Source organism: Marmota monax, unplaced genomic scaffold (assembly GCF_021218885.2).
Source record: "Marmota monax isolate L192 unplaced genomic scaffold, Marmota_monax_Labrador192_F-V1.1 WCK01_AAM20220418_F8-fsc00045, whole genome shotgun sequence".
Lineage (NCBI taxonomy): Eukaryota > Metazoa > Chordata > Mammalia > Rodentia > Sciuridae > Marmota > Marmota monax.
In genome coordinates, this window is record NW_026692132.1 from 4,115,370 (window position 1) to 4,259,548 (window position 144,179).

Sequence of the window (144,179 nt, forward strand, 5' to 3'; positions counted from 1 at the left end):
GCCTGCCTGCCCAATCTTAGGTTCTAATCTCCTCTGATTTCACAGTGTTAGTCTGGAGTTGGGCAGTGGTCGGAGAAAGGGTTAAGGAGACTACAGTGGAAGGCCTGGGACATGAAGTGGCATTATTAATTCAAGAGATGGCACTGATCCTGGCATTTCAGGTTTGAATGCCCGAGAACTGAAGCTTAGAGGATTGGGTGAGAGTTTGATATGAGTCAGCTATTTTGATAGTCACTCATGTTCTTTAAGAATGTTTTCTGCTGCAGGTACTCACACAGATATGACAACATGAAACAGAATTTTCCATCTGTCACTAAAGGTTTTCAAGGGTACTAAGTCTGGTTGTTTTAAGGACAATCTCCTCCTACAGGGGACCCGTAAGCAGATAATGCTTTATTTGGCAGATATAATACTGTTTGTCTAAAGTCAGGGGATATTTATTCAAACTGGTCTCTCACAATTCATTTGAAATCTCTGGTTATCATCATTTGTGTGACTTAAGACCACAATCACATACTCTGTTATGGTTTCTTACCAGAACTTTCCTTAATCATAAGCAAATTTGGCATAAATTATTCAGTCATGAAGCAGGAAATGCAATGTAGCTGAAAGCTGGAAAGTCCTTCAGCAAGGGTTTGCAGCACTTGAAAGAGTACTTTTTGTGTATTAAATACACACCCACACACTGGAAGAGACTTAAGGAAATCATCTGGTTGAGCCCTCTGAGCCACTGAGCAGACAGTCACCTCTGTTCTTACTTCTACCTGTTAATAGATTCTTCGGAGAACTTGAGCCTCTGGGTCAAAGTGTCTTTCACAGCAGAGTCCCACAGGAGGCCACTTTTGAAAACCCTTTCTATGCGTAGCTTTTTCTGGCTGGGACTAGTGATACAAGAAGAAATTATTAGGAAAGAGAAGGGGAAACATATCCGTGGCTTCTGGTTATAGTGTCATAAGAGATAAGCCTAATTAGCGGTAATGCTGAATAATCCACAGTGGCAGGAGATTGAGGATTCTCAGCCTGTGGGTGTTAAAGCTGGGTGTGGGGTGTGGGCTCTGTTACTAATGAGTGGCTGGAACTTGGCTCAGTCACTCCAATTCTTGGGCCTCTGATTCCTCTACTGTAAAATGATATGTTTGGAGTGATTTCTACATCTAAATTTACTTCTATTCATAAAGTCCTCCTTTGGGAAGGGTAGCCTATTTTTAATGCTAAAGAGCAAGTCATGAGACAGCAAGAATGGGCAATGAGAAGCAGAAGGGAGTGATAAAAAGACTGCTCATGTTCAGATACTTAAAAATGAATTGTCAAAATAATGACAAGTACCAGGTTGAACTTCTTCCAAGGAAAGAGGACATACTCAGCTCTCACTTTTCACATCCTGCTGGCTGGCTGTCTTTGTGTCTCGCTTCTGCCCAGGACAGAAGGACTTCAGTCTATGCTCGTCATTGGGACAGACAGGTGGAAAGCTGAAGCCTCAGAACAGGAAGCTACTTTCTTCACTCACAAACCACCAGAGCCACCAGACCAGGTGGGGCCATGCAGAGCATCCTTGGCCCTTAAAACTGCTAGGCTTATGTCCTTGTCAAACTGTCTCCAATTGTCTATGAGCAAAGCTGATCCATATCACAACCAAAGGGGAGGAAAGCTATTCACTTAAATCACAAATAGTCCACATCTGCCCTTAAGGAACACATTCCCAAGCCAGTTTCCCTCCAGTGTAGGTCTGACACTTACCAGCACAACAGCCCTGCCCTGGTGGTTCACTCCTCCCTTTCCAGGGAGATGGGATTTTGGTGAATTTGAAGAGGAGCCTGTACAGCACTTTCCTTCTCTTGAATTTTCCTTTTGGAAGCCAGCTGTCTGCAGGAAGCCCACAGCTCCTCCATGCCATTGTGATACAGAGGCAGGCCAGGCTCCTACAGGGTCAGTATTAGGGAAGAAGCCCAGTTGCTACAAAGCCCACATTTTCCAGCGTGAGTTTTAGCAATGCTCAAGGGGATAGCCTTCACTTGCTTACTCTTTTGCTCTATTTCTCAGTTGACCTAGCACAGTGGTTCTCACTTTCATGTGCATTCGAATCACATGGAAGATTTGTTAAAGAAAAAAACAACAAAAAACAGATGGTTGGGCTCCGTGCCCAAAGATTCTGATTGAGCAGGTCAGGGATGGGGCTCCAGAATCTGCATTTCTAGGGGCTGGGGCTGTAGCTCAGGGGTAGAGCACTTGCCTAGCACATGTGAGGCACTGGGTTCGATCATCAGCACCACATATAAATAAAATAAAGGTACTGTGTCCATCTACAACTAAAAAAACAATCTACATTTCTAGCAAGTTCCCAGGTAAAACTGAGGCTGCTCTATTGGGTACTCCACTTATGATCCAGGAGCACTTGGCTGAGGGAAGGAGTTTTATTTCTTGTTCCCCTCAAACTCCAGAAGCACCAAATGTTCTCAAGGCTGGATGAGTCAGCTGGATGGCCTTTGCTAAACTGGGGCTGGCAAACATTCCTTGGTCGGAATGAGTAACTCTTACAAATCAATATCCTTTTCTAGTTCACAGCCTTGGGGAGAAAGAAATGGTTATGGATTATAGTCATTTTGGTTCTAAGAAGAACACAAGATAAATCAATGCCAGCCGTATGTCAGTCTTGAAATGGTGATTTTATAAAGAGAATCCAAAAGGCACATGAAGCTCTCCTTTGATAAAACCTTATAGAACACAAAGCACAAATAAACATTTAACTGGACTTTTTAATAAAGATGGAGTCAGAGAATTGTATAAATTTTTCTTAGAAATGTAAAAGACAAACATTTGTAGACCAGGGAACAGCATGGGAAATCCTAATAAGTTGTACGTGTATCTGTGAAATCAGCAAAAGACAACCAGAGCAGCAAGCCCCCAACTGTCCCCTGGTGTTCTCTCTCAGGCCCTGGGCCCCCCTCCAAGAGTCAGCACCAGTCTGAATCCTAATGGGGTAGGTGTGTTTCATCTGGTTTGTACTTTATATAAGTAATCAAGTTGTTCAGCATGTACTCTTCAGTTCTGCTTCTTTTGCTCAACAAACAAGAATTCCTAAAATTTGCTGTCACCCAATCTGCCTTGTGGCAGACCACATCACACCTTTCTCTGGTCTTTGACATCAGACTGGACGGTGGCGACCCAGCTAGTCCTCTCCACTTCCCAGCCCAGTGTGTCCCAGTGAGGCCACCCTGTGTCTGCACCTGGGCTCCAGCCCCCATGGGAAATGCCTTTCTTCCCTCTCTCCCTTTCTGTCAATCAGAGGTGAGGCTGCATGCCCAGGCTGATGCTGGCCCACCCACCTGAGGCCCTTTCTTTGCTCTCGTTAGTTTGGGGGAATCTTGCCCCCCATTTCCTGAGAGACTTCATGCTCACCTCCTCCCTTGGCTCCACAGTGGCACTGTCCTTTCAGCTCATATTTCAAGGTTAGAACTAGTCACACAATTCCTCCTAGCTTTAAGGCAGTTGGGAAACAGGGAATATTCCATGAGTGTCTGAGTCCATTTCGTGTAGTGTTAGCAGACTAACTGACCTGGGTACGTCATAAAAGTAAAGAGGTTTATTTGGCTTATGCTTGTGGTGGCTGGAGGGTTGAAACATCATGGCTCCAGCTTCCTCATCAGGGTCCCCCAGCTGGGACCCTGACAGAGAAACCAAAAGGGAGTAACTGACACTTTGGGTGGGTGAAACCTACTCTTGCGAGAGCTACATCACTACTTTCCTTAGATGGTGTCCTTATCACTTTCCACTAGGCCCAACCCTTTAAAGTGACACCACCTCAACACTGTCAAATCAAGCCTTAGCACAACCAACATTGGGGGGACAAACTCAAACCATATGCAAACCTTAGCAGTGAGCATTTGTGACTCTGCTACAGTGATCAAACTGACTTATCCGTGAGTTTGGGAGTGCCAGATTGTCCCTCTTGTACTTCTGCTCTTAGACACCCATGCACTCTGGTCCCTCTCCATTATTCTACAGTATGTGCTTTCTGTACACCCAGAGACACACCCCCCCCCGCCCCCAGGAGACAAGTCTGGAGGACATTTTTGATTGTTAGGATGGTGTGATTCTGGCATCTAGCTGGTAAAATCCAGGGATGTTGGGAAACATCCTACAATGCAAGGATAGTCTCCCATCATAAAGAATTACCCAGCCCTAAACACCAATAGCAGCATGGTTGGGAGCCCTGAGCGCCATTGTCCAGAGAACAGTTTTACCTATGCACAGGTCTTGCCTTGGCTCCATCTAGATTGCACCTGCAGGTGAATACAGTCATGGTGGACCAGGCCAGGCTGCACTATGGACTGTGGCCTGCAGCCCTGGCCCCTTCAGTGTGACAGATGACTAGAAGAAATGAAGTGCAGAAATGACCAGATGAGGGGTGGCAGAGAAATAAAGAAACCTGAGTGATATTTGCAAACACTTCCCCAGGCTCAAAATACAGAAGGCAGCAGCCAGCTTAGATTCTCACCTAGAGGATTCCTTCCTTCACCCCTGCTGTGGCTGGGTCACAGGGTGCCTGGAAGAGGAACTGGCAGGCCCCAGTGGGTGTGCTCAGGACTGCATACCCTGAAGTCCATGTGTTTCTTTGTCACTGCTTTTTATCTGGTTGGTGATTGAGCCAAGCTGAAGGTGACCTATATTAGCTTCTGTCATTATTTTTCACTGTCCTCACAGTGGACTGTGCTTATGGTCCAAGGGTTGTGCCCAGTATTGGTCTGATGTCTAACTTTATTGTTTTTCTGCTGTTTGACTTTGGGCCAGTCATTACTCTCTGGACTTTAATTTCTATACCTGTGAAAGAATAAATTGATCTCTATAACATATGTGTTCAATTTTTATTTTGTTTTTCTCCCTAAGTAAAATCTATAGGGCTCAGAACTCATTTTCAGTTCCTTTTGGTTTAAAACAGCAATGTTGCTCAGGTGTCCTGGTACCATGGGGCAGCATGCTCCCCTAGCCCCAAGGGATAGTTATCAGAAAGTGTCCTAAAGGCAGAAATGAAGAGACTTGATACAAATTCTAAGAAACAACTGTGCATGGCAGGGTTAGTGGAGGGAATATCAAATGCTATCCATTTACTCTGAAAACATTTATGACCACCCCCTGGGGCCTGGGCACTCTGAAAACATTTATGACCACTCCCTGGGGCCTGGGCACTGCTCTTTGTACCAACTATGCTGGATGAGCAGTTTACAGGAGTCCCTGCCCTTCCTGAGTGCCTCCTGTACCTCCTATTGCACCCAGCACTGAGGCAAGGGTCATGTGGCACCCAGCAGCCTTCACTGGCTGATAACTCCAGGGAGGATGGGTAGATTGGAAGTTGCAGTTTTTTCTTCCAAGCAAGCTGCTAGAGTAGTGAGTCTAGCAGCTGGGTGTCTCTCCCACCCCTTGCCTTCTCTCACACTCTGCCTAAGTTCAGGAGCACGGCAGGATGGTAGAAGGCAGGCTGGGGAAGGACAAGTAGGGGGTGTAAAGTACAGATGCCTGGGATGGAATACTTGTCTCCAAATTATCAGGAGTTGACTGGGCTCTCAACTCCCAAGGCTGCCTCCATCTGAGTCCAAGGTGACTAACTATGTTTGTTTAGGCTGCTGCTAAAACAGGAGCCAGTTTTCTTTTTTCTTTTTTTACTGGAGCCAGTATACATCTGCCTATACATTTGGCCTTGTGTTTTGCACCTTGATAACTTTCTTAGAGAATAAAATCCAGAGCAGTGCAGAGATTAAGCTAAAAAGATTAAGCATTCTATGGGAATCCGTGGGATTCTTTTTGAAAGAACAAATTCTGGTTGCTTATTGGAGAATGTATTTGGGGACTTGGAACTGGGAAGATGAGGCCTTAATGTTCCAGAGATAAAAGTCAGGGTGGTGACAGGAATAAATACTTGCTGGGCAGCAGCTCTGGACCAGGTGTGGTACTTCTTAGTGGGGTATTAGTTGTCACTCTGCCACCTGGCAGGGTGGCATGTGGTGGATGGCCATGTGGTAAGATCCTTGCATTGCATCGCCCAAGACAAAAACCTAGTTTGATTCTACTTCTGAACTGTCTCTGATTTCTTGCCCCAGTGGGTCCTGCTGTGGGTGGGTCATTGCAGCAACCTCCCTACTGCTGACCCTCCCCTAGTTTGACCATCTTCCTTAAAATTGTGACCCACCATTTGCTTCCTATTTAACATCTTTCATATATTTTGCTGGCCCCAATATTACTTGTTTTCCTGGCCTGATGAAATTAGTGAGGCTGATGCTAGAGGCCAAATTAGAGGGTACACATGTGGTCAGAGCCATCCAATGGAAAATGAAACAATTGTGCTGGCCACAGTAGATGCATCTGGCCCCAGATCAGGCTCATGTGAGACCTTTGTAAAATCTTAGTTACAGATCCCAAATCTAAGCTTTACATGTAGGGGTTGCCTGGCCTCAATGTACCCACAGCCTCTGCTTTGTGAACATCATAATAAGGTCACTCTGAACCTCTCTGTACTCAGAAGATGCTCTATCAATGCCTCCTAGCTTCTGGGCCTGATTTCTTCTGACTTGCATGTTTTTCTGACCCTCAAAAGTAATCAACCTCTTTCCCTATCTGCCCAGAGCCACTGCCAACTGGATGATTTCAGTGTCTCTGAAAACTGCTGCCTGGGAAGAATGAGACAGAATTGAGAATGCTTACTTTTCCAGGTAACTCCCAACCAGGAAGAGAGGGTAGGGTGAGGGAAGGAATGGGCCACAGGGAGGACAACTGCTTGGAGGGGGGCTCTGGGGTTTTTAAGAACCTGTCCCTCACATGCATCCCTGCCCCAGGGGCCAAGAGTCCTCCAGTCCCCACTCACATCTCCCACTGCTCTCGACACAGGCAATAAAGTTGAACTTGAACTAGAGCATGCATTTCGCTCTGCTCCTCTCTTGGCAGTCTTTAACATGTCTAATATGACACAATGTGCTTTGTTCTTATCTTGTTAATTTGGTAACATACATAGCAAACCCATAAATCTCCTCTGGACTTTATTGAATAGCTTTTCACGTAGTTACCAAATTATATTTGCCATCTCCCTTAATCTTTTCACATGCATATTTGCAATAATTATTCAAATGAATGATAATTACATCCTTGAAAAGTACAGAGCAAGAGAGCTTTGAAGGCTGAGACAGTGAGAAAGCCTGAGCCCTGGTGGGCCCCCAATCCCTGAAAGGAGGAAGGGGAGCCCTCTGTGCACTGAGACTGGCTCATTTAAGCCTCTGGACAAGAGAGGGAAATGCATTTAAGCCTTTTCCTATTCTTTCAATGTTCTGTCCCTCATTGAGCTCTCCTGGGGAACTGGGAAGGGAATCTATTTGGTCACCTAATTAAATATTCCTATTTCTAATCTCATGCTGAATTTGTGCAAAGAGAAAGCATGGGGAAATGCAAATGGCAGCTGCTTCAACATAAAAGGTGCTGTTTGCAGTGGGTATTGTCAGGAGATTGAAAGCTAAATGGGCCTTCTCAAAAGACCCGCTGGAAGGGCTCTATGTATGATTGGAAACATTAGAAATAAATGTTCTGCCTTTTACTCTCTGGAACTACAAAGAATTCTCAGACAAGGTCCCAGACTCTAAAACAACCCTCTATCACAGCAGAGAGCCAATCCATCTTGCTTACTGGAAGCACTAAGTGGGGCTTAGCTTTTCCTTGGATCCTGAACACTGTGCCTAGTCAGCGGGCCATCATCAAAGGCTTGGGTCAGGTAGATCTCTGGGTAACCTTTCCTCTAATACAAGTGACATCTGTGTCATGACTGTCCACACATGAAAGCAGAGTGTTAAAAGTATGGATTACTAAAGAAGAGAAATAATACTTCTAATTTTACATTTTATTCAGTCTTCCTCTGCTCCCATGTAAAATTATAGCATTTTTAAGTACGTGCAACTATGATATAACTACATTTTTGTAGAACTCATACTGAGGAGAGTCAGGGATCAGTTCTCAGTACTCCAGCTTTGGAAGGTTATGGAGAGAGAATCAACCATGGGTCATCCTTGAGCAAGTGCTTTACCCTTTGAGTCACAATTTTCTCATTTGTAAACTAGGGATAATGTTTGTTGCACAGGCTTTGATTTAAATTATGTAACAATATAATACTGGACCTCCGGATATGAGTGGCTTACCTGACAGCTTAATGTCTCCAACTTGGAGAGTGGAAGTTATAAAATAGGAGGAAGTGGTTAAAGACAAAAACAGCTACCCTATGTAAGCTGCTATCTTCCCAGAAATGTGCACTGTCCCCCTGCTCCTTGGCTCTGTGGGTTCTTAGGCTAAGGGACTGACATGCTTTTCTAGAGTTTGTGTGATGTAGGAGTGCAGACAGGTTTGCTGGAATAAAAGTAGAATTCAGAAGGATGTCAGTAATGAAGTCTAGGAATTACTTAGTTGCAAGACTTCTTTTCTGAAATCATTATTGTTATTCCATTTTCTCCTATTATGATACATAGAAAAACTCTTAAACCAAGAAGACCCTGGTGACAGGGTAGCAGGGAAATAGATTCCAAGAATTCCTTGAGCTGGGTGTGGTAGCACAAGCCTGTAATCCTAGTGGCTTGGGAGGCTGAGGAAGGAGGATTCCAAGTTCAAAGCCAGCCTCAGCAACTCAGCAAAGCCCTGAGCAACTTTGTGAGACCAGTTCTCAAACAAATAAAAATAAAAGAAAGAAATTCCTTGAAGGTTAAAATGTTACTCTTTGAAATCCTAAAATCACTTCATTATTAAATATATCAAATTACACTGATTGTCAGAATTCATATTTTACCAGTAATATGAACTTATGAAAATTGTTATGCATTTAGACATCCTTTCATTTACATGACAATGGCTATCATGTAAAAAATATCCCATTACTTATGGAACACACACTATGGATTTGCATGTAAAAGGATTTTGGTAGTTGCAACTCATTTAGTCTTAACAACCCTAGGAGAGGTGGTGAGGGTTTCATTACCCTGTTGAGTGATTTGCCAACTTGCTGACATCAATGGAAGTGGGGTTCCTACTCTGAACTCTTAGGCTGATGATTGTATCTAGAAAGGAATACATTTTTTTTTAAAGAGAGAGGGGGGGGGAGGGAGGGAGGAGAGAGAGAGAATTTCAATATTTATTTTTCGGTTTTTCAGTGGACACAACATCTTTGTATGTGGTGCTGAGGATCGAACCCAGGCCGCACGCATGCCAGGCGAGCGCGCTACCGCTTGAGTCATATCCCCAGCCCAGGAATACATTTTTAAAAGGTTACTTTAAAAATTTTAAGGGAAACCTTTAAAATGTTAAAAGATTAAGAAAATTCTTTACGTCTTTTCAAACACTAAAGTGAAAACATGAACTCTATAAGGGTACCTGAGGTTGTAGTACAAATGCTAGTAAGTACTTAACTCAAGAAAGGTTCAGGTACAGGTGTTTTGCTTTGAATAAATTCATCATTATAGTTGTGTTTTACAATACTCCTCAAATATTACTTAACTCGTCAATATGTAGTAACCTTTTCTCTTCGGACAACAGTACTAGATGGGGAAGAATAAAGTACTAGCTCTAGTTAACACTGCAACCCAATCTAATGTTATCTTGGATTCTCAGCTCAGCCTCCCAAGTACTTGGAGAGCCTCCCTACCTAACACTTATTTTGGATACGTTGAGTTCTCTGACAAGTCAACATCAATAATCAAGTCTTCTGACAAAGTCAAAATACACTGTATAAATCCATAAGAACCCAGTTAAACAGGTTAAGCTAAGACAATGAAGAAGGAAGAAAAGAGTATCTGATAACGGAAAATAGCAATTTCAGGGAAAAGACAACAAGAAAAGCAAAGGTCTAAAAAGCAATATAGGAGGAAAAAATCTGCTATCTGAAATAAGAAAAGCAAAGGTCTAAAAAGCAATATAGGAGGAAAAAATCTGCTATCTGAAATAATATCTTATGCATTGATAGAACAAGTATATTAAATCATGGAGATCCTTGGAACATCTCATTACTTACTTTGACTGTAACTGAAATAGAGTGTCTTTTCACTGACAGAAAATTATTAGAACAGTTGGGTAAGGAACATACAGTTTCTGAAATAGCTGGGAGAAAGTGAAAATCCCAGTTTCACTTCAGCAAGAATGGGATAGATGCAGCATTGTATACATTTGCATCTGTTCTTCAATTATCCTCATGCCTACTGCCATCACCATCATCCCATTGGTGACAATAAGCCTGTCAGACAGGCATGAACATCATTTTACAATTGAGTTTCAAAAAGACTATGAAAGATGATTTGCCCTGATTCTACCTATTGTGTGTGATATAGACATTACCATAGCAACGGGTGCAGGACTGGAATTGGAACACAATCCCAGCAACTGTCTGAAATCTTTTTTAACCTGTGGAGGTATTTCTCAGAAGCAGTACAGTTTCCTACAGTGATTTAGGTTTTTCAGTTTCAAATATCAGAGAACTAAAACTTTCCATTTCTCTTCCTTGAGATCTATTCAGACTATTTTTTTAAAATAGTCAACTTTTGATTATGCAAATTCCAGCCCTACTGCAAGGTGAACTTAAAGGCAGATGTACTGACCCTGGTTCTCTTGAGCCCCAAGCATGTATTGAGGCTTCACATACATTAGTGCTCAAACCTGATGCAGAATTCCAGTACCTATTATCCCACAAAAGGGGCCTTAGCAATATTTTTTAATCACTTGCCAGCCCTCATAATGAGAAAAAGGACACCAATGTCACCCAACATTTCTTAAAAACTCTATGGACAAGGTCACTATTAACAATCACTCTGTCTTGGCCAGATACCTGATGACACTTCAAAATCACCACATACACACACCTTCGTGACTAACTAGAAAGAAAACACTCTCACCATCTTAAGTTATGACTAGTTGTCTTTGACATTTAATTTCAGTTTTCAGAGGAATTAATTTTGGTGCTAACATTTACATTGACACTGAACATGAGCTTACTTTACAGAATGCTCATAATGTTATTAACCACTGAATGCAGGTAAGCTATGGACTACAGAAGGATAATGCTTTTATTTATTAGCATCTATGCTGCCATATGAGACCAATTTCTCTTCATGAAACAAAAACAAACCACCATAAGAAAAACGAATATTTTAATTTCTCTCCCTCAGTGGCAGAATCATATATCTGTTTATCAAGGATTTCCAGTAGTTCTAATAAATTGCTTTTGGAATTGTAAAAATTCCATTACAGAAACACAGAGGACAGAGATAAATAGAATCATACTGGCTTATCAAATGGTTGCTTTAAACATATTCTTTAACTTACTTTTCCTGTAAGAAAAGTTTGCAGAATCAAATAGGGAATTCCACTATCAGCATACTACTATGGGTTAGAAAACCAAAACTAAAAGGAAAAGATAAGATCAGTAACCTGGTATACTACAACAAAATACTAAGTCTGCAGAAGTTTGCATGTTTGTTACTATTTTACATAAGATAGAAAATTTATAATTTTATGATTTAAAAAACCAAAGGAAATCGAAAACATATTCTTTATAAAACCAAAACATTACTCTTCGATATCTTTTTCCTTTGAGACATAAGCTGCTTTAGAAAAACAGATGGCCAAGGCTTTAATGGTCAACATTTTTTTCCTGAAATACCCAAGCAGAAAATTTATTACATGATTTAAAAAGTAAAACTTTACAAGTTTTAACTAAATTAAAACATGCAGATATTTTCTCTGCCAAATGGTCAATAGAGAGCCTTAAATTGTTTTTAAATCTAAAGATTATTAGAGAAAAAAGCCACTTCTAATATAACAGTACTATTATAACAGGAACAATAAGTAAGTTCAGAGAAAGCATTAAAGAAACAAAAATAGACAAAACAATAAACACTGTTAAAAGGTAGAATTGTATTCCAATTTTAAAATAAAGCATAACTATTTAAGTGAATAGTAACTTTCACATCAATTTAATGTTCTTATGATGCTTTTGCTGAAACACCATGAATGTGAACACTGTGAATGAGGATGCCCAAAAGTGTGTACTTCCAAGGAATTCAGAACTACACATTATCACATTAAGAATATCATTCATCATGGATAGCCCTATGGTGTCTAAAAATCTAAACATTTGGACAGAGAAAGCAGAGATACACTGTTTCTTATAGTCACTTGTAACATTCACATTATAGATCATTATATAGTCACAATTTTTAATTTTACAGAGAAAAACTAAAATGTGAAATTGCAGCCTGTTTATCTTCTTTAAAATCATTTTTAAAGCACAGATCTGTCAATTATTAGAGGCCAAAACTAACAGAAAAAACTGATAAATGCAGTCTTTAAAAATTTTGTAGCTAATTATAAGCTAATTTTCAAAATACAATAGTTTTTTTTTTTTTTTGGTCCAAGAGGCCATTAAAAAACAAAAGATAACGTAAAGAACTTACACTTACCAACAGAAATACAAAGCTCATGAAAAAAATTTCAAGACTTATTATCTTTTTTATAGTTTGTGTGTATGTGTGTTTAAACACAAGAAATATCTAATAAATAATGGTGTGAACATCTTAAAAACATAAATGCATTAAGGTGCTTTAATATGACTGTATCACAATCATCCTTTGAAGAACATCAATAACTATCTGATTTTTCTCTGAATGTCAGATGAAATAAATTATTATTTCTAATATTAACATATATCAGGATTTACTACTCACAGCGTCTGTTTTTCTCCCTCAAAGGCAGGAACCAGGAATGGCCCACAGGGCAAATCTGGCCTGCTGCCTATTTCTGTAAATAAAGTTTTATTGGAACACAGCCAACTCTTTTATTTCCATATTGTCCCTGGTTGTGTTTTTGCTATTAAGATGAAGGTGAGCATTTTTTTTTTTTTTTAAGAGACCATTTGAAAGCTGGGGATGTAGCTCAGTGGTAGAGCACTTGCCTAGCATGTCTATCTCTTTCTCTCCCCACCCACTGTGCGCGCGCGTGCGCGCGCGCGCGAGAGAGAGAGAGAGAGAGAGAGAGAGAGAGAGAGAGAGAGAGAGAGAGAGCATTTAATTCTCAAAACCTGAATTATTTACTAATTGATTCTTTTTATAGAAAAAGTTTGTCAACACTTGCTCCAGGACATTTTCCTAAACCAAACAAAATAATGCATGCTACTTTGCCTTTATTAACACTCAGCTTTCTCTAATTCTAATATATATGTATATTTTAGCTTGTTTTTATACTTCATCATATTTGTTGGTGGACTGGAAGCTCAACATCACAGATGAATTTTTGTCTTTTGGAACATAAGCATTATCTCTAGCAAAAAAATTGTTTTATTTCAGGTCACTCAGGCACTCTTTATGAATTATTACAGATTAATAAAAAAATGGATGGGCCACGTGCCAACAGAATGGCCAGAAACTGTACATCTTGTTTATCTTGAATAAGGAAGCTGGATAGAAAGAATAATAAGACCAAATATATAAGAGCCATTAAATCAGGCATGAAAAGGCTTAGACTTTTCAAAACACACACATATGCACACACACACAGAAGCATCTTCCCACTTACCATAAAGAACTACAACATAAAGTAGATTTGTTTTATAAATATATTACTGTCTATATACATATAGTTACATCCACAAAACATGTTAAATAATCATGTGTATAATCAATACTACTTTAAGTTTTTTGTGTATTTTAAAATTACACATCTATTAAAATTATCAAAATAATTCTTTAAAAATATCAGGAATAAAACCAGTGAAGAGTTGCTTTCCTTTTAAGTGGTTCTAAATCCTATCATTGGTCATCCAGACCCTAGACTTGGTCATCTACAACTCAGTGAAACAGTTCAATTACAGAAATGTTAGCCATCAAAGGAACCCCCCCTCCCATTTTTAATACTTCATAACAAATATGTATGTATGTGTATATGTATATATATAAGACACTCTTCTTTAGTTATATTACATATTCTCGTAAATGCATTTTCATAAAAACACAAAATTCAAGTTCCCACCAGTATCAAATATTTTATACTGGTGAGCATTTCTTTCAATGTTTAAGTTAATGACAAACTCTATCAGGATACAGAGATCATAAAAATGAGACCAAAAATGTCTGCATCACATGCAAGAAAGGAGGAAATACTAAGGGCCAGTATATGGCCAGTTGGATACTATTCCCTCTGGACTAAGACACAGAGACAACAGACTGGCTAATTACTGTATAAAGTACAGTCAACTGACAATTATTCAGGGGCAGAATATTCCAGTCTGAATTCTTTTTTTTTTCCTATTCAGCTGACCATTATTGGCAATTTCACTACTTATTCACACACCTCTTTCTAGTTATTTATTAGCAAGTCTGATAAATAGGGATTATAAATTAGGGAGAAAGTTTTTGCTTAAATGAAGGTTTGCGATCAGCTGTAGATTTAATTTGACAATGGACTGCTTTTAGGTATTACTTAAGATAAATAAGAGTTTGCTATACCCAAAGTCTGCCAATTATCTCATTTTGAAACTCTGAAAGCAACACTGGTGTTTAAAAAAAAATAGGAACAAACTGTCCTTTTGATATAATAAAATGGCTATTTCTTTTTTTAAAATATTTTTTTAGATGTTGATGGACCTTTTTATCATTATTCATTTTTATTATTTATATGCGGTGCTGAGAATTGAACCCAGGGCCTCACACATGCTAGGCAAGTGCTCCGCTGCTGAGCCACAACTCCAGCCCCGAGAAAATGGCTATTTTTTACAAGTAATTATACTGGAAGATTTGTGGGTAGTTCAGGGCTACTCACTTCAGTACAAGTGATGGCAGGGTACATTATTTTCCCAAAACAATCATGACAAATAGCCAGCTAAAAATATTAAAAGGTCAAATTTAAAAAGTTATATCCATTTCACCTAAAATCTCATTTAAAACAATTTAGTAATATTTGGCTATCTTCAAATAATTAAAATGCTACAAAGAAAATGGAAGCAAAACCTATAAGAATAATTTAAAAGTGATTTTTATACTATATAATCTTAGATTATGACTAACATAAAACATACTACACATCTGTAACCCTACTTTTGGCACGCATTTAGCCTCTGTATTTAAACTTGTTCTGTAGATAATGACTGACAAAATCAAGGAAAACAACTTCACAAGTGAGTACGGGTTGCTCAGACACCACTCAAAATGGTCTGTGTGGCGTCACCTGCATTACTTTTGGGTACAGATGCATGCCACACTCACTTCAAACACAACAGCAATAATTGTGTAGAACATCACTTTCCTGAATTAAGTTTGCTGAACATGGTTCAGATTATTGGATATGTCAATAATGCACAATGCCTTTTAGAAGCATTTACTGTATACCCAAATCCTACTTCATGCAACACACAGTGTCACACAAGTAGTGAAAATGTTATCCTAGTCAAAGATGCTTGGACATTATTTTCAGGCAGCATTTTACCTTTATTTTAAGTTCAGACTATATAAGTTTTAGGAGAAAGAAAATGCCAATAAATTTATTTAATATATTTTAATATATAATATAAAACTAAGACAGACACTTTTATTTACCTAAATTGTTACTTTTATTTTCTACCCTATTCTAGACCTCAATTTTACTTTAAAAATTTGTATTTAAATAAGGGATAAAATGTTGCCCAAAAGTCTAATCATAGTTACACATTTGTGTTTTTTACTAGATCTACAAATCAAAATAGTTCTTATAGTTAAAAAGATACAATTTGTATCAACAGTAAAAGGTACTTTCTGGTTTTTCAGGGCTTTACTTCAAACTATGGCATGTAGAATAATCCCAATGACCAGAGCATCCAGGCAGACTGTAGTAATAGATCTGAATGTGTCTGCTACACTAAGTAAAATCCAGAATCTGGAGGGAACAGTCAAGTTATGTCAATCACATGACTGACTGCCGCTGACTGCAAAATCTATCTTCTAGTCCATAGAAATGTAACTGCAACAAGCAAAACCCATGACTTTGAAACCAGAAATATCCCTTACTAATACTAGAACAGACTTTAGTCTGTATCTAAAACTACACTATTTGTGGCAAGAGTCTGGCCTTAATAATATAACAGGCCCCCCAAAAAAACTACCTTCAGGAAATGGAAAATATACAGTATCTTACAAAAATTTTAAGTTACCATTTACACTCCTCCATCACCACTTCTATAGTGCAGTATCAGTAAATGTTGCATATCCTCAACACATAAAACCACCTCAGGCCAGCCTTGATAAATAGCAGGAAAGCTAGAGTATATTAAATATAAAAGTTGCACTGAGAATAATTAGATTCATTAAAAACAGGCAAGTACTGTGAAAGGGTTATTTATCCAGTATTGTTGTGCCCCCCAAACAAATAGACAGACATTAAAAATACGGGTTAATGGAAATCGAGGAATTCAATTCCATTCCTACTGTCTAGAAGCACATCATAGCTGGATAACAAAGCTCTAACCTGTAACAGTTACGGCTTTTGCCTTATTCATAAAAAAATAAAAATAAAAAAATGGAAATGATTTTTCCATTGATTGCATCTGCTTTCTTTTAAACTGACCATATTAAGTTAACTAATTCTTAACAGAAAAAATCCAAACAAAAATACAACAGTGAAAAGTGCCATATTGTAAATCATTCTAATATATACTGTTACCCTTTTCAACATAAACCGGTAACTTACATTTTGTCTAAAATATAAAGTCAGTGCTGTAGTATATCTTTGTTTCTATAAATAATGATTATAGCACAAAGAAGCCCACTTTCCCCAAATAAAAATAACTTAAAAAGCTGTAAAAGATTCTAATTAAGCTTCGCTTGAAAAAATAGTTTGCTAGGTCTAGTCAAAGTTTCCACATTCTGAAGGTATTATAATTGCTTGCGATTGATAGATAAACACCAAGTTAATAAAACATGAAACAAAGATAAAAAGTGCTGCATATAAACCCCTGATGCACCAAAGATTAATATCAAAGATCACAGATACATCTATTAAATCAAACTGGAAAATTTTCCAGCCAAGGATATAGCTTTAAAAAGGAAATGTTTAAAAAAAAGTTTGAATGTAAAGCAATCCCGTGATACTTCCACCAAGTGGGGCTATACATACAGATTCCATGATACAGTATTTCACATAAATGGATACTATATAACCTCCTTGCTGAGAAGGAGATCACATGTGCTATTGTAGCAAACCTCCCTCAGCATTTGAGCTGAACAAAAAACTACTAAACACCACAATGATGCATCATCTTTCAATAACCCAGCTGTGATTTCTCCACTAAAATGGCTGCAGCAAGCTGCTGGGCATCTGTCATGTGAGGATTTCTTTTCATGACAATTCTCACAAGGTCAGGTGGGAAGATGTTGCACAAGTTGATATAAATCTTTTCCCGGTTGTCTTGGTACCTTGGAGGATCTTGTGGTATTCCACAGTATGGTATTCTCCAGGTGGGCTCCTGCTGTTCAGGTAGGCTCTGGAAGGTGAACTGCTCGTAACACGGTGGTGTTGAGTTATCAGGCAAGGAATAAGTCTGCCGATACCCATAGGCATCCATTCCGAAACTCGGCCTATCCCAGCTTCCCAACCCTTCCTGACGGGAGTAAGGCTTTCTTTGTCTTGAAGGAGAACTGTCATAGAGTCTGGAATCAGAAATGCTGTCTATTCTGGTAGCCACTAGGGACCTTCCTAGGTGTGGTGCCTTCGAGTGTGCTGAACTTGGAGGAGAGGGGTAATCACCAGGACAGCTAGACCGGGCACCCACAGCAGGGTGCTGCAGATGCATAGCCAAGTGTGGAAGAGGAGGCTTGTGATGGAACTTTGGTTCTTCATGACTGTAACTTTGCACTCTGGTTAAGGGGTCGTGGAAATTCTGCAGGAAAGGCTGGGAATTAATGCGGCTGTGAGGGTGCATGTGTTGACACTTCAAATTCTCTTCCAGCTGGGGGTCAGGAGAACTGACATAGGATCGGTCATTGTACCCCACATAGGAGTCACTACTCCCGCAGCTCATGCTCCCTTCACTGCTGCAGTCAGAAGCTACAGAACTTATTCTATAGTCTGTGTCTAATGAGAAACGCCTTTCAGGACTTCTTGGGCCTGAGATACTCAGATTTGAATATGCATTTAACATGGAATAATATCCAATGTCAACAGGTGAGTCACATTTTGGATACTGTTCATAAGGCATTGGCGTTCCATGATTTTTGGTTGCCATCATCATTGGAGGATATTGTCCCTGTGGTCTTTGATCCTGAGGTGGGAAATGAACTCCAGATGGAAGGCCATTGCTTAAAGATGTAGTGCTTTGGGGTTTTGCAGTAGAAGTAGCCGGTATACTAACTAAGGAAGGTACAGACCTGGTTTCCAATTTGTTTTTGGTGGGAAGCTTTTCTTCTAGGTCTTGGTAGACTTGAGTCCTTATGCTTGGATCTGATTGCCTCTTTGGAGCACCTCGTTTGACATCAGAAGTGCTATCAGCCTTTGTGCTACAAGGAACACTGTTGCTTTTCACCAGTCCTCCTTCATTTGCAGTTTTGGCTGCTGTATTTCTAGACATGGCACGAAGTTCATCAGCCACTGACCGCTGAGGCTGACTGCCCCTTTCGGGATGGTAATATTTGCACTTGTGTCCATAGGTACACTTCTTTCCTAAGAAGAGTAAAATTAGTTAGGTAAAGTAGCGTACCATCAGATTCTGAAAAATCAGCATGGCACTAGTATTTTAACTTGTGAAAGAAAGCAGAAATGGGAGATGTGCTAAGTGTTATTTTCTGTTCCATACTCATGAGAAATGTCACTTTTTAGTCTTCATTTCCTTACTAGCAAGAGCAGTAAGAAAGTTGACCAAATGATTAGTGATGACCTCACAGCTTTTGGCTAATACCACATGTTCTCAACTCACACTTGCCTCTTCTCTTCCAGTGGGATTATATAATCAGGTAGGAAATTCTGTTTAGAAGAATAACTGTGCTGCTATATTATAATAAAGCCATGCTTATCTAATTTGTGTCTAGCTAGATGAATTCTAAATCTTTACCCACCTAAAAACATCGTATAGAATTAACTGAGTTTTCAAACCACATTTTAGTTCATGGCAATTCATATGTATTGAAGCCAAATAGGTAAAAATAATTAAGGGATTTTCTTAAATTTAATTACAATCAAAAGAACCACATATTATGCCATCCAAAATTTTAAATGCTGACTTTTATTAACAAAAGTTTAACAATATATTGTGTTCTAAATATAAATGTTAAGTATTCATAAAGAAAGTTACCATATGGACAAGGCTGCTTTTTGTGTTCAGGAACAATAGGTTTCTTCCTCAGAAAATTATCCAGACTTGGGCCATGTCTGCCAAGAGGGTCATCAGGGGGCATAAACCTAACATGGAGATAGTAAAAAATGATACTTAAATAGGAGGTTGATAATTTAATTCTAAAGATACTGTACAAAGATTTATTTACTGTAAGATAATTTGAAATTTTAATCCAAATTTTTGATTCAATATTTACAGAGTAAAAAAAATGACAAACACTACACAAATTTCTCCTTTCTTAGAAACTAAAGTAAAATATCTTAAGCTGAACTTGTATGTTTTTTAATTCAAACAAATTTTGAGTCTAGCGTCTTTTAATTTTTTTCTTCTTCTCAAAGGAGTGCTGGGATTTTTTTTTAAGGATTTCAGAAAGTGATTACAACGAAATTTTATGAGAGTTCTGTAAACATCTGTGTTGTGAAGTTGTATGAAGCAGGTGGGGAGTAAGATGGAGCAGCTGAGGAAGGGAGGGGAAGAGGGGAATGCAGTGAGAACACAGGGACTTGTTGGACACCAGTTATGTGTCAGATACTTTACATGCAATAATCCCATGAAGTATTAGCTCCATTTTACAGATTAATAAAATTTTCTAATTTAGGTATAAAAGAATTAAGTAATTTTTATCTAGTGTCCCATAACATAGGAAATATTCAATTATGACTGACTGTTCAAAGTCTATTCTCTTCCTATTATAGTAAATGTACTTCTTAGATGAAATGGATAAAAAATCTTAAGGAAGTAAACTTATTATTATTTGGATTGACTGTACGATGGAGAAAAAAATTTATAGTGTGCATGATAAAAAGAAATTATGATTGAAGAATTATACTACTTGTCACAATAATGCTAGAATTTGAAATAAGCCTAAGTAGTTATCTACAAAATAAGAATAATGCAAGTAATGTATGAAATCTTAGGGAAATGACAAAATGGCTGAGTAATAAATAGTTGGCAAAAACAGTGTTGCTATCATGAAAACAATGTATCAACATAAAAGTTAAAAAATAAAAGACCAAGTCACACCAACCACACAATTTTAATACAATTATTTTCCATGCTTTGTCTTTTTTGTTTTGTTTTCTTTTTGTTGCTTTATCTTTTTAACATAAAAATATTTTTCCATGTTTCTTAATAGCTTTCATAATAATAATTATGAACAGATGAATAATATGCCAGTAGGATATGCACTGTAACGTGACTGCTTTCTCTACTGCATCTTTAGTTTCCTTTGACTTCTTGCAATTATAAACAATACAAAAACAAACATACCTGGTCTTTTCTTTTTTCCTCATTATATATTCCAAGAAATGAGAATATTGGATTGAAAGGGCAAACATATTTTTGAAGCTTCTGCTAAATTTTGCTAAAATGTACATCAGTTTACATGCATCTTTAAAAGCATAAGGCACACACAAAAATATTTTTTTGTGAATTAAATAGGTGAGGGGCTGGGGTTGTGGCTCAGTGGTACAGCACTCAGCCTAGCATGTGTGAGGCACTGGGTTCAAGCCTCAGCACCACTTAAAAACAAATAAAAAAAATAAAATTATTAAAAAAAGATGAGAAATAAAATACTTTTTAGATTGGTTTGCATTTTTGATTATTCAAAGATGATATTTTTCTTTATATTTATAAATATATTCATTTCTATGTAACATGCTGGTTCATGTCATTTGTCCATTCATCAACTTGTAGACTGTGACTATGACTAGAGTCTTATATTGGTTTTGCAAACTTTAAAAAATCATGCCTTTAGTAAGCTATCAATGTTCTAAGTTGACTTGTGAAAAGTATCTTTTTCAGGGTGAAGATGGGAGTTCTTCACCCTCAGAGTTTAAACTTTCTTGGCCTCAGGTGCTCTGTTAGAAGTTTCAGGGAAGGGCAGGGGCCTGTCGTTCATTCAGAGCCTTCCATAGCACAAGTTTGCAGTTTTTCTGACTACCACTGAGGATCAGTGGGAGATCAGTTGTTGGAAGAAACCTGTCTCAGATCTGGTTACCATAAAATAAAAAGGATTCTTAACAGCTGCCAGGTATGGTTATATTTTCAAGGAAGCAAGAGCATTGGTTTACTTACTTGTCATTGACAAAGGAATACATTAATAACCGCTCATCTATGAACTTCTTCCATTCTGGTTTTTCATTAGCCAAATCCCTGTAGTTATCATTGGACACAATTATACCATCTGACTCAAAAGCAAGCTTCACAATGAACCTGTCATCATAGCACACCACTCGTCTTCCCTGGACTCGCCGGGATGGTGTGAACACCAGGATTTTCTCCTTTTCCAATTTGCGTAAAATTTCCTGATCTGCAAGAATAGTAAGGACAGAATTTGAGGAATACATAAATATATAACATATAGAATGAAAACTTTCATATATTGTGAGTTTTTTAATGAACTGGAATATATGTGATCATTTAATTAGAGATTATGATTCATAGTTGGTAGATGTAGCAAAATTTGTAACTCCCTAGAATATTTTTTTCCAGGAATTTAAGGCTTTAAGAATAGTAAAACAAAATAAAACAACAAAACCTGATCAGCATAAACCTCAATGTGATTGAGAAAATTTTGATTTTCATTCCATGAAGCTTTTACTAAAAGCCTGCTCTTAGCAAATTTATAGAACAGCTAAGCTATAGAACCAGCAGCATTACTGCTAGAATACAGCTTCTTAGACATTCTGCAACAATGACACTCTAACAAAGCATATGAGTTGGGTTTAAGAGAGAGCAGAAGGTATTTTCCTCCCAAGTTTGTGTATTTTGTAGTTTTTTTTTTTTTGTTGTTGTTGTTTGTTTGTTTTTCTAACTGGTTGGTGTGATGGTAGGAGAATCTGAAAAGCAAGTAGTACATGTAGTAGAGATAGTCAAGGGAAACCTTAAAATACAAAAGAAGCTCAATAAAAAGGAGGCAGAAAGCTCAAGAAAGTTGAAATAAGGTCAGAAATATTGGCTATTATATCTTCTGTGTCCTTTTCTCTGAAATGTGGCAACAAATAGCCAGTTAGTAATTAAAAACAAAAATCTTTTCAACAGACAATTACTACATGCCTACTCTGTGGCATGTGTTGTGCTAGGTATCAAGAACCACCAAGGTTAATGTCATCTCCTCAAAGAGGGCACAGTCTTACTGGATCAGACAAACATGCAAACTGGGTAAGCAAAAGTATAATTGCCATTGCAGAAATATGAGCAGGCTCTACAGGAAGAGGAAATGGAGGAGTGATATGGGTTAGCTCTAATACTGGCATATGAATTGGATGATGGTCTCACAAATGAATTCATTAAGACCAGAACTTGGTTTAAAAAATCAGCAAAGCATTAATGGAAGATATAAGGGTGTTAGAATTAGCAAACCATGGATAAATCTCAGATTCTCTCACTTCTTACATCTGGCAATCATAATCTCATTGAGACTGTTTCTTTATGTCTGCAAATGCAGTGGCAAGCCTATGAGGAGTAACATGAGTTAACATGAGTAAAGGACACCACATGGTGCCTGGCAAATTCTTAATAAACACTGTGCTTTTCAACTTAATAGAGACATGTAATTGTCGGATCTCTTTTAAAAAATCAGAGAAAACCAATTTGAAAGCAAAAGCCCAGACTCAATTATAAAATTCACCATATCACAATTACTGTGTTTCCCTCATAAAGATTTTGGGGACAGGCACCATGTCTCATTTATCTTTGTATCCATTAGCACGAAGCCCATGAAATGAAACATATCAGTAGATGCTCAATAAATACTTATGTAATGAATGAATAAACGAGCTACTTGAAGATGTATACTCTGAAAACTTCCAGTGTATTCACTGTATTATGTGCATGAGTGATCCATGGTACCTCATTATTCAGGAGGGTATTTACTGACATCTGATATTCCTTAAGCCTTGATAAAGAGACTGAAGGAATAAATGTGGCAGCCTAATAATCAACACAATCTTGCTTAATTTGAATTTATAGAACAGCTAATGGGGTTGAAGGGACAATTAACTGGATGACACATAAATAATCCTAATTCAATACAGGTTCAGTATAGCTGGTAAGTTAACATAGATAGTGCTTAGTATTTGTTAAAATAAATGGAAGAAGAGCTGGGTGCAGTGGCAGATGTCTGTAATCCCAGTAGTTCAGGAGACTGAGGCGGGGGATCCCAAGTTCAAAGCCAGCCTCAGCAACTAAGGTAAACCTTGTCTCAAAATAAAAAATAAAAAACAGGCTGGGGATGTGGCTCAGTTGTTAAGTGCCCCTGGGTTCAATCCCTGGTATCATGGGAGGGGACGGGGGGGAGAAGATTGGCAAATGTGCTAGCCTGAATCTCTGAATCTGAAACCTTTAATATATATATATATATATATATATATATATATATATATTTTGCATTATTTTTGGTGCACTGTGAGCACTGGACTGTTCAATTTATCAGGTGTTACCTGAATGAGGGCTTTAGTCAAGAAAATCATTATATTTGGAGAGAAAACACTTAAAAACCTCTAATAACAGTTCTGGCATTTTACTAAGTAAAGTGCATATTGAATTTCAGAGACCTGGTATGCTGGTGTTTTTAAACCAAACTCAGCCACACTTCACATGTATATTATCATTATTCCTTCTTGATTTTTATTCTTTTCCTACTTAAGAAGCCTGCAAGTCATTTATATACTTAAACATTGAGCCAGGCACAGTAGCTGCATGCCTGTTATCATAGAGACTCTGGAGGCTAAGGCAGGAATATTGCAAGTTCAAGGTCAGCCTCAGCAAAGCAGCAAGACCCTGTTTCAAACTAAAAAGTTCTGGGAATGTAGATCAGAGGTAAAATATCCCCAGGTTCAATCCCCAGTACCAAAACATATAAACAACAACCTAAAACCCCAGACCGTTAATGTAAAAGAATATGTCCCCTTAAAATTTCTGCCTAAATATTCCACCTATTATATCAATCAATCCTAATATATGGATTCTTTTAACGAAATTATAATTTTTTTCTTTTTTTTTTCTATTCAAGATAATATAGCAATGAATATCTTTGGTCATAATCTTTGCCTGTGAGCTCTGCTATTTTTGGGAGGTGGGGTGGGGGCGGGGAATTATTCCTAAAAGATGAACTAGTAGGTCTAAAAATACAGTAGCCACACCCACCCATCCTGGATATGTATATTCCAGGACTCCCAGTGGATCTCTAAAACCACAGATAGTACCTAACTCTCTATATTCTGCACTTTTCTGTACATACATTCCCACAAAGTTCAGTTTATATATTAGGCCCAGTAAAAATAAATAATTAATAATTAAATAGTATAACTATAACAATATACTGTTAAAGTTATGTTGAGCGTGGTTTTTCTCAAAATATTTTATTGTAGTATAGATTTCAGTAACTTAGCATATTGTTAAGTCAAGAACTTTCACCTTTTCACTTAGAAGAATTACTTTACAGCTTCTCTTTAGCATACCCAAATTGGCAGCATAACTCTTGAGCTTTAGGACTTTATTAAGAAAAATAAGGGTTACTTATGCACAAGCACTGCAATAGTCAATCTGATAACCCAAGAAGGCTACCAAGTAAGAAATGGGCGGGCAGCACAAATAGTGTTGATATGCTGAACAATGGGATGTGATTCACGTTCTGGATAGGACAGAGCAGGACAGCATTAGATTTCATCACACTAGTCAGAACAGTGCACAAATTAAACAAATTAAACGTAGGAACTGTTTATGCATTCATAACAGAACTGCATGAGCATTTTATGTTAAGAACATGAATTCTTTATTTGTTGCTGTTTTTCTTATATAATTGATGAGTTCTTAAGAAAGTTTCTGCAAAGGTAGGAGCTTACATTTTTGATGTAATTACATCTATCTTTTCCTTCATAATTACTTCTAAAATTTTTAAATTTAGAAAGGCCTTCTCCCACTCAAAGACTACTTTTAGTCTTTGATGATTTAATTTTTGACAATTACATCTTCAACTACCTGGAATTTATTATTATAGGGAATAAGATAAAAATCTAAACAAGTATTTTTTTTCCAAAGAGTTATTCCAACATCTTTTAGCAGAATTATGCCAGCTCTCATGCCGCAGTCTGGCTGGGCACAATTCAGGAGCCACTTGTCAAAAGAAACTAACTTTATTTTTAGAACCCACACGCCAAACAAAACACCTCCTCAGGAAAAACCCTCAGAGCCCAACTGCCACCACCGGCTTCCCACAAACCTCTCAACCTCCCCCACTCCTCCTGCTCTTGAGGCTGATTGGCTGGGTGGCGTGGGCGGAGCCAAAAAAGTCCCCCAACAGCAGCTCCATAGAGAAGCCAATCAGCTAGAAGTTGCTGGGGCCCCTTCGGCTGTGGCTCTCAACAACCTCACATTTTTATGTGAGTCCATAGCTTTGGACTTCACCCTTGGCTACCTACACATTTTATCATAATTTGACTATGACTTTAATAATTGTAAATAAAAAGAACATTTAAAGTAATCTACCCCTCTGGGTATATGATAGATGGTCATTTGTTGTTGATTTGAAAAGTTTTATGGTTTCCTTCAGAGTTGCCTCACAGATTTTGTTAATATTAGAGGTGGAAAAAAGGACAGGAAGGGTTGGATGCTGATGTTACAAAGGACATCTCTGCCTGAAACTCATACACTTAAAAATTATGAACTAATCTAAAGTATGAATATAAATAGTTTATTGAGACTAGTCATTTTCTTCTTGACCAGACAGCATATTCCGTGGTCTTAGAGGTCTTTTTTAACTTGTAACCATTAGAACTTGACTGGCATCTAGTCTAATTTCTTATAGCATATGAGAAAAGTGGGGTTCAGAGGCTCAGTGTGTTGCTCAAGTTCTGTTGCAAGTAAATGGCAAAGGTAGAGAAGGCTTCTTGTCTCAGCATGTCTCTAGAAGTCAGAATTTTAGGGGTTGGGGTTTTGGCTTAGTGGTGGAATGCTTGCCTAGTATTGGTGAAGCACTGGGTTCAATTCTCAGCACCTCATATAAATAAATAAATAAATAAAATAAAAATAAAGGTATATTGACAACTAAAAAAATATTTTTAAAAAGTCAGTTTCCATATAAATGAAAAAAAGTCTTGACTCATGTAGTAAAGATTAGTGTTCAGTTAATTAGATAATTTTCAAACTTGAAAACAATTTTAATGTCCCACATAAGACAACTGCAATCATATAAACAGAAGTGGATTAAGAATACCTGAGTGTTAAGGGATCTACATAGGTATTATACAGAAGCTAGGAACAAATAGCTGCCTGTAATGAGCTTACCTGTAATGAGAGCATCAGGTCGGGATTGCTCTTTTCTCCAAGCAGGAACAAAAACTGTAATATCTTTATGGCCTCTTTCCAAAAACCAATCCACTGCCAATTTTATTCCTCGGCAGGAAAATACTTCTTTGTTTCCATGGCTGAAAGATTATTTCATAATACTTAAAATACAACAAAACCTAAGTTCAATTAAATTAATTCAAGTTTATAAACAGAAACAACTGCATAATAATAATAGCAATATTAGATTTGAAAGTTAAGGTGAAGGCCGAGCTCAGTGGTACATGCTTATAATCCTAGTGGTTTGGAGGCTGGGGCAGGAGGATTTCGAAATCAAAGCCAGGCTCAGCAAAGGCAAGGTGCTAAGCAACTCTGTGAGACCCTATCTCTAAATAAAATATAAAACAGGGTAGTGGTGTGGTGGTGTGGCTCAGTGACTGAGTGCCCCACCCTGAGTTCAATCCCCAGTAGCAAAAAAAAAAAAAAAAAAAAAAAGGGGGGGGGGGAGACAGTTAAGATAAAGTTGCGTTCCTCAGAAAAATTAAGATAACTTAGTTGAAAAATCAAGATCGGTGAGAAAACAATTAGAAAACTGAAGTGATTATTGTGTAGAAAATAAAGAAAAAATAGGTTTCCAAATGTAAAGTTATAAAGATTAACTAGTCAAAAAGTTTACAAGTTCTTTTTGATAAAGAAAAGGCTTCAACCACAGAAAGAATTTTAATCAAATGTAAAAAAGTCACACAGAAAAAGAAATCTGTAAAAAACAGTGAAATGGAATACTTCAGTTTCTAAAAACTTTTCCTTTTTACTAGTTCTTATGTATATTTTTCAATATAATGACTAAGTCATGCACAAAAATTTTTAGGTGACCAATGTAAAATAACACCACATAGTCATGGAAAGGAAAAACACGTTCACAATGCTTTATCTCATATAAAAAAATACTTTCTATATCCTGTAATGAAAAGATACCTAGTTTCTGTTCAACAATTCTGTGTTGGACAAGGATTAATGATGTCAAAAGGGCATTCAAAATTGGATTAGCAGTCTTAGTGTCTAAAAGAAAATGCCCAACTCAGGAGTCATTCAATAAGTATTTATCTAGCACAAGGTTCTACTTATACATATTAACCAAATAATTAAAATAACACTAATTTCAATCTTTTTAAAGAAAGAAGTTTCTGCCTTGAATGTAATTAACTGCATTCTTTACAGCTTAAATTCTGAGGGCTCCCTTTCTTACATATTATTTTATTTTTGGGACAAAGAAGGGCTGAATGAAATTATGTAGGTAAATGCTTCTGTTAACTTTTAATAGACATCAACCATTAGGAAACCCAAGAACCACTAACATGCTGTAATCATTTTCAGTACAAAACAAAAATTGATTCACCTGCTTCATAGATGTTAAAGACTACAAATACATACACAAGAAATTGTGTTTCATGGTTTCACAGACCTGTTTTAATGGTTCAGGGAAAGATTAGAGGTGAAATCAGATTCATTGGAAGTTTCAAAGAATGGCATAAGGAAAGGAAGAGTGTGAGGTCACATTTTCTAGGTAAGAAGGGCTGCCTACTAGCCTGCAAATGCTCCAGAAAAAAGAAACAAAGTGATGTTTGGTTTCATGGAAAATCCTGAAATTTAACCAGTCTCTGAAAAACTATAGAAAATGAAGGTATCTCTTCAGAGAACACATAGAGCGTATTCCTAAATATACTCTACTTGCTAAAATTTTACTATATTTTTGCTTTACTTTATTGTTTTGAAATCTATTATATTATGCTTTGCTAGTAAAATGATGATATTTGTTTTATTGAGAGTTGACAATTGTTTCTGCCTCTAAAGACAGGCATGCATAAGCAATTTCTTCCTGGTGATTTCATTCAATAAGGGTAACTGTCACATTTACTCAATGTACAAATAGAAGATTCCATCTTCTCATTAAAAAACTTTCATAAAATGTGTGAGACACCAGACCATTTATAATCATGGGACACAAATTCTATAGATTCAACAATAGGAAACTGTATCAATTCCAATAATAAATTTTTTCCTCATTATCCTCTCCTCACCCTCCACAAAGCATCACAGGGAGAGAAAAGGAATGAATAAGGATGAAAGGTTGTAAATAGAAACATAAAAAGAGCCTGGATTTCTGAGCAGATGGACCCAAATCTATGTTCAATCTTTGTTATATGAGAAAAAATAATTCCACATTTATGGAAGCAACTGTAGTGCAACTTTCTGTTGTTTGCAGTTGAACACATCCTTAACTTCCACACTAGGCAGACTATAAACCAAAGTAAACTGGCACAGCTCAATCAATACCAGGGAAAAGTACATAGTTTAAGGCAAATACATTTCTAGGGATAAAAAAGCTATTACATAATAGTAAAATCGGAACAATTCACAGGCAACTATGGTAATTATGAACTCATAATCTGTGTCAATAAGGCAAAAGTTCACAGAATTACTAAAAGAAATTAACAAATTCACAATCATACTAATTGACAGGTGAAGCAGAAAACATTAAATAAGAATATAGATAATAGGAACAATCAATTAAAAACTTGATCTAATGGACATATACAAATCCTGCACAAATTCAGGGAATAGAAAATCTTTTTGTGAGCACATCAAAGCTTCATAAAATTGGCTATATACCAGGCTATAGAACAGATTTCAACAGGTATCAGGAATCTGAATCATACATAAAATATCCTTTGACCACAATATGTTACTATGTTACAGATATGAGGTTCTAACAAAAGCAATTTAAAATTTTAACTTTAAAAGATTATTTAATTTGTAATAATAATTAAAGCTAAACAAATCTAAACAAAAAGAACTTTATAGAAAAAATGAAAATTAGAAACTTGTATTAAAGAACACAAGAACTAAAAAAAAGAAACAATATAACATTTTCAGCAGCAGTAAGACCCAATTTATAAAGATGGCTATCAAGTTAACATATATAAGTACATTATATTACCAAACAAATTACAGAGAGAAGTTTTTTACAGAACTTGAGAATCTGATCCTAAAATTGATATGGAAAAACAATGAAAACAATGCTGGGGGCTGGAGTTGTGGGCTCAGTGGTAGAGCGCTTGCCTGGCATGTGTGAGGCCCTGGGCTCATTCTCAGCACCGCATATAAATAAATACAAAATAAAAGTAAATAAAAGATCCGCTGACAACTACCAAAAAAAATAAGGTGATGTTACAAATCAAAATTGGAAAAAGATGGACTATTGAACCAATGATACTAGGGCAACTGGCCATTCATATGGAAAAAATGAAACTGTACTTTTAATTCTTTCCATATGCAAAATGTAAGTTGTAGGCAGATCTAAGATTTAAATATGAAAAGAAACATTGTAAAACTTTTAGAAGAAATGAGGAGACATTCACAGTAGGATAGGGAAGTACTTGTTAAATAACACAAACAACCACGTACTATCATAGCTTTGAACATATAAAAGTTCTTTACCCAATACTCCATAATTTATAAAGAAATGTCATATTGGAAAAAGAGACTTGCAATTTGTAGAAACAATCAAAATTCTAATAGTTAGAATAAATTAAATATTCTTTTATATCAAAACCAGTAACCCAGTTTTTTTTTTTTAAGGTAAAAGATATGAACAGTCAATTCACAGAAGAGGAAACCCAAATGACCAATAAACACATGAAAAGATGTTCAATAGTGGAAAAATGCAAATTAAAGTCAAAATGAGACACTCCTTCACACCCATCAGATTGGTAAAAATAAAGTCTGCAAACACCAGATGTTGCCAAGAATGTGTGAAAGTAGGAACTCTTACTGTACAGGTGGGAGTATAAATTGATGTAACTATTTGGGAGAGCAATTTGGCAATACTCTATAAAGTTGAAGGCGTGCTTTCTCTAAAACATAGCAATTCTACATCCGGGTTTAGTAAAACTACACAGTAACCTAAAATTAGATTCAATGCAATTAGCCATTGGCTTTCATCCTCTGCCCAGCCTTGGATTTTTACATGGGATAGGCAAATGTTCCTCACTGCTAAAGGGAAGAGAAAGGCATGCAGGAGGGGTAGGTCCCTGAGTCTCCAAGATTTTCACAGCCAATCCTCCCAGACCAGGAAAAAAAATTAAAAGCTAACTAAGAAATTCCTAAAATGGCTGTTATTTTGGAAGTCCCTGTTAAACACCAAGACCCAGAATTATTCCTACTAAGATTTAAGTCCAAGCAGACAACCACCAGGTGGCTCCAAATTACAGAGGTAATTTGTAGGGGACTTGGACATATCAGGAGAGGTTTGGGGAGACTGAACTTAATCAAATCTTACTGAGGCATGTTGAAAGATGTGATTAATGATATGTGCTAGATATAGTAAAAGGGACAACTATAGGAGGTACTAATGAGAAAATGACAAGAGTTAAGTCTGATAAAAATTTGAAAAACAGGATGTCCAAGTACAATGTTACTGATGCAATTAACTATCTGTTGGCTGTTTATTAAAAAAGAACCCCAGCTTTAATTCTATATAAGAACAAAATTCACAATAACTTTGCAGCCACTTATGGGCTATCTGCATACACTCAGGGATTTTTCTCCCCTGAGTAATGAAATTAGATAATATTATATTTATGAATTAGTATATTCCTTCAGATATCAATTTCTTTTTTAACCTAAAAATTTAGCAATAAGGATGGTTGGTAAACCTTAAGTAAGTTCTTCTGTTGGGTGATTTCATTGGAGGACATTGTGGTTACCTTGAATTAGGTAGAAGACCCTGAATATATGCTAAAAAGTTACCCTCCAACTGTTTTGGTTTAGTGGGATAGGGTTTCTGGGGAAAAATTCCAAATCTTCACAGCAAATTTTGAGTTACTGTTGATCAAAATGGGTAATATGAGCTTGAAGATCTCATCTGACTGTGATACTGGCTAATAGTAGAAAAAATATGAGAAGTCCCGAATGTTGTCAGCAGATCCCTTAAAAAAAAAAAAAAAGGCTTATTTTACTCTGCTGTTTGGGACAGGTTCACCTATAAAAACACCACTTTGCAATGGCCAGAGAAAGGGTTGACTGAAGTAGAAAATTTCGTGTATTTACAAAAATTCTTAGAAAAACTCTACTCAAAAGAATTACTGATGTCTCTGCATCTATTTTATTTCTCAGGAGATAAAAGAAAGAGTAAACTGGACATCCACAAAACAAATTAGGAAAATGGAGGAATAAACTAAGAGGAGATTAAGTTATTTGCCCTTCTATGCTGCTTCTTAGCATCAATCTAGGACCTTGAAGAGTGGGGTGATGAACTTTTGGATGGATGGATGGTTCCCAATGACTAAAGTGTCTGGGGATAACTTTCCCCTTGAAAAAGCAGAACTGCAGTCTTATTAGAATATTCTAATATGGATTTCATCTCTCAGACTCCTTTAAACCCAACATGGAAAACATAGCTAGGGAAGTAGAAATGATGAAGAGGAAGGAACAAGGAGTTTGAAAATGTGCATAAGAGACTGTCCTAGTAGTTAGGTTGGCAAGTGGTTGCACTGGTAACTTGGACAAAAAGGAAAACAAAAGTCAGGATATCAAACAGTTAAAGGAGCCTGAAACTACACTGCCATACAAACCAACTGATTTTTCATCTAGTTGTGAAGAACACCAGTTCTAACCCTTTGAAATTCCACTGATTCAATTACCTTTTATAAGTGATCCAGGACTATCAGAAAAACCATATGATGTGATAAGGGTACATGGGCCCTGTTTCTCAGCTGATATTACCCATCTTAAAATGTTATTTCCAGTGCTCTGGAAAGATCTGCAAAAATCTGCCAAGGGGTCTTTGGCATGTTTTTAGTTTACATGTGAGAATGTGTACTGGCTGCTGCATGGAGTGTTGCTTCTGATTGACTGCCTGACTAGAGAACAGGCATGATGGGAAAAACGATAACCCCCATCACATAGCTGTGCGATGGCTGCAGGAAGCCAACTACCTCCTCCAACATCTCTGATTGCTCCTCATGCCTTTAAAACTCATTGTGAGTCACTACAGATGGCAGTGAAATCTTTCTGCAGGAGGTGATCTGGGGAGAAGTTGCCCTGCTGCTATTGGATAAGTCTTGCATTGATTTTTCCTCAGTTGCTCACAGAGGCATTTTCTAAATTAATGAGGATGGATTTAGAGCAGATTAGAATAGAGTCAGTCTTCTCCACTTTTGTGGCAGTTTTATTATAGGGAATAAAAGCACAAGTGAAGGAGAGGTATTTTAGATGGTAATGACAGACAAGTTTTAAGGTACTGGCAACAGCAATCTAGTTTGGGAGAAAAACTGGAGATAAAAGTGGAAAGACAAAAAGAAACTTAAGACTACAATGTCACCTGCCCAATTAAAATTATGTACAAAGGGAGCAAACCCTTTTGGGGGGCTACCAAGTTCTTCTCTCTTAAGACACCTGCTTCTTTTAAGAGAGAAGACCTCTTAATGAAAAGTCAAAAGGTCACTACTGTTAGAAGCCAGGACATTGGGAAAAGAAACGGTGAAAGACTGAGGGGGATACAAGAGATGCAACCCAACTATGAAGCTTTATCACTCCTCTAGGAGACTCTTCCCCTCAGGAAATAGGACAGGAAGTAACTAGCAAATGGTGCAAACTATTGAGCAAAACTGGCGTAATGGAGGAGCTTCAAAGCTGGGAATGAAACAACCTCATATATTTCAATGTGTTTCCTGCCTTATCTTTGTCTGTCTTCTTGTGAATACTAGAGTCATGGATTTTGCAATTTCTGCTAACTTTTCTTGTTTTATCCTGGCCATAAAAATAATCTGTTTTCTCTTGACAGTTTATTCTACTTGTACTTTCTCTTCTGAGGTTCCTAAGCAATTAAGAACTGGTTAGAAGAGCATGTCTCTCTCTTGTCCTTAATTTGTGGGAAAGAGACCTGCTGTGTAAACTAAGGACTACCATACAGTTAGTGTACTCCAGAGACAGTATTTTTGGGGCTTCTGAGGAACAAGGTGCTTCTGAATTGGAAGTTGGTGAATATGTGCTCTTTTATACTGATAGTATAAGTATATATAAGTATAGTATATACTATACTTATATATACTTATAAACACTTATATGTAAGTATAGTATATGGAATGCCTTCATGCTATGGGCCAAATTTTGAAAAAAAGAGGCTTTCTAACATTATTGGTAACTACAATGTCACATGAGAAATGAATCATTAATTTGAATCATTACAACTTCCCAAAGAAATTTCTGTATTTCATTGTAGAACTCATGCAGGGTAGCAAGGTGAAATTAATTTGTAGACTAAGCTGTGGTAAGGACTACTGAACTTTGAACTGGGTTATCTAGAGCCCAGTTACTTGTATCCAGGGATGGGTACTCATGGTTTCAGACATATGCACACTTCCTTATGACGTAAAAAACTGGAAACTAAGGGGAGCTAATATGAACACAAATTATCTTGGCAAAATTTCTTCATTAGCTTTTATTATTTTGCAAGTTAATTTTTTATCAGAAACCTAATAGGATTATCTTTAATTTATTCATATTGACTACTGTAATATATCTGAAAAGTATATAAATTCTACTTTTCTGTCCTCAAGAAAAAGGCAATTCCATAATAAGTACAAATAAAATAGTATTTGCTATCTCCTGTAAGACCATAAATAACTGCTACTATACAATTAAAATATGCTTGCTTATTAATGTCAACATATTAGTCACTTACAATGGTTAATAGATGATAAAGGTGCATTTGGTAATGCTGAGAAAAATTCAAGGAACCACATATTTTAATGCAATCTGTTTCATTCTGTGATCTAGAAGATGGGAAAGCTGGGCCAACCACTCTATCTGCCTTTTCTAGAAAATGTAATTTCACGTATTACATTTTATTCAGTTATATATACAGATATCATTAACTAGGTGAATTGCAGGACAGGAAGTGTTATCTTAGAATTAAAATGTTATCTACTAGTGGTAGATGTGAAGAAAAACAGAAAAACATGGAGAAAACTAAAAAAGGAATGAAGGCATCTATTAAAGGAGACTGCCTCTTTTAATACTTTATGTGGCCTTGACAGGGGTGAGGGTAAGGGGGAGAACAAAGATGTCTTATCAATTATCTTTTTTTTTTCATCAAATTTCATTTTATTACAGTTTCCATATAATGTTTTAAAGAGCTTTGGAAATTATAGGTGATTTTTTTGCTTCTTTATTGTCTAAAATTTACGTAATTTTATTTATATGATCTAAGAAAACCTATTCCTAAAAAGTAAGTCCTTTTCACAGCATCTATAACCTAATTTTAAAAACTGTATCTAGAATAGCACGTTTTAATATTCCAAATAGAGATGGCTTTTCAATAGTAGACTGACAGTGAAAATAACATACCCTCTAGAATTAGACATTATGTAATCTCTTAAGTCTTTTCTTTACCACATTTCTGTGACTTTAGGCAATTTCTTACCCAAATCTCTATTCCTCATATTCAAAATGAGGATAATCCTATCTGCCTTATAGGATTGTAAGAACTGAACAAAGTAATATACAAAAAAACCTAGCAAAGTATCCAACATTAAGAAACATTATTATATACAACCAGAGATATGAAAAAATGTGCTCTTTATGTTTAATATGAATTGTAATGCATTCTGCTGTCATATAAATAAAAAAACAAAAATAAATAAATAAAAATATATTAACATCTGGGCATGGTGGCCCCCAGTACCCAAATAAATAAATAAAAAACATCAACAGCTTGTTCTTATAATACCAGTGATTTTTCATGTGAATTTTTAGTATTTTTATAGTGAATAGTGTAATAAATCGCATTATCTTTTATTCTTATATTAAAATTCCTGCTCATTTATTTTTATTTATTTATTTTATTTTTTCCTCCTTATTTCTTTATCCTCAAATTATTTGCTGGGCATCTCTTTTGTACATTATTCTGACATCTGTGCCAGAAAACAATATTTTATTTAAAAGAAAAAAAACCATTATTTCTTAATGTTTAGAAAATAGTAAAATGCTTGGTTTGGAATAAAAATGAAACCAATAAAATAAATCTCTGTTTAATAGCTTTACTTTCACCAGAAAGTAAACTATCTTGTAGGGCAATATGGTTGATGTGTGGAGATCGTTAAACAGTTTTAGTTTTCAAAAGAAACCACCGAAAGATTATGGTAGTTTGTAGGCTTAAAAAGAAAGCAAAGTTCTTTTTAACAAACCTCTGTTTATTTCATCTATTTAAATAAAAATTTGACCTATAAGTTTGATATATTCTAAAATGTACCTCTCTATATGATACTGTCCACAGGAGAATGAAATATAACTATAAAACTTCAAAGATTTAATAAGTCATTATATTAAGCCACCTATCATGATGACACAAGTAGCAGAGTTTGTCAGTAAAGTGCCTAGAATGAAACATAAAGTAAAAAGTGTCAGTTTAATCAAGTTCAGATATAAACAATTAAGGCAAGTCACAGCAGCTGGAAACAGTGATGTATAGTGGTGCATGCCTGTAATCTCAAGCAACTAGGGAGGCTGAGGCAGGAGGGTCAAAAGTTTGAGGCCAGCCTCAGTAACTTAGCAAGACCCCATCTCAAAAATAAATAAAAAAAATAAAACAGGGAAAAGGTACACTGAATGCTATTGATAAAATGATAGTAATATAATATTAAAAAGTATTTAATGACAGTAAAGCACAGGTGCTCTTCAAATATTCGTTGAATTATTATTTTTCTTCAGTTTTTAGGTCTGATAATAAAGAAAGCATTTTGTGTATAAAAAGTGGTTTTAAGACCTCACAAATGCATTTTTCAATGTTAATAATTTTGAAAAAGAAATTCTCTTACACCTATCCTATGTGCCTTAAGCAGAGAGAAATGGTACAGAAAGCTGGCTACCACCTTCAACATGGAAATAAGGAAATATGATAACATTTTATTTTCTGTCATTGGAATTCATACTGTATTTGAGAACCTATACTTATTTCCATGTTGCTGACTCATGGGCATCTAGAGTATTTTCTCTGGAATTGAAGGCTCATAGTCATTCATTTATTTATTTAGGCATGCCTATTTTGTTGCTCTTACAGCTACTCAACTTCATTGTCTCTGACATCTTATCCAATATTCCAAGATCACTGTGAAGTTAAATCTAGTTCTCAGAAAGCTAAATACTAAACAGACCATCAGAACAATAAATTCATGTCATTACAGATAATTTAAATCAATTTTATCAAGTCATGTTCCAAACAGAAATTTCATGGTATGGCACAGATTTTTCTTCACCCAGATCCAAGTAGGTCACTGGCTTGATGTTGACAAGGAAAACATATCTGAGTATTTTTATTGTTAATAAAAATATCCTATTATCAAAAGTAGAAAACGTGGACTCTGATTATGTTTTCCCATTTCTTATTATTGGTAACACTACTCAGGTGAAGGTCTGTGATCAACATTATTCACATGCAATAGGATTACTAAGGTAATGGTTTCCTTGATTAAAATTTAAATAAGCACATTTTGGAAAGTTGATTGCCCACTGGTCTAATAAAATATGTGATACTGATGATAATCAGAATTATGTACTTAAACAAGTTATAAAGGGGTATAATGAAATGTAACTAATATTGCGTTTGTCAGACTCTACACTGAAATAATTAAGTAACAAAAAGAAAAACTTGTTTTGGGGCTGGGCTGTGGCTCAGTGGTAGAGCGCTCGCCTAGCATGTGTGAGGCACTGGGTTTGATCCTCAGCACCACATAAATAAATAAAATAAAGGTATTGTGTCCAACTACAACTAAATATAAATGAATAGATAAATAAATAAATATAAAACTTAGTTTTGGTTCTATTCATAGCCTCTAAATATTTTCTTTAAACCAGTAAGAGAAATGGGGCAATGCTAACTAACCTGTAAGTAATATCTATGATAGCCACGTATAGGGAAATAAACTGTCCTTTAATGCTACTTGTAGTAAATTGGGGCTCAAAAATCATTACAATGAAAGATATACATAATTTGAACCATATATATATGTAATTTTAAGTTACTTAGCATAGCACATTACTAAAAAATAAAAGCCAGTTGAAATTACTTTTAGTATATATTTCACTTAACATCAAATTATTTTAACATGTAATCAACATAAAAGTTATTGAAATTGTTTGTTTTTGTACTAAATCCTTAAAATCTGGCATGTGTTTTACATTTACTACATATTTGGACTTGACAAATTTCATCAAGAATTCAATAATCACTTATAGCTAGTGGTTACTATACTGGGTCATGCAGGTATATACTGCACTTAATATAGTTTTGTTCAGGAAGCCAAAAACAAGTTTGAATGAAATCTAGCAATTTTTAGTTTCTCCTGTAATTTACACCAAATACTTGGACTAGGTGTGCAGGATGATTTTATTCACTAGAAGTCAGTGCTACACTGAGTAAACCAAAGAAATAAAGATAAACTTTAGAAACTAGGCAAGATGGCCTTAAATACTGATATTTAAATTTAAGAGTTCTCAAGTTCATGTACCTTCACAAAACAGATTAGGTATATGAAAGTCTCTTTTATAACACTGCAGAAATCATCATTGAAAACAATGGTGATACAAACCTTAAGTAAAAATTGAAATATACCACTTATAGTTCATAAGAATGAGATGGACTATTAACTCACTAAGCTTGTTAAATGTTGATTAACATTTAACTAAATTTTTGTTATATTTGTTACTATATTCTGCATTTGGAAATTAGCTCTTTAATGTAATAATAAGTATATTTTATTGAGTGCCTATTACATGCCAAGCATTTGGTATTAATCATCTGTAATCCTAATAAAGTTGCAAAACAAGGATATCCCTTTTTATACCTTTGAAAACATAGGCTGGAGAGTTTAAACAATCTGAGAAACACAAGATAATATGCAGAGAATTAAATGTATTTTAAAAATACTATTTTGTAATTGTAATAAAATGTTGCTGCCTTCCAACTTTTAATTTATATCTTAATACTCATGCATATCAATTTTATGGTTAGCATTTAAATGAAAATAAAATCTATCATATATCTGTTTGGGAGACAGAAAAGAAAATAGTACTTTGTTCTAAACTTACTCCAGATTTACTTATCATATATAATCTATTGTATGTGTAATCTATTTTTGTATGTATAAATTTATTATATATTTAAAATATAGGTTTGCTAAGCTTATCATAAATAGAAAATTAATTTCAAAAGTATATTATATTTATGCAACATGAAATGGATGAAATTCTGTATTTTTGTTACATTAAGATTTGGGACCTGAAGTATATATAAATGACTTTGTTACCTTATAAATGGCATAATGTAAAAAGTTCACTATACATTTTCATGAGTTCTAGCACTTTCAAAATTATGGACATGGTGCAACATTTTATTGTGACTTGACACTATAATGCTGCTATAATAAAACTTTCCTGTCAACTACTTCTCTCATGAGATGCCTAAGGCTCTCCAGTTTAAGTGTCAGATTAAAATATACTATGTAAAGAAGAAATGAATCTGCATAGTCCTATCTGTATAACAAAGGACACAGAATGAAGCCAAAATAACAGGGGAGTAGAGGTTGTTTTCATAATTACATAAGAAAGGTTGTTTGAAATGTTTTAATTATGCCATCTACTTTTTTTTTTTTAGTAGATGAAAGATTGTAGCCTAATTTATTATAGCTGAATATTATCACTGAGATTTTTCTGAGTATATTCTCTCTTCAAATGTACATAATGTTTTATTTTATTTTATTTTTTAAATTTTTTATTTTTGGCTGTTCAAAACATTACATAGTTCTTGATATATCATATTTCACACTTTGATTCAAGTGGGTTATGAGCTCCCATTTTTACCCCATATACAGATTGCAGAATCACATCAGTTACACATCCATTGATTTACATATTGCCATAATAGTGTCTGTTGTGTTCTGCTGCCTTTCCTATCCTCTACTATCCCCCTCCCCTCCCATCCCCTCCCCTCTTCTCTCTCTGCCCCCTCTACTGACATTCATTTGTCCCCCTTGTATTATTTTTCCCTTTCCCCTCACTTCCTCTTGTATGTACTTTTGTATAACTCTGAGGTCTCCTTCCATTTCCAAGCAATTTCCCTTCTCTCTCCCTTTCCCTCCCAACTCTCATCCCTGTTTAATGTTAATCTTCTTTTCATGCTCTTCTACCCTACTCTGTTCTTAGTTACTCTCCTTATATCAAAGAAGACATTTGGCATTTGTTTTTTAGGGATTGGCTAGCTTCACTTAGCATAATCTGCTCTAATGCCATCCATTTCCCTGCAAATTCTATGATTTTGTCATTTTTTAATGCAGAGTAATACTCCATTGTGTATAAATGCCACATTTTTTTTTATCCATTCATCTATTGAAGGGCATCTAGGTTGGTTCCACAGTCTTGCTATTGTGAATTGTGCTGCTATGAACATCGATGTAGCAGTGTCCCTGTAGCATGCTCTTTTTAGGTCTTTAGGGAATAGACCAAGAAGGGGAATAGCTGGGTCAAATGGTGGCTCCATTCCCAGCTTTCCAAGAAATCTCCATACTGCTTTCCAAATTGGCTGCACCAATTTGCAGTCCCACCAGCAATGTACAAGTGTACCCTTTTCCCCACATCCTCGCCAGCACTTGTTGTTGTTTGACTTCATAATGGCTGCCAATCTAACTGGAGTGAGATGGTATCTTAGGGTGGTTTTGATTTGCATTTCTCTGACTGCTAGAGATGGTGAGCATTTTTTCATGTACTTGTTGATTGATTGTATGTCCTCCTCTGAGAAGTGTCTGTATAAAATAAAATACTTGGGAATCAACCTAACAAAAGAGGTGAAAGACTTATACAATTAAAACTACAGAACCCTAAAGAGAGAAATAGAAGAAGATCTTAGAAGATGGAAAAATATACCCTGTTCATGGATAGGCAGAACTAACATCATCAAAATGGCGATATTACCAAAAGTTCTCTATAGGTTTAATGCAATGCCAATCAAAATCCCAACGGCATTTCTTGTAGAAATAGAGAAAGCAATCATGAAATTCATATGGAAAAATAAAAGACCCAGAATAGCAAAAACAATGCTAAGCAGCAAGTGTGAATCAGGCGGTATAGCGATACCAGACTTCAAACTATACTACAGAGCAATAGTAACAAAAACAGCATGGTACTGGTACCAAAACAGGTGGGTGGACCAACGGTACAGAATAGAGGACACAGAAACCAATCCACAAAACTACAACTATCTTATATTTGATAAAGGGGCTAAAAGCATGAAATGGAGGAAGGATAGCATCTTCAACAAATGGTGCTGGGAAAACTGGAAATCCATATGCAACAAAATGAAACTGAATCCCTTTCTCTCGCCATGCACAAAAGTGAATTCAAAATGGATCAAGGAGCTTGATATCAAATCAGAGACACGCCGTCTGATAGAAGAAAAAGTTGGCTATGATCTACATACTGTGGGGTCGGGCTCCAAATTCCTCAATAGGACACCCATAGCACAAAAGTTAATAACTAGAATCAACAAATGGGACTTACTCAAACTAAAAAGTTTTTTCTCAGCAAAAGAAACAACAAGAGAGGTAAATAGAAGCCTACATCCTGGGAACAAATCTTTACTCCTCACACTTCAGATAGAGCCCTAATATCCAGAGTATACAAAGAACTCAAAAAATTAGACAATAAGAGAACAAACAACCCAATCAACATATGCCATCTACTTTTGGGCTGAAGTTTTTCTGAAGAAATTCTGTTGGATAAGCATAGTTTAGAGCTTTATATCAATTCTCAGTATCAAATATTTCAACTTGGAACTAGGTTTTGATTAGGTGAGTTCATGAGGCTGGCCCAATATGACATCATTTACCTAAATGACATTCATCTTAAAAATTTGGTTTTTGTAAGTCTTATACTGTTTTTCCCCTCAAAAGGTTTGTTTTTGTCCATCCAAAAGTTTACTCCCTTCGATGCCAAATTCTGCATTTGTGCTTTTTTTTTGGTTTCCTCCTTCATAATTTCACTTTAAAAATTGACCCATTAAGTCCCAAATTTTCAATTCTGTGAGTGAAATTGGCATAAGTTGCACTCAAATAGGTTGAAAACACTAATCTAGAGCTTGTATAATTATAATAGTAATATAACATTCAGCTACTGGGCTTCTATCTTTAATACCATATGCATTGTTATATTACTATTATAATTATATTATTATAATTATACTACCTACTACATAATTAAACATTACATACTATAAATAGGTTTTTATAGGTGTTTCACTTCTGGGACAATGGGGCAAAATGGGTTAAACTCCTCTCTCACAGTATTGCTCTCTTATACTCCTTCCCTTTCTCCTGTTTATATAGCTTCATTCTCTATTTTTTTTTTCTTTTTGGTACCAGGTATTGAACCTAAGGAAACTGAAACACTGAGCCACACTCCCAGCCCTTTTTTATTTTTTAATTGGAGACAGGGTCTCCTTAAGTTGCTGAGGCTGGCTTTGAACTCAAAATCCTCTTGCTTCAGCTTCCTGAACTGCTGGGATCACAGGCTTGCACCACCATTCTCAGCTAGTTTCATTTTTAAAAACAAAACCATACAAAATTCTTTCCTAACACTTCTTTTTCCTTGTCTTTCTCTTCCTCTGTCAACCTTTTAGAATAACAGTCTAGATCTAATGTCATTTCTTGACATTCAGCTACTGGGCTTCTATCTTTAATACCATATGCATTTTTGAAGACGATGACTTCCTGGCTGTCATGTCCTCTGATCTTTTTTCACTACTCAGGATATTCTCTCCTTAAAGCTTCCTTCCTCTTTCAGTTTAATGACATTTTAAATGTCTGTTGGTTTACTGTAGCACTAGGATTTTTTTCTAGCACTAGGATTTTTTCTAACTCTATTGTTTCCCTGAATCATCACTTTCTTCTGTGTCCTGACCTATATGTATTTATGTGTGTGTGTGTGTATATATATGTGTATATATGTGTGTACATATGTGTATTTTTGTGTGTGTGTATATATGTATGTATGTATGTATATGTATATAAGTATGAATACTTCTGTCGTTTAATGGTTCTCAGAATAAGCTATACAGAAGAAATAATTGTGGCACCTCAAAATATATAGTTATTTTGGCCCTACCATCACTCAACTGAATGATACTCTTTTAAGTATGTTTTTAAACAACTGATCTTGTAATTCTGGTATATATCTATGGTTGTAGGTGTTTCTCAAAGATCTACATCCTTCCTTCAATATTCTCTGCTTTGGCAATTTCATGGTTTTTGGACTTCCATATTTTTTTAAGTAATCATTTAGTAGTTTTTGATTATTACAAGAAAGAAAAAGCCATTCTGTAGACATATTACCTTTAATACCTTACTGAAAGACTTTTCAAAGCCATATGTATAATTCGTACCTCTAAGACATTTGTTAATCTCTCCATTGGAAGGGTTGCTTAGATTCTAATTGATCTCCAACCTTCTATTCAGCACCGCCAGATTATGGGTATAAGGCACTAATCAATACAGGACACTCCTCTACACAAAAACCCTCAATTACCCTTGGATTGTAAAGTTTTGCATTAAAGACTTGTAAGATCTGGCTAGAAACTGTGCAATTCAGTTTTTCCTCTTTTATTATAGGACAAAGAGTGTAGACTTTGAAGTCAGACATATTTGGGTTTGAATAATGTTTAGCCTTGGCAAATAGTTTAAATCCTATAAATCTAATTTGTTTATAAATGAAAGATAATTCTGTCTCCCTCTTAAGATTGTCTGGAGGACAACATATCTGTTTTCCTTATAGTTTATGTGGAAGAACTGTGGTAATTCTCAAAGTTCAGAGCTACAATGTCCATTACAATAGTCAACAGCTACATGTGGCTACTGAACACTTAAAAATGTGCCTATTCCAAATTGAAATGCACTATATACACCAGATTTCAAAGACAATATAAAAAATTTATGCTATGTCTCAGTAATAACTTTAAATTGACTATATGTTGGAATGATATTTAGCTATGTTAGACTAAATAAAAATATATTTTTCAAATCATTTTAACCTGTTTCATTTTATTTTTTAATGAGGTATTAGGAAATTTAAAATGACACATTTTATTTCCAGTGAACAGCGCTTTTAAGTTCTCCTGGTTAATATTCTAGGCTCTCCTTCTGAGAAACCATGTATGAAATTATAAGTTGAAATGCTACTCAATTGTTCAGAATTTGTGCTTTCTTCGGAGTCTCCAGAGCTCACATTCTCTTGAAATGCCTCTTTTTCTACCTTCCTGGCATTAACTGAACCCATTGTTGGTTTTTCTACCACTGGCCATGGTACAGATGCACTTAACTGTGGGTCATTACTCCCCACAAGTTTGACAAGTTCTCTATTCTGATGCCTTTATATGTCTTTTTATTCTCTAGAGTACTGAACATTGTGGCAATTAATTATATATTGATTGAATCTGGATATACTTTAAATTTTGATGTGGTAGCTATTGCTTATAATTCTAGTACATGGGAGGCTAAGGTGGGAGGATTGTAATTTTGAGGACAACCTGGGCAACTTAGTAAGACTCTGCCTTAAAAAAACAAACCAAAAAAAGGCCTTTAAATTCATTTAGAATACTTCATTAGAAATTTCACTTTTCATTTCCTCGTGATTCCTAGAGAACTATTTCTGAATTACATTTCTTTATTGAACAAAAAATTTGTTCCCAAATCAATACTACTCTCTAGAAGAATTAGGGATTCTCCTTACAGTCATTTAACTTCATGTACAGGAAATTCCCAAACTGTTTAATGTCATCATACTTAAGTTCTTCATTTAAAACTAGTGATAACACTAAACCAGTAATGTACAATATTTCTTATGCCATAGTAATTTAGTCAGATAAAGAAAAAGACATATATAAGAGGGTCTTTATTCAGGGATGAGTGAAAAGAAGATGGCTGAAGAAGGATTAATTAACATTAAACTAATATTTTCTAAAGGTAATGTTGGAATGCAGATGATTATTGACTTTGATGAGCCTGAGAAGGGAAACAGCAGCAAAAGTAGAAGAAACTTTTAAAGATTTTTTACTAATAATTTTCAGTACAATTTTTCTTACTTACCTCATTGCCACATTGCTGCCATCAATAACAACTGGTCTTAGATTTTCACCATCATCTGTTACAATCTCTTGCATTGGCGATTCAGACCTCTGAGATTCCAGGGAAGAAGTTTCCCGCATTATAGTGTTAATTGTACTAACTGTTTGATCAGCCTCACTTTTATTTCCCAGTTTGACAAGTTCTCCCAAAATATCATTGATTAAAGCATCAGTACCAAGTTTGTTTAATACAAGCTGAACCTGTTCTTCAGAATAACCCAACTTAAGTGCAAACTCCAGTTTTGTTTGGTATTCTCGCACCACATCAGGGGGTTTCTTCACTTCCTTGGACGGAGTCTGGGACTCTTCAGGTTTAAAGTCTTGCAAAATGTCATTGTGTTTGAGTAGGTGAGGCTCTAAGCAGGGAGACCTACATAATTGTCTGTGAGTCTTGGTTAACAAGCATGGCTCTACTGAAATGCTATTCAATTGTTCTGACTCATGATCAGAATTTGTGCTTTCTTCAGAGTCACCAGAGCTCACATTCTCTTCAGATATCTCTTTTTCCTCCTTCCCCGAATTAACTGTATCCATTGTTGATTTTTCTATCATTGGCCAAGGTACAGCTGCGCTTAACTGTGGGTCAGTGTTCTCCACATACAGGTGGCCGAGGTCATGCCCCAGGTGATCCTTCAAGCCCATGAAGCTGTTACGTGTACTTGACTCCACTTTGCTGTTTTTTCTGTATTCCTGAATGCAAAGTACACCGTATTCCTATAGAAAAATGTAAAATATTCAGAATTTCATACTTATTGTTTGATTTAAGTCTTACTGGAGAAGTTAGTGAACTGTCAAACTATAGAACACCTAGTTTGTATTCTGTTTATATCCTCTCATCACTCATAACATGCTTGCCAAGACCTCTCATGCCCCATTTTTCAAATGAAGAGGTTATGAATTAGAAAGGCCATGTAATTTCCTCCAAGGCAACAATTAGTAATGTAACTGGATATTTTATTCAGTTTTTTCCTAACTCTTAAACCCATCTTTTTCCCACTATACCAGAATGCATGGCAGAAATTTTCCCGTTTATATTTCTAGAATGACCTACAGAATACTATCAAAAAGCATATTTTCAAAATATTATGACAGGTTGAGTACATTTTTCCTAACCCTAATTCCTAAAAGTCTGTAAAAATCATTTTTTAAAAAAGCGATATAGGAAGAAAGGAGAACATTAGTTCATCATACTTGAAAACTTATCATTAACCTGGATGAAGCTTACTAATGTAAATTAAAGACATTTTCAAAATAATTTGTATATTGAAAAATATTCACATTTTATAAAATGGCCAATAAGGAATTAAATAATTTCAAAGTTAATTATGTTCTACTTGGAGGTGAATATAGTTTTGCCTTAATAATCATGATTTTGTGAATATTGAACATGGTAACAAAATATAATTTTTCACATTATGCTATTCTTATTAAGTGGCAGTGGTATTACATTCTGTTTCATTCCAGAAAAAAGAAAGAGTTCTTTTAGCCTATGTGCACTTATGGAAAGAATAGAAATTAAATACTTCACATAAAGTTAGTCGCAAATAATTAAGCACACCAAATAAATAATCTTATCTCAATTTCCTGAATTTTATGGCAGAAAATATTTCTGTATTGCATCAGATTAACAGTTAACTTGAATTTCATTAAAAAAATCACCTCTAAATTTTTTCCCTGTGGGAATATTTTTAATGATTAAAATGTTTTGCTATTATACAATTTTTCCTTAAAGTCTATTGGAGATAATTTCCATTTCTCTATTAGGGATGAGTTAGAAATATAAAGTTATTTTCTCTAGTGCTTCACTGTATGAACTATGTCAACATAAGTGGTTTATTGATTAAAGTAATTCTAGTGTTCTACCCAAGCGCAACATTAGTAAACCAGTGGTAGCTGAATTTGAGACTGTCATTAAACACCTATTTAAATAACCTAATAAAACTGGGAAAACATTTATTCTAAGGCTCTTCAACATAACATACATAGAAGAAAAGAGCTATTATATAAATGTTAAAAGAAAATGCAGAGTAATTTTCTGACAAGTCACAAATTTGAAAACATATCTAATAAACTTCATGAGTCAAGTATTTTAACAAAGTGAAATTTTATTAGCTTTGGTAAACACTATAGATGAGAACATGGAATCTTTACAATCCACTTAAAATTCCCGCAGTGTAGAACTCCTACACACTTCTACAAAAGTTTCTTCAGAGTTTATTCTGAGAAGACAGATAACTTTAATATCACTGTTCTACTAATAGAACATTCATTAGTTTTAAAGCAACTCCAAACTTTCCTAGTCCTGATTGCTCAACTGGTAAAAGGATATTCCTTAAAAGAGCTCTGTATACATTTGCTCCATTGTGAGCTGTATTCATTTCAATTTCTTCTGTTAATATGGATATGCATATCCATATTATTATTTAGAATTAAGGAAGAGATTTTGAAAGCAAATCTTTACACCCTGTGATTTATTAACTACTGTAATATACTAACACTATAATGTAAGTAACAAATCACAACAGCATCCTAATAAAGGGATACAGTTAAAAGAAAAATCTACACTGTGGCCTTAGTAGAGCTCCCACCAAAAGTATCTTAAACAAGGAAAACCTATTGGAAGCTGGGCTGCCTGGCAACCAGAAGCTGGTTGCTAAGCTGCACTCCTTTAACATGCCATCATGAATGCTAGCACAGTGAAAGAATAATTTGGTATGAACAAAAGCCTATAAAAGAGACTGGGACTTAAGTGCGTCTGGTTTACCCTCTGAGAACAATGCAGCTGCCAAACCAATCTGGAAGCTCCGACATCATTGTTCTGTAAACCCCACAATCTGCTCTGACTGCAGGAAGTGCATTTAATGGGCAACATTTTTGATCTCTCCTGAAAAGTTTGGGTTTTGCATAAGTGCTGTTGTGAGATAATTCTTCAAGATAATGACTTGCTGACCAAACCCCTGAATTGAAGTAGGAAATATTATTTTATTGAGCAACAGTATTGTTGATTTTTAATTTTTTTTTGGGGGGGGATAACAAACAAAAGGAGTATCTTATGAAAAATACAGCCAGTGAGGAACACTAGAATAAAAAATTTTGTTTAAAGGATAAGTGGATTTTCATAATTTTTGACCTTCAAAGAACTAAAACCAGATACTATAAAGTTTTTAAATGGTAAATTAACTACTCTAAAAGTATTTAAAACTATTTCATCTTAAAACTAGTATTTTAAAAACTACGAATGGTACTACTATATGGCTATAATGAAAAGATAGGGAGAAAAATGGGGTTTTCAAAATTTTAGACCACTTAAAACTCAATGTACTTTTAACTTGTGATAATACATGTCATTTGTACATTTTAATAAAGCGTTTTTAATAATGTAAACTATCCTAATCTTTAAAATTAACATTCAATTTAGTTTGATAACATAATTTAAAAATATATATATTTTGGTTGAACATTTTCTGTAATGCTAGGTCCCTCCTCTTCATCATCTAGATTTCAATAGTTAGCTCAGAAAAAGTTATCTAATGCCATCTTGTACTAAACAAGCAGTTAAAATGATTTTTAGCTCCTATAAAGCAAAAAGACTAAATATAAGTAGTAAATGTAAGGGAAAATGAGTTCAATTTCCAGGCCTACAAGCCACATATATACTCTCCATCATAAAACACTTATTTAAAATAACCTGATTTGTATTGACCCAATTGATAAAGATCTGATTTTTAAAACTTCAAGTTATGCTTTTCTATTCATGATTTAAAAGGTGCTCTTAATATGGAACATTTCAGAATTTGGCAATATTTAAAATCATTCAGTAAAAAAACTAAATGCTAAAGATTTAAAATATTTCCATAGACATTTGTTAATAAAATGGAATATGTAAAATTTAAATATAATTATTGTTAAGTAAAGTAAAAAATACTTTCCTCATTTCTAAACTACTTAAGCTCTGCATTTACTCAAATGCAAGTTTATGTAAGTCATCTTAAATTTAACCAAGAATTATCTTATAACAGCACTTATGCAAAACCCAATATTAATATTAATATTTAATATTACATAAGGATGATTTTCCTTATTTCATGGAGAAGGAGTATAGTCAAAGTTTTCACACATAACATAGACCAGTTTATACCCCACTCCTAGATTATCACAAAACTCTAAGAAACATGGCTTACTCTTAAACTTTATATCAGGTTCTATTATAACTGGCCTCTACATACTATATTCTTGAACACAAAAAGGTATTAGGCAAAAAATAATAATCCCAAACAGATTTCTACAGTTTTAAATCTTTGGATTCCCTCCAGATATTGTTCTGGAAATTCAAATTTTCTTGTTAAAGGCTACCTAAAACCTAAGTAATAGTATTTGTTGAAAGAGAACTAAATTATCATGATAATTCTGTAGATGATGATGAAGTATAACAAATTGTTTTAATTACCAAAAAGAAACTTTGTAATAGCTGAATGCAGTTTAACATATGGTGATTACTTATTAGAAATTTATCACACATACTGTAATTCTCCCATTTAGTGAAGAGATTTTCAGAAATTTGTCATTCAACAACTTGGATAATACTTCATCTTAAACCAGGTAACAATATTATTTTTTTAATATTCTAAAGAGTCTCATATTAATCAGGATATTAGACCATAAACTTGTTAAATCAATTTAACAAGTAATATAAAGTATTACTTTATATTAAATATAAAATAATAAGGTAATATAAAGTTACAATGCCATAAAAGTAGGTTCTGGTTGTTATCCAAATGGTAATACTATGAGAACAATAAAAATAAAATAATGAATATGTAATAAATACTGACTGCTGTAGCCTCTGTGTATTTAATTACCATTGTATATGAGTGAGTGCTGTTGTCTGCATCCCCCTAGCTAACAAAGGAAGGATGTCCCTTTGAACAGATTGGTTAATGCTCTGGGGCAACAGATGTCTACTGGAACTGCAGGAGACCAGCAACTGGTGGCCTGCCCATCTTCTGAAAACTTTCAATAGACTTATGCATATGTTCACACAATAGGGCATGTGGTAGAAATGAAAACCTCTTTTTAACCCTTTATACTCTTTCTTTCTCTCCTAACTGATAGATTGAAAAGTCTTTGTCCTCCATTCCCCATTACAGAACTCTTGAAATCAATAGTTCTTGGAATGACATCTTTAATCTAGTATCTGAAAATAATGCAAAAGAGGAAAAAAGGTAGGAGAGTAGAAAATGAAAACTGTACATGAATACTGAAAGTGCTGACAAAGTGACTGAAATGCTCAATCATATTTAAAACCAGCTGTTTGAAACATCTTCATGTGTCAATCCATCTCCCTAGGCTAGACTTAACATAATGGAAAAATCTACCAAATCTCAGCATCATTTTACAGCACTTAGGTTTGACCATCTCCTTAAGACACATAAGAATCTGACAAGAAGATAAAATATAAATTCACTGTTTATCACAATATCAGATTTTGTTATAACTTGTCTTTAAGCTCCATATGATTCCACGCCATGTCTAGTGCCTTGCAAAGATCCATGAAGCTATAATTATTTGCAAAATTCCATAATATGAAAATGTAAAAATCTGATTCACTGACATATTTTAAAGAATTGAATTCTCTGTATGTTGGCACTATGTAATAGTTTACAGGTTTTCATTTGAGGTGCTTTTCTATCTTTCATAAGTTCAAATTAATAATCTCTTTAGCAAAGTTAAACTTCCAAGGTATTAAGTAGCACAGATACTCACGTTAGCAGGAAAATACAAAGACATTGGTTTCTGTAGCAGCTTCAGCAGTAATTCTTTAACACAATTTTAGCTTCAGACTTCCAGGCAGGCAAGAAGAACAATGAATGGTTGAACAGATGGAATGGCAATGTCTTTGCTTAACCTATTACAGAGTGGAGTAACAGCCAATCATAGGCCAGAAAGCTCACAATTAGTTGGCCAGGCAGATGCAAGACAACCTCAGCACCCTGCGACAGGTTTGTAGGTTTCTAAGATAAGCAAGTTGATGTCATTCTTGGGTCTGCCCGGGGCAGCATGTGTATTAACGAGGGGTGTGTGACAACAATAGGCCATACAAAACTGACTAGTAGGCAGCTGCTATATGAGAGCAGAGTCATTAGGGAGCAGGCTGCCAACAAGAAACACCTGGCTTGGGCAGACTTCAGCTTTTCCTCCTTGTTTTTAATGCATGAAACAAAGAAACCAATTGTGTTTTAAAGCAGTAAAAGTTGCATGTTTCCAAAAAGTTGAGGCTATACACTAGTCTATTAGCTTTTCATTTTTATTTCAGAAATAAAGAAAATGAGGTGTGTCAAAGGATCAATTAACTATTGTAGCAACCCTTTTCTCTAATAAATGAGGTAGTGGTGAAATGAGACAGAAGGTTATAGTAAACCTATTTCCCTGGCAATAGTGGGAAATCTGTATTTTTAAGTATTTGCTAATGTGTTGCAAGACAATAAAACTGAGGCGGGAATAGTGAGAGGGGAGGGAGAGGGAAGAGAAGTGGGGGGAGGGAGAGAGAGGGAGGGAGGGAGGGAGAGAGAGGGAGGGAGGGAGGGAGAGAGAGGGAGGGAGGGAGGGAGAGAGAGGGAGGGAGGGAGGGAGAGAGAGGGAGGGAGGGAGGGAGAGAGAGAGAGAGAGAAACCTTTGTGTAAAATTAGTCACATATACTATACATTTAAACAAATCCATTTAACTTCAACCTAAGATCATGGAAATGGCCCATTTTATCTAGGTCAAGTAACACTGTAAAATTCTTTATTATGGATACTAGTTAGACATATAATTTTATATGCAAAATCTTTCATTGTTTTAATATACAGCATAGTATACCTGTTGAAAGTATTTATATTTCATAACATTTATAACATGTAATATTCAAATTTCAGTTTAGAATAAATTAACACTAAAAAGAAATATTGTGATATTTTTGAAGGGTCTAAAGTGTACAAAAATGTCCCCAAGGTGAGGAAGCTTGTTATCTCTGATTCATATCTGTTTCATATTACAACACTTATAACACTATGTGCTACCTGCTTTTGAGGCCTGCTTGAAAAATTCTATTAAAATGTAAATGTCATAGGCATTATGAGGATATTTCCCTATTAAAGAAAAAAGAATCTATAGCTGCCTTACTACTTATTTATTCGATATGAACACACACATACACACACACACTCCTTTTTTAATCTAGTACAAACTGAAAGAGCTAAGGCAAAGAGCTGACTTTAACATAAAATTTTCTGATACAGGCTGATTTACGTAGTGTCCAGACCTTTTCATTAAATGACCCATGAACTTATCTAAACATCAAAAACTTAAGTCAAAACATCCTGAGGATCTACATCAATCTCACTTTATCACATAAAATACAGACGTTACTCACAATTATGATCACTTGTGAATACTTGGAAAAGGTAATATTTGTTTGGGACTCCTGTTCCTGACCTTTTTGTGTTTACTCAAATGCAAATCACATGGTCTGTATTTAGTAAATAGGAGGAAAATCTATTCTATATGGTTAAGATTTTCCAGTGATCTCAAAAAACCATTCCTTATGCCTACTAAAACCTTAAAAATTATTGTTTCCAGAAAGAAAAGTAAAATATAAAGTATGATATTGTAGATCACCATTTGCCTATAGATTATTTTTCTGCAAAAGAGCTTAATATTTTATTGAAGTAATGCCTTTCCAAAATTGTTGGAAAATTTTTAAGTCTGCAAAACTATTTTTGAACTCAATAATTACTAGGTTCCAAATGTCAAACTAATTTCTAAAGCAAGAACTGATCTTTTTCTGCCAAGTATTAAATTAATGTTAGTGAAATACTTAAGTCCATGCTCCATATCATAAGCCATTAAAGATCAGGGTAAAGCATCTCTAACATTATAGTTTATTGTGAATTACAAGGTAAATTACACAGAATTCAAATTTCCCTTTTCGGGTTAAGCATATCACAGAAATAAATAAAGAATTTTATTTCTCCCTCCTCCCCATGGGGATGGTAGTTCTTCTTGAAATCTCATGAGTAAAAAAGGTGTCATCCCTGAAAGGAATGAGGTCAATGCTGTGACTAGTCCACTGTAATTCTTCATAATACTGATGTGGTTAAATAAAATACAAATGAAAAACATAGTTTACATGGAAATTAGTTGCAACCAAAACCTAAAAACCTAAGTAGCTACATACTGACTAGAAAAGACAATAAGGTCACATTTATAAACTCATATTAAAACTTTTTTCTTTTGTATATAAGAAGGAAACTATTTAGTACAAATAGACAGTCTTCTCTTTTCCCTTGGGGTTTCTTCCTTCTCTTTATTCCTTGCTACTATAGTTACTACTTTATAGCTTTAATTCAGGAGGAGGAAGAATCTTCTCAGCCTGCCACAGTGAACACAAAGAATGAGAGAAAACTACCCAAGAGCTCAGCAGGAAGCCTGATCTATAGCACTGGATTAAGCTTTTTTTGCAAACAGCAAATAAAGGCAGCGATCTGAAAAAGCTAATCAGATCCTGCTGTGGTATTTAGACCATCTCAGTTGTTAGTATTGGATAATGTTAAGCACATTAAAACATCTGTAGGTGAAAAAAAGGGTTCCTTGGGCTTTCTTAGTCACATGGACCTAGTCTACTTCCCACTGACAGGCAAGTACAAACAGCTGTACTGAGCTCTGTTTGGGTCACTGCAATAAATGACTAAACACAGCTCACACGTATGACAGGGAAAGAAAAAGAAAGGAACCAGTGTAGTTTGAGGAGTTTATTAAAATTTGTCAATGCCAAGTGTGGTTCTAACATGGGTTTTCTATTTTTTGTGAGGCATGAATGTTAAGAAGTGAGTTTGAGACTACTGTTTGAAATCAATTCTCTTTGTCAGTGGTGACACAGCTTTCTGGTACCTCTCTCTTAAGATTGGAATCATTTTCCTTTAACATAGAATCTCTTTTTACCTTAACAATAACACCATGGAATTAAGATTATTCCATTAAATCCTCCCAATTGTCCTCCAAAGGTTGAAAGGTTTTAAAGAAAAACTTAATATTTTTTGAGATAAAAAAAAATGAATGAGCCAACCAAAAAAAAAAAAAAGAAGGCTAACACATACACATAACAGAGTAAAAGAATAGAACAAAATCAACTGAGCACTAATTCTCAAAGCCAGAAATTATATTAGGCAGCTAGATGGGTCATAAGATCTTTCATATATAAAACTACTTTTCTGAGTGTTATTTGAAAATTGTTAAAGGTTAACTTTAAATCACAAAATGATGCTTTTATGAATTAGACACATTGCTGTAGATATCCATAGCACCCCATAGCACTAGTTAAAAGAAAGTCATAGGATCAGCTGTGTCAAGGACCATCATCTGTAATATGCTAATTCCAGGATATTCTGTATAAAATTAGATATTTTCTTAATTTCCTTCTGCCACTCAAAACCACACCACTTTTCAGAGAAGAGGCAGGACATGAAAGTTCCAACATTAACCCATATTTGGATCCAGCCCTGAATTTGATCCACTCAAATATATGCTAGAAAGACAGTTTTATCTTTAACCATAAAGATCTCAACTGTAACTAGAATCATATATTTAAAGTAAATCATCAAATATAAATGGTTTTATATTAAATCAAGCCCATAATCTGAAAAATATTCTTATTGGGTAGAAAAAAAGTATATTAAAAATTGATAATAAGAAAGACAACAAAAGAAATATCAGAAATCATATTTTAGTAGAACTTATATTTGCTCCTAAAAATACTTAAGTAATGCCAATAATAAATAAAATGGCAAGGAAAAAAAGGTAAATTAAATATTAATTTAATACTTCTTTATTAGCAAAACCCAGACTGACTAGCTTTTTTTTTTTTTAACAGGGCTTGGAAAATTTATTGAAAGAATACTGAAGAGTTCATAGGATCAAAGGAAGAACTCAACATTCAAGTTCTAGGAAGGCCAGAGACTATGTCAGAACTAAAGGTTTTGGTTGTGGAGCTTCTAGAATACCTCCATCTGATGATTCAGCACTACCTACTTGTAGGCTTTCTTGTGTTCTCATTCACAATTCTAATTTCTGAGACAAGAATCTGAGCAGAACAGTTTAGGTCTTACACTCACTTCTTTGTCCAATTACTGTGGCCAGAGATATATGGGGCCATGACTGGCAATCTTACTAGAACGATATAGAGATGGACTGGAGGTTCATTTCATGGAGTGAAATTAACAAAAGCAGAGAGGGAGAAAAAGGTAGGTGGACAAAAACATCAGGTATCTGCTACTAAATAACATTAAACATATTACAGGGAGATTATGGGTCCCATAAAATCCATCAAAATTACTTTTAAAAAGAAAGAATGTGTAAGGAGTGAAGAAATAAAATATTAAAAAAACAAAATAAAGAGCAATAAAATTTAATCAAAATGAAATCCCTGTTTCTGATTAGTTTTTCACATTTATAAAAATAAAATATGTAATAAGCTCATGTCCTTGCAGAAACCAGGCACTGCTTGGACTCAGTTTTCATGACTGATCTATATCATATCTAAGACTGAATTTCTTTAAAGAACCCCATCACTGTTGCAATAGCACATTCTTGAATGTTCATTCACCTTTGTATGTTTCTGCTTCATCGATTTAATATATCCTCAATTCCAGTTAATCAAATCCCGATTATTTTTCTCTTCTCGAATTTCTCATTCTTACAGCATCCCTAAGACTAGATATGCATTCCCTCCTCAGGCTTAGATTACTTGTTTCTCTATTTTTCTCTTTTGAATAATTTGAATAACTCAAAAGTATTTCTCTGACAAAATAATTTTCAATGACATCACTCTTATGCTAAACAAATACTCAGTTGCAAATCCCAAGTTCCTGGTTCTCTATTCTGTTTTCAAGGTTCCACAACCTGAGCCTCCTCTGGCCCTATAATTTTACTTCTCACTTTACTTAGGGGAAAGAACAGCAAAAGGAAGTCAAAGATGCTAAACTCTCTCCTAATATTAAGTCTTCTCTTGTACTGTCCCACTTACCCAGCTATATCTGTCATTCTAAACCTGGCTCATGGCTTATTTTTTCCTTAAATCCTGCTTGGGTTAGTCTAGTTTTTATTTATCTCCAATTATTTGAATTTCTGTAACATTGATGGTCTATATGGCACAATTTAGCATTTGGGTGCAGGCTACAAGCTTTTTCAGAACAGAAACATTCACTCTTCCATGATCACAGTATGCTAATCTCTGGAAGACCCTTTAGTGCAAAATATGGCCAGTAAAAAACCAAGCCCCTGCAAATATAAATGCAGGCATTCATATGAACAAAAATGCTATTCCACTAGTTTTTATTTTCTGTGTGACAAGGTGGGCTTATCAAAGAGCCTTTAGATTAAGGCTGGGTTCCTGTAACCCTGGTGCTGCTACTAGAGCTGCTTCCAACACTCAAGGAAGCTCAAGCGTTTCAAAAAGTGGACAGGTCTTTTCCTGTACTCTCCTTTGAATTTGACTGCCCAACTACAGGAACATCCATAAGAATAACACTGCAGCTTCTGCCGCCTCACTTGAGTGTGACTTATCTGATGGGTAGCCTAGGAAGAACATGTGTGCAAGCAAAGCTCAGCTCCTTATACTGCATGTTTCTCTTCAGGATAAGCCACCAGTGGGAAGAACAATACATGGTTGCTTTCTTCTTTAGCATTCCCTGAGACTAAAATGATTATATATTTCTGATTCTGGGGCTCAGTGTTACTAAATCCTCTATCCTGTTCTCTTAGGTCATATTCCCTAACAGTTCTATGGACAAAAACAGCTGCTATTTTGGTCTCCTGCTATGGATCCTTTATTTCTTTACTGGTTCAGTACTAAGGCAGGAAAAAGACTGCCTCAAACTCTATAATAAACAATAAAATTTTGTTATAAATAACTCTTAAAAGGGGGTTAAATAATGACTATATACATGAACTTAGACCACTTTGATAATAAATATGAAGAAAGTAAAAAAAAGAAGAAAGGAAGATAAAATTTAGTAACAAAACTGACAATGTGCAGTGGCGCACACCTGTAATCCCAGTGACTTGGGAGGCTGGGACAGGAGGATCCCAAGCTCAAAGCCAGCCTCAGCAACTTAGCAAGGCCCTAGGTAATGCAGCAAGACTCTGTCTCAAAACAAAAAAGAAAAAGTGGGATATGGCTCAGTTGCTAAGCACCCCTGGGTTTAATCCCCAGTACTTAAAAGAAAAAAAAAGTCACAGAAAGGTAGATAATGCTCCTCAAAGTCAAAATTCTTAAGGTTTATGAACACCTTTCAGTGAATGTCATCTAGAGTAGATAACCCTCTGTTTGGGGGTTAGAGATAAGTATAAAATAAATCCACAAAGGCAGTGTTACTTTCCTCTGGTCTAAAGATAAAGAAACTCTTCTATAGTCATTTACAATGACAATATAATCCATTATTATGAAATTTAATTTAAATATTTTTTCCAATGAAAATATTTATATTCCCACTTAGTGGTTAAAAAATTCATTAAGTAAATAAACCTTTTAAAAAGAGGACCTTCAATTCCTAATAATATCTGTAAATGCCCAAGAAACAAGGAATTCTAGAAAGTGCAGGGAGTACAAATGGCATACAAAATGCAGACTTCTGAAGTAGTAATATATGGGAGGAGTGAAATGGAGAAAATCCATGAGGAAAAAAAACCATATATACTTTTAAAAGAAGCAGAAAGCATATGATATCATTCATGGTAACAAAACACTCATAATTATATTGAGTATAATTGAAACTATGGGGAAAAGATGAACAAAAATGCATAATTTTATAAAAAATAAAATGTTCATAAGACATTCTTTGAATTTTAAAATAATAGAATGGTAGTTACATGACATCATATTGCTTTTACTAATGATAATGTTCACAACATCATCATCAAAGCCCAATAAGAACATAAGAATAAGTCTCATCTCTCCTTCCTATGCCACTCAATAACATTCCTTACTTTCCACCTGGTATGCATTCATTTGTGAACATCGTATCTTCAGGCGGCTGCTATCATGTGAAGATTCATATATACATACTCTTCTTTAAGTGTTCAATAATTGAACTTGACAAACTACTTTAAAACAGCTAGACCCAAAGCATTGTTAAAAAGTGAAATTGAGGGCTGGGGATGTGGCTCAAGCGGTAGCGCGCTCGCCTGGCATGTGTGCGGCCCGGGTTCGATCCTCAGCACCACATACAAACAAAGATGTTGTGTCTGCCGAAAACTGAAAAATAAATATTAAAATTCTTTAAAAAAAAAAAAGTGAAATTGACAGGCTATAAAGAATGATTATATCACATTTAAAAGAGGGCTATATCATTAGTAGGTCTGTCTGTTCTTATTAATGGTCTAGAAGAGAGTGCAAGTAGTATATTAAATGCTTGTAAAGTGACTATGGAGAAAATATGATACAGAGCAAACAATCCAAAAGGAACTTCAAACCACTATAACCCAGTAAATTTACTTCATTAATTATAAGCTTGATTTAAATAATAATTCTTACTAAGAATCGACATAAAAACCAGTTCCCTCTATATCAATTCTTATAAGATGGGGAAATGAAATGTTTGTGGCCTCATAATACTGATTCTACATAACTTCATACTATTGATTTTAGACCAGTGTCCTATTGTACAAGAAAAATAAAAAGCATTAAGAGGCTTAAAAAATGGATGGTTGTTTCAAAAAACACTCAATGAAATTAGCACAAAAACTTGCAACAAAATTTTTCATTATAGAGTTCTCTTATATGTCAAAATTTAGATATTAAAAATTGTGAGCATTTAGAACAAGATTCCTTCTAAATACAAAACATCACATACTAGAAGTTACATCTAAAGTATGAATCATCTTGAAGAGCTACCAATGTAATTTAATTATAAACTTCTTTTGTTTTTCTATGTAGTTCTACACTAAGAAGAGTGCCTGGTACACAGTAGGTACTATAAATAAAAATGTGCTAAATAAGTGACACCATTTCAATACTTGGGCCAAAATCTTTTTTTTTTCCAGATTTGTTTACTTCCCTCACATACCCTACACTTCAGCCAAACTCAAGTAATTAAAGTAGTGGTGTGGTTCTCTAAATTCTGGTTGCACGCTGGAATCATCTTGGGAAACTTAAAATATACTAATGCCAAGGTCCCACCTATAAATATTTAATTTTATTGGTTTAGGTGAAGCCTGGGCATAGGCATTTTAAAAGCTCCCCAGCTGATTCTAATATGTAGTCAAGTTTAAGAATAATGACTTTTTTGAGTTTCTTTTTCCACAGTTTCACCTGTCAATAATGCTACTCATTACTATTGAATATTTAGCTAAAAATCTAACTCTGTCATGAAGCCATTCCTAGAACACTGGCAAATTCATCTTTAAATTATTTGTTTTTCTTACAGGGTCTGGTATATGTTTACTAGTGCATAATTCTGGAAACAAAGCACCTAACATTTATTGAGAGAATGACATACAGTTGATCCCCATTATTCACAGATCTGTATTTGCAAATTTGCCTATTTGCTAAAATTTACTTGCAACCCCAAATACATACTTGTGGTGCTGTCACACTGTACACAAGCACAACTGTGAAAAATTTGAGGTGGTCAACAGACCTCCAGCAAAGGTTGAGCAACATGAAGGTATGCTTTCATATTTTAAGTCTTACACTATAAATGAGGGTTCTTTTTTGGGTGGTCTATCTAGTGCTCTCTTTTCCCCATTCTTGTTAGTAAACAGGCTATTTAAAATGATGAACTGGGCTGAAATATTATCTAGTGTTCCGAAGAGCAAAAAGGCTGTGAGGTGCCTTATGGAAAAATACATGTGTAACTTGGTTCAGGCATAATTCATACTGCTGTTGGCCATGAGTTCAATGTTAATGAATCATCAATACAGTGTCTTTCAACACACATATAACAAGAAACACACATATAACAAGGTTATATACTGATGAATTGATAAATACTCTGACCTCTACAGTAGTGCCCTTGATCTATGGTTCTACCTCCCCATGGTCAATTGCTATTAGAAAATATTGGATTGAAAAACTCCCCAAGGGCTGGGGTTGTGGCTCAGTGCACAGTGCTTGCCTTGCACATGTGAGGCACTGGGTTCAATCCTTAGCGCCACATAAAAATAAAGAAATAAATAAAAAAATAAAGATATTGTGTCCATTTACAACTAAAAAAATATTTTTAAAAACTCCCCAAATAAATTATTCATACATTTTAAAAAATATGACATATGTTTTTGATGATGTTTGTTTTGGTGGTGCTAGGTATCAAAACCAGGACCTCACACATGCTAGGTAAGTGCACTTAGTGACTGAGTTACACTCCAGCCCCCAATCCATAAATCTTAAATTTTATGTCATTCTGAGTAGTGTGATAAAATCTTGCATTGTTCTGCTCTGTTGGACCTGGAATGTGAATTATCTCTTTGTCCAGAGTATCCTTGCTATATACACCACCCACCCTTCAGCCATTTAGCTACTTGGTTATCAAATTAATTGTCATGGTATCACAATTCTTATATAGAGTTCAGTACAATCTGCGGTTTCAAGTACTCACTGGGGGTCTTGGAATATATCTTTCATGGGTTAAGAAAGGAACTGCTATATTTTCTCTGGCAGAAATGGTTCCGTATTCATTAATTCATTGTTTGTGGGAACTTAATAGGTCAAAGCTATAAAGAATCACAAGAATTGACTAATTTCTCCCTCTCTTCAAAATACATATACATCTTATCCATAATTTTTAACATCAGTTTCATTCAACAAACAGGAACATCCTAGTTGCCACTCATTGAGGACAGAACAAGAACAAAGTCAAGTCACCTTCTCTAACCAAGGTTACAGTTTAGTGTGTATGGAGGGACATGGGAGAGAATGTAAATAATAAACAGGTGTTGAGTGACTGAACTGTTATAAAAAAACTTTGGATAAACAGAAAGCTTTACTGATAAAATGATATTTGTGCAAATACCTAATGAAGTGAAAGGAAACATGTAATAGGGTTATGATCTAAATGTTGGTGCCCTTGCAAAATTCTTATGTCAAAACCTAACACCCAATGGGATAGTATTAAGAGTTGGTGCCTTTGGGAAGTGATTAAACCATGAGGCCTCAACCCTCAATGAATGGGATTAATGTCCTTATAAAGGAGGCTAAAATGAGTTTCCCTGCCCCTCATGTACATTTTTTCTACATGATTTAAAGAAAAAAAATCAGGAATTTGGATTACAATAAAATGATCTATTAAGATGAGTACATAATTTTTTTCTTACTATGAATTACATTAATAGAAACATGATAATATTTTAGTGAAATATCAGCATAAATATATATTTTAGTGAGAATTTTTGTATCAATAATCTTAAAACTCAAATCATTTTCTATAACGTATTTGCTTTGCTACAATACACTATTATTTTGCTGACTTAAAAGGAACATGATATTTCATCCAAAACTATTTCTCAATGGTCACTGCCAAAGAGAGCTAAACTAATTTAGTCTTCTTGTTCCTCTATAGGCATCACTATTTCTTAAGATCTGATTTACTGATATTTTCAGAACTTTCCCAAAATACTTAATTTTATTAAGTACAATTTATTCCAACATGGATTCCAAAGGAAAGAGATGAGCAAGAGGGGGATTTTATAATTTATGGATATAAGAACCAATACCATACCATGTCCTCTTCCCTAAACTAACCAAGTAACTTGGAGAAGTTACTTAACTTCTCTATGTCTCAGTTTCCTTAACACTACTGGCAGCACAGGTTTATTATGAGGATAAAATTAGTTAATAAATATAATAATTTAGAAATGTGCCTGTTACATAGGAAATGCAAAAATGTATATTTAAAAATATTTAGATTATAAGTAAAACTGTAGTTCAAAAAAGAAAACTCAATTTACACTATTTTATTTGATATAATTCTGAAAGTTCTCTCCTTTTTAATATAGAAGAAAGAATATTGTGCAGGCAGAAGCCGTAATTGTGTCCACTAACTTTTCTTATCACACATTTAATAGAAACAAGAAATCAAGTGACTTGGGAACTCAAATGCCCTACTCTATTCCTTTGTTCATGATTATTTACCATACGAATTTACAAAATAAATAATGTAGAACAATGTTTATCAAAGGGAAGGGGACATAATATTAGTTCAGAAAACCGAAATGTATCTACTGGAAATTAAGTGCCATAAAATATTTTGGCTTATGAAATAATAAGAAAATGTTACCAACTGGTTAAAAATGTGAATATAAAAATTGTTGACCATAGTGATTTAGAAAAAAATATAGTAATTTAATGGTGGGCAGCAGTGAAGGGAAGAGACAAAAATGTAAGTATAATAAGAGAATATAATAAACACCTGAAAGAAAATAAAGAGCTTCTTTTGTAGAAAAAATATTAAAACTTTGATTTTAGTTTAACAATACAGACAGTGTGTATTATTTTAAAATACATGGCTGTAGACAGAGCAGCCATCTTTCTCTACCTCTCCCATAATATAATTTCATTAATCTTTTAATTTCTAGTCACAGAATTTTCCTAAGTAAAACTCTTAATTTATATACTCTTCAAAGTTAGCTTCCTACAAAGATCTATAAATTAACAATTAAAAAGTTAAAGCTACTCTGATATAAAGGGGGAGACTCAAAGTGGGATAGGGAGGGAGAGCATGGGAGGATGATTATTTCTAGATAGGGAAGAGGGGTGGGAGTAAAAGGGAGGGGGAAGGGGAATAGTAAGGATAGGGGAATGTGATGGTCATCATTATACAAAATATATGTAAGAAGATTTGAAGTTAGTATCAACATACCTTATATACAAACAGAGATATGAAAAATTGTGGTATATATGTGTATTAAGAATTGTAATGTATAAAAAGGAAAAGATTAACATTAAACAGAGACATGAGGTGGGAGGGAAAGGGAGAGAAAAGGGAAATTGCATGGAAATGAAGGAGACCCTCATTGTTATACAAAATTACATATAAGAGGTTGTGAGGGGAATGGGAAAAAAAAAAACAAGGAGAGAAATGAATTACAGTAGATGGGGTGGAGAGAGAAGATGGGAGGGGAGGGGAGGGGGGATAGTAGAGGATAGGAAAGGTAGTAGAATACAACAGTTACTAATATGGCATTATGTAAAAATGTGGATGTGTAACTGATGTGATTCTGCAATCTGTATTTGGGGTAAAAATGGGAGTTCATAACCCACTTGAATCTAATGTATGAAATATGATATGTCAAGAGCTTTGTAATGTTTTGAACAACCAATAAAAAAAACATATTTCTCAAACCCCAGAAAAAAAGGAACTAGTTTTATAAGCAAAAACTTGAATAAACATTAAAAAATTATACTGAATAAAAAAAGTTAAAGCTATAACAATTTTCCCCTAAAATAATTGTCACTTGACAAAATTACTTGTGTTAAAAAATGATTCCTATATTGAGTTTATTTTATTGATGGTAATATAACTTAAATACAGAGCATTTTATAGATATTAGCTAGTTGATCAGATTTTATTTCAAAATCCTATCCAGTTTAAATGTAATACTTGGAAGAAAGGCAGGAAAATGGCAGTTATAGAATGATCATGTGGTCAAATCAAGTGAGAGGTTAAATGAAAACTAATTCATTTATTCACTCAAGAAACATTTATTTGAATGGTTACCATGAGAAAGGATTACTGCTAAGTGAAGGAGAGAGATTACAAATATGAATACAGTTGCTATGCTTAAGGAGCACATAATTTATTAGGAAAACCAGATAAATGAACATCTGCATAATACAGGGCATGCCAAAATTAGTATTCTTTATAGAGATATGTCATAGAGTACAAGAGACAAAGACATAGCCTCAGATGTAGGAAGGTTCTGCAAGGTGACATATGTACAAATGACAGTGATGACACATTTCTATATGCACTATATGGTGTATGTGTCTTTTGAAGGGGAAGAGAAGAGTAGGGAAAGGCAATAATAAAAGAATTGTTGCCTACGAGGAGCACTGACCAAAGATCCAGAGGTCTTGGAGATGATAAAACACTGATTAATATAGCTAGAGAAGTGGCTAGAAAGTCAGGATGTGGCTGGTTCATAGTAAGTCTTGAATACCATACTGAGGAATTTCAACTTTGGTAATGGGAACTACTAAGTTTTTTAAAAAGGCAATGGTATATTGCTACCCATGTTTCAGAAAGGTAATGGGGAACTACTATAGGTTTCTGAGATGTGCTTTTTTAAATGTTTTAGGATAATAACTCCAATTGCATTACTTTTTATTAGTTTTGGGGTGGCAAAAGGTGACCAATAGCTAAATTTATGCAGAGAAAAAATGAGATTCTTTCTAAGATACAGTCAATGAGTCTAGTTAGGATTTGATACCAAAGAAAAAGGGGAGTCATTTAAAAAAACAAACAAACCTGATGGCATCAAATGAGACAAACATTACAAATATATTACAGAATGACAGGGAAGAGGGCTTAAGGTAAAGGCTATAATGGACAGTGAGGGAGTTATTTCTTTTTTTTTTTTCATTTGTTTTAGTTACACATGACAGTACAATGATCTTGATATTGAGGGAATTATTTCTATGAAGTGAAAAGAGATGGAATGAACAGGAATTTATTCTTTACCATGTTTTTGTGCTACAGACACCTTTCTCAGTCTATAGACTCTTTTCAAAGTAATGCTTTTAAATATGTAAAACAAAAACATAGGGTTGCATTTCAAAGGAAGCCAATTATACTGAAGTACAGTCATTAAAATATTAAAAACTTCAACAGTGAAATATATGCCTTTTTATTAACACATTAAAATAAAACGATGAAGCGAAGATCTAAAAAACCTATCATGATTTAGAAATAGTTAAAAATGCAAATGAGGGGCCAGGGTTGTGGCTCAGCCATAGAGCACTTGCCTAGCATACATGAGGCACTGGGTTCAATCACCGCCACCACATAAAAATAAACAAATAAAATAAGGGTATTGTGTCTATCTACAAATAAATTTTTTTAAAAAAAGTGCAAATGATACTTCAGGGTATTTACTTCAACTGGAATATGATTTCTGCTATTAATATTGGGCTTGTTGCTTACATTTATAATTGAGAGAAATGCTAAATTTCAATTAGAGGATATGAAAATAAAGATGTAAATTTTTCCCATCAGGCATCACAGAACCAATGGAACACAGGTTGAAAATGCCTGGTAAAGATATAAGTTTTTGCTGAAAAAGAGATGATGGCATATGTTAGGCAAGAAAAGATTAAGATACAGAAAGATATTTTGGGTGGTGGTGGAAAGCAATAGAAGAGTTTCAAAAGAAGTCTTTTCTCCCCTTTTTTGGGTATAAAAACTTTAAAATAATAGTTTCAGTGCAGCAGGAGATGAAAGATATGTGTGTGCACATATGTGTATAAAAAAGAATAATAGACCATAATTTTAAAAAGAAAGGAAAACAGTAAAGTAGGGAAAACAACAGACCTGGTTCTATCAGGAAACCAATGACTTTCTTTTATCCTATAATTCTCTGGTAAAACTAACCAGCCTTCAACCCTCAACTCTGTACTCTTCCTTAGTCTCCATAAGATTCAGTGGGCCAAGATGGAATGGGAGTAAAGAGAGGCAAGGAAAAAGGCCTCTGGCAGGGAACTACCAGTCATGGGAGCAGAAGGTTAATTTTTGCTGCTGTTCTACCTCCTTTTCTAAGCCTGTTTACTCTTTCCCAGCACTGCAGATTCCTAGAGGCTTCACATTGCCATTGGCAGTCTACTTCCATTCTTGTTACTCCTTCCAACATCTTTCCCACCAAAAATCCAAACTCCAAAAGAAAGATCAGTGAGAGTGTTAAGACACTTAAATGGTTAAAATAATTACACATTTAAATGTGAAGAATTCTTGAGATAAGAAATATTCTATGGATATTATAAGGATACTTAGATAAAATGACTGAGGAAATTGTTAAATATAAAATTTTAGTATCTATGTCTCAACCTCCTTCCTTATCCTTGCACCTTACTTCCTGTGTGTGTGTGTGTATGTATGAGTGCATGCACGCACATGTGTGCAGGAGTTAAGAGGCTGGGAGTTAGAACCAATTTACCCCACTTCTCATTCTTGGAAGAAAATTTTAAATCATTGGGTTTGGTAAACAAAAAACTAACAGGGAAGTAAACATTTGGCAATTAAATGTATCAATGTTCAAAACAAGAATTTCTAAAAATAAGTGACCATTTTATTTGACCTTCTAATTCTGAATGTCTTTCTAAGAGGTAACACAAAAAGTTGAATAAGAGACTATTGCACATTGAGAAGTATGAGAATTCTATATACTATAGGTTTACAAATGAAAATCATTTTAAGATTATGACATATTTATATCTATGTTGAACTGTCTTGCTTACACTAGGTGCATACTATCAAGTAAGTACTCAATCTATTAAAATGCACATAAAAGTTAAGCACTCATTTACTATCAAAGTAGGAAATAAACATTTATGATCTACCTGTTATTTTGAAGACTGTGTAGGCCCAAGACTCAGCACCCAGTAGCACACTTGCCAAATTAACATTCTGATTTCTGGCTGTCACTCAGGAATTCCAAAGTGCTTTCTCTACCTGCCACATCTTCATTCAGGTGCTTTCACAGCATGGGTGGGTCTAGAAGCTAAGTTGCAGCTGCCAACCTGGTACATGCTTCACAGCCAGCCAGGCCAGCAGAAAAATATCCTACCTCAACCAAATTCACAAAATAGATTTTCTGAAGTTTTTTTTTTCCCCTTATAAGGTGATTCCTTATTGTTTAAAAAAAAAATCACACTTGAAAAAATATACAATCTATCCTCTGGGGCTAGTCTCAGCATAGAAAATCTTTCTGATTTATGAGATCAGGATTTAACTTCAAACATTAGCTGCCGCTTGCTCCTTGCTGATGTTCTTATTCAAAAGGGAGGTTTTAAAGACCCTAGGACCAGTCTGAGGCTCTCTCATTAATATATCAGAAGACCTCCAAGAATACTGAAAAGTACATAACTTAATGGGGAAATAAAAGGGCAGTGTGTGATGCATTAGGAGTTTGCTATTTGTGTTACTTATAGGAGTCACCAGAATCACTACCAATCTCCATTCTCAAGATGTGGAGCTGGTTCTAAATGCTGAATTCTATGATTCTTTTGGTCAGTTTATTTTTCCCATCCATAAACAGGACAGGAAAGAGAAGTTAATTTGTACTTCCAAAGCTAACCATCTTGGAGTAAGGGTGGGAGTTTTCAAAAAAATACTCCCTGATACACTGTTAAACTAATAAAGAGGGCATAGTTGTCATCTTGGAAAAGTCATAGGTACCTTCTCAACTTCTAACACCCAGAAAACCTCTAGAAGGGAGTGCAACAGGGCCAGAAGTGTGCAGATTAGTAGGGAAACTCCATTTAAGGACTCAAATGCTTTAAATACAAGCTAGGAAATCAGATAATTTCGAAAGTTAACACCATTCTGTCCTTACACAAAGAGGACAAACTCTGACAATCCAAAGCATAAGATTTATTTTTCTTATTCACAGGCCTTTAGTGATGATGATGGTATTAAACTCTAAGGTACATAAATATTTAAACAACAGCAACAACAAAAAAATGACTCTTACTCAAGTACTGATTTAATAATTTACCATGAGATACTTGATTTCAAAGCTGACATACAGATATTTGCACTAGACCAACTTTTTCAAAGCCTTGAGAAAAATTCAAACCTTGAGAGTAGGGCATGATACATAAAAAATAAGTTACAAGCAGACAGATAACTCACATAAAATTCCAATTAACTCTACTGTTATAAAAAATAAAATTTTAGACTATTTAGAAATGGATCATAATAAAATGTTCACCTATGAGATGTGGCCAAACTGATAATCCATGATGTAAATTTTTTAATAGATATAAAAAGGAATTAAACGTTTAAATCAGAAAGGTTAATATGAGCAAATAATTCAAAATAAAGCTGAACAAAGGAATAAAATTAAAGGCGGAAATAAATAAATTAGGAAGCAAAAATAAGTAAAACTGGTTAATAAGGATTAGAGGTACAACTCAGTGGCAGAATGCATTCTTAGTATGCAAAGGCCCTGGGTTCAACACTCAGAATCAAAAACAAGTGATTTGGTGAATAAAATGAAGAGCTGGTTCTAAATGCTGAATGAATTGAACAAATGAATGAATGAATAACTTCAGAAAAGTATAACTAAGAGGTCAGAGAACACTACAACTATATAATATAAATTTAATATTCAATTAAATGGGTTAAATGTCAATATTTCTGCATAAAACATTATGTCAATAAATTAAGAATCCATAATCAAAGTTGACTTAAGCAGTTGCAAGTACGAAAACCATGGAAGAATAAAAACTTTTTAAGATTTCTATATGACATTCCATTCCTGTCCAAGTATGTTATATCAATAGGTTCTATGAACCTGTTCTAGCAAAACCTCAAAGCATCAAGCCTCTCTTCTGTTTCTTAGATTATTCTAAGGCACCAAAGATGGAAGGCATCCCAACTAGTTGGTGAGGCCAGCATAACTCTGTTGATAAAACCCCACAAGTAACACCCAAACTTATCAAATATATGTATACTCTTACTTATATAAAAAGTCCTAAATTTAACTAAAGTAAATTATATGGTATATTGAAAGTTTTAAAATATACATTAAGAGATTTTTCTAACATTAAACAACTTTGTTAACCAACTCATTACATGTATTGGTTAAATGCTTTTACTGGATTGATGTGAAAGATGTTATATCAAGAGTGTCTAGATTTTTGGTTTACGCAGCTGAGAAGGAGACAGTATTTACTAAGAAAGGAACAGATTTGGGATAAAAGTTTTGTTGATAGTTTTAGTTTCAGATACCAATAGAGCTCTCTACAAAGAGGCAGTGTACAAGACGATGTCAAGACTGAAGACATAATGTGGTAATTATCAGTTCACAGACGGTATTTTAAAATATAATATTGGATGGACTTGTTTTGGAAGAGTACAGAAAAAAGTATAGAAGCACACTTTTAATAATCTAAGGACAGGAAGGCACCATCTAGATTAGTGGCTACCATATTTTACTGTAGTTTATATTTGCTATATCTAATCATTTTTTTGGCAAGCTAAATTAGGATTTCAGCACAAAAAATATTTAATAAAAATCTCATGGTATCACAATGTGATTTGACAGTTTCTTAAAATTTTTATTTCAGTTTCACTGCATTTTGGAGGCTTGTAAATTATTAGAAGCTTTTTTTTTGAGGGAAGGGCAGTAGTTTTCAAACAGCTTTCTACAAAGATGCATAAGGAAATTGGTAAGGGGGGGCACAGGGACTCTCACTTTAAGACTTTAGTTGAATGAAGAGCTTTTTTTTCCCCCAGAGGATATAAACTGTTGTCACTGACTTTAAACCAAATTTTATAGATATGACATAACAAGTGGACAACTGTGAAAAGAACAGGTCTCAAATTTTAAAATACCGAGACAAGGATAGAATAATTAAATGGAATGAAAATAGTAAATTTTCAGCCTTACTGGAGCTATAATAGTTGACTATTTGCTCAATTAAAAATGAAGAGATAATATCTAAATATTAGAAATGTATAGTTGCAGACATTTCTTAAAAGATCCTTTGGGAGCCAGGGTATAGGTCAGTGGTTGAATGCTTACCTACCTATGTGAAGCCCTGGTTCAATCTCAAGAATCACCACCACCACCAAAATAAAAACAAAAAGACCTTAAGGCTTTAATAATTTAAGGTAATCCCCATTACATGCAAAGCTATTTTTAAGTTTCTTACATTTAACTATTATAGATATTGTTGGAACATGTATATATAAGCAAAGGACACCTGTACTAGAAAATAGCCACAAGCATTTTGAAAAGTAGAAGTCCCATTAAAGTCAGAAGTAAGTCCTAAGTGCTTCTAATTAATCAGTACTAGTCTCTGATTTAAGCCAATGGAGTAAGACAAGAAAAAAGGATAAAATAAAAATATTGAAAAAACCCACATATTAATGGGCCATTAAGTATCCTGAAAATAAAGAGATGCAATTAAAACAGAGTTGAAACTACATCTTAATAATTTATCTAATAGTGTATTAAAAAGAATTCTGTAAGGTAGCCAAATGTTATATAAAATAAATAACTTTTTAAAAATCAACTACTAGCAGGTATAAAATACAGTTGAATATCCCTTATCCAAAATGCTTGGGACCAGTAATGTTTCAGATTTTGAATGTTGTTGAATTTTGGAATATTTGTATACACATAATGAGATAACTTGAGGATGGGACCCAAGATTAAACATAAAATGAATTTATGTTTCATATTTAGTTTACATACATAATAAGTGAAAATCACAGTAAGGATGGCTAAGGACTTAGATATTTCAATATACATTATTAATCAATACCCACAATCATTATAGTATCATGATGATAAGTATTACTATAACCATTTTATAGGCAAAGAAACTGAGGCTTAGGGAAATTAATGAGAATTTGCGCAAGATCACATACATAACCAGTAAGTGTCCTAACAGGCACTCAAATTCAATTTCTCTGAATCCACAAAATGAGCTTCTTAGCACTATACTCATGATGGTATACCAAATGAACAAAAAAGACTGTGGAGAAATAGTGATGAGAACTAAGAAGTGAACGCTCATGTACTGCTGATAGATTACTAATTAACTTTCCTAGAGGGCAATTTTCATGATCACATCTTGGAATGTGTTAAAAATATACTTAGGTAGACATTGATTTCTATACGCAGACATTTATCACACTGTTTATTACAACTAAAAAAAAACTGGTTATGATCAATGATTTCTTATATTGTTAGTGCATAGTTGTTCATAGTAGGCCTTAATAATTTTATTTCTGTGATACAGTTGCAACATATCTCTTTTTTCATCTCTAATTTTATTTGGGTCTTCTTTCCCTTTTTTTCTTGGTTTGCTCACAACCTAAATATAAAACAATATAAACTTGATCAAATTATAATACTTAAGATATGCTGAATGTCATTCAGCCAGTAAAAACAATTTCTTAAAAGAATACTGAATGACATAGGAAAACTGTTATGAAAAGCAAGTAATAAAACTATAATGCATACACTTTTGGGGGGTTGGGGGGATACCTGGGATTAAACTCAGGGGGTTGGGGGGGATCCCGGGATTAAACACCTGACCACTGAACCTCATCCCCAGCCCTCTTTTGTATTTTATTTAGAGACTAGGTCTCACTGAGTTGCTTAGCACCTCGAGTTTGCTGAGGCTTGGCTTTGACCTCACGATCCTCCTGTCTTAGCCTCCCTAGCCACTGAGATTACAGGCATGCACCATCACGCCCAGCAATGCATACACTTTCACAAGGATTTTTTACAATGAAATTTTTAAAAATGAAAACAAGAACACCAATATTTTAAGTTACATCTAAGCAAGAAATATAGATTATTTCACTATCATTTTGTACTTTTCCTGTATTTTATAAATGTGATAAAATGTGCCAAAATATTAAATTCTAAATCTAATTTAAAAAGATAAAATGAAGTAGTCAAAATAGTAAAAATGGATTTTAGAAAACACCTCCTCATTAAAACTATTTTTCCTATGCATGATAGTGCTAATTTAACACAATTATGCCCATGATTTTTATTACTTAAGCCACTTTTCTATCTTAGCAAAAATAGAAATAATGTATTTTATCTAAAATAGATCATTTATTGCACATAGATCTGCACTAGTCATTTTAAATTAAAGCAAAATTTCAGAAGTATTTAATTCACTAACTCAATGGGGCCAAAGAACAAGAACACAAACATTAAAAAAGCATAAGTCAACAATGAGGAGACAGCCTCAATTATATGGGAAAACTTCCCTGTAGATTTACAAAATAATAAAAATAAATTATAAAGTAAAAGCCTAGATTTCAAACAGACTAAATCTCAGAATAAGGATAAAATAAGCCCACAAATTTTGAATGGGAAATGAGTACAGATGACTAAGAACAAAGAACAAAAACTAATTTTAGCTTTATCCTAAAAGACAAAGTAATAGATTTGAAAGCCCTCTGAAAAACCTAAAATATAAGCTGACGTTTTAGTAACAATAAAAGTAAACTTTATTTTATAGAAGTTTCATTATTGGTAATTTCAAGCACTTAGAACATAACTGAGAGCCAGAGAATAAGTAGAAAAAAAAAAAACAAATAAAAAAAATCTCTGTCCAATCAAATGAATGGATACTGCTAATTCATTTCATAATATTGAATTGTTCTTTGTGCTAAGTACTTTTACTTTCATTATCTTGAATTATGAGAAAACAACTCTGCAGAGTTAATGTGTTTCATAGGTGAGTAATCAAAGAGATATTAAGAGTCTTGCCTAGAGTCACAGGTAGAATATGGCAGGGCCAGAATTCAACTGTGTATCTATCTTAGGTCACAGCCTTAACCTGCTCTCTCCATACAGTGTGAACATTCACTTCTCAATCTAGACTATTTGAACATCCTATAATCACTGCCTAGAAGTTTTACTTCAGATATATTATTAGCTTCTTGTCATCCAGTTTCACAATCCACAGCAGATATCATCTGCAAATTAGAGGAAGGGAATGACAATGTCAGCAAGGAACAGCTAATATCAAGGAGAGAACAAAAATCATTGCTATGAATCAATATCAATAATTGATTCCTGCTACCTCATCACCTAAAATAAACAGCATAGAAGTATTGTTATTTAATTTAGGGTAAATTAGAAATCTAAATAATTCAGGTCAAGTTATTTAGCATCTCTAGTTCCATCACCTGCAAGGCAGGAAAAAAAAAAACCGCAGCATACACTTTATATAGTTGTTATCAAACTACATTACTTAATGTAAGTTCTAAATTGTGCCTAGCATAGAGTTAAGGAACAATAAATATTAGCTATTGTTACCTTTCAAAATAATTTATATCACAGGATATATATTATTTGAAAACAGGAAAATACAATGTGAACTAATTATTCTTCCTTTTAAAACAGAGAAAAATGTTTTGCTCTTAAAAATTGGTATTTTGGAAAATTCATGTTTATAATATTCTTACCTTGCTAAAGGAGGTAATCGAAGTTAATTATATTCTTAAAAGGCAAATGTATATTCCTCCTCAAGCAATCACATAATATATTCTAAGTTAATTTTTAAATGCCTATCAGTTGTGTGTTTGCTCTGTAACGATCATCGTAACCATCTCTTATCCATCTATTATTGTTGTTGTTGTTCGTCATAACCATCACTAACAGATCATTGGTTAATCCTCAGGACAAGTCTATACACTGGGTAATTTTTTTTTTATAGATGAAGAGCAGAGACAGAAAAAGCAGAAATGAGGAAGAAACAGCTCTTATCTAATCTGCAAGTATTATGAAGAAATATATAGTATTTCGAAAATGGGGAATTAAGCAATTACTTCTGAATTGCTTAATTTGAAAAACAAATGCTTGTCATTTGTTTTTACTTTAAAGTTCATGTACAAATTCTGCAAACTACATAAATATGAATGCAAATAACTGGAACAATCTTGACTAAAATATTTACATAACTTATTTCTGGGTGAGGAGATTTCACATGAACTTAAGTTTCCTCCATACTTTACTTTTCTTAATCAACACATCAGTACTTTAAAATATAGTACCACATGCCAGTACTTTACAATATAAGTATAAAAGCATTAAAATTAGAGATTAATGCCCATCAAACACATTGTCAAAGATTTTAAAAGTCAGAACTTAATGAGTGTAAACATCGGATGAAATCAACACTCTGACTCTTTGCTAATGGGTATATACACATCAATACAACTTTTGGTTAAAAAAACCATTAAAAACTTTAAGGCTTATTCTCTTTGATCATTACTTCTTGGAATCCATCCAAAAAACGTACTAAAGAAAAAAATTTTTACTGAGATGTTCAAATCATTATAATATGAAAATATTGGGGGAAAAGCACATATGTCTAACTGCAATAGAATGATTAGATAAAAATAATCCATAGTTAGGAAGGAAATGTTTGAAACATTTTGAATGTCATAAGAAAATCCTTAGTTTGTTATATAGGAATGGGAAGGTGGAATTCAAAATGCTATCAACAATAAAATTCCAAGTATATAGGAAAATGTTATGTCTTTCTAGAAACAAACTCCCACGTAAGCTCATTCTATTCTATTATTTAAACCTTACAATAAAAGATTAATCTATTAACATTTATTGTTATAGAGACCTTAATTTTTGTTTTAAGGAGAACTAAGTTGGGACTCTCTGCTAGTAATAACTGTGGACAAATGCTGCAGGCCCATAAGGTATATTAACATTTAAAGGTTTTTTTTTTTTTTTTTAAGTACATTTGGTAGATTTAAGATCAAATGTAGAAACCAGAATCTCAATATTTTAGGTGTAAATGTGGAATAGTGATTTAATACATTTATATTATTTGCTGACCATCTTACAAACTATATCCCAAGACTCGCCTTCTTAATCACCCACTACTCCAATGTGCCACAAGTTTCAGATGCAGGTCCATCCACTATCTGCTTTCCTGCTACAGCTCCTTGACTCATTTACTTACTTGGAAATGGCTCCCACCCAGGTATATGCACATGAATCCTACCTTGTAATTTATCCCTTTAGAGGTCAGGGGTCTTACTCAGCACCTATACTGATATTAAATTATTTGCCAAGGGAACAAGATGAGCAGTAACTGGCAGATTAGTTTACAATAATATATTCCAACGCTAAAAAGACAAAACTTTTCTTACTTGTTTTTTAAAAGACTGCTATATAATCAGAATCAAAGAATTCTTCTAGTTTATATAAGAAAACAATGAAAACCACTAAGCAGATATAAAATGATAACACCTTATACATATATTATATTAATTAAAAAATAAATGTAGAAATCACTGTGGGCTGCTAGAATCAGGGCAAAGTAAAAAATGAGAAAAAAATGTTTTAAAGATACAATTTGTATTAATCACTTGGGGTCCAATTTGGCAGATGCAACCCATCAAAACATAGCTCCAGAGAAGCCTGAAATATAAAATATTTTATTATTCTAAAAAACAAAAATTTAGTAAAAGGAAGTGACTAATAAAACTCCCATCAGCATACAAGCATTCCAAGTGTCCGTTTTCTATCCATTAATATTTTCCATTATACTACTTTCCATCAGCTTTGATTATTAAATGGGGTGAGTGTGTGTAAAATAATTATCTCTTCCTTGTTGTTTTAAGTTTACTTTGGGCTATGGGAGTAGAGCAGTGGTAGAGTGTGTAGAATGTGGGAGGTCCTGGGTTCAATACCCAGAAAAAAAAATTTCACTTTATTTTGCTTATAATGTTTAAGTACATTTACAATGATGAGCTGCTAAAAGAACTGCAACTTACTTTGAAAGTAAAACCATTCTTTAAATAAAGTTATTCAAACATTTTGAATTATGGATTCATAGTCAACTATGATATTTTTATGGTACCTTCAAGGAGACTAAGTTAGGTAACTTAATATAAGCAGGCCACATTAGAAAAAAAGGTGTATAGAGGGGCAAGTCTAAAATAGTCATCTTCCTGAGCTTGTCACAGTAAAATTTAATTTACAAATATTTAGTCAGCTATCTATATATTCAAACATCAGGGAATACAAAAAAATTCAAGAATATGGTACGAAAACTAAATGAATTTTGGCCTATGTCAGAGATGAAATAAATGGAACTCAAACCCTCTGTACTGACTTTCTATGGTTTTTGGAAAGTCCAAAAAATGTATTTGACGCGTATTTCCTATTTTCTGTTTACATTAACATTAGAAAATGAAAAACTCAGTGAGGAAATAAGAACTGAACAACCTTCCCAAATTTCTGAATATACAGTACTCAGGCCCAAGGATATCTGCATCTATTCTAAGGTGGTTAACAAAACAAAAAAACACTGAATCAATAAGCGCCTGATGGGCCTGGAGATAGTCCAACAGTCTTGCAACCAATGGGAAAACTTTCCCTAAATCGAGATTAGTGTTTCATCTCTTTACCACAAAACACAATGCAGGATTGTTAACGGGTACCCAAAAGGCAAGAGGCGCAGTTAAGAGAACTCAGTACTTGGAACTACCTCTGTTTTTCAGGACTTTAAGCGGTAAAGGATGAAACAGTTTAAGGAAGAAAAGCGGGATTCATTTCTCCAAGTTATATCTATAGCACCTCTTTGTAAGGAGTTAAACATGAGAAGTAGCCGAGCTAAAAGGAACGCCTGGTGTGAAAGGGAACTGGGCTGGAGCCTGAGCAGAGAGGGAGAAGGAGGGACACGGGAGGGGTGAGGGGTCTTCATCAGGACCGGCCGAGTGGGGTGGTAGGATGGAGCGATGGATAATAAAAGCGAACGGCTGGGGCCGGATCCGAGATGTCGGCTGATGCCTCACCCCACGAGCGCGCGAGGGTCCGAGCCGCAGCAGCAGAGCTTTGGGTCCGTTTCCACCGCGGACGCCGGAGCCCGCCTCCATATTCGGCCGCCGTGCCCCCGGCCGGGAGGGAGCGGACCAGTGCCCTAGGCCGCGGAGCTGGACACCGGCCTCACCTCGCCCGAAATCCCGGCGGGACCCAAGCCGCCAGCGGAGGATGCGCTGGGCTTTCTGCTCCGTGCCACCTGAGTGGCGGGAGCTCGGCGACTCGACCTCGGGCAGTGCGACGCGCCTGGGCCTGGAGATCACCCGGCTCGGCCGCTTCGGTCCCAGCCCGGCGTCCAGAGGCGGCCTCCCGGCCCCCTGGCCTCCCCACGTCCGTTCCTTCAGCGTCCCTCTCGCCGCCGTCGGCACCCCAACCCCCTTCCCGAGGACAAACCTGGGGGCCGCTACCCGTCATGGCCAATCCCGCGAGGAAGCGGCGAGCGGGCGGCGGGGCCCGCGGCCACAGCGGCCAGCTCGGCCCTCCCCGCGCCGAGCCGCGCCCGTCCGCTCGCCCTCTCAGCGGGCCGCGGCCCCGGCACCCCCCTCTCCCGGCTGGCACAGCTCACACCCCACAGTCGCGCGCACCGGGATCTGTTGCTCAACCTACTTGCAGTCTCTTCTCAGCAGCCATCACATGCTCTGGGAGCCGGGGCAGCCCTGGGGCCCTGCGGCAGGCGGCCGCCTTTCGCCTCAGCCCTGGCCGCCGCGGCAGCCGCTAGGGCGCAGGGCAAGCGGGAGGGTCCCCCATGCCGCCCGCCCGCCCGGCCAGCCGGCCGCAAGCCGGGGCCCCGGCTCGGGCGCGCCCCCGGCCCTCGGCTCGGCCCGCCGCCTGCGCCGCTGCTCCGCCGGCGAGAGCGAACTCGCCTCGGCCGCCTGCCGCCTTGCTCCTCGCCCGCCCGCCGGCAGCCGCCGCCGCGCGCCGCTTCCTCCTCCCCTTCTCTCTTTTCCTTCTCCTTCGCCGCCTCTGGAGCCGAGGTTGGCAAACCAGCACCTGCTGCTGGAGATCGCCGAGAACTGAAACAGGAAACCCCGAGCCAGGGGGAAAACCCGGGAGGCGTGGAGAAGGGTGAGGGGAGTTGCTGGGACCTGTCGGGCTCTACCCGGCTGCTGGGGCTGCCCGAGGTTCCCGCGCCTCCTCCCCTCTCACCCATTCCCTTTCCCGGCCCAACCCAGGGGTCCCGACCTCCCCTCGCCGCTCCCGCAGAGCTGTCCCGAGGGTGCGCCTGGGCTGGTCAACACCTTCTCCGCCCAGCAACACGGATCGTGCTCTGGGCATCAAGGGAAACAACGGGCTCCCTTCTTAAGGGCATGTTTCCCGTGGTTGTTTATTTATTATCTATATTCTGCACTGAGGGGGGAAAAAACCACACCCTGCATAAACAAGACCATTAAGGAAATTTAAGCAAATGAGGCTATTGGGATTTCACCCTCGGGAAGGACTTCTTTCAACAAGGAAATTGGCCTTGTTGGAAATGGCAATCATGTCAAAATCAAGGTTAAACCCAGAATAAATTCAGATCTCTTTCAGGAGATTGAGAAGAAACAGCCTTCTGTACTGAGGTGGGCACCTAAGTTGCAAGTGTGAACAACTCTGAGAGCCAAGAGCCTTCCTATTCTATGAACCCAACAATCTAGGTCAATATTTCAGAAATGTTCGAATAATCTTATTCACCTGCCTGTGGAATAGTTACCAAGATCATCATTCCTAGCTCTGGGCAGGATGCTTCTGCCTCTGGAGAGAAGGGAGGATCCTAGTGGACTGTGTGGCTACCATGTGCCACTTGGTCCGTAGTTTGCTTTAAATGCCTTATCTCATTTAATTGTCACCACAGCCAGGTGAGCTGGATATTATAATCCAGTTTATTGTAATAAAATAAAAAATCGACGCTGGAGTGTTTATCTGAGATTACACCACTTTTGACCACATTTTTCATCTTTAGAATCATTTCTTGCCTCTGCATTGTTTTCAACAGGGCTTAATAGATGGCTTAAGCCTGAATTTTGGCTACTTAATGGTAGTGGTATCCATGATATTTATGGGGACCCAAACTTTATAGTTTCCTGTTTAATATTCTTTACAGAAAAAAAATGACTTTATATGGCTCAGTTGAACAGCACGAATGCCTCCATCTCTTTGATTAGCATCTATTGCTCTTTTGTTATTGATGAGAGCCCAGGTAGAGCATCCTTCTGACTGATGCCCATGAGCATACTGGTTCTACCTGTAAGATGAAAGGAAAAGTGTCGAATGGAGCCTATTTTCCACTTTAGTAGGCCAATCTTGAGGCTTATTTAATAAAATTGTAGACAGGAGGCTGACTTTTGTGGTTTACATTCTTTCATAGCAGCTTGAGGACCCTGGGAAAACTAGCAACCTGCTCTCTGCTGCAGGGTCAGATTTTATTGCCAGAAAGGGTAGGATGTTCTAGGAAAACAGCCTCTGTTCACTGGGCCAAACTCTCAGAAGTTTCTGGAGCAGGATTAGAGAGTAGCAGGGATTTAGGCTGGATTTGACAGTAAGTGACAACCTATGGCATGATTTTAGTGATGGCAGATAGTTTCCCCATTCCACAAAATACCACCCACACAGTGCCCTCTGTCCTACAATTCAGTCCAACTGAGTTCCATTCAATATTGATTAAGCATGGTTAAAGATCAGGGCACTCTGCTTAGGTCCTTTGGAGGTAAGAAAGATGAATAATAGTAGTCAATAACTAACATTTAACAAATGTTTACCAAGTTTTAGATATTCTAAGTACTTTGCATGTGTGTGATCTTATTTCAAAACTCCTAGAGGTGAAAACTCATTCTTATTTCCATTTTGCAGATGAGAAAACTGAGACCATGATTACACTCAATAAATGATCAATAGCATAATAACTAAAATTCAGGCATTCTGACCCCAGAATCAAGACCCATTATGTGAATAAGATACTGTAACTTTCCTTAGTTACCTTGTTATTTAGTTGGGAAGATAGAAAGCACATGGAAGTTAAAAGAAAACTAAGAAAATATAATAATTTATAAAAGTCTCAAATATGTGTCATGCTTAATAAATCTGTAAGGTAACAGAAAACAGGAATCACAGCAGGTTGGTATAGGTAAAAAAAACAAAGAAGATGAATCTGGGCTTTGAAAATGAGGATTTGGTCTGGACTGTGATATATGAATAGGATTTTGATAAGTGGGAGGATAAAGAAGGTCAGATCTGTGGAACTGACAGCATAAACAAGGAATGCCAGGGAAATATGGGGGACAGGAATAAGAAAAAGGTAGAGAGGAAAAGTAGGACAAAATTACAGAGATTTGCAAAATGAGAGAGGGAAACACATACACACTAAGAAAGAGATTATGTATCCTATATACCATTGGGAATCTGTGAAGGGTTTTGTCAAGAGATGATGTGGAGACTATCCTATTCTAGGAAGACCAACACTTTAATGGTTGTTGGTTATTGGATGGTTTGGAAAGGGGTGGGAAACAAATTTGAAACCTCATATGGCAGAACTGACCTAAAATTATGGTATAGATAGTGAGAGAGGAAAGGAAGAGACAGGTAAGTGATCCACTGTGATTTAACAATCACAGAGGCTTTGTGAATGATTGAATGCCCTTAGGAAAAGGGAGAAGTCCAAAATGACTTAATGGTTGTGAATGTGAAACTTGAAGTATTACTGACAGGGAAAAAAGGTGGGAGGGCAAGGTAGAGGAACTACTCTTTTTGTATTTAGATCACTTGGCCTAAGACAGAAACTTGAGATAATATTGAGATATGCACATGAAAATGTTACAGTATTATGTAGGAAAAGCAGATAGTTTGGTAAATGATGCCCTTATCTGCTATTGAGAGAGTAAGTATGAAACTTTAAAATGGTTTCTTTTATAACAAAACCCAGGTATGACTGTTCATCTTTGTAAACCAGAGTTGAAAAAAATTCTGATACAAATAAAATGTTTCTATGATTCTTGAGTTAAATGAACTTTAGGGAATTCCTCTTATATTATCTTTTTCTTTTTTTGCCAGTTAATATTTATCTACAAGGAAAAGGGAATATATAGAAAAGAATTTTCATGAGCTCTGACAATATTAAGATGATGGGAGGAAAGTTAGAAATTATTTCATGTGATCCCACTTTTCATTTTGCAAAAGGCAAAATTGAGAATAAAATGATAGTAAAGCTTCACAATAGGCATTGGACAAATATGGCACTTTTGCTAGTACCAATTCTGGATAAAAAATTGTATTTTAGTTTTATAATCAAGTAGGGATCTTAAATTGCAATTTGGAATTGCACATGATTAAAGGAATCAAGTAGCCATGACTCCACAGAAGGCAAAATCTTGGGACAGCCTCACTAGTTAAAAGCACATACATTGGAAAGAACAGATACGGGGGAGAATGGTTGCAATAAAACACTTCTGCTTTTTAAAATCTAGCTCCCCAGCAGACTACCACACATCTGGTTTCACACTTGAGCCATAAAAGACAAGAGTTCTAGATGATTGTCCTATCCCACTGTGGCTACTTTAGTCTGGGGCTTCCAGTTTCCCAGCCACCTTATCTAAGACCTCTAGGTGCTTCAAATGGCTCATTATCTCAGGTTCAAAACTGTTATTCAGCCCAGGAAAATGCTTCTAGTTCAATTCAGAGTTTTCCAGGTGGTGTCCTTGGGAATTTTCTCATTGGAAATGTGTCAATGTAGTATAGCTACAATTGGGGCTGCAGAAGAGTTATTTCTCCTACTCTCAAGCCTCATGCTTTTACCATTTCTACCAAAACTTACCTTAGTTGAAACAATACCAGCAGTCCTCTCGATATACCATCTCCAGCTCTTCAGTCAGCAACTGATTTCCTCTAGTCAAAGAAGTGCTTCACACACATAGCCAGGTGAATATTGTGATGTTCCATGCAGTGTCTTTTATGTCTTCTAGAGAAGTTCTGGTTAATTTCCACAATCAGTAACATGTCTAGCTTCTTTTGTCATCATTATTCAACAAAAGCCTTAGCACATGCTGTGTAGAGGAAAGACACAGAGAGATGAAACGCATACTTTACCCATGAACTTCAATGACTGGCTAGAGCTGCTGAGTTCTAAGGGAAAGGAAACTAGAGGACATGAGATATGTTCTGTTGACCAACCTCAGGGCTTCTTTCTTTTCATGGTTAACCACAAGATTCCATACTAGCAGCATGACTCTTTTTTTCCCCCAGAAATTGTGGGAGGACACCAGATAAGGTCACCAGAGAGCCAGAATAGCAAGGTTAGTGTCATACAGTCATGTGCTGGATTTTCTACCTGAGCCTGATAGGATAGCTGCCCAACTTCACCACATTTGGTAAACAGACGAATTTTGAGAACAATGAACTCCTAATAGAAGAAAAAAATGCATATAAGATAGCACTTTGCTACTGAGGACCAGTATTGATACTGTGCTGCTATTTGTGTTAAAGAAAATCTCTGCTTACATAATCATATAATTTTCTAATGAACACTTAAAAAACTGGTAACACTGGTTGTCCATGGGCAGGAGAACTGGTAATTGGAAAGAAAGGTTATATGAGAGATTCACATTTTACTCTATACTCTCTCCTAGTTTTTGAATTTAAAATTCGGTGCTTTGGCTTCATTAGTCAAAAACACTTTTAAAAGACTATGTTTATTGATGACATGTGTTTTGTCCATGCCTTTCTGATAGCTTCTATAAATAACCAGCTGTTACTTTTTTTGGTGACTGAAAGAGGAAGTTAAGGGAATCCTGTGAGTTGTACTGTAGAGTCCGGGGCTTCCCAAGCAAGGGAAAGATTCCCATGACCATGTAGAAGGGGAGATCCCATAATTGCTCAAGGATTCCCAGCTAGCATTAATAAAATTAGTCACTGTCTTTACAACTTAGTTGTCAAAAGCTCTAAACTCAGATTCTATGAAGAGTTTTGATGGGAACTGCTTTAGCCAAGGGGAATGTTCAGGGATGTTCTCATGGACAGATTCAGGAAGGAAATTCACATGAGCTGGAGGTACTGCATGGGTGAGCTGTAAGAATGGGGCAGATGGAGCTTGCATGCTTTCTCATAATACTCATCCCCTAATATTGTGTGCATGTATGAATATATAACAACAAATCCCACCATTATGTAAAACTGTAATGCACCAGTAAAAAGTATGGGAAAATACTCATCACCTAGACTTATATTTGCTTATGTGTTTGTTTTCCCACAATTTAATATCTATGAATGCAAGATCTGTCTTACTCCCTGTGCTGTCCTCAGGTCTTCTGTGCCTGGTGGGTAGAAGGAACTCAGGTTGCCTTTGGACAAAGGGAACACCCGATGACTCTCCAGTCTCTGGTTGCTTGTTTAGGCATAATTCTGTTAAAAAGTAGTAAAGATAGGGCCAGGATTCAGGACTCCAGTCTTTGAAAAAGTGAGCAAGGTAAACTTTAAATCTCAAAGGAACTGGGAAATTAGAAAAGTACTCAAGAGCTGGGGATGTAGCTCAGTGGTAGAGCACTTGCCTGGCACTTGCAAGGCCCTGGGTTCTAGCCCTAGCACAGCAAAAGAAAAAGAAAAATACTCCAGCATGGGGGAACAAGTCAAGGAGTCAAGTATTAAACTAGTAGAAAATGGAATGGGCTTGGTTTTAAAAAGAAAGAAAAGGGAGCTGGGGTTGTGGCTCAGTGGTAGAGTGCTTGCCTAGCATGGGTGGGGCTCTGGGTTTAATTCTCAGCAGCGCATATAGATAAAAATAAAAGTTCATTGACAACTAATATATATATTATATCATATATATATATGAAAGAAAAAAGGAAAAACAAGGGTTCATGGAGGAGGATTTCACCAACTTTAAAAGAAAAAAAGAAAACAACCTTATGAACAAAGAAACAACAAATGATGCAATAATAAAAGAGCAAAGTGAGTCCTATAAGAAGAAAGGCTGCAACTTACAGGAAGAGCAGGATTATCAGCAGAGCAAGCTTGCTGCTGAGTTACTGCACTGCCAGAGACTTGGGTAGTTGGGATGGACTCAGACACCTTGATGTAGGATCAAGATGGGCTTCAGAGTCTAGGAGGGGGGAAGACAAATAAATTTTGTGACTGAGGTCAAATGGCTATAGGGCAAACAATCAATCTAGATAATTTCAAGTACTGACTTTCAACCATAGAGTGGAAGTCAATGGAAAATTTATACTATCAGCTGTTTTTGTTTGAGCACTGAATATTTGGAAGATATTCAAAGACTATCCAGAAGATCCAGGGAGTAGATGTTAAGAATATTTTCATGAATCCCTAAGCAAGTGCCAAAGGCCTAGGTGGGATATGAATTTTCTGTGCACCTTGGAGATTCAAATATCAATGATGTTTATTGAGTACTACTAAGTGCCAGGCACTGTTTGGATATACCACTCCTTCCTTAGGCAGACTTGGAGAATACCTAAGCTGAAGGCAGTTGCTGCTTTCTTCTATTCTTCCAACTCTTCATCTTCTTCTACTCTATTCTCTTCTCATCCCTCAGCCACATACATCTTCTTGATCTTGCTGTTCCTCTCTCAGAACATTCTTTCCACACTATATACAAGGCTCTCTCCCTAATGTCCTTCATATTTCTGCTCAAATGTCGCTTTATTGGGGAAGCTAAAACCCCATCTAGATTATTAGTCATATCTCTCTGGATATACATTTTGGTCACTATCCATTTCCCTTAACCCTGTTTTTCTTTTCATTTTTTTAGAATTTTTTTATTACATATATACTTATATATATATGCTCCTAGAAATATATATATGTTTATAGGTATATATATATATATATATATATATATATATATATACACACACACACACACACACACCTATATATATAGAAATATGTGTGTGTGTGCTTAATGATGTGTGTGTGTGTATTTACAAGGAGGCCAGGAGGATGCTTTTGGCTTTAATGTTCACTCAACACAGAATAAAAACTATAGGTTTATAATATTACCATGATTTTGAGGGCTGGGGAATGGGATCAGGATCAGAATATAAAAATAGTAGATTATGTCCTATTAATAAAGAAATGGCTTTATAGAGGTAGCAATATGTGAATGGAAATTTGTTTACTTGAAGGTGAAAATGAAATAAAATTTTTTTGAACAAGGTAAAAAGAAAACACACATGTCATCACTATTGGGATACAGCACAGGAAACAGACAGGTGTAGAAGCGTAGATGAAGCTTTCTTCAGAGGTTCCCAGTGAGCACAACAAGGAGACAAAGGAATGTGAGAAGTCTGTAGTTCCCCAGGTGTCTGCTGCCCATCATAACCAGCCAGATGTGGATTTTCTAGTCAAGTCTTAACTTATACCAGGGACCTTGGTTTCCTTTGGCTTCTGTGATGCCACTTCTTTCCTGGTCCCCTCCTTACTTCTCCTGACAAGTCTCTTTGGGGTTTTTCTTCTGTTCACTTGTACAAATAATTTCCCTTAGGCTCATTGTCTTTTGGCTCTACACAGATGCTTGGGGTTTCTCCTTTGGCATTAACTACTACCTATCTTCTGGTTGATAATTGCCAAATCTGTCTCTGCAGTCCATAGTGCCTCACACTAAATGGGCACACAATAAAAACATCATTCATCTGTTCAAAATGAATAAACTGATTTTATTAGGTACCTACTCTGTGTCAGCTATTGCTGTACGTACTGAAAATTTTCCCTCTCTGATAGAGCTTATGTGGCATACTTAAAATAAAGGAATAAAGTGGAGCAAAAACTGGCTGAAGGCTGGTTTGTGGATGGTGATGAGAGAAGACCTCTTTTAAATCTTATTTGAGCTGAAATGATGTTAAGGAGCCATGCAAAGCGCATTGCAGGTAGAGTCAGTGGCATAAGAGGAGCTTCTAGATTAGTAAAAATTGGTGGCTCAAAGAAGAGAATAGAAGGCTGTGCACTGGAGCATGGTGAGGGAGGGAAGGCACTGGACCCAGGTAGGCTTGCACCTTGGGGCTGGTCCTGTGCTCTCCTATTTGCTCTGGACCTCACTTCTTCTCATTGTCTTACCCCTGGCCATCCTCCCTTTTTACCTGACCTGCCTGGCCCTTGTAGGCATGTGCTTTTGTAACCCTTTCCTGTTCTTGGTCAATTGCACTGGCAGTTAGGAAAAGGTTTTTGTACTTTTGTTTACTTCCTAGCCTTTCCATAGATAGTCTGCTCTCTTTGCTTGCAAAACCTTTCCCCTAATAACTGTGTGAGAAAAGGTTCAGCTCAGCATCTCCTTCCATTCTAAAACCTTCTTAGATCTCATCTATTTTGGTTAGATGTCTCTCTTCTGTGCTTTCAGAGTTCCACTTATAAGTTTCAGAAAAGTTGAGTGTTTCCCCCAAAGTATACAATATACCCAGGATTAAAACCTATGTTCATATTCATCATGCCTCAGGAAAACTGTTGGGAGAATTACGTGGGGTGATGCTTGTAAAGTGCTGAGTATGAGCCTTGACTTTTGAAAAACACTCAACAGAAGTAAGCTTTAATTCCAGACACAATCTATGCCTCCAATAAACTTACGGTTAAACCAGGGTTAAAAGTGTAGTTTACTTTACCCCAAATAAGTTGGGGAAAACAATCTGAATACCTAGAATGATCTTTAGTATAGTTCTAACTACTGTCATTTGTATCCCTTTCTGTAAAGTACCTGCATTTAACAAGTGATGGTGACATTCTCTGAAAAAGAAAATATTAATGAACCTAGATGCAAAAATCCTCAATAAAATTCTGGCGAATCGGATACAAAAACATATCAAAAAAATTGTGCACCATGATCAAGTAGGATTCATCCCTGGGATGCAAGGCTGGTTCAATATACGGAAATCAATAAATGTTATTCACCACATCAATAGACTTAAAAATAAGAACCATATGATCATCTCGATAGATGCGGAAAAAGCATTCGAAAAAGTACAGCATCCCTTTATGTTCAAAACTCTAGAAAAACTAGGGATAACAGGAACATACCTCAATATTGTAAAAGCAATCTATGCTAAGCCTCAGGCTAGCATCATTCTGAATGGAGAAAAATTGAAGGCATTCCCTCTAAAATCTGGAACAAGACAGGGATGCCCTCTCTCACCACTTCTGTTCAACATAGTTCTCGAAACACTGGCCAGAGCAATTAGACAGACGTAAGAAATTAAAGGCATAAAAATAGGAAAAGAAGAACTTAAATTATCACTATTTGCAGGTGACATGATTCTATACCTAGCAGACCCAAAAGGGTCTACAAAGAAACTATTAGAGCTAATAAATGAATTCAGCAAAGTGGCAGGATATAAAATCAACACGCGTAAATCAAAGGCATTCCTGTATATCAGCGACAAATCCTCTGAAATGGAAATGAGGACAACCACTCCATTCACAATATCTTCAAAAAAAAAATAAAATACTTGGGAATCAACCTAACAAAAGAGATGAAAGACTTATACAATGAAAACTACAGAACCCTAAAGAGAGAAATAGAAGAAGATCTTAGAAGATGGAAAAATATACCCTGTTCATGGATAGGCAGAACTAACATCATCAAAATGGCGATATTACCAAAAGTTCTCTATAGGTTTAATGCAATGCCAATCAAAATCCCAACGGCATTTCTTGTAGAAATAGAGAAAGCAATCATGATATTCATATGGAAAAATAAAAGACCCAGAATAGCAAAAACAATGCTAAGCAGCAAGTGTGAATCAGGCGGTATAGCGATACCAGACTTCAAACTATACTACAGAGCAATAGTAACAAAAACAGCATGGTACTGGTACCAAAACAGGCGGGTGGACCAACGGTACAGAATAGAGGACACAGAAACCAATCCACAAAACTAAAACTATCTTATATTTGATAAAGGGGCTAAAAGCATGCAATGGAGGAAGGATAGCATCTTCAACAAATGGTGCTGGGAAAACTGGAAATCCATATGCAACAAAATGAAACTGAATCCCTTTCTCTCACCATGCACAAAAGTTAATTCAAAATGGATCAAGGAGCTTGATATCAAATCAGAGACACGCCGTCTGATAGAAGAAAAAGTTGGCTACGATCTACATACTGTGGGGTCGGGCTCCAAATTCCTCAATAGGACACCCATAGCACAAAAGTTAATAACTAGAATCAACAAATGGGACTTACTCAAACTAAAAAGTTTTTTCTCAGCAAAAGAAACAATAAGAGAGGTAAATAGGGAGCCTACATCCTGGGAACAAATCTTTACTCCTCACACTTCAGATAGAGCCCTAATATCCAGAGTATACAAAGAACTCAAAAAATTAGACAATAAGAGAACAAACAACCCAATCAACAAATGGGCCAAGGACCTGAACAGACACTTCTCAGAGGAGGACATACAATCAATCAACAAGTACATGAAAAAATGCTCACCATCTCTAGCAGTCAGAGAAATGCAAATCAAAACCACCCTAAGATACCATCTCACTCCAGTAAGATTGGCAGCCATTATGAAGTCAAACAACAACAAGTGCTGGCGAGGATGTGGGGAAAAGGGTACACTTGTACATTGCTGGTGGGACTGCAAATTGGTGCAGCCAATTTGGAAAGCAGTATGGAGATTTCTTGGAAAGCTGGGAATGGAGCCACCATTTGACTCAGCTATTCCCCTTCTCGGTCTATTCCCTAAAGACCTAAAAAGAGCATGCTACAGGGACACTGCTACATCGATGTTCATAGCAGCACAATTCACAATAGCAAGACTGTGGAACCAACCTAGATGCCCTTCAATAGATGAATGGATAAAAAAAATGTGGCATTTATACACAATGGAGTATTACTCTGCATTAAAAAATGACAAAATCATAGAATTTGCAGGGAAATGGATGGCATTAGAGCAGATTATGCTAAGTGAAGCTAGCCAATCCCTAAAAAACAAATGCCAAATGTCTTCTTTGATATAAGGAGAGTAACTAAGAACAGAGCAGGGACGAAGAGCATGAGAAAAAGATTAACATTAAACAGGGATGAGAGGTGGGAGGGAAAGGGAGAGAGAAGGGAAATTGTATGGAAATGGAAGGAGACCCTCAGAGTTATACAAAAGTACATACAAGAGGAAGTGAGGGGAAAGGGAAAAATAATACAAGGGGGACAAATGAATGACAGTAGAGGGAGTAGAGAGAGAAGAGGGGAGGGGAGGGGCGGGGAGGGGGGACAGTAGAGGATAGGAAAGGTAGCAGAATACAACAGACACTATTATGGCAATATGTAAATCAATGGATGTGTAACTGATGTGATTCTGCAATCTGTGTATGGGGTAAAAATGGGAGTTCATAACCCACTTGAATCAAAGTGTGAAATATGATATATCAAGAACTATGTAATGTTTTGAACAACCAACAATAAAAAATTAAAAAAAAGAAAATATTAAAAGGAAGAGCAGGTCTTGTGGGGAAAATGACAAATTTAGTTTTAGACATACTGAACTCAAAGGTGTTTCTGGAATGTCCAATTGAACTAGACAAATGGCAGCACAATTCACCCCATTACTTAAGCATTATTCTTTTTTTTAGAGAGAGAGAGAGAGAGAAAATTTTTAATATTTATTTTTCATTTTTCGGTGGACACAACATCTTTATTTTATTTTATGTGGTGTTGAGGATCGAACCCAGCACCCCACGTATGCCAGGCGAGCACATTACCGCTTGAGCCACATCCCCAGCCCAAGCATTATTCTTGATTTCCCCTTTCCCTCAATTCCACATTTAATTCAACATCCAGGCCTTATCCTGTCTACCTTTAAATGATCTCTGTAATAAGCCCTCTTCTCTTCTACCATTACCTGGATCACAAGCCTCACCATCTTTGTGCCTTGCCTACTCCATCTGTAAAATATGGATACTTATAGTGTTGACCTCTTGGGGTTGTTGTGAAGCTTAAATAAGATAATTTATATAAAGCATTCAGAGTGCTGTTTAGCATTAGAAAAAAAGAGGGAGCAAAAAGTAAAGAAAAGACCAAGATTGTATGGGACCATGGAATACAAGGAACAAATGTTTCTAGAAGAAAAGTAGCTATCAGCGGTTAAGAAGATTGGGAACTTCCAAACACGTGAAGTTTTGTTCTGTTAGGACATGTTTACACAAGAGTGGTGAAATAGAAAGTTGAACAGGGTTATTCCACCCAATCAGTTCATCAGAATAGTGTACACAACCATTATCTGCAGAAAGGTTGAGTCAACGGGAGACTCAGCTAGAATCTGCTTGACACAAACCACCTCTGTTGAGTCAAAACTGTATTTGCCAGGCCTCCTTGTAGGTTGCTGACAAGTCTGTGGACAGGCTTCCTTTGAGGTCAGTTTCCTACTCCTGTTGAATCAGCAGAGGCCAGAGAGAGATGTGACTGAGCTACCATGGCTGGCCAGGGCAGCTTTCATAGCGGGGACCCAAGATGGAGTGGTTCTCCTCTGAAGTGACTATGGCTCTGGGTGTGGTGGGAACCATGACTGGCACTTACAATTTAGAGATAAAGTTCAGTTGAGGAAAAAAAAAAGCATGATGCTTAAAGTCAAATGACTAGTTTTGAGGCCAAGCAATTCAGTTCATATGTGATACACCATATGAATAAACAAATACATTTCTCTACTACATGATTTTTCTTTTGAAAAATGGATATGTTCATAATTTCAGAGGTGTTTGGTTTTGAAAGCATTATGATAAGTGTAACCATCTTGAAGCATCCATGTCCTGAATAACCTTTTTTGCTTAGTAGGAGAGACAGTTTTAATTGCATTATTAAGCTAATTGCTAAAACTCTTTGCTAAGATACTGCTTGGAGGGATACTACTCTTTGGGAATAGGACAAAAATACAATTCCCACTAAAGGTTTTTTCTTCTCTCATAGGTAAAGAAAAAAAGAATTCCTTAATACTAGTAAGAAATAATATGGGCCAACTCCGGCAAGAAGAATCTACATCTGCTATGTTTAGCACAATTTACTGTGATGATTTGGTCTCCTAAGAAGTAGGATGAAATGAAGTAGACTAGCCAAGACTTCTCTTTTAAAAAAATTAGTTGACAAATAAAAGTTGTACTTATTTATGGTATACAATGTGATGTTTTATAATATGCATATATCGTGGAATAGCTAAATAAAACTAGTGAACATATCCATTACTTCACATACATTTTTTTCTTTGTGGTGAAAACATATAAAATCTACTTTCAGCAGTTTTCAAGCATACAGTACATTTTTAAGGTTCCTCTTTAAGGAAGCAGAACACTTAAGTAAAGAAATCAGATAAGAAAATAGAGAATGAATAAAAGGAGGGAAAATCCAATGGAACAGGTTGATCTAGAATTTCCCAGATGTTCTTAGTGGATAGGAAGTATTCCCCAAATCAAACTCCCTGGACAGGCCAGTCAGTGTGAAGAAAAAACAGGCTGGAAGCCATTGTATGACGCAGGGACTGTAGGCCAAGTAAGAACAAACAGCTGATTGCTGATATCCAATGCATGTCAATACAATCAGTGCCTCCTGGAAAGTAGATTCTGGAATTCAGAAGGAGAATGCCCAAAATGAAGTTAAATGCTTTGGCTACTGCAAGGCTGACCACTACCTTGTAGTCCAGAATGTATGTTTTTATGCTATCTTCTCTTTTAACCTAGGAGAAACTGCCTTTCATCTCAAACTATAATATATATACCTGGAATAACATGTCCAATATTATTTAAGGTAAATACAATAAAGTTCCCAAGATTCTGCTATCATACAGTAGAATTTGTTAAAGATTATTGGAGATCTGACATCATCTCTAGAAGTTTTGGAGAACCAGACTTGGAGACTATGGAGCCAGTCACCATGCTCAACTTTACTTAGTACAGCTTTCCCAGGAAGAATCCGTGTCTCAGCTGATCGGCAGAAACCACAGTCTGTAGCATCTCCAGCTTGATTCTGGCGCTAGAATCAAGAAGTGGCCACTAGAATCACTGTGTCCACTGCCTTTGGAAAATGAATATAATTTCTGTGTCTGCTCTTATCCTTGCCAGACAGACTCTAGGAAGCTCTTTCTTTTTTTTATCATTAACTTCTGACTCCAAATCAGAGGTGAAAGCATTCCATCAGAGGAGTCTAGGCCATGTGCTAGCACCCCAGCTACAAAGGGTTCTGGGTAATCTAGTACCCGGTATGGTCAGCTTCTATAGCAAAGGGTTCTAAATGCTTGGGAGAGGGACATAAACATTCAAAATATACATAAGGTTTGTCTCTAAGAGTTATTGACTTTGATGAATAAATCCTTCATTTAATTTATATGAGATATTTTGATGCACAACTCTGAAAATCCTAGACCTTATCTTTTAGCTCTCAATTCTGTTTGGCAATTTCTGAGAAATCCCCAAGAAAGTGAAGACAGTACTGATTGCATAACTTTTGGTTAACAATAAACTAAACATACATTGGTGGTACCATAAGATAACATCACTTAGTAAACTCATAGCCACCTTAGTTTGTGTAAGTGTACTCTATGATGTTCACACAACAATAAAGTTACCAAATGAGGCATTTCTCAGATTATAACCCCTCTTTAAGTCACACATGAGTGTATATCTTTCTGAGGACTATTAGTATATAATATTATACTAATAGTAGTATTTTTAGTTCAAATATATGCCAATAGTATTTTTAGTTCAAAACCTTGAAAATTTACTAGCATTAAAAAACAAGAAATGGTTTTTATTATACAAATACAACTGTTAATATATTCAGTATCCACCCATAGAAATAATGAATAGATTGGTGGAAAAGCTTGTGGTAAGACACTTTCACACTCAGATATGCCAAGATTAGATAGCATTAAAACATTGATAATAGCAATAATAATAATTAAAAAATTAAACAAGGAAGGGGAACATGAAATATTTTATTTACTGTTAGGTTTATTTAATACTTCTTATAATATACACATATAGTAAAGACACTTCAATATTTTAGTTGCTGCTGGAATGCTTTTGTGGTCCCACATCTAGACTGTAATAACAAGTTCTCTTATCAAAGCTATCTAATAGTCATTTCACAATGCTCAGCAATGCTAGTTGTGACGCAGATGCATGCCTCATGTAAAAATTTCTAATATCTCTGGTTCCTGTACTTCCCCCTCAACTCCTAGTATAACTAATTTAGGAGTTAGGAAATGTATAAACAAGATGGGAATTAGACTATCCTCAAAAACCTGGGAGTTTTTTGTCCATATGCTTTCGGATGTTCCATCCTGAGACCACATTTCCCAAGTGCTGTTAATGAAGGAATGAGTGGCCTTTCATTGGTTCTTACTCAGTCTTTGTCTTTCCTATGAGTCATTATTGTTTTCCAGCTATATGCTGTGGCCAGCTTTGCTTTAAATATGTCATTTTCATTCATTTGGAAACTAAAGAGCTGTGCTTTGCACCACGATCTTTGTGTCAGCAAAGCTAGCTCTGTTGGACTAAATGCAGACACATGTTTGCAGTTAGTGTGAAGTGTCACAGGCTGCCAGTTTCAGAAAAACAGTCACACTGAGCATGTTATAAGTCCCCTTAAGGAGGGCTTGAAGGATGGATGCCTGAGGCTAATAACATCTCAGGCTTTGTTAAAAAAAAAATAGACCCTTATCATTGTATCTGGGAGACAGAGAACGTGGCCTATAGAACTCCTTGTAAAAGAGTGCCACCCAGGATATTTATCCTGTAAGTGACTTATGGGATAGGCATCTTATAAGGGGTAAATGAGTTAATACACTCATAACACTTCAAACAATGCTTAGTTATCAAGACTCTCTTTTTATGTATGCTGTATCTTTATTACAACAATGTGATCTTTATAACAACTCATTTAAGGAAACTAGGCCAGGGATATTAAATAACTTATCCAAAATCAAACAGCTAGAAAACAGTGAAGTCAGAATTCAAACCCAGTTCTGCCTATATCCAAAGCTTTGGTTACAAGTTAACTCAATCTAATACCTAGAATTATAGTCCTTTTTTTTAAACAGGAGAGGAAAAGTGTTATATTTTACACATGGAAAGGAAAAAGTATGAATTCAACAGAACTGCCCTAATGTGATGTTTAAAGAAAGGACTCCTCATACATGGTTCCAGAATGGAGTCACTCAGGTCTGGCCCAAAGCCATTTAACATTCTGATGAAGGATTCTGTTGACTGTTGTGTTCTTAAGTGTAGTCACACCCTCCCCCAAATTACTCACTATAAAAATAATCCTGCAGGCATAGGAAACTGGATGTGTGATAATGAAGAGAGGAAATAAAGAATTAGAAATGTCAAGATATGTTAACCCTGGGGCTAGTGAGAACAACCACGGAGCTGTCAGTAGATATTCAATAAATATTTTATTAATGAAAGAATTTAGAGATTGTCTCAGAATGCTGTACACATAAAGCACAGGTTACATGCAAACAGAATTAAGGACTTTCAGATCCTAATACCAATAATTTATGACTGCAGAATTCTAACAAGCATTTTGAAAAATATGTGGATTCTTTCAAGAAGAGACATGTGGTTGCACAGAGCAGAAAGAGTTATTATGGTGAATTCTAGGAGGCCTAGGAGTCTATAGTTAGCATGGCCCCTGGCATCTCATAGTTTTTACAACATACTTGAATTAAACTGTATCAACTTCTAAGAGTTGAATATCCTTTAGGGAGTAAGTGCTGCAAGGAAGAGGGAGTTGCCCAAGACCCAAGGCACTGTTCTGCAGTGTTTTCTAGAGACCGTCCTTACTAGTAAGAGAAGGGTACCTCTCCACAAAGCAGCAGGTTGATCAGTTTTTTAACTTAGCGGGTAAATAGCACATCTCCAAAAGCCCTTGTTCTCCTAATTTCAGCCAGATTTCATTTCTCTGACTCCAAAAATAGGTTAATTGTGGCTCCTATGTTTTCCCATGGCAGCTTATGTGGTATTCCACTGTGGCTCCCAACAGGAGTAGATTTTGTAAGATTATATGTTTACCTCTTCAAGAGGTATGTGGGCTGCCCATGCTGAGTTATCTCACTGCCCAGAATGTTGCTTGGCATATGGTAGGCACTTAGTAGATAACTGTTGAAATGACTGAAGTTAAGTCATACAGGAACAGGATTTTTATTTTTTATTTTTGTATCAGGAATTGAATCCAGGGGCCTTTAACCACCGAGCCATATCCCCAGCCATTTTATAAATTTTATTTAGAGACCAGGTGTTGCTGAGTTGCTTAGAGCCTCACTAAATTACTGAGGCTGGCTTTGAACTTGCCATTCTCCTGCCTCAGCCTCCTAAGCTGCTGGGATTACAGTCATACACCAATACACATGGCAGCAACAAGAAGTTTTAAGAATGCTATGGGAGGGGATCTCCAGTTGCAGTTGGCACAGCTGTTCATGAGTTGTTATTTAAAATTTGTTGCCTTTGATTTATTGGATTGCAGGAATTAAGATATATATTATCAGGTTTAGTTTTAAACCTGCTTATTGTGCATTTTTTGTACACTGGGCACTGTGATGAGTAAGACAGGGTTCTTACTCCTATGGAGCAGTCTGTGGGGTAATGTTATAGTTTAGATATGTGGTGTTACCCAAAAGCTCACGTGTGAGACAATGCAAGAATGTTCAGAGGTGAAATGAATAGATTATGAGAGCTGCAACCTAATCAGTGGATTAATCCACTCTAATGAATTAACTGTGTGGTTAATTCAGGTAGCAGGTAGGATGTGGTTGGAGGAAGCAGGTCACTGGGTGGTGTGCCTTTGGGGCATACATTTTGTTCCTGGTGAGCAGAGCTCTCAGCTCTCTTACTGCCATGTTCTGAGCTGCTTTCCTTTGGCCACACCCTTCTGCCATGATGTTCTGCCTCACCTTGGGCCCAGGGCAATGAAATCAACTGATCATTAACTGAACTCTAAAACTATAAGCCAAAATAAATTTATCCTCTAAATTGTTCTTGTTGGGTATATCTGTACCAGTGATGTAAACCTGACTAAAACAGGTAGAGTGTACCTAAATAAATAACTATAACCCTGTGTCATATTGTAATGCCAGATTCGTGGGACCCCAATAGACCTCCAGGAGCTGAATCCAATGCAATCACATAAGAGTCTTTATTGCAAGTTCGAGCCTGGACTCACAACCATTCCCAATGCAGCGGTCCTAGAGCGTGAGTCCCAGTCCTTTGTTCAGTGAGATTTTATAGGTTTTTGGGGGATACTCTATGCGTCACAACATCACACAGCAAATCATTCCACACCACGGGAAAATCAAACAACAACTCTTAACATTGGTTAGCACATTCACTGGTGGGAACAAGTTGGGTAGGGATAATTGGTTAGTACAAGAGGGGGATTCCTTTGAACTGATTGGTTTAGGCCACGAGGGGTGTACGTGCTAAACTACATGGTTTCCTAACATGTTATCAACCACCATAAACTACTGGGGGGTCATCTGGCATCTCAGGTATTTTCCCTGTCTCATGCTGATTGGTGGTTGCTAGGGTGTTGCTGTGGGTCTTCACCTAGCCTAACTGAGTCAGGGACACCTGGCACCGCAGATCTCTCCTGTTATTTGCAGACAAACAACTCAGCAGGGTGGTTATCTGCCTAGAAGGGCTCTGTGGGTTTTTCCAAGGACAAGGATCATGCCCCCTTCCTTAGGACAGGCTTTGCTCTGAGGTAGAGGCTGGTTTCTCAAAAATGGAGTCACATCAGTTTCTCAATATAATCAATAGTAAAAGTGCTTACTCTGTATTAAAACTTGTTCTAAGTACATCATTTAATTATAACAATTCTATTAGATTAATATGGCTATTGTCCCCTGTTTGAGTCAGGTTTGGCATCACTGTGACCAAAAAATCCAACAAGAACAACTTAGAGGAGGAAAAGGTTATTTTGGCTCATGGTATCAGAGGTCTCAGTCCATAGGCAGCAAACTCCATTGCTTTGGGCCCAAGATGAGGCAGTACCTCATGGGGTAAGAGTGTGGTAGAGGGAAGATGCTCCCCTCATGACACCAAGGAAGCAGTGGGGGAAGACAGAAAGGGGCCCCAGGAGAGATGCAGCCTTCCTGGGCATGTACCCAGTGACCCACTTCATCCAGCCACACCCCTCCTATCTACAGTTACCACCCAGACAGTCCATTTAAACTAGCATGGTACTGGTACCAAAACAGGCGGGTGGACCAATGGTACAGAATAGAGGACACAGAAACCAATCCACAAAACTACAACTACCTTATATTTGATAAAGGGGCTAAAAGCATGCAATGGAGGAAGGATAGCATCTTCAACAAATGGTGCTGGGAAAACTGGAAATCCATATGCAACAAAATGAAACTGAATCCCTTTCTCTCACCATGCACAAAAGTTAATTCAAAATAGATCAAGGAGCTTGATATCAAATCAGAGACACGCCGTCTGATAGAAGAAAAAGTTGGCTACGATCTACATACTGTGGGGTCGGGCTCCAAATTCCTCAATAGGACACCCATAGCACAAAAGTTAATAACTAGAATCAACAAATGGGACTTACTCAAACTAAAAAGTTTTTTCTCAGCAAAAGAAACAATAAGAGAGGTAAATAGGGAGCCTACATCCTGGGAACAAATCTTTACTCCTCACACTTCAGATAGAGCCCTAATATCCAGAGTATACAAAGAACTCAAAAAATTAGACAATAAGAGAACAAACAACCCAATCAACAAATGGGCCAAGGACCTGAACAGACACTTCTCAGAGGAGGACATACAATCAATCAACAAGTACATGAAAAAATGCTCACCATCTCTAGCAGTCAGAGAAATGCAAATCAAAACCACCCTAAGATACCATCTCACTCCAGTAAGATTGGCAGCCATTATGAAGTCAAACAACAACAAGTGCTGGTGAGGATGTGGGGAAAAGGGTACACTTGTACATTGCTGGTGGGACTGCAAATTGGTGCAGCCAATTTGGAAAGCAGTATGGAGATTTCTTGGAAAGCTGGGAATGGAGCCACCATTTGACCCAGCTATTCCCCTTCTCAGTCTATTCCCTAAAGACCTAAAAAGAGCATGCTACAGGGACACTGCTACATCGATGTTCATAGCAGCACAATTCACAATAGCAAGACTGTGGAACCAACCTAGATGCCCTTCAATAGATGAATGGATAAAAAAATGTGGCATTTATACACAATGGAGTATTACTCTGCATTAAAAAATGACAAAATCATAGAATTTGCAGGGAAATGGATGGCATTAGAGCAGATTATGCTAAGTGAAGCTAGCCAATCCCTAAAAAACAAATGCCAAATGTCTTCTTTGATATAAGGAGAGTAACTAAGAACAGAGTAGGGTCGAAGAACATGAGAAGAAGATTAACATTAAATAGGGATGAGAGGTGGGAGGGAAAGGGAGAGAGAAGGGAAATTGCATGGAAATGGAAGGAGACCCTCAGAGTTATACAAAAGTACATACAAGAGGAAGTGAGGGGAAAGGGAAAAATAATACAAGGGGGACAAATGAATGTCAGTAGAGGGGGCAGAGAGAGAAGAGGGGAGGGGAGGGGAGGGGAGGGGGGACAGTAGAGGATAGGAAAGGCAGCAGAACACAACAGACACTAGTATGGCAATATGTAAATCAATGGATGTGTAACTGATGTGATTCTGCAATCTGTATATGGGGTAAAAATGGGAGCTCATAACCCACTTGAATCAAAGTGTGAAATATGATATATCAAGAATTATGTAATGTTTTGAACAGCCAACAATAAAAAATTTTAAAAAAATGTGAAAAAAAATAAACTAGAATGGATTGATTACAGAACAGTTCTTACAGTCTAATCATTTTACCTCAGAATTTTACCCTGAATCAACACAGGAGCTTTTGGGAGGCACTTCATACCAAAATAATAACATTCCTTTTTAGATCAATAAACTGAGACCCAGAGAGATTTTTAAAAAAATGTTGAAGATTACATAGTGACTAAGTGATTGAGTGAGGGGATCAATCAGATTAATTTGAATTCAGAAACCAAGCTAGAAACTGTTGCATTGTAGCACTCCAGTACAGAAGAGGGAGGGGTAACTTTGGGGCAGGAGAAGAGGAAGGGAGGATGGATGCCAAGAAGCATCAAGGAGGGCATAGTCTTTAATATAAAGTTGTGAATTATAAATGGTAAGACGTCAGGTGGATGGGTTGGTAAAGGAGCCAAGAGGGAACAGCATTTGCAAGACATGGACAATTTAAAGTCAGAGTGTGATCAAGGAAATGAGATACTTCGGTACTAATTAAAGCAGAGCATGCAAGGCACAGAGAGGTTTAAGAGTGGACAACCTATCATGGGAATTAGTAAATCCTCAAAATTCAGTACCCTCTGGCTTTGCAGGAGGTAGAATGGGGATTTTTAATTCTGCTACTCAGATTCTTGATGGTCATGTATCTGGCCAGAACTGTGGGCAAATTGAACCTCTTTTTAAAGATAAAGTTAGCCTGCCTCAGACATTCACTATAATAGCAAAAAATTGACTAATACAGATTACAAATGCTATGGGTTGCTACTATCCTATCACAATCTCCAATATGTAGCATAATAGTTGGTATATTGTGGGCTCCCAATGCTTTTTGTTGCATGAATGAACAAAAAAATAAGACTGAGAACTTATCACTAAGAAAAGCTTAGTCTTAAGGAAATCAGAGGAAAAACAAAAAGGACTAGGGAAGTTGGGCTTATAAACTAAAAAAAAAATAAGACATAAGGACTGGAATGGCTATATTGTCTGATAATGGTTAGAGCTTTCACTTGAACAGGAATTGGAGGACCCAGAGAAGTCAGCATGCTTCTGGGATACAATTTCGATTGACATGATAATAAAGGTGAGAGTATACACAAATTTCTCTTGAAGTAGCCAAGGTGTTCATAGCTCTGTTTTCTTTCTTAAAAAGAAATGTTACACAATATATAAGTATGGTCCTAATGATCTAAATGACTTTTATATAGGAAATCCAATAGCAAATTTCTTATGATTATTGCTTGTAGATTATGTTGATAAACATCTCACTTGACAGACTGTTTTGATTTAGGGCTATAATATAGCACCTAGAAGCACAGAGCATTTGCATGTCACAAAAGGTAATTTCTAAATAACATTACTCTCAGTGAGGTAGAGGTTGCCTTCTCTGTCCAGGATCTATGTGTCAACAGTCTCTATGGCTGGCTGAGATCAATACATGCTTTTAAAAGTAAAAACAGTAGAGGTCAGATTGTCATTCTGTCATTAATATATAAGAAGATTCAGTATCATTTTGGATGATCATTTCTTCCTATATACAGAAATAGATCAGAAAATCATAAGAATTAAAAAAAAATCAGGGGCTGGGGATGTGGCTCAAGCAGTAATGCGCTCGCCTGGCATGCGCGGTGTGCTGGGTTCGATCCTCAGCACCACATAAAAATAGAATAAAGATGTTGTGTCCACTGAAAACTGAAAAATAAATACTAAAAAATTCTCCCTCTCTCTCTAATAATAATAATAATAATAGAACCGTGAAAAGCATCCACATCTATTAAACAAGTTGTCAAGAAAATCTTAGGGTTCTATTAATTCTCTGACATTACACATGAAAAGTCTTATTTCTCCTTCATTAAGATATAAAACAAAAATAACATCACAGTTATGAAGGCCTTGGTATAAGTCCATGATAATGACAATTCTGTGGCATCATCTCTTCCTGGCTGATGTCCTGTCTGCTGGCCAGCGCGATATTCTTTCAGAGCATCACTTATACAGCCTTCTATCTTCAGACACAAATTTCCTTCTCTTTTAACTTGTACAATATCTGTTGGTCACAGTTTCTTTTCATATAGCTCGTACATATAGTTCACTTGACAATGATATCAAAACAAACATTTCTATTTTTAACCTGGTAAAATCATCAGCTACTAACTTTTTAAATTTTTTTCTTTTCTTTCCCTTCTTTCCCATCATAACCTCTTCTATTTCAGAATTGGAATCGCCAATGTCCCAGAGAAACACCTGTGATTTCTCTCACATGTTCAGTCTCAAACAATCAGATACATACTTGTCCTTCGTCTATTTCACCATAAATAAATCAGTACCATTACTCAACTCTGGTAGGTAACATTAAGATTTCCAAGGAATGTTTTTGGATCCTCTCTGACATTTATTCATTTGTTAGTTTCACATAATTCTGCAAGTATGCTTGGTCAGATACTTCATGAAGAATGAAAGATTCAAAGATATTGCCAGCTGGCCAGGCTGACGAGATGAGCTGGGTTCAAAGGAGTTGGCTGTATCAATAACTATGAAAACGGCAAAGAAACCACACAAACACAAAAATACCTTTTTCTCAATTGCAGGGTCAGGATGACTCTGTGACCTCAAATATTGGTTCCCATGCTGGAAAGAGGGCAAGGGGAGCAAGAGAGAGAGAGCACATCTGCAATCCCCCTATTTATTGGAGAAAAGCCATTCATAGAATATTCTACCGATTGACATCTTGAAAGCCACACCCATCTCAGGTGCTCTGTGGGATCAAAGGCAGAGCGAGAGAAAAAGCATACATATGTCACACAGCCCAATCAGGCAGTAAAGTCAGGCCAGTCCCCTCATACGCTCAAATGCGCATAGCTCATACACACAGCCCATGGGTGGCTCGAGACACAAAGATTAATAAAAACAAACAAACAAACAACAAACAAACAAACAAAAAACCCCACAGTCCTCTCTGTCTTTTGAGAGTTTGTGATTTAGTGGGAAGATGAATGATTATAGTGATATATAATACAGTTGGATGATCAAGAATGAAGATATGAAAAATTGTACTCTATATGTGTAATAAGAATTGTAATGCATTCTGCTGTCGTGTATTTAAAAAAATAAAACCAATAAAACTAAAAAAATTATAACTTAAGCATTAAAAAAAGAATGAAATGGCAAGCTCTGCTCAGAAAAATTAAAGAAAATTCTCTGGGGAAGAAAACATTTATATTTAATGTTGAAGATTGGGTTAGAATTCACTTGGTAAACAATACAGGAGGAAGTGTTTCAGAAAGGGCGAGTCCCTGAGGTATACTGGGGAAAATGCAAGTATATCATAATGGTTCTGACAAGAGGTGAATGTGGGGGAGTGAGTGAGGGGGCTGGAGCAACATGAAGGACTTTGCCATCACTGCCTGAAAGCCATAGGAACTACTAAGAATTATAAGCAGGGAAGAGGAAGTGTAAGAATGTCATTGCAGAAAGATAAGTACAATTCAATTTAGACAGTGAATTTGAAGGAGGTAAGCCTGGGAACTTTCTAAGTTCCCTAGGCTAACTCCAGAGTGCTGAAAGGTTGGTATGCAGAGCATTAAAATACCCACTACCTGCCAAGTTCCCTGGGGGCACACCTGTAATTCCAGTGGCTTGGGAGGCTTAGGCAGGAGGATCATGAATTCAAAGCCAGCCTCAGCAACTTAATGAGGGCCTAAGCAACTAAGCAAGACCCTGTCCCAAAATAAAATATAAAAATGGGCTGGGGATGTGGTTCAGTGATTAAGTGCCTCTGGGTTAAATCCTTCCCCCCCCCCCCACAGTATCTCCTACCCAATGGCTAAGCATATGATGCCTTCTAGAAGGGTTATGTCTGGAAGAAATGTGGGGGGTAAATTGGGGTACATTGTCTAGAAGGAAACATTAACACTGGAGTCAGAGACCCTGAAGAGACAAGAATGTCAGAACAGAATAGATGGGACAGAAGTGGGTGAGTCAATTCCAGGAAAGGAACCAGCACCTGCAGTGGGCTTTTATATGTTCCTGTGTGCAGCTGCATATTTTCACACATTTGTGTGGGCAGAATGGGTTCATTAGAAATAGCCAGTGTGTGAAACACCAGAGATTTGTTAAAACACTGTTTGTGGTGATTGTCCAGCCGAGGAACATTACAAACCAAGACAGTGGCAAAGTTGATGAGAAAGAGATGGATTTTAGAGCTTTCAGTTGCTTTTCTGGGAAAATTTCCAGGATAAACTAACAGCTAAATGTACGTCTAGATAACAGAGTCTACTAATATATAGTGAGGCATTATTACATGTTAAAATTTGAACTTTAATTTTGAGGACTGTCAAAGATAATGTTTTTAACTTCAGTGTGATTAATAGAGATCATTTTTCTGGCAATAGACTCAAAGACCAATTGCTTATGGCCTTCATTCTCTGGTTCATAACTAAATCATATTTATATCATGTAGAAGGATACTTATCTCCTTTCTTTGTATGGTAGGGGACATTTTCCAGGTCATCTAAAGTAATTTCAAAATGTGAACCTAGAAATTATAAAGAAGTAGGTCTGGATAACCCTTGGAGGTTATCATCTGACTCGCCAGGAGACCACTAGAGCTTACCCTGGTTTTGTGTGGACATAAATAACCACAGCCTATATTGAGCCCACACAGCTTGGCCCAGAGCCACTTCCCGCCTCAAGAAGAAAAGGCTAATGACAGGGCATTAAAAGATAAAAATAGTTGTAATGGAGGGGGCTGCTCTGCTATTCCCCTATTGGGGTGGTTCCTGTGAAACATTGCCTGGTTCCAAAATCTGGGTATGAGAGATTCTGCCTTTCCTACCTAACTAGGCGTGTAGTGCTTTATGTAAATACTGAACTAAGACAGGAGGTTGTCTGAATATGTCCAAATGTCTGGTGTATGAAGACTCAAGCACTAGCTGGGTAGAAATCCTTTTTCCGGCAATTCCTCTTTCGTAGGAATCTGCTGCAATAGCTTCTGAGGGCACCATAGTGCCTGAACTTGTGGCAGAGCGCACTGTTCACCTCATAAGCCAGGAAGTAGAGCAAGAGAGGAAGAGGGAAAGTCTGGGGTCCCACAATCCTTCTGGGAGCATGCCCCCAGTGACCTACCTCCTCATGAGTCCACCCTTCCCCCCCAACAGCACCTCCCAGGGGACCAAGCCTTTCTTACCCAAACCACTGCAGAAAGAAAACTACCCTCCACATAAGGCCTCCCTCATTAACTCTGACAGTTCCTCCCCGTCTCAAGGTGACTACATTAAATTACTACCTACCTCTTCTAAAGGGGAACCTTCAGGGAGAACAAGGAAGGAAAAATGCAATCTTATTCTAGAGCAGGTGTTCAATGTGTTAAATTTTTGTTTTCTGATTTCTTTATGAGAAATCAGTGGTAGAGTAGGAACTAAATGGTTCTGTGACAAAAGATAGTTACCCTAAATATTATTTCCTTAGGGAGTTTATTCAAATAAAATTACAAGTGACTAGTGGCCAGGTCTAGTCTGAGAACAGCTTGAAGTACACAAAACTTAAGGAACTCAGGCATATCACATCATTTTAAATTCATAAAATCAGAAGAAATAGACTTTACATACATTAGTTTCGATTTTTTGCTTCCAAAACCTTTTTCTGAAAGATGTTCAGTGGAAAACTGTACATAATAATGAAATCTTTATCATTGGTTATATAAAACAGGCATAGGGCTTCTCCCTATCTTGATTTATAACATTTATTTGTTGAAACATTTAAAAAAAATCAAATGCAATTATTTCTCGAGTGGCCACATGTGTAGTTTGACTTGCTCAGGTTTCAAGGAAAGATACTTCCAGTTACCCCCAAGTTTATTTATAAGGACCCTGAAATGCTCTGCTCTGATACTTGACTCATTTTGTTAATTTCCTTGCCCCGATCTCCTTGTGTTTTTCAACTTTAACTTCCCATGTTAAGACATAGTAAGTCCCTTTTAATATTTTTATCCACCTTTATATAAAGCCACAGAGGTCTATTATCTCCATCTAGTCATTGCATAAGGGTTTTTAAAAATTATTTCTTGAAAAGTGGGATTAGGTACACAACACTTTTTTTTTTTTTTTGTATCTGACTTTCTCTTTCAGATAAAGGTAAAAAAAATGCCAGGAGGCTAGGATAAGAAAATACATATTAAATATTAGGTATATTTATATATTTATTTATACATACATTTTATGAATAGGATCATATCATATATTCTGTTTTTATCAAGGACACCTATTTTTATACATCGTCCAAACTTTAGATTCCCATGCCTGATCTTTGACTATTCCATGTGACTCATGTTAAGACCTAGTGAGTCCTTTTTAACATATTTTTTTTAAAAAAATGTGTTTAAAAATTTTTTTTAGTTGTAGTTGGAAATTTTATTTATTTATTTTTATGTAGTGCTGAGGGTCCAACCCAGTGCCTTGCATGTGCTAGACAAGTGCTCTACTGCTGAGCCACAACTCCAGGCCCCTTTTAATATTTTTATCCCCATTTATATAATTCTATACAGGTCTATTATTTGCGTCTGGCTTTTCTCCTTCAACCACAGTTCATGGAGTTCTTGCAAATTATTAGCTGCTCTTTTATCTGTCTAATAGCTGGGTTGTATTCTGTGGGCATATTACAATTTACTCAGCCATCTGTCCCTCACCTCCCATATTGACGGACTTTCATTTTGTTCTTAGAAGATGTGTTAGTCACATTCCTGTCACTGTAATGAGATACCTGAGGATTAACTTATGAAGATAAAAGGTTTATTTTGACTCACAGTTCTGGAGGTTCCAGTCCAAGATTGAGTGGCCCCATGTTATTCCATGCGACTTCCATAAAAACTGGAAGAAAGGGGTGAGTTAGGAGGCAAGGAAAAGAAAGTAGAAGCTTAAGACAACTAATTAAAAATAAAAATTAAATAAAAATAAGTATAATAGAGAATTGAAAGTGACTAGAAAACTAGATAAAAACAGATTTTTAGATCATTAAAAATGTTAAAAATATAAGAATTAAGTAGTAAAGAAGGACAAAATAGTCTAAAAATCTTTAAGATAAAATAAACTATCATCTCTAAAGATATTTTAAAAATTATACAAAACAATACAAGATGATAAAAATAATTCAACCAAGCCTTTCATCTTCTCAATAAAGTAAAAAAGTAAAAATTCACGAGATTAGAAGTGAAAGTAAAAACGGAAATCAGATAAAAAATCTAGGGCTTAACATTGCAATTTGGGGACAAATCTCTTAAGATTTCCAAAATGAGGTCATGGTTAAGTCCACCGAAAGCTATAGGTGAAGAACAAGGGCTTCAGCCTGTTGTCTCCCCTGGAACAGCTGGGCCCCACCCAAGCCTCACTTGGCTAAGCAGTCTTGGTGTTGTGGGTCAGCTGTGTCTACATAACTTTGACAGCAGTTCTGCACAGCTCAGCCTGGCACACAAACAAGTGGCCACAGGATGATGGACAGTGTTGCCAAAGGCTGGACTAAAGGACAAGCTTCCAAGAAACCAAGGAAGTGCTCCCCTCACCCCACTCACCCCATGCTTGGAATCCAACCCAGGGCCTCAGACCACTGAGCCACATCCCCAGCCCCATATACTTCAAAATGATTCAACTTTAAAAATAGTCAAATCAAATGATGTGTTTGAGGTTTTTAATTCACCTTTACATGCAGCATCATAAATTTGTGGTACCCAGTGATAAATCTATTAGTGGAAATGAGGGCTGGGGATTTAGCTCAGTAGTAGAAGGTTTGTCCCGCATGTGTGAAGCCCTAGGTTCCATCTCCAGCACCACAAACCCAACAGACAAACGAATCTACTAGTGGAAATGACTAATTCTAAGCATGTTTTCCTGTTGGGGTGAACTAATACCAGAGAAAGGAGGGTTGAAAAACTCTTGGAAATTCCAGATTCCCAGACTTTGCAGGGTGAGGCAGCACAGAAATCTAATTAGAAAGGCAGTTAGTGACTGGGATTCAGTGTGGGCCTGAGAAAGATCCTGTGGTAAAGCTCTGCTCATCCGTGTCTCACACTGGTTGACATGCAACCCTGGATGTGTGTTTTACACCACAGTGTTTCACTCTTAATGCAGTGACCTAATTTTAAGTGACTTCCAGTAATAAAGAGGTATTTACCTGATATAAATCTCAATGGCACTTAGACAACTGACTTGCAGTTCTCATTCTTAATGGAAATGTGCCAAATCATATCACTTCATTTGTGCATGTTATAGTATTTCAGATGGCTTTGCATATGCTGTATATGTAAAACTGTTTTCTGGAACCAAACCTATAGCTAAGGATATAGTTTTATGAGTTTTTCATGGAATTATTTAAAGATGCATTCATGTAGGGATGTTTTCTTTTCAAATTTGTAATACCTGCTGCTCTGTTTTCTCTCAGTTGATTGCCTGCTTCCTCTTCACTGAACATTAAGGCAAATGTGAAAGAAACAGCACAAGCTCTCACCAGCCCATTTGTCCACCTATGTTCATTTATGCCCAGAACTCTGCCTGCCCTGGGACTCTCGGTGAACACACTTCCACTTGGTATTGGAAGTGTTTCTCTCTTGCCAACTCAAATTTTCCATTTCTACTTGACCACAACAGTCAGCTTACAAACATGCTGATATTTCTGCATCTTAAAATTCCCCTACTACAGCACTATTTCTCTGACATTCTATAGCCCATTCTCACCCAGCAGCAAGTCATATCATGTTATTCCTGTTTCCCAGTGTCTTTCATCTCAATTGGAGTAGAGGGCTAAGTCTTAAAAATGGACAACAAGTTCCAACATGATTCCCTCTCTCCTCACCTCATCTCTTTTCTCATTTGCTCAATTTGTTATTTCTTAAACAAGCCAAGTGTGATTCCCAAAGGATTGGGGTGAACCTGAGGAGAGGGGGAAAGCCTGAAATGGTAAGAGAATAGGGAAGGGTTGGGAATACAATTGCAGGACCAATAACTCTGCCTGACTCAGTCTATTGGAATGTGAGTTTACTTCTTAATTCAAGAAACATTCAGAAAATTTCATCTATGTGCTGGACTCTAGAGACATAATACATTCATTTATCCTTTCATTCAACAAAGCTAAATGTTGTCCCTGTTCATGCATCTCCAAGAAATCTTCATTTAGTAGTTAGGGTCCAGATGCAGGAAGCAGAGGCTTGGCCTCAGGACGTGGTGGATGAAAAAACTTGTTGCACCCCCTCCTGGAAGGAGGGCACAATTAGGAGGGGATCATTCAACTAGAGACTGGAGTTCTGCTGGGTATCCTATCTTATTCACATAACACTTTGAACCTAGCAACAAGAAAAGCTGTGTTTTGATCCGTCCTTACGTGGAGATGTTGCTTGATTATCCTCTTACAAAAAAAGAATTAGATATCGAATTCAATGGCAGTAGTTTTTATTCCCTAACCTTTGTTGCTAATGTCTTATCTGACCTAAAAACTGAAAGATTATTTTGACAATGTTCTACTACTTTAAGAATCTCTGTCTTTGGTTAGCATATGTTTTATTTCTGGTGGTAAGATTTATATTTTCAGCTGGAAATAGATTATGAACAGGAATCTTCCCTTCAATATTCAGTGACTAATACCTACCAGAGTGCTTTGTACATAGATATTCAGTGGCAATCTCTTTTATTCCTTGTGTACTCTTGCATACCAGGGAAAAAGTCTGTCTTCTTTCTCTCTTGCATAATCCTGCCTGTCTTTTTCTTAATTGTTTTTCTCTATTTACTAGAAACATTGGCAAAACTCAATCACAAAGTAGGATGTGGGTATAGAGACTCTCTCTTTCCTGGAGTGAATGGGAAATAAGTGTTGGTGGTTCCAGTTACTCTTCACACAAGCTTGATTGTGAAAAGAGGATGGAATAGAGTTTTGAAATAGGCTAGGAGTAACCTTACCACATGTATGGCCTGAGAGGTGTGAGTGGAGAGGACAAATTTGAGAATAGAAGAAAAAGAAAGGAAATGAAGAATGATCAAAGAAAGTAATTGATGTACTGAGGGAATCAAGGATTTTGAGAGATCAAGGAAAGAAGGAGGCTTGAAGAGAGAGGCGAAGGCTTAGACCTCCCCCTAACAGATCAACAGGCAAGCCTGGTGGAACTCTTGGCTGAGACCCTCACAAAGTGGGCCACAGGGGATAATTGCTTTACAAGACCTGGAATTAAACATGTAGAGGTCTGGCCTACTACCTGGCATACAGAGGCACTTAGGGGCCATTTATTGAATCATGAATCACTTGGAGGAAGATGTTTTTTAAAAAAATTTTATTCTAAAATAATTTCAGACTCTAAAATGTTGCATAACAGGGTTAGGGGTGCAGCTCAGTGGTAGAGCACTAGCCTAATATGCTCAAGGTCCTAGGTTCTAGTCCCAGTACTGTACAAAACAGGCAAAAAACAAAAGTTGCAAAACAGTGGGAAATTCCTGTTTTCCCTTGACTCATATTTACCAGATGTCAACCTATTACCAAACTGATTATTATTTGTTTTATTGTCTTCTCTTTTTATAAGTATGCAAATATTTTTTTCTGATATATTTGAGAATAAATTGTGATACAGTTACCTTTAACTCTAATACTTCAATGTATATTTCCTAAAAATAGAAACGTGTTCTTATAAAACTACAGTGCAATTATCAAAACCAGGAAATTAATATCAATCTAATGCTGTTGTTTAGTCTATGACTTAAATTTATTTTGATGAAATTTTAATAAGTGAATTATAGTACACCTGCCATCTTTGAATAGATTAGAAGAGATTTTAAAAAAAAATTTAACTAAGATTATTATATATGTTAATTTTTTTTAGTTATACATGGACATGATATCTTTATTTTGTTTATTTATTTTTATGTGATGCTGAGGATAGAACCCAGTGCCTCACATGTGCAAGACAGGTGCTCTGCCACTGAGCCACAAACCCAGCCCATATATTTTTAGTAAAAAAGCATGGCTCTTCTTTCTTCAAACTAATAAAGCTTCTAACAACTGTATTTTAAATTCAGGGGAAATGTGGATTGATTTAAAATTGTTCACAGAGGTTATAGTAATAACCTATTAATTCTATTGACATAGAATTGCTAATAGCATTTTCAGTAATGGGGAAAAAAAGATGCCTGGATCATTGTTTTGAAAGAAATCAGGATTGTTTCAGGAAATTATTAATGTAAGTATAGAAATAGTGGCTATTGCAATTCTCAATGCTTCTGGCAAAATTTGGATTTTTAATTTCTAGCATGCAAAGATGTCACCATGTGCCCAAAGAGGAGTATAGAGCTATGCAACCTCTATTCCATTCAGTAGTCTCGGTCACAGGGTCGAGGAGAAGACAGGAGGGCCTGTCTCTCTAAAGCTGAGAGCATTGTAAAGCTCCCAGACAAACGGCAGAGAGCTCAACGTGATGGATGGGCAGCCATTTTAGGTGAGAAAGAATTGAGTGCTGCCTTCTTTTTGGACAGACTCACATAAATCCTTTTATTTAATCCCATCTCAAGGCAGTGTTTGTAGTCTGTTTGTCTCCTTATCTATTTATTTAGGATACAAAAGCAGTATACAAAATTCTTACTCTATTAAAACAAATATTATGAAATTGCCTTTTTTGGTAGGTTAAAATAACTGAATTAGCAGCAAGGTCACATAGTCTAATATGATTAAAAAAGATACAACCTTATAATAAGATTCAGGCAATAGTAAATACAGAACAAAATGTTACTCCTGCTACCTTTTCTAAAGGTAAACTATGTTAGGTTTTTTTGAATGGTATCCTTCTTTTTCTAAATGTTTATATGATATACACAAGTGGGCTCATTCTCTCTGCACTGTTGTATACATTGTTCTATGCATGTTAGATTGTTTTTCTATATTAGAGAATGTGTTCTGCCTCCTTCTGGTAATAGCTGCATAACTTTTCATACAATTATTTCATAGTTTATTTAATCGTTCATTTGTTAATTCCCTTACTCATATGTATTCTTAATGCTTTAGTCAATACTATACATGTATTTTTTTAATATTTATTTTTTAGTTGTAGTTGGACACAATAGCTTTATTTTACTTATTTTTATGTGGTGCTGAGGATTGAACCCAGGGCTTTGCACATGCTAAGCAAGCGCTCATGCTGAGCCACAACCCCAGCCCCTACTATACATATTTATTTGAACATGTGGACAAAATTTCTGTAAAACAGATTCCTAGAAATAGAATAACTGAGTCATAGGTACATATATTCAAAACTTATCAAGTATTGTTAGATTTTCTTATGAAATGATTTGCCAGTTTACCAACTAACAGTGTCTATTTTCTTGTATCCTTGCTTTTACTAGGCGTTATAGATCTTTTGAATTCTTATAACTTATTAATGTTATCATAAGATAATATAACTTATGATAATATGTTTTATCTTATTTATTAATGATTTCAGAAAACTTTAGATAACTTCTACTGGTCATTTATATTTCTTTTGTCAATTCCTTTTTATAATCTTTAATTTGTATGTACATTAAATATTAACTCTCTATTCATTTTGTATTTTTATTTTCTACCAGTATTGTTTTAACTTAATTTATGGTAAATGTAATCATATAGTCTTTAAGTTTTATTTAGTTCAATTAATCTTTTTCATTTTGAATTCTGGAGTTTTATAATTTAGGAAGAACTTTTCAATCTTAAGATCACATTTTTTTTGTATTACATTGTTTTTTTTACTTTTATCTCTTTAATACACTTTCCATTATTTATTGTATATAATGTGACATAAAGGTCTAGTTTTATTTTGTTCCAAATAGATATTTATGTTAATATTATTTATTAAGTGAGTATACCTTTTAGTGATTATAAATGCCAAATTTATTGATTATACTAAATTATTATTCATATATGGGTCTGTTTTTGGACTTTTAAATTATGCTTTATATATCATATGTTTTTACATCCATTTCACACTGATATAATTACTCTACTTCAAAATATTCTTTTTAAAAAATTTTAAAATTTGTTCTTTTTAGTTATATATGACAGTAGAATGTACTTAGATCTAGATACATGGAGCATAACTTCTCATTCTTATGGTTGTACATGACATGGGGTTACACTGGTTGTGCATTCATATGTGAATATAGGAAAGGAATGTCTGATTTATTCTACTGTCTTTCCTAGTCTTATCCCCCATCCCTTCCCTTCATTCCTCTTTATCTAATCCAAGTACTTCTGTTCTTTCCTACTCCCTCTTATTGTGTGTTAGCATCTGCATATCAGAGAGAACATTTGGCCTTTGTTTTTTGGGATTGGCTTATGGGATGGTATCAAACTCAAAAGCTCCTTCATTCCAAAGAACACAATCAAGATCATGAAGAGACAGTCTACAGAATGGGAGAAAATATTTGCCACCTGCATCTCAGATAAAGCATTAATCTCCAGGAAATATGAAGAACTCATAAAACTTATCCCCTACCTTTTCCCCCCAAAAACCCAATCAATAAATGGGCAAAGGAACTAAACAGGCACTTCACAGAAAAAGAAATAAGATCCATTAACAAATATATGAAAAATGTTCAACATCTCTAGCGATTACAGAAATGCAAATTAAACTATCCTGAGATTTCATTTCACTCCAGTCAGATGGCAATTATCAAGAATACAAGTAATAATAAATGTAGACGAGGGGCTGGGGATGTGGCTCAAGTGGTAGCGTGCTCGCTTGGCATGCGTGCGGCTCGGGTTCGATCCTCAGCACCACATACAAACAAAGATGTTGTGTCTGCCAAAAACGAAAAAATAAATATTAAAATTCTCTCTCTCTCTTTAAAAAAATAAATAAATGTAGATGAGGATGTGGGAAAAAAGGTACACTTATACATTGCTGGTGGGACTGCAAATTGGTGCAATCACTCTGGAACGCAGTATGGAGATTCCTCAGAAAACTTGGAATGGAACCACCACTTGACCCAGTTATTCAACTCCTTGGTATATACCCAATGGACTTAAAATCAGCATACTATAATGACAACAGCCATATCAATGTTTTTAGCAGCTCAATTCACAATAGCTAAGCCATGGATCCAACCTAAGTGCCCTTCAACAGATGAGGTGGATAAAGAAAATATGGTATACATACACAACGGACTATTACTCAGCTATAAAGAAGAATGAAATTATGGCATTTGCCAGTAAAATGGATGGACCTGGGGACTTCAAAATATTCTTACAATATCTAAGAGAGTTATTTCTTTTTATAATTCTTTAAAAAATAATCTTGCCTGTTCCTCCATAAATTTTTAATTGTATGAAATTTAGCATCAGCTTAAAAGTAATACAATTTCTATTAAGTTTTACTAGGAACACATTAAACTTATAGAGTAACTGGAGAAAAATGGACACTCACAATTTTGAGGTTTTTTCCATCTAAAATGTATTATTTCTATACTTTGATGTTTTGAAAAAGTCCCTTTTTTATGGCTTCCTTAATTGTTTTCTTTTACTCTTCTTAACAGATTTACTCAGAGCTATTTTTCCTATTAAGAATGATGTTTTCTGGGTATATCAGGAAGATCTTTTTATCAAGTAAGGGACATTTTCTTCCAATTTTAATTTAGCTTTCTAAGTTAAAAAAATTGTGGTAAAATGGATACATACCAACATACACAAATCTTAAGTGTTCAGTTCATTGTGTTTTTAAAATTAACTTTTTTAATTGACAAAAATTGTATATACTTAGTATGTGCATCATAATGCTTTGTAATACATATGTACTGTATAATGGATAAATTGGGCTAATTAACATTTGCATTACCTGAAAGTTTTTTTTTTGTAGTGACAATACTTAACATCCACCTTCAAACTTTCAAGAACATAATACATTGTTAATAACTATGATCATCATGTTGCACAATAAATCTCAAACTTATTCCTTTCATCTCACTGAAATTGTGTTTTCTCAACCCTCCTCCAATTACTGCCCATAGCCCCTGGTTATCAACATTTGGCTCTCTGCTTCTAGGAGTTTAATTTTTTTTGTTGCTCTTTTTAAAATCAAATAGTTTTAAAACTGATATATATATATATATATATATATATATATATATATAAACATACAAATTGTACATATTAATGAGATACCAAGTGATGTTTTGACACATGTACATATTATATAATGTTCATATCAAGTTAAACATGCCTATCTTCTTTCAAACATTTATCATTTCCATGTGGTGAAACATTCAACATCTTTTCTTATAGCTTTTTGAGATATACATACCTGTTATCTATATTCACCCTACTGTACAATAGCAACCAGAACTTCTTATTCCCATTCAACTTGTACCCATTGATCAATCAATCTTTCCCTGTCCTCCCTTCCCACTCCCTTCCCAGAGTCTGGTCATTAACATTCTGTTCTCAGCTTCTATGCGATGAAATTTGTTAATTTTCCCATATGAGTGCCATCACTCAGTACTTGTCTTTCTATGCCTGGCTTGTTTCACTTAACATAATGATCTCCAGTTCCATCCATGTTGTCAAAAATGACAGGATTTCTTTTTTTTTAATGTCTGAATAGTATTTCCATTGTGTATGTATACCATATTTTCTTAATCCATTCATCATTTGTTGATATTTAGGTTGTTTCCATTTCTTGGCTATTATGAATAGTACAGTGATAAACACAGAAGAACAGATATCTTTTTGACATATTGATTTAATAGGCGATTGTTGAATCTTATGGTAGTTCTTTTTTAAGTTTTTGAGGAACTTCCATACAGTTGAACATATTGATATCCTAGTTTACATTCCCAGGAATGTCTTTTTCCACATCCTCTCTGACACTCATCTTTAATTTTTTTTGATAATAACTATTCTAACAGGTATTTGGCATTTTCTTATTATGGTTTTAATCTGTGTTTCCCTGGTTGATTGGTGATGTTGAACATTTTTATGAATAGCTTTGGCTATTTGTCTTCTTTTGAAAAATGTCTACTCAGATCTTTTGTCTTTTTAAAATTTGGTTTATTATTTGTTTTCCTGCCATCAAATTGCTTGAATTGCTTATATATTTTGAACTTTAACCCTTTATCAGATATGTGCTTTATTGAGTTTTGACCACTTCATTTACCTGATTCAGTACCACCCAATACAAAATATTTATTAATATAACTTCTCACATCCAATTCTATTCAATTTCTCCTCTGCCCAGAGACAACCACTTCCTAACTTCAATCTCCATTAATTAGTTTTGCCTGTTCTTAAATTGTAATAAACCAAATGGCAGTTATTCATATATGTTGTGAGTATAAGCAGTTACTCCTTTTTATTTCTGAGTAATATTCAATTGCATAAATATACCACAATTGGTTTATCTGTTCTCCAATTGATTAACATTTGGGCTTGTTTCCAGTGTTTGATTATTATAGATAAAATTTCCATAAATATTCTTATTGGTTGGTTGCTTTTTCTACTCTTTCTTTTTTTCCTCTTTATTTTTTTTGTGAACATATTTCACATATCTCTGGTAAATATCTAGGAGTATAATTATTAGTCCATAGGTAAAAATCTGTTTATAAGTTACTGACAAAAAATTCTTCAGGGTGGTTGTACTGTTTTATATGCCCACCAACAATGTATGAGGGTTCCAGTTGCTCCTCACCTTTGTCAATATTTGGGTTTAGCTGATCTTTGGGTAAATCATTCTAGTGTGGATGGGACTCTACTTCATTCTGGTTTTAATTAGCTTTTCCCAGGTGATACTGAGCATGTTTCCATGGACTTATTGACTTTTCATGTTTCTTCTTTCATGAAGTGACTCTTCAAATCTTGTGCACATTTTAAAATTGGTTGTCTTCTCATTGTTGTTTAATGTCTTAAAAATATGTTTTAAGACATATTTTTATATTATGGATATAAATATGTTCTTTGCCATATATATGTATGCGTATACACACAAGCACAGTGAATATATTTTTTCTCAACTGTGACTTGCCTATGTTTTTTCTAAAGGGCACATTTTAAAGAGTAGAAACTTATAATGATGTCTTTTTTTAATATATATTTTTTAGTTGTAGTTGGACACAATACCTTTATTTTTTTATTTTATTTTTTATGTGATGTTGAGGATCGAACCCAGCGCCTCCCACCTGCTAGACTAATGCTCTACTGCTGAGCCACAACCCCAGCCCCAATATAATGATGTATTTTGAAGATTAGAAACTTTAAATTTTGATGAAATTCAATGTAGTAATATCTTAACTTTTTGTGTCTTTTCCAGGAAATACTGGAAGTCACAAAAATTTTTAAAACTATTTTCTTCTAGAATCCTTATAGTTCTGGCTTTTATGGTTATATTTATGATCTCTCTCAAATTAATTTTTGTATACAGTGTGAAAAGTGATATTCATTTCCTCCCAAATATCCTATTTTTTCAGAAGCATTATATAAGGAAAACTCTATTTGACCCATCTAGTTGACTTAATGTCTTGGTCAAAATAAATTGAGTATATATGTAAGGATCTATTACTGAACACTTTATTCTGTCCACTGATTTATTTGTCTGTCCTATGCTCATAACAAATTATCTTGCTTGTTGTAACATTATAGTAAATCTTCAAATCAGAAGGCAAATTCTGAAGGTTGTTTCTAATTCCTTTGTATTTCCATATATATGATATATGTATATGATATATATATATATGATATATATATTTTAGAATCATATATATATTAGAATATATACATATTTTAGGATATATATATATTTTTAGACATATATTTTAGAATATATATATATTTTAGAATCATCTTGGCAATTTCTATAAAAAATTGACTAATTTTAATAGAAATTATATAGAATTCATTGAAATAATGACATCTTAATAATTTGAGTTTAATATTGAGTTTTCAAATATTTGTTAATAAACATTTATTTGGTTTTTTGATTTCCATAACAATGTTTTGTAGTTTTTAGTGAGAAATCTTACATGTTCTTGTTAGATGTATTTTTGGGTATTTAATTTTTTCATGATTTTTGTCAGTATTTTATAGAAGTCTTATTTTTCTAATTTTTTGCTGATAGCAGATACAATAATTAAACTTTTTGTATGTGTCAGCATTTCTAATTTCACATATTAATTCCAGTCTTATTTTCTTTTTGTTAGATTCAGTAAGGTTTTCTATGCATATAATAATTATGTAATCAGTAAATAAAACAGTTTCACTTTTTCCTTCTTTTAACCTTCAGCCTATATTATTTTTTCATTGTATTATATTGGCCAGAATTTGTTTTCCTTATATTTCTCATAACTTTATTAAATATATATATATATATATATTAATTTATACCATAAGATTAATAAAATTTCATGGCTGATGTGTCTTGCATTGTGTCAAGTTGAATGATGGCTCTTTATTTTAGCATATACACACAACATAACTTTACCATCTTAACCATTTGTAAGTGTACAGTTTTGTGAAATCAAGTGCTGTCACATTGTTGTGATACCATTGTCACCATCTGTCTCCAGAAAATTTTCGTCTTCCTCATCTGAAACTGTACTCATTAAACACTCATTCCTCCCCCAACCATCCCAAGACAACGCCATTCTATTTTGTTTCTTTATGTATTCGATGACTGTAGGCTCCTCAAATAAGTGAAATCATGATATTTGCCATTTTTTTGACTGACTTATTTCACTAAAGGATAATATCTTCAAGGTTCATCTACATAATCACATTTTATTTATCTACTCATTCATTGATGGACACCTAGGTTGTTTCCATTTATTAGCTATTGTGAATAATATTTTGAACATTGGTGTATAAATATCTCTTTGGATCCCTGTTTTCAGTTCTTTTAGGCATATGTCCAGGTGGAATTGCTGGATCATATAATAACTCCATGTTTATTTTTGGGGAGAACTACTATAAAATATTCCACAGTGAATGAATCATTTTACATTCCCACCAGCAACATACAGGGTTGCAATTTCTGTATATCCTTTCAAGTACTTATTATGGTCTGGCATTTTTTTGTTTTTATATCAGTCATCCTAACTGGTGTGAAGTAGTAACTCACTGTGGTTTGATTTGCATTTCCCTATCAACTAGTGATGCTGAACATCTTTTTACATGCTTATTGCTCATTTGAATATCTGTGAAGCAATGTCTATTCAAGCCTTTTACTAATTTTTGAAACAGATTGATTTTTGTTGTTATAGAAATTTTTATATATTTTAGATACTAATCTATTATCATACATGATTGTGTCCAATTCTGTAGATTGTCTTTTTACTCTACTGATAATGTCAATGGATGCACAAAAGGTTTTAATTCTGATGAAGTCTGATTTTCCTCTTTATTTCTTTTATTGCCTGTGCTTTTCGTGTCATATCCAAGAAATTAACTGCCAAATCTAATGTCATAAAGCTTTCCACCTATGTTTTCTTATAATGGTTATGCAGTCAGGATTAAACTTTTTATCAGTATGAAGGACGTCTATTCTGTTCAGTGTGTTTGTCCTTCATCTGCTTCCTAACCAGTATGGAAAAACAATAGAAAATCATGGCATGATTCACCTGAAAATTCCAAGCCAATTGTTAAAAACACAGCTAAAAGAAGCAGAGGGCAGGCAGGTGGCTGAGAAATTCTAGCTGGAGGGGAAGTGCAGAAAAAGTAAAGGAACAGGGGACCCGCCGAAGTCAGGAAGAGTTATCGAGGTTTCATTTTGAAATTAATCTCCACTTTTCAACCTAGTACTCTGAAATTCTGTGTTTTAAAAATTGACTTGAGACTTTTGGGTGAATTATGGCATCCACTGAACTGTTTTTGGAGCAAGAACTTTGTTGGTGAGGCCACAACTTTGTTCTGTGTGTCTCATGGGTCTCCCGAGTATAACTCAGAATTAAACTGATTGTACACTGTCAGGGCACATGGGCTCGGTCCACATTATAACAATACATAGTATAAAAACAACAGAATGATGATGTTATTGCATTAATGAGAAAACTGGAAAGCAGAGTAGGCTTAAGAATGTTAAAGATATTTAAGACTTTGCATAAATATCCAAGGCAAAATGTCTTCTTACATAGAAAATTAAATAACCCTGAGGGGTTCAACCTTCAGGGCTAAAATTTAATAAGACAGGAAGGACTGAGAGTAAGCTGAGCATCCCATCACTTTACAAATTACTACATTCATTCTTTCAATCATTCAATTAATATGAACGATATGTCCATGTTTTATTATGAAATATTGATTACTTTGTTACTATCCTTCACTATAGTTACTATTGCCTATTCTGCGAAAACTTGAAAAGATATTTCCTTCCTTTTACTTGATTTCTGACAGATTCTTACTCATGATATGATATTGACATTAGTGTCCTAGAGTTAGGTAGCTTTTGGCAGGGGTCATAAGACAATATTGGAGGTATAACGCTAGACAGAGAGCTACCTGAGACAAGAAGGTAAAATCCAGAACCAATATAATACACTGATTATTTTATTAAAATTATGAAGTATTTTGAGAAAATAAAGAATTTAATTTTAAAGAAATGCTATATTCAACACCACTAATTTCCCCGTCTTTTTCTCTGAGTATCTGTAGGAAACAAGCATTTTTGTTTTTGCAGAGTATTTTTCAGGTAGTCAGAACTAAAATTCTTTTTTTTTTTTTTTTTTTTTTTTTTTTTTTTTAAAGAGAGAGTGGGGGGAGAGAGAGAGAGAGAGAGAGAATTTTTTAATATTTATTTTTTAGTTCTCGGCTGACACAACATCTTTGTTTGTACGTGGTGCTGAGGATCGAACCCGGGCCGCACGCATGCCAGGCGAGCGCGCTACCGCTTGAGCCACATCCCCAGCCCAGAACTAAAATTCTGATGTGACAAAAGCAACAAAATATTTCTCTGATTCTGATATTCTTTTTAGAGAGAGAGAGAGAGAGAGAGAGAACGAACCCGGGCCACACGCTTGAAAGGCGAGCGCGCTACCTCTTGAGCCACATCCCCAGCCCCTGATATTCTTTTTTCTTAAAGCATTTTTTTAAAAAAAATAAAACTCTTAGATTCACAGGCAAATTGAGGAGAAAGGACAGAGTTCCCCTATGTCATCTGCCTCCCCCAACTCCCACCTCAGTCTCCTGAACTACCCACTTCCCCATCCAGGATGGTACATTTATTACAATCTATGAGCCTACACTGACACATTATTATCACCAGAAAGCCATGGTTTATACTAGTTTCTCTTGATGTTGTACATTCAATGAGTTTGGAAATTTGTATAATGATGTATCCATGGCTATCGTATCATTTGCAGTACTTTCATTGCTCCAAAAATCCTCTGTGCTCCACCTATTTATCCTCTTTCTCCAAGAACCCTGGCAACCACTGATCTTTTTATCATCTGCATAGTTTTGCCTTTTCCATAATGCCATATAGTCGGTGGCCTTTCCAGGTTGGCTTCTTTCACTTGGTAATATACATTTTAGTTTCTCTTGATTTTTTTTAATAGCTTAAGAGTTCATTTTTAAGTGCTGAATAAAATTTCATTGTCTTGATATAATAGCTTACTTATCCATTCAGCTAGTGAAGGAAATTTTGGTTGCTTGCTTTCAAGTTTTGGCAACTATAAATAAAGCTGCAACATTTTTTTCTTTATAGAGTAATAAAAGTTTGGGGGTTGTGTACATAAATTTGGACCCTAAATTTTTTTCTCCTCTCTTTATAGTCACACGCATGTTGATCTCATCTAGTTCCTCAGATTATCTGTATGTTGACAAATTTATATCTTGTTCCAAACTCCTCTTGTCTGAACTCCAGATTGATGTATTCAAAGGCCTACTTGATACCTCCACTTGGATGTTCAATAGACATATCAAACGTGTTCAGAACTGTCCTCTTCATCTTTCCTTCCAGCCCCTGCCTTCAGTCTGCCCTCCTGTAACTTTCTGTCTCAGTTAATGTTAACTCCATCTTTCTAATTGTTCACACAGAAAACACCGGAATCTTTGAATACCTTTCTTTCTTTCTTTTGTATCCCTCTTCTAATCCACCAGTAAGTTATACAAAAATCTCTCCAATATGTATATTCATGAACTGATTAGCTACCATCTGCTTTATACCACCATATCTCTCAACTTTAAGAAGCTGAAATAGCCTCCTAAATACTTTCCCTCTATCCCTATTGCTAGTTTAAATATTGTAGCCTTGAGTTTTCTTTCATTATTACTTCAAAATTACAGAGAAGTTGTGAGTTTAATAGAGAATTTTTTTTTTTACCAAACCGTTTGAGCATAAATTGCTAACCTATTTGCCCTGTTACTCCCTTCTACTCAAATACTTTAGTGTGTATTTCCTACAAACAAGGTCATTATCCTATGTAACAGCAATATAACATTAAGATCAGGGAACTAGCAATGATTTATCTCTATTACTTAATTCTCAAACCACATTCAAGTTTCACTAGTTTTGTCCTAATTATGCCATTTATAGCAAAAGGACACAGTTCTACATCCAGGGTGTTACACTTGGTGGCCATGACTTCTTTTTTTTTTTAATTTAACTGATATTTAAAAAAAAATATACCACAGTGGAATGAATTACAATTCTTATTACACATATAGAGCACAATTTTTCATCTTTGTATATAAAGTATGTTCATGCCAATTCATGTATTTATACATGTACTTTGTATTTTTTGCATTACAATCCTTATTACACATATATACCACAATTTTTAATATCTTAGTTTGTATATAAAGTATGTTGACACCCAATTCATGTCTTCATACATGTACTCTGGATAATGATGTCCATCACATTCCACCATCCTTGCTAATCCCCTGTCTCCTTCTTTTCCCTCTCTCCCCTCTTTCTTATCTAGAATTCATCTATTCCTTCCATGTTCCCCCTCCTTACCCCACTATGAGTCAGCCTCCTTGTATCAGAGAAAACATTTGGCATGTTTTTTATTTTTTGTTTTTTGATTGGCTAATTTCACTTAACATTATCTTCTCCAACGCCATCCATTTACCTGCAAATGTCATGATTTTATTCTCTTTTATAGCTGAGTAAAATTCCATTGTGTATATATGCCACATTTTTTTTATCCATTCATGTTGAGAGCCACAGCCCAAGGGGCCCCAGCAAACTTTCAGACTGCCAGCTGATGATTGGCTCACAGCGGCCCCAGCAACTTCTAGCTGATTGGCTCCTCTGTGGTGATGCTCATTGAGCTGTTTCCCCGCCCTTTCAGACTGCCAGCTGATGATTGGCTCACAGCGGCCCCAGCAACATCTAGCTGATTGGCTCCTCTTTGGTGATGCTCATTGGGCTGTTTCCCTGCCCTTTCAGACCACGGAGCTGCTCATTGGGGGACTTTTTTGGCTCTGCCCACGCGACCCAGCCAATCCGCCTCAAGAGCAGGAGGATTGTGGGAGGTGGAGAGGCTTGTGTTTGAGGGAGAGGCTTGTGGGAAGCCAGTGGTGGTAGTTGGGCTCTGAAGGTTTTCCTGAGGAGCTTTTTTGTTTGGCGTGTGTGGTTCTAAAAATAAAGTTCGTTTCTTTTGACAAGTGGCTCCTGAATCGTGCCCAGCCAGACAGCGGCACATTCATCTACTGAAGGGCATCTAGGTTGGCTCCATAGTTTAGCTATTGTGAATTGTGCTGCTATAAACATTGATGTGGCTGTGTCCCTGTAGTATGCTGTTTTTAAGGCCTTTGTGTATAGATGGAGGAGAGGGATAGCTGGGTCATTGGTGGTTCCATTCCCATATTTACAAGGAATCTCCATACTGCTTTCCATATTGGCTGCACAAATTTGCAGTCCCATCCGCAATATATGAGTGTACCTTTTTTCCCATATCCTCGCCAACACTTATTGTTATTTGTCTTCATAATAGCTGCCATTCTGACTGGAGTGAGATGATATCTTAGATTTGATTTGTATTTTTCTGATTGCTAGAAACTATGAGCATTTTTTCATATATTTGTTGATTGATTGTATATCCTCTTCTGAGAAGTGTCTGTTCTGGTCCTTGGCTCATTTGTTGATTGGGTTATTTGTTTTATTGGTGAGCACTATACAGATTTAATGCAATTTTGATCAAAATTCCAATGGCATTCCTCATAGAAATAGAAAAAGCAATCATGAAATTCATCTGGAAAAATAAGAGACCCAGAATAGCTAAAGCAATCCTTAGCAGGAAGAGCATAGCAGGTGGTATTGCTATAACAGAACTTAAACTATACTACAGAGCAATAGTAACAAAAACAGCATGTTATTGGCATCAAAACAGACTGGTAGACCAATGGTACAGAATAGAGGACACAGAGACTAATCCACAAAATTATAATTATCTTATATTAGACAAAGGTGCCAAAAACATGTACTGGAGAAAAGATAGCCTCTTCAACAAATGGTGCTGGGAAACCTGGAAATCCATATGCAACAAAATGAAATTAAACTCCTATCTCTCACCATGCACAAAACTTAACTCAAAATGGGTCAAGGATGAGCTGGGGTTGTGGCTCAGTGTTAGAGCGCTCGTCTACCATCCACGAGGTACTGGGTTCGATCCTTAGTACCACATAAATGTAAAATAAAGATATTGTGTCAAACTAAAATATAAATATTTTAAAAAAATGGATCAAGGACCTAGGAATTAAACTAGAGACTCTGTGTCTAATAGGAGAAAAAGTAGGCCCTAATCATCATCATGTGGGATTAGACTGCAACTTCCTTAATAAGACTCCTATAGCACAAGAATTAAAACCAAGAATCAATAAATGAGATGGACTCAAAAGTTTCTTCTCAGCAAAAGAAACAATCTGTGAGGTGAACAGAGAGCCTACATGCTGGGAGCAAATTTTTACCCCTCACACATCAGATAGAGCACTAATTTCTAGGGTATATAAAGAACAAAAAGCTAAGCACTGAAAAAACAAATGGCCATGACTTTTTTAGACCAGTGTTTCCCTGACTGTCAAGACCTTGATAACTTTGGAAGATCAAAGACCAGATATTTTGTAAATATTTTCTCGTTTGGGTCTGTCTAATGTGTCTTTATAAATAGATTACGCTTTGTGGCAGAAATATTACAAGAGTTAGCTTGTATTTTTCTTGTTTTCTCCTATAAGGTGGTACACAACTTCAATTTGTTCTATTCCTGATGAGGTACATAGTGATCTCTCTTTTCTCTCCCTTTTCCTTGCTACACTGGGGATTAATTCCAGGGCCTTGAATGTGCTAGGCAACTGCTCTACTACTGAGGTAAATTCCCAGCCCCAGTATAATCTCTTGGTATCTGCTAGTTTTCTCCAGTATAAAGCTATTATTTTCCCCTTTATAATTAATAAATATTTTTTCATGAAGGCACTTGGGAACTATGTAACTATCTTGTTCATTATCAATTTTTCCATTTATTCATTTATTTATTTTTCCATTTATTTATTTTTCCATTTATTTATTTATTTATATTTCATTTATTTATAGCTTTCTGGACTCATGGCTTCCAATTTTATTCCACTTTCAACTTAGTTTTATATGTTATACATTGTATTATTTTATACATTACTATTTATTTTGATGCTCAAATTATTCCTAATTTGGCTTCTGGGGGCCCTGTATGTGGTTTCTGAGTCCTTGTCATGTAACAATTATTCTTTGAAAATGTTCTGATTTCGAATAAAAAGAAGTGTTTAATCTTTTACTTTCCCTGTTTGAGTTTTGCAAATAGGATTTATTTGTCCTTGACATTCTGGTTCTTTTTCGTGGGCACCCTTCCCCCACACAGACTCCTGTCTGTCTCTCCTGCCCAGGGCTCTGGCTCCCTTCATCAGTAGGCCTCTGTGTAAGATGCCCTCTTTTCCCGGCTTGTGTTTCAACAATCTGTGCCAGGCTGACCCCAGCCAGCACATCCTCTTCAACCTCCTTGGTTAAAGTCCCTTGAAACAAAGTTAGGTCATATGTCTTCTCTGGCTCAAAACCATGAAGTGACTCCCATAGACCACACTATGCTGCAAGCTTTGCCACAATCAGACACTCTTTTACTTTTCCCATCTCCTCTCCTGTGGCTCTCTCCTTGCTCAGTCTACTATATGTGCATCCATCAGTTCCTCCCCTGCTAGAGGCATTTGCTTTTCTCCTTAGGAACACTCTGTTTCCACAGAACTTCTTGGCGAGATGCTCCATCTCCTTCAGGAGTTTGCTGAAATCTCACATTTTCAATTAGGACTACCTGATTTTCCAATTTAATACTGTAAGCTTCCATTTGCCTGAGTCAATGTTTCTTTCCCTTATCAAAATGCACAAGTGGAGCTGTTTGGTAAAAACTGATGCCCACAGGACATGGGCCTGCAAGTAAGCAGAATCAAACTAGATCTCAGCTGTTCTAGTGAGAAGAATTTAAGGTTTGGGTAGGCAGCCCCTTAGCTAAGTGATGGGGACTTTGGCAATAAATGAAAGAATTCCAGGAATAAGAACAAGATCAGGAACATTTGGTATGTCACTCAAGTGTATATTATTGGCTCCACATTGCAGCAATAGAGTTGTCTTGTCTGAGGGTGCACTTAGGGTTTGACTCCCAGATTGATAATTAGTGGAGGAAGCTGGCCATCTCACAGAATATGGGATGATGGGCAAAGCAGCTGAACAAGCTTTTACGGGAAAGGTAGATCCAAGAAGGCTGCAGGCTTTAGGATCGCTTAGGTATAGGTGATGCCTACAGATGTAAGAGTCTCCTGAAATCCATGTATCTGATCCTATCCCAATGAATATCTATTACCTGCTCAGAGAAAGAGAGTCTACCATTCAAATTCCCTGAAATTGCCAGATGTGTTTTGGGAATGAAGAAAATCCTGGGTTGAAATGGAACGTTCTTCTCAAACCAGGAAGAAACACAGTGATCAAAGTGAAACAATTCCATATATATGAAATGCCATTGTTTTCTCTTCCCCCTAGAAACTCTCTTCTTCCACAGAACCTCTTAGCCAGCTACTCCATTTCCTCCAAGTCTTTGCTGAAATCTCATATTTTCAATAAGGCCTAACTGTTTTTCCGATTTAATACAGCAAACTTCTCCTTGCCTGGGTGGATGTTTCTTCCCTTTAGAAGTATCAGATAATATTGTGTGTTCAAACAGAGACATTAAGCAAGAGGTGCTCTATTTAATGATTTTTGAGTAAATCTAAAATATCAGAGGAATTTTGCTCTTAGGGTAACCTGATTTAGATTATGTCACAGGTGTTACTGTATTATAAGAGTTGGAGAGGGAACTGGGGTTGTGGCTCAGTAGTAGAGTACGCTTGCCTGGTGCATGTGAGGCCCTGCGTTCAATCATCAGCACCACATAAAAATAAATGAATAAAATAAAAGTATTGTGTTCATCTACATTTAAAAAAATATTTTAAAAAAGAGTTGGAGAAGCACTGAAAAAAGAGTAGGAAAACTGAAGGAAGACTGTCCTTTCCTCAACACTGTTGACCTCAGTCCAAGTCACCAAACCTATCAATTTTCCTCACTTATAAAATAATAAGGTTAAGATGACTTTTAGTTAGATTGCTTTTGACTTTTAGTAATGATCTCAGCCTTCCTCTCTTTCCTTCTCTCTTAACATCTCTTCTTCTATAGTTCTGTTTTATTCTCTTCTCTTTACTGTTTCCTTCATCTACATTTTCCCGAATAAGCTCCTCTGTTCCACTTTCTCATAACTTTGGCTTTACCTGGTCCACTATGATTGTCCCAACATTCTCTACTTTCTGACAGTTCTTATTAATTTCAGCTTCTGCCTTTGCAGTCAATTGCTCATTCTGTGAGTTTCCATGCTAATTCCTTATTCTTGAGAGGAATCTGATTGGCCCAGCTCATCTCTTTCAAACAGTTCTCCATAGGTTGAGGGTCAGCCAAGAGAGGAGCTATGATAAGACCACCTTCCCACATTAGCACCATAGTTATGGTAAGGGAAAGATGGGGTGCCATAGTAGAAAACGTGGCTGCCGACCCCTTAGCTTGGCTGAGAGGAAGTCAAATCTTAATAGAAGGGAATGCAACTGGCAGGAATAAAAAGAACTAGGTTTAACCCCAAATTTCTTCTGATTCTTATCAATTCTATGATATAAAAGACATTGAACCTAATACCCAGTTTACTGTTGTTATCTTTTTGATCTCTGGGAGAGAATTCCTCTCAATCCTCTCCCTTAGATTTTATGTGGGCTCTTTGGACCCTATTAATAAGAGAAGAGGTATACGTTGGATATGAGACTGATAATCAAGTAATTAAGGTTCAATGAGATCATAGAAGTGACTGGTACCTCTCTCTTTGCCATGTGAGGACACAAGAAGGTGAATCTTCTGCAAGCTGAAAGCAGAGCCTTCTCTAGGAGTCCAGTCAGCTGGAATCTTGATCTTAAATTTCTCAGCATCAAGAAATAGAAACAAATAAATTCTGTTGTGTAAATCATCCAGTTCATAGTGGTTTGTCCTGGCAGACTTCGCCCACAAGGGAAACACTCTTCTGAATTATGTATTTATGAATTCTAAGCAGGATTTACACTTCTATGACATTATGTAGCTCCAGGAACAAGGACTAGTTTTCCTTTTTCAGTGTAGAATACTTTATGTAAATAGTATTGTGCTCTACATTGTATTGTATTCTAAAGAAGTGGTCAGATTTCATGGCTACTCCTTTGAAAATTTGAAAAAGTATGACTAGTTTTCCAACAACGAAATATGCAATGTTTTATGTACAACTTCAGAGTTTATAAACCACAAAAGCTCAATCACTAGCTCCCAATGAGCAACCTTCACTCTAGTTTTAATTACTTTTCAGATTGACCATCCCAGGATATCACAACACCCCAGTCACCTAGAAAATAGAGTAAATCATGTCCACTATTCCTTGCCAACTGAGATTCGTAAGTTAATTCACAATATAGAAATATATTAAAACATAATGATTAGGAACAAAAATGATTTTTTCTTGAGTGTCCAGAAAATTAAATTCATATCTCATTTCTCAAGTTTTCCAAATAATTGGGGTCTGGCAACAGAGGATCATATAATAAGGATCTTTACTTGATAAGAAGGCTAAAAGAGTTAATTAAAAATAGTCTTTCTTGGACATGAAGGAAAGGCTTAGAGTTATTACAAATAAATAGAAATGAAAAGTGATGTTCCTGTCCTTAGAACTTTGATTAGCACAGTTAAATATCAGGTCCTGTCTTTTTCCCCTATAAGATGTGAGGAAGTTTATCTGGAAAACTAGAAAGCAAAGGGTTGTTTGTTTTAAATAACCTGGTGTGAAGTATCTTGGAAAGGATCCCCAGCACTGGGGTATAATAGGTTTTGGCATGCTGGTTGTTGTCTGTACTGTACTTCCCTTTCCTCTGATAGACACAGAACACTGTGAAAGACCTCAACGCCAAATGAACACTTACAAATGAATTACCACCTGCCACGAACACAGAAAGAAATATTGGTGTTAAATACAGCCATTTGGGAACTCAAGAAGGGGAAAAGAGTGTGGAACCAATTGAAATCTAAAGAGCCTAGCCAAGTTGTGAAAAAAGGAAGGTTAAATTGTCCTACACAAAATAACACAGGTCTGGACTGAAGCTGGCCATTATCTGGGAATCACATTCTTGTTTCTGTTGAAATCTATTATTGCCTAACTTTATCGGAGAGCACCAGAAGGTACGAAGACTCATTCTGAGATTATCTCTAGAGCAAATATTTTCCAGGCAGAGAGGAAAAAGTTGAGAAATACAACATATATATGAAGTAAAAGAGAGATGGAAATCTGTGAATGGAAGAGTAAGAAGGAACACAGGTAGCTTTTAGGTCTTTTGGCAAATGAGGAGAAGAAGAGAGACTCAGGGATATAGAAGGAAAGAGGTTGAACAGCCTGATCTGCTATCATACCTACAGGGAAATGAGCATTTCCAATATTATTTTATTAGGTATTTTCTAGATTGTACAGAGCAGGACTGGGAACCAGTGTGCATCTTCAGCCTTGAGATTATTTATCTTTACTTAACTGTCCATCCTTATGTATGTATGTGTGTACATGCATATATGTATTTTATCCCCTTTTCTTGGTAACATTTAGGAGAAGAGGTAATATTAAGATTTTGTAGATGATAAAGGAGAAGAAAGGAAACACATACCTTGATTGGTTCTCCATTAGGCCAGTTTTCCCCTGACATTATGTGTATTAGTCAATTTGTGTCCTCCAGAGAACCAGAGACAGTCGGATATTTAATTATTTACTACAAGCATTGGCTCACTTGATTATGGATGACTATGGAGGCTGGCAAGTCTAAAATTTGTAGAGCTGATGACCCAGTTCAAGTCTGAAGGCTGACAGGCTACGGTAGAATGAGGAATATTAGATGTCTCAGTCTGAAGGCTGTGGGTTAGAAAAATTCTCTTACATGGGTGGAATCAGCCTTTTGTTCTACTCAGACCTTTAATTGATTGGATGTGGCTCACTGACCTTATCTACAGCAATCTGCTTTACTCAGTCTACCAATTTAAATGTTAATTTCATCCAAAAATACCCTCACAGAAACATCTAGAATGATGTTTCACTAAATATCTGGTCACCCTGTGGCCCAGTCAAGTTAACACCTAAAATTAACCATCATACAGTGATAGGCTAAAAAATGGCACCCCCACAAGAGGAAGAGGCAATGTGCCCTGGAGGCAGAGATCAAAGGGAAACAGCTGCAAGCCAAGGAGCTCCAGCAGCCACCAGAAACTAGAAGAGGCCAGGTAGAAGATCCTCCCCTGGAACCTGGATGAACCATGATCCTGCTTCTCCTTGATTTTGACCCAGTGAAACTAATTTCAGACTTCCTGCTTCCCAAACTATGAGAAAATACATTTCTGTTGCCATAAGCCTTGAAGTTTGTGTTAACTTGTTACAGTGGCCACAGGAAAGTAATATAGAGACCAAAAAGAAGGTGAGCAGCAGAGAGCACAGTGCGGGTATCAAAGATTATATATGAGGATGAGAATTCTAGAAATGAGGATGAGAGTTCTAGAAAGAATTCTGGAACTTGGCTCTCCCCACATTGGCCTCTGACATCTGAGTGATGTAACCATGTGAATTTCTCCAAGTAAGGAGGTGATGAGAAGAGAATCAGGAACCCATCACACCTTTTCAGCAGAACTATATTTCAGAGTAGCCAAGGAAAATAATCGATGAGGGAAAGCTCATTTTTTTTTTCATACAGGGAATAGGAATTTTAGATTTAGAAAATCACCAGTGTTCAACCCTGCATGGAAACAAACAAACAAAAAAACAGAGTCACGGAGCATCCGTGATTGTGAATTCTTCAGTGGTTCTCAAGGTTGGCTGCTCACTGGGATCATTCAGGGCATTTGAAAACTACTGATTCCATGTCTTACCACCTTAGATTCTGATGGAATTGTTCTGAAATGGGTTCTGAGCATCAAGATATTTAGAAATTTTCAGGTGATTTCTAATGAGGCGGGGGGCAATTGCAAGCTCTGGCATATTCACCCTGACTATTCACATGTGGCTAAAATATCACTCCATAGCATGTGTGTGTGCATGTGCTATTCACAAAGGGAGAAATGTACCTTATAATAAAAAGATCTATCTAGATCTCTAGCTGTCATCCCTTTCACCCAGGAACCAAATTTAGCATCAATTCCCAGACATCATGTACCCTTTGATGTAATATAGCAGACAGACAGATAATGATAAAAACAAAATAGATAAAAATCTTAAATGGAATAAAATTCCATGTAAAAGTAAAATCTATAACTAAAGTTAAGTGCTATGGAAGAAAGATATGTGGTTCCAAGAAAGAATATTAACAGGGACAGACTGAGGATAAGGAGCTAGACCATTATTGCATCCTGGGTGATACAGGCAATGATGAAATTCATACAACTCCTCAGCTCACTCTCAGCCGAATCCTCCTTCACTTCTATCTACCATGGCAGCACAGCCTTGGAGGAGAGGCCCCTATTCTGGCCAAATTTACATTGCCCCTTGGGGGGGGGCAATGTAATACCTTCCGTTACCGCTCTGCTCTGAACTAATGTGTCAGGCTTTGATTCCTCATTATGGCTGTTTCCACCTGTAGGCATGTGACAGACTGGGAGGAGCACCAGTTTTGGCATGAAAAAGTCCCGTGTTTGAATTCTATCTGGGCCTTTTAGCAGCTCCATGACTTCAACCTCTCTGAGCCGCAATTTTTCTCATCTACACAATAGGAATAATAATGCTTATTTTATGATGTCATCATAAGGATAAGTACAAAGTGCTTAGGAAAAATCCTGGAACATTGTGGGTGCTCAAAGAATGGCAGCTCTTCTGCTTTAATTATGTTCCTGTTAAAGTGGGAAAAAAGAACAACCTTCTCCTTCTGGGGGGTGGTCTGCCTTGTGCCCTCAGTATGTACAGCTGGTCCTCCATGTCTATGGATTCTGCAACCATGGATTCAACCAACTGGGGATAGAAAATATTTTTAAAAACTGCATCTGTACTGAATACATATGTACTTGTCATTGTTCTTGTCATTATTTACTACACAATACAATATAACCACTATTTACATGGCATTTACATTGTGTTAGGCATTATAATTAATCTAGAGATGATTTAAAGTATACAGGAAGATGTGCATAGGTTATGTTCAAATACTATGCCATCTTATATATGGAACTTGAGTATCCCTGGATTTTGATATTCCTGGGAGTTCTGGAGCCAATTCCTTGAGAATACTGAGGAAAAACTATATGGAAATGCTAGTGGATGACTTTTTATTTAATACCTTCTCTATGAACACTTCTCCAAAAGTCAGATTGCTGTGTAAGAAGATAATAGCAGTGTCTATGCACTATCCTGTGAGGTCCTCCCTATGCTCTGTGTTCTGTTGCCATGCCGTGCTTGTGGACCTCTGTTCAGACTGAATCTCTCTCCTCATCCACATCAGCTTGCCTCACTGAGCAATCATTCACTGTGCACTTGTTAGCACTATTCTCAGCACTGGAGAAAGAGTGCAGTGGACACAGTGCTTGCATGAGCAAAGCTTACACCTGACAGAGAAATGGATAATAAACTCAAAAGCAAATAAATATATAGCATCATTCTAGATTAAGTCTTGTGAAGAAAATAAAACACAGCAATGGAATAGAGAATGAGGAAGGGAGGATAGATTTTCTTTAGCTAGGATGGTCAGGGAAATTTTGAAAATTTTTTGAAGAGGAGACATTTCACCTGAAGATTATAAGGAGCTGGGAGTCAGTCACACAAAGAGCAAGGGAAGAGCTTTCCAGCTGGAGGAAACATTAGAATGAGCTTGGGATGTTTGAAGGGTTGAAAGAAGGCCCATGTGACTAAGCAGAGTGGTGAGAGATGAGGTCAGAAAAGGAAGCAGGGGTTAGAGCATGCAGAGCCCTATAAGGAGTTGAATTTTATTCCTCTGGAATAGAAAGCCATTGAAGGTCTTTCAACCAGAGGGTCAAAGCCCTGATTGTTACCTTAGATCATTGTGATACTATGTGGGCATGTGCCATATAGAAAGAGAGGAGGCAGTTTGTTCAGTGGGAGGTTTTCTAGGAGTCTAGGAGAGATAAAGGTGGCTTGGATCAGGGTTATAGCAACAGAGATGGGAGGGACTGGCAGGCTGTGTAAAATGCGTTGGAGTTGAACAACAGAACTTACTAATTGCAAGTGGGTGTAAGGGAACAAGAAGAGTCAAGAATGACTTTTAGATTCTCAGCCTTAACAACCAATGACTGGTAGTACCATTTACTGAGATAAGAAAGACTTTAAAAAGAAGAAAAAAAATTCTGTTTTTGTCATTCAGTTGGAAATGTTTATTAGACAACCAATTGGAAATATTGAATAACAATAGATGTTCAAGCCTGGAACTACAGGAGATCCTGGCTTGACTCATACATTGGAGAATTATTTGCCTGCTAGATTAGATATTATTAAAGCCTTGGGAAAGAATGTAGATGAAGAAGAAAAATGGTGCAAAGATAGAGATTTGGAGCACTCACTCCTACATGTAGAATCATAGGTGTCATAATCGTGACCTTGAGTTCTCTATCTAATGGGACCCACCTTCTGGCAGGGCTGCCACTGATTTTTCAAAGGAGGGCTGCCACTGATTTTTGCCTTTATCTTATCCCCTGCTGCTCTTCTAATCTATCTGCCTTAATCATGGCACTTAATCATGCTTGGTCTTGCATGGTTACTTTATCTCTTACATATTGGCTCTTGTCTCCCCAGATACAGCACTGCCTTCAGGAGGGCAGTGAATATGTCTAATAAATCCCTGTATCTTCTTTGAAAACCTAACAGAGATGCATGTTGATTGACAGGGTAAGGCTGCTTGGGCAATGCCCCATGAGGACGTGTAGGCATTGCTGTGTTTGTAACCTCTATGTCTGGCACACCCTCTTGTCTGGTTGTACCACCCAGGCAGGAATAGGCCATTGTCTCCACCATGTGAGATTAAACAAGCACCAGAAAATTTGGTGGGCAAAGCAACGCACAAAGAAGTAAAATTACTTTCTTAGAAAAATGAACACAGACAAGCAAGGGAGAAAAAAACAAAAACAAAAACAAAACAAAAAAACTCCACAACACAAACAAAACCCAAACTCTCTTCAAAGGGAGGAGGCCTTCAGCACCCACTCCAGTAGCCAATTTGTTGAAGGAGACAAGCCAGTTGGAACACTAAATAGAGTTAGCTCTTATTACATTTCTAGAACATTGACATTTCTGAAGTCCATGGCGGGGCATGTTCTCTGTGCTTCTTTTTTGTGCTCGAATATTGCAAGCTGCCTGCTGCCTAAAGAGCTGTTGGATCATCATTAGCTATGGCCAGAACGCTACTCCTCATGGCCTTCTCAAAGCCTGTGCAGTGTCTGATCAGCAGCACAAAAAGACAAAGAAGCTTGCAGGCACAGAGGACACAGGGCGGGGGTGGGGGAATGGAAGGGAAGCTGTGCAATTGAATCCAGGGAACAAAAAAAGAAACCCGTGGCAGCAGATGTCAGTGAGGGAGAATACGAAAGTGCTGATGAATGGAATGGAGCTGGAACTGTCAGAAACAAAGGAGAGATGAGAATATTGGGAAGAATAGAAAGGCACAACACAGAACATGAATCAGAGAAGGGAGGATGAATGGAAAAATAGTTAGAAATAATGAGCAGAATGTGGGTTACGAGGAAAATCGTACAATAAATAGAAAAATAATAACTCCTTACAAGGCTGATCTTGGAATATTTTAGGACCTTTGGAATACCTGGTCAAGAATGATGAATAACAATGGTTTTAATGGAATCAGACTTAATACATTATTAACTAACTTTAGTGGGGTAGCACATGATTGAGCTTATTTGGAAAATCAGAAAAAAATATAATTTGTATAATTCATGAAATCCATAAGAAAGGAATTGTTTTCAGATATTATAATTAATATATACTTAATAATATGTAGGTTCTTAGGCAAATCAGTGAGTTTTCAATGATATTACTAATATTGAGACAGCCTTATAGACCATGTGGTATACTAATACTAATGTGAATACAAAAATTCAGAAGGGAAAGAAGTGGTTTCTTTCCAAGGCCTTCTGTATTACTGGAAGACTTTTAAATTTTTATTTATTTTTAAGAATTTTTTACTTACCATATTAACATTCACAAAATTGTAGCATATCAGGTTGGAAAGTATCCTGTGGGCAGAGTTTACCCCATTCCCTCTAGCTCTATTGCAAATCCTAAGGCCTGGTTTAGTTGAGAAGATTTGGCCATGGTCAATATGGATTTATAAAAGCTAAATGCCTTGCTATTATTGCTAAAAGCCTAGCCAAGCTTCAGTGGCAGATGAACACGTATGTACCCAGTCTGCCTGACGTCATCAATCCAGATGGCAGTAGAGTGCTTGGAAGTCCCACTCCTAAGCCATCTGGGCTGCTGAGGGTGGCTAGGCCTTACGATGTTTTCTGAGTGAATCACATCAAGGAAAATGGGGAGAAGATAGAGTTATTGGACACAAGCCCATTTGCCGCAGTCCGGCTGCAGCAAAATAACCGGGGGGTGATGAACAACTTGTGTACGTTGATACAGCAGGAGTGGGATAGGACGGGAGCAAATCTGCTCATCCCTAGGCAGATAGGACGAGAGGAAAAATGGCCATTTTGAGAAAATGAAGAAGATTGATGCAGTATGTTTGTGTCTTGTTTTGTCTCAGTGTATTGTATTGTCTTTATGATGAAAATATGGAAGGGGTGAGAAGTAAATTACTAAGGGAAGGAGGCACCCCAGTGGAACCAAGAATAGTTAGGGCATGTGTTGATGGAAGCCCAGGAACTCTAGTCAGAAAGAAAAAGAAAGTTCAGAAGAAGAAAGATTATCAGGAAAAAAGTTGCAGCGAAAGGCTATTACTAAATACTTTTCGTTACCTGAGGGTGCATGAAGTGGAGAGGCAGCTGCCACGTGTGCAAGCCGGTCACAGAGCAGCAAGGATTTTCCAAGAGGCGGCGGCGACTGGCCTTTCCCCGCCTCCTGGCCGGGGAGCTGGCTCTTCCACTGCCCCGAGCCCAAATCTAGACCTGACCTGGAGGCACAGTCTCGCAGGCTCTTGCTCCCTGTGCCCAGTAGCAGTTTGAATCCGGGACACTCCCCAGGGCCATCTGGGGCTGCCCAGGCACTACAGCCAGCAGAAGACGCTACTGGTGTCCCTGATGTTTGGTCATTTTCAATGCCAATAACTAAGCTACAATGGTTCTCCCACACCTGGAGACTTCGAATGAGTAATGAGCACCATTAAGGCTTATTTCAAATGTAGAAAACCTTGAGATAATGTACTAAATTGTTCAGAAGGTTGTTTTCTTAGTAGAATGCTACAGGATTTTCTTTAGCCATCCGGAGTTCCTGCTTTCGTCCCAGTGCCAGTGAAGATGAAGGTGGAAGAATTTCCAGTGTTGCTGAGAACCAGATGAGACTTCAGCTGAGAAACGGACGAGACTTCGGATCAAGCTAGCTGCCTGCAGAACTTACCTGGACTGTGATTTAAGCTAGCTGCCTGCAGAACTTACCTGGACTGTGATTTACCTAGACTGTGAGTTAATCTATTGAGACACTGCTTTACCTGGACTGAGACAACAAACTGTAATCTACAACAAATTGTAACTCGGTATCTTTGCTAACGGTGTCATTGCTGGTATAATTTTTCCAAGGGCTTCTTGCATGGAGCCATCAATTGGCTTGGTATTGTGGCATTTTGTATCCTCCCTTTCTGTTTGTAGCAGGTTATTTATGGCGTTTCTGTAAAAACCACTATGGTTGTTATTTAAATTAAACAAAAGGGGGAAATGTTAGAGTCTGTAAACAAGTCAAAATAACACCTGGCATTTTGCCAGGGGAATGTTAGAGTTTGTAAACAAGTCTGGATGGTGCCTGGCAAAATGCCAGAGGGAGCGGTTTGAGAAGTAACAAAAGCGAGCCATTAAGTGTGGAGATTCCTTATTGGTTGACTGATGTATCTAGTTTATGCTAATTAGATAAGCTGTGTGGAATGTATAAATACTGCTCCTGTCCTGCAATAAACGGCTTCCACTCCTGCTGTATCAATGTACACAAGTTGTTCATCACCCCCCGGTTATTTTGCTGCAGCCGGACTGCGGCACCCATTAGTTGTTTTGTTTTGTCCAAATATTACTTTTGGGCCTTACTGAAATTGAGAAAGTCATGAAAAATGTTTGCTTGAAAGTCTGATGGTTAGCAGCAATTTGTTTGCATACCCTCAAACCCCAGCAAGCTTAAAGGCTTCTTTAGTGGTACACTAATCCATCCTCTGCCTTTGAGTCTACTGAGAACTATTTTTAGGAGTTTATGTCAGGTCCAGCATAGACTTAGGGTAAGATCATCCCAAAATATGCTTTGAAATTGACCATAGCTTTGGACTTTTTTGGAAGCTCTGAGGGTCCCCAGGGAGGAGGGAGTTGGTAATAGGTCTTATGAGCAACTCATAGTCTCTGGAACCATCTGACTTCCTCAGCAGCTCCAGATCAGGTTTTGGCTTACCTTGAAAGGCCCTGCTAGAGGAATGGGGGTTCCAGGTACTCCTTGACAGCATTGATCATTACCATGGTTACTTGCTATAGGAAATGATTCAGGTAGGAAAAATTACATATTCCTTATCAGAATTTAGGGGGGATAATATCTATGATAGAGGAAATAATATGAGTAAATGCAAACCCCAGTAATGGGCCTGTGTTGTTACATCCTTTTGGTAAATAAGATCCAACAGTAACTACAGAGATGCTGAATGATTTGTTCAAGATTGCAGCCAGAGATGAAGCATTATTTTCTTTCTTCCACAAAACTGCATTCCATCTGTACAACCCAAAACATTCCATGCCCTCACAGGACAAAAAGGGACCAATAAGAAAATGCCTCTAAATACAACCCTTGGCCCTTGGCAGGTGGCCAGTCTATATTGCACTTTAAGGACAACATGTCTTTTCAGATGTGGCCTCTACTCCTTTTCTCAGGGCATTAGACAGTGAATGGGCCACTCACTGCAGAGACTGAGCAGCCCGAAGAGGCTTTTTATCAGAGCACAGGGAAGCTGAGTTTGAAATGACTCTACATTTGTCTTAATAGGCACGACCCTGACTCCAGGGACACATTTCTCACTGTCATGATTGCTTGGTGGCCTGAATCAAGACAGTGATTCATTTGAGTTTTTCACATTCTCTCTTTTATTACTAGAAGAAACCTTGGGTCATTTATAGTTTGGACCTTGTCCCCCCTCATCCTTTATTTATAAAAAGCATGAACATTCTCCCTGTTCATAGGGAGGCCTGGTTCACTTTCACCCCAATTTCTTTTGTTCATGAGGTCAGTATTTTCAACTTCTTTTTTCTACACAGATTATTTTTACATATCTGATGAAAAGGAAGCTCAAAGATGACCTTTAAGGGCCCTTGTTACTCTAAGGCTTGTTAAATCAGGGAGCCTGTCCTTTGCCTACCTATTTCTCATATGTATTTTTTTTCCTGAGGAGCTCAATTATAGGCAATGGATCTTGGTTTAGTATAAAAACAAGCCCATAGCAGTTAGAGGTGCCTGGAAATAAATGGGTTGTCTCCAAAAGTAGCGAGCTTTCTGGCCTTTGAGGTGTTTAATGCCATGCAATGGATAATGGTCAAGTGTCAGATAACATTAGGAGGGATTCATGCAGCAGATTAGGGGCTAGCCTAACAATAGCAGGTATTTGAGTATTTTTTTTTAGGCCAGAGATAAGGAAAGTGAAGAAAAACTAGGCAGCCTAGCAGAGTTAGCTTAGAAAGTCCCCCAGACATCTTTCAACCTTATATTATGTCTAGATGCACTAAGATATAAATTAAGAAAATCTTAGATGCAGTTTGTTTCTTAGAGTTGTTGACTTGGAGCGATAAATAGAGATAAATTTTCTTAAGACTTTTTTTTTTAATTAGGAGAAGAAAATTTGGCTTCAAAAGATGAATTTTCCCCCCAAGATCACACAGCTAGTTATGTTGTTTATTTAAAAAAATAGATCTGCTCCCTGGACTACGGAATTGACAGAGCACTTATGGCATGAGGGTGTTCTAAATTTCCCGTTAGACTAGGGTTGGAAATTCCTACTTACCTAGCTGCTAGAATAGGTACAGTTTAGGGAAAGGCTTAATTTATGTGAATAACACTGTAATTCATGAGCCGTAGGGAAGAAAGTGGTGGTGGTGGTGGAGTGGGTTACTGTTAGGACCTCAGAAGCGTCATCCAGGAGGAGGTAGTGAGTATAGCAACAAACAGGAAGGTAGCAGCTGTTTCCATGGTGTCATTTAAAGAGATGCCATGGTTACCACTCCAAAGATCAAGGACAATCATCCTTCTATAAGAATAGCTTCACTGCTTTGGGTCCTAAGGTATTTGCAATCGTAAAGAGGACTCTTTTTTAAACATCATGGTTAATATATTTAACTCTGCCAGTTAATACTTTGGTATCTCTTGGATGCCTAACCCATAATGATTTCTTTTAATTTTTGAGCTGATGGCTACCTGAGAGGAATGTTCTACAGGGAATTGTATACAAACTAGATATCTTGATGTTGGGTACCAGGATGATTAGGAGAATGAGCATTGAACTTAGTGACACTGGCTTCTATTATCAACTATGCCATTTATTAGTACTATGACCTTGGGAAAATTAAGAGAATTATGTAAGCCCAAGTTTCTTTATTGTAAAATAGAGATAATAATAATACCTTGTAGGGTATTATTGAGAATTTCATTAAATATTAATTAGATATTTTGGAAGGCACCCAAAAGGATACCAGGCCCATATGAAGTGCTCCATAAACATGGATTCTTTCTGCCATTACACAAGAATGAAGAAAGGGACTCAAATTAGGGGCAGAGAAGACACCAAAGAAAAGCCACACTACAAAACAGGTTTGTGCAAAGTCAACTTTTTCCAGACAATCTTTTCTCTAGAGGGAAGATTAGCTCTAAGAAGAGAGTCAAGGGAAGCAGCAGTATGAATGAACGGTAAAGGTCTTTCCCCTTGCCTCTCTCTTGGAGAAGAGTGAGTGTGAGTTACTGATGTTCCTGTAGTGCTGGCATTCCCAGTCTGTTTTCTGGTCCCATTTCCCCCTTACCCCATCCTTCCTGCATGCTATAGCTCAGCTATTTGGAATTTCTAGTTGCACATAATTGTTTCTTTTGCCTGGAAAATATTCCTGGCTGGCTAATTCTGACTTGAAAGCAGAGTTTCAGTTTAGATGTGACTTCTTCTGGGACAACCCCCACCCCAGCCCCCAGCCCCACTAGACAGAGGTAAGTGCTCCCCCTGTGTGCTTCTGCCCACCATCCTGCCAGAAGACTCTTCACATTTATCATAACTCCTTGTTCATACTTGTCTTCCCCATGAGGTGGTAAATTCTGTGCAAGTAGGGAAATCATCTATTTACCATGGTATCTTCAGTGTCTAGCTTGGTAAGTGGTAATTAAGAGGAAATCAATAAATATCTATTAAAAAGTGAGTGAATGAATGAGTCATATGCTGAGGTTTAGGAGAAGGGAAATTGCTTTGGATTTATCCTAGGCTTTCTACTCTGATCTGCAAAGATTCTTTTTAGATTAATACCATCATTATTTTTCTTTTCCTTGTAGAAACTTTCCACAAATTATATCTCATAACATAGAGGACTTTCCATGTAATTAAAAATAATGGCATGTAAGGACTGCTATAGTTTAGATATTGTTTGAGTATGTCTTCTCAAGATTCATGTGCTAGAAGTTTGGCCTCCAATGTAATGGTATTAAGGTAGTATTAAGAGATGATTAGATCATAGGGCCACCATATTCAGAAAGAATTAATATAATTCTCATAGGACCAGGTGAGTGCCTAAGAGAGCAAATGGTTACAAAGGAGCCTGGTCCCTCCTTGCTTACATATGTGCCCCGTTTGAGTGTGGCCATTTCCCTTTCTACTTCTCTGCTATGTTATGACGTAGCTGGGATGCTCTCACTGGATGCTGGACTAAGCTGTGTGGACTTTATGGCTGCCAGAATTGTGAACCAAATAAACCTCTTTTCTTGGTATGTTATCAGAATCAGGTATTCTGTTACAGAAACACAAAACAGGCTAAGGCTGGGACCACCTCTGTTTACCAAATCTATGGTTTGAGCAGGGTCTTGGAGCTTTACTTGCTAAAGAACAGTGTGTTGTTAGTGCAGTTGTTAGTGGGGAAGTCTTTCAAACTATGTTAAAAAAAACACACCAGCATTAAATCATTGTGAAAGGCATACAAATTTGGATTTGTTCTCATTAGGAATCTATAATATATTTATATAATTTTGTTTCTTTCTTTCTTTCTTTTTTTTTTTTTTTTGGTGCTGGGGATTAAACTCAGGACCTTGTGCATGCAAAGGATGTGCTCTCCCACTAGGCACAAAGGGCTCTGAGCTTTGCAGATATCACTGTCACCTGTAGCTTCCCACTGCTGTCAACACCACTCTATACTTAGACATTGCAGTTGACAGCAAGTCCTTGGGTCTATTTCCTTTGAGCTATCTGAAGACAGTGTTCCAAACTAGACAGAGAATTTTCATGCTCTAGAAAGAAAAGTATTGGGTTATAAGACTCCTGCTTTCAAGGGATTATTCCAGGATTTATGTGCCAAGGTAATGACTTCCTATGCCTTTTGGTACCTGTGTCAAGCCCACCAATGGGAGATATTTAATGGTTAGAACTTTGTCACAAAGCATTCAGGTCATGGTATCTTGTCCATGGAAGGTGCTGGACCAAATACAAAAGGTTCCTGGGTTTTCATCAGCACCAAGACAGATGGCAAACATGTGGTCTTAGGATGGTGAAGGAGGGCATAAACATTGTGGAAGCCATGGAGCCTTTTGGGTCTAGGAATGGCAAGAACAATAGGAAGATTACCACTGCAGACTCTGGGTGACCCTAATGCATTTGACTTGTGTTCACCTTAACTCTCAGACCATGCCTTTTGTAGCTCAGGAGAGCACCCCTTCACTCCACCTGCTTGCGATAGCCTACAATCTTTATGCTCTCACTGCAGTTCTTCAGGTTTTATGTTTTTCTTATTCTCCTCCTAGTCTAACTGGATTGCCAGGTTAAATTCGTGATTATAAATAAAAAACAAATCACCACCAACAAAAGACTCTCAATTACTTCCCCCCCCTTTTTTTTAGTGGGGGTGGGGGAGGACTTTTTCCTTTTAGCACATGACCTCCTCTCAGTCAGCAGTTAGAAATAGAATAACCATACATTTATCACTCAAACCAAGGTACTTTTGGGCTCCAGCCTGTGACCTGAGCATGGGTCCAGTTCCTCTTTGTGTCACGTGTTCAACAAATGAAAGAGGAATCATAAGCCTAACTTCCTCTAGAATAGCAGGATTGGAAGGGCACACTTACTAATATGTAGTTTATGATGCATATGGGGTTACAAACCTCTGTCTAGTTGCTAGGCAATAGGGCTTTGGAATGGAAGCAAACCAGCCTGTGATAGCATGAATTTTATTTTTCCATGAAAAAAAAGTTTAACATAGTTTTGTACATAAGTAGAAGACATGCAAGTCAAGTACAAAGAAATCCCTTACCCAGTTTCTCCAATTGAATATTGTATTACATTGCTTGCCCCCACCTTTACACTGTGTGATTTGTAAAGACGAGGGAAAAGTCCATTTTTATTCCTAATACCATGGGAACAGTATTAACAGGATGCCTTGGCAAACAGCCAAACAAAGAAGGATTGGAAATTAGAGAAAGAAAGTATTTTTGTAGGGAACCTTCATATGTTAAGCACTATGCTAACAGCTTCGCAAACATCACTTTTCTAAGCCCTTATAAGAATGTACTGAAGTGAGTATTATTTCCACTTTACAGATGAGGAAACTGAGGTTCAGAAAGAATAAGCCACTTGCCCAAGTCACAGGGCCAGGAAATGGCCATGCCTGTATGTACCATCTTAAGGCTTCTCTTTCTATTACTGCTGGCCTTATCCTTATAAAGGGAATATTCAATTGGGAATAAAATTGCCCTAATCTGTATTATCTTAGGCCAAATTCTTTACTTCATAGAAACTTAGTTTCTTTCAACCATAAAATGAGGGTGGCTGAAATAGATTAACCTTAAGATTGCTTTTAGTTCAAAATTCTTTGAATAATTTAATAGATGTAATATTTTTTTACCAGCTCAATGACAGAAGCATATTATTGTCCACTATAAGAATTGGAGAAATGGGACTTAGAGCATATTTAATTCAGCAGTGAATAAGTTAAATTATTCATCTGTTGGGTAGTCTATTTTGGTAGCCTCTTTAAAGCACCTACCTGTCTCTGACCTTGACCTTTTGCTACTTTTGGCCATATGCTTTCATTGTGCTTAGAGCTTTTGGTGTTCACCCCTTACATCCTAGGAGTTGGGGGAATTTGGAGGCAAAGAGGTTGACATTGCCTCTGATGGATAAATTGAAGGAGGGCATTAAAGGAGTTCTCCTTTGTTCATTGGCTTGATTTTTAACTCACCCTTGGGAGCTGAGTACAAGTTTCTTTAGATAGTCTTTTCCAGCTTCAAAGAGTGCTATTAAAACATCCTCTTTCTAAATATTTGACTGTTCTTCAGAAACCAGAGTATGTATACCCACAGAATCATGCAATGATCTTCAAGAGCCCCCCATGCTTCAAACTATGAGATAAATACAAATTACAGAATTATAAAAAATAATTGGTAATCAGAAATATTATTTTTAAATTAAAATATACACTGCTGTCTTATGAAGCAAAATTTAAAAAATCCCCATGAATTTTTTTTTTCAGTGCTGAAGATTGAATTCAGGGATTCACATATGCCAGGCAAGTGTTCAATCACTGAGTTACATCTCCAGACCCCCATGAATTTTTAAGGTAAAACCTAAGAATTCCCAACAGTCTTACCATTGCCCCTGATTTCTTCTGTCTTGTCTCCAGGGATCTGGAGTTTTTTCCTGTCATAACTGATCCTAGCACAGGAAAGTTTGATGCACAGTGATATTTAAAGAGTATGACATAGCGCTTAGTATATATTAAATGCACTCAGAATATATCTATTCTTGTTACTACTGCTATTTCTAGCTCATTCTCTTTTTTGCATAATTTCCTGACCTCCATCATAATTTTTTCATATTATTTTTTCTTCACAATATGAATCATTTTCATTTGACACCCAGTAAAGGCAGATGCAACTACCTCTCATTTACTTTGACTTGATACCTTGATTCTGAGACCCATGGGTTCCAAATCTACAACCTAGGATGACACTCACTCTAAGTAAGGTCATGAAGACATGAAAAATAAGTAATGACAGCTAATCTAGTCCTCCTGAGACCTTTTTCTTTTGACCAAAATCGCTAGTTCCTCCAACTCTTCTTCATATAACATGATTTTTGCATTCTTTCACCTTACTCCCTGCTTCAAAAAACACTCTCCTTCACCTATCCTTTCAAAGAATGGATTCAATAGTTTTAACAGACTTCTTACTCTTGTTGCATGTCTTCCTCCTAAGGCTGAGTCACCTCAAGAGGAGCAAAAGACAAGCTGAATGAAAAGACAAGTCCTTTTCATGTTACTGAATTTGTTCATGGGTAATTATTGGGAAATGTAACCTATTAAACAGCTAGAGTCACTTGACTATTCAGCATTCTCTCTTTCTTTCTCTTCTTTCCAGTTAGAACATTTTTTTTCAGGAATTATCTTTTTCCTGCTAAGATACTGTCTGTTGGGATCATAATCCCTGGTCCTGTTTACTTCTCTACTAGGGCTGGAAAGGATGAATGCTAAGTCAATCTGCTGTTTCTTCCTTGGAATTTGAATCTTCAGCAGGATGATAATATAGAAATAACTGGATTTCCCTTTCATTCTAGCAGGGCTCCTTGGTCATACCATTTGTGCTATAAGCCATTGTGGTAACTCCTGCTTTCTACCCTTCCATTGCTTCTGTGAAGCTCACCACATCCTTCTAATACATTGCTTTTGCTTTAGCTAGTTGCTATCGATTGCTTAAGAATAACTCTCTCTTCGCAATGCCACCATTGTCCACAATAGTCCATCTATCTACTGTGTTTGCTTCTACAAACTTATTCATACTATTTTAAAAATGATAAAGTATCCCATGGATCAGAATATCATGCTAAGTGAAATAAGCCAATCCCTCCTAAGTGAAATAAGCCAATCCCTCCAAAACAAAGGCCGATTGTTTTCTCTGATATGAGGATGTTAATTCACAATAAGGAGGTGATTGATAGGAAAAAATAGAGTTACTTTAGATTAGGCAAAGGGGAGTGAAGGGAGGGGAGGGGATATGGAGATAGGAAGAAGAGTAGAATGAAAAAAAAAACACTATTACCTATGTACATATATGACTGCATGATGGATGTGATTCTACAACATGTACAATCCAA

At 36.4% G+C, this 144,179-nt stretch overlaps 1 protein-coding gene across 5 annotated transcripts; it reads right to left on the bottom strand.

The window, feature by feature from the left end:
- Positions 1 to 10,907: 10,907 nt before the first annotated feature.
- Positions 10,908 to 81,380, bottom strand: Zc3h12c (zinc finger CCCH-type containing 12C). Of its 5 annotated transcripts, none has more exons than XM_058586470.1 (6): positions 81,223 to 81,380; positions 44,830 to 45,581; positions 26,642 to 26,781; positions 21,431 to 21,665; positions 19,313 to 19,419; positions 10,908 to 18,684 (listed from the first exon to the last, which is right to left on the bottom strand). In XM_058586470.1, the coding sequence occupies exons 2-6, from the start codon at positions 45,507 to 45,509 to the stop codon at positions 17,288 to 17,290; spliced, it is 2,559 nt and encodes an 852-aa protein (XP_058442453.1). In that variant the 5' UTR covers positions 45,510 to 45,581; positions 81,223 to 81,380; the 3' UTR covers positions 10,908 to 17,287. The 5 variants fall into 5 exon arrangements, with proteins under 5 accessions (XP_058442453.1, XP_046322177.1, XP_046322185.1 ...); XM_046466221.2 differs by lacking the exon at positions 81,223 to 81,380 and adding an exon at positions 77,046 to 77,178; XM_046466229.2 differs by lacking the exon at positions 81,223 to 81,380 and adding an exon at positions 76,833 to 76,943.
- Positions 81,381 to 144,179: the final 62,799 nt, after the last annotated feature.

Excerpts from the sequence above, each read along its gene's own strand:
- Zc3h12c (XM_046466202.2), bottom strand. The coding sequence starts at position 76,495 with ATGGAGGCGGGCTCCGGCGTCCGCGGTGGAAACGGACCCAAAGCTCTG. Across the intron at positions 26,782-44,829 it reads GGCAGCAATGTGGCAATGAG|CCATGGAAACAAAGAAGTAT; the intron begins GTAAGTAAGAAA and ends ATAATCTTTCAG. Across the intron at positions 21,666-26,641 it reads ACCTGATGCTCTCATTACAG|ATCAGGAAATTTTACGCAAA; the intron begins GTAAGCTCATTA and ends CTATTCTTGCAG.